The sequence below is a fragment of the Homalodisca vitripennis genome, chromosome 1, assembly GCF_021130785.1.
Source record: "Homalodisca vitripennis isolate AUS2020 chromosome 1, UT_GWSS_2.1, whole genome shotgun sequence".
NCBI lineage: Eukaryota > Metazoa > Arthropoda > Insecta > Hemiptera > Cicadellidae > Homalodisca > Homalodisca vitripennis.
In genome coordinates this window covers 26,735,001-26,875,000 of record NC_060207.1, presented here as the reverse complement: position 1 = coordinate 26,875,000, position 140,000 = coordinate 26,735,001, and the positions used below count along the sequence as shown (strand labels likewise).

Genomic DNA, 140,000 nt, shown 5'->3' with positions numbered 1-140,000 from the left:
ACATTCACTTCATACTGACAACGGCTGATAAAATATACTAAACCAGGATGTGTTGTTGTTATTTGCTTTCCGTTCATAGTACAAACATACAACGATATGTGTACCTTGCTACCCGTTCATAATACGGACATACAACGATATGTGTATCTTGCTATCCGTTCATAATACGAACATACAACGATATGTGTACCTTGCTATCCGTTCATAATACGGAACATACAACGATATGTGTACCTTGCTATCCGTTCATAATACGAACATACAACGATATGTGTACCTTGCTATCCGTTCATAATACGAACATACAACGATATGTGTACCTTGCTATCCGTTCATAATACGAACATACAACGATATGTGTACCTTGCTATCCGTTCATAATACGAACATACAACGATATGTGTACCTTGCTATCCGTTCATAATACGAACATACAACGATGTAGTGTTTTGTTATTTTACGTTCTGTTCATGATACGAATGTAATCTCGTATGTATATTGTTATGTAAAGCCACCTGTATTCTTGCATTTTTTATTGTATGCTAAAGGGTATATTCTCCTTCAATGCGTATCGTCAAATCCCAAAGTAGTAAATCACAAATATCTTTGAAATCATGATGACTATCTTTTATCCTATTCTCGATCCTCTTTTATCTTAATCAATGGTTTACGCAACCAGAAATTAAACGCTGAACTAGTTTTCCATGTGTAAATATTTTACTAGTTATAGCCATAATCCAAGGTGTTTTTTTTCGGTTAGAAACAAAATAACAATATTGTATGTTACTGTTCCATTTTTAATATTTTTGTATAAGTATCTTTGTTTTAGAAACAGTTATGATTATCACTTCGTGTTACTATGAGCATCTGAGCAGCGGATAAGTGTAACAGTGTCGGAGAGAACGGGCTGTGTTACGGCCGAATGAATTCTACAAATAGAATTCTAAGAACGAATGAGAGTTACAGAAGATTGTCTTGCGAAAGCTGCTGGGCAAAGAATAAACATCTCAGGCTGTCAAACAAAGTTATGTTTCTGAAGAACTCTTGTAATGGTAAACATCTCGCTGGTGTTTGTTTGTCAGACTGAAAATTCTATATTTCTGAATTATTTATTTGTCTGCTCCTCAGGCACCTTGATGGTTGTTTTATACTACTAGCTTTTTGGACGAGAGCATTATCTCCATAAAGCTTTCTGTTTTTAATACATATGAAAAGGAAGTGTATTTGGACCCAAAATTGTTTGAATAGGTTTTGTTTTATGTATACACCCATCAACGAATGGTGCTTAATTAAATCTCTCTATTTGTAAATGGGAGTAGATAGCACGGATGCTTTTATACTAGTACTTTCCGTTAATTTCTTTGCTAAATTAATGCATATATGTCTTCTTCCTTTTTTATAAGGAGAAAAAACTACTAAAAATTTTACTTTTCTAATAGATTACCATTTATTTATCTACTGGCCTAATAGTTTTTGTGAAAAGAGAGCCAAGTAGTGCTCCGTCATATTAATTACGTGGATTTGGATTTATTCGAATTATAATTTTCCCATCACATTACCTACCGCCTTATTATATCTTCTCTAGTGTCCGAATTAATGTTTAAATATTAACTCTAATACGATTTTTGAGAGTTTATTGATTAAACCTACACTTACAACTAATCCGTAAGAATTTTGAAACTAAACAATTTACGTGCCATATTTAATTAGCTAGTAATATAGTATTGTGTACAATAGCTATTGTGCCATAAATTAGTTGTATGCCTCAGCTAGTGAAGTCATGTCTAATTATATGGTATCCCATATCCTTTAAGTGTTATCATATAACGTATACCATATCTAGAGAGTCAGTATAACTTAGTAACATAATTAATGGCGGCATATAATATCGGGTGCGGTAGCTTATTAGGTGGGGTATTATACTACCATATCATATAGTACGACACCGTATACCGTAGCTAGTGAGCAGTCATTAGTACCATAGTTAATAACGTTATATCATAGTTAATGACGTGTGACTTCTATAATTGTGTACAAGAGCTTCCGTGGTGTATACCGTAGCTAGTGAGCAGTCATTAGTACCATAGTTAATAACGTTATATCATAGTTAATGACGTGTGACTTCTATAATTGTGTACAAGAGCTTCCGTGGTGTATACCGTAGCTAGTGAGCAGTCATTAGTACCATAGTTAATAACGTTATATCATAGTTAATGACGTGTGACTTCTATAATTGTGTACAAGAGCTTCCGTGGTGTATACCGTAGCTAGTGAGCAGTCATTAGTACCATAGTTAATAACGTTATATCATAGTTAATGACGTGTGACTTCTATAATTGTGTACAAGAGCTTTAGTGGTGTATAAAACTGTATATCGTAGCTAGTGAGCAGTCATTAGTACCATACTTAATAACGTTATATCATAGTTAATGACGTGTGACTTCTATTCGTGTATAAAATATCTTTAGTGGTGGCATATAACACTGTATATCGTAGCTAGTGAGCAGTCGTTAATACTTTAGTGAATCCATAATTAATAACTTCTATTCGTGTATAAAATATCTTTAGTGGTGGCATATAACACTGTATATCGTAGCTTGTGTGCAGTCGTTAATACTTTAGTGAATGATGGGATAACTTCTATTCGTGTATAAAATATCTTTAGTGGTGGCATATAACACTGTATATCGTAGCTGGTGTGCAGTCGTTAATACTTTAGTGAATGATGGGATAACTTCTATTCGTGTATAAAATATCTTTAGTGGTGGCATATAACACTGTATATCGTAGTTGATGTGCAGTCGTTAATACTTTAGTGAATGATGGGATAACTTCTATTCGTGTATAAAATATCTTTAGTGATGGCATATAACACTGTATATCGTAGCTGGTGTGCAGTCGTTAATACTTTAGTGAATGATGGGATAACTTCTATTCGTGTATAAAATATCTTTAGTGGTGGCATATAACACTGTATATCGTAGCTGGTGTGCAGTCGTTAATACTTTAGCGAATGATGGGATAACTTCTATTCGTGTATAAAATATCTTTAGTGGTGGCATATAACACTGTATATCGTAGCTGGTGTGCAGTCGTTAATACTTTAGTGAATGATGGGATAACTTCTATTCGTGTATAAAATATCTTTAGTGGTGGCATATAACACTGTATATCGTAGCTGGTGTGCAGTCGTTAATACTTTAGTGAATGATGGGATAACTTCTATTCGTGTATAAAATATCTTTAGTGGTGGCATATAACACTGTATATCCGTAGCTAGTGAGCACCCGTTCGTACCTTAGTTAATAATGTAATGACTTCTATTAGTGTATAAAATATCTTTAGTGGTGGCATATAACACTGTAAATCGTAGCCAGTGAGCAGCCGTTAATACCTTAGTTAACGATATAATGACTTCTATTATTATAAAAAATAGCTTTGGAAGTGTAATCTGATACCGTATTTCATAGCTAGTGAACAGCCATAATACCATAGATAATAAATGATCCCCCAGATACCATTTCATTTCATGTTGATTTTATTTTGTCAAAAGGTGGTACAATTATATATTTATTTAAAAGGGAGAAGTTACGGTTGTAAGATTCCATACCACAATTGCATGTAAACTTTGAATTTTTTTTGTATTTTTTACTACGACCTCAGACATTTCACCGACATGTGTTTCGTCAATTCGCTACGGAGAGTAGTGTACAAGTTTTGGATGTGAGTTTACATCAATTTGTCTAGTCTTGTCACTAATCTCCTACACACCGGGTTGTACACAACGTTTATAGAGTAGAACGTAACCCTCCCCCTTCTACACCCGCCCACGCAGTAATGTACTGTAACTTGGTGTAAATAGGCGCGCTCAAGATAACCCGTATAAGTGATATTCTGTTTGATGAACACAAGATAACACAAACAGATATGAGATTGCCACCTCCCTTTCCCACAGTAATGTAACTTGGCGTAAATAAGCGCCCGAGATAACCCGTATAAGTGATATTCTGTTTGACGAACACAAGATAACACAAACTGCTATGAGATTGCCACCTCCCTTTCCCACAGTAATGTAACTTGGCGTAAATAAGCGCCCGAGATAACCCGTATAAGTGATATTCTGTTTGACGAACACAAGATAACACAAACTGATATGAGATTGCCACCTCCCTTTCCCACAGTAATGTAACTTGGTGTAAATAGGCGCGCTCAAGATAACCCGTATAAGTGATATTCTGTTTGATGAACACAAGATAACACAAACAGCTATGAGATTGCCACCTCCCTTTCCCACAGTAATGTAACTTGGCGTAAATAAGCGCCCGAGATAACCCGTATAAGTGAGATTCTGTTTGACGAACACAAGATAACACAAACTGCTATGAGATTGCCACCTCCCTTTCCCACAGTAATGTAACTTGGCGTAAATAGGCGCGCTCGAGATAACCCGTAAATGGGAGATATTGTTTGTCGAATACAAGATAACACAAACTGCTGTGATATTGCCACCTCCCTTTCCCACAGTAACGTAACTTAGCGTAAATAGGCGCGCTCGAGATAAGATGTAAATGGGAGATATTGTTTGTCGAATACAAGATAACATAAACTGCTATGAGTTTGCCCCCCCCCCTCTACCACTCAGACATTCAGCTACTCAACAAGAACGGTCAGGAATGTCAACATTCAGATTCCTCAACAAGACGCTGTCATATCTTACAGTCTTTGGCCATTATTAAATACCTTAAATACCTGTCCTTCTAGATACGACATTCCCCTTTCTGACAAGAGAATTTTGTTAAATGCTATGTTAGTTTTATACAACTTCTTACCACATTTACTGTCATTGTGGTTTAAGACCTTACCATTCATAAACTTGTTAAGTTTATTTCATTTTTCACAATAACTTCAGAATGATTTTATTAATATAAAAGAACAATATCTTACCATTTTAAAAAGCATTCAAAAAACTTGAGTCTCTCTTCTAACTTGCCTCTTAAATTGCTTAGCTCGTTTCTAACTCACAGATCCCAAGTTGTACGAATATCTAGTAAGTCATCCAAACAAATAGAACTGAGTTACGTCCCCTCAGGGATCCATCCTAAGCCCTGCGCTTTTCCTGTTTTACGTCAACGTTATAAAACCATCGCTTCTGCATGTACAACTAGTGCAGTTTGCCGACGATACGACTCTTTATTTCAATGCAATATGAAGCGAAGTTTTGGAACAACAGGTTTTCGTTGACATCTAAAACTGTGTTCAATACTTCCACAGCCTCAATCTCATAACAAACTCTTCAAAAACCAACGTTTTGAATTTTTCCTTGCGCACTGCGGGTAACCAGTGTTGGCCTGTCATTTTGTTTCTGACACCACACTAGAAGAAGTCAGCTCTTCAAAATTCCTAGGAATGGAATGAGTTTTCTGACTATGTATGCGCCAAAGCCTGCTCAGGAATTTTTATTCTGAGATCTTTAGCCAAATACTGCCAGAGTCAGGTACTGATTATGGCGCATTATGGACTGATTTACCCCCATCTGGCTTACGGAGTGGCCCTTTGGGGAGTTTGTGCACACAGCTTCAAAGAGCATTCAGACAAAAGAAAGGAACTCAAATAATCGCCAAAATCGAATTTAGACAATCGTGCAGGGAGGCTTTCAAGAGTTTGCAGCTGTTGGACTCTGCCGTGCCTCTAAATTTTGGAAACAACTTTGTTTTGTATGAGTAAATTTGCCTTAACCAGAGACCGAGACATCTTAACCAGAGAGCTAACTACTGAACTAGGAGACTCAAAACTGTGGTTTATGAACGCATGCCCTCGCAAGCGGGTGTTTAATTGTTGCCATACAATGTAGATATAGTCGCTGCAATAAAAAAGGTTAGATTTTAAATCAATTAAACAATAGACAACCAGTTATAGGATTGTTTCATTTACTTTCTTTCCTCTTATTAAAACCAGGACCTTCTGGAAATCGTGCCAATAAAACCACCCGCCATAAAACACACGGACCTTTATAAAAGAAAAGCATTTGAGTTATTCCCTATAATCTTCTTTACAATATTATGAGACGTTGTAAATCTCGTTGCAGAGCCTTGCCGGTACGAGAAAGGCCCGTGGTCAGAGTGCGAGCCCAAGACCAACATGCGCACTCGGACCCTGACGCTCAAAGACAGAAAGAAGGGGGATGCCACGGCCGCTGCCGCCAACTGCGAGCCAACCAAGACAATCCAGAAGAAGTGCAAGAAAGGTAAGAAAGGTTGGTCGCTTTTTATCATCATTCATTAGTATAAATGCATGGTTTGGTTTGTGATGTCATGTAATACCGTACTTGTTTGTTTATGAGCTTTGAACTTTCATGTAATAAATCCAGTCTTGACTCAATGTGCTAAGGTTTGAAGTGGAGTCATGTATTGCTTGTTTGTGATCTTTCTCTAAATTAGATTGTGTTTCCTGTAATCCCATCCTTGACTCAATGGATTAAACCTTCAAGTATAGCCATGTAATATATTTGCTTGTTTGCAATATTTCTTTAAATTAGATTATGTTTCCTGTTAACTCAGTCTTGACTCAATGAAGTAAGCTTTGAAGTGGAGTCGTGTAATATTGCACTTGCTTGTTTTGATCTGTCTCTAAATTAAATCTCCTTCTTGTTCTCTGTACTTCAGCAGTTGTTCCGTTAATATGTAACAAAGGCATGCCTCTAAGACAAAATTGTGTATCTGTGTAATGCTCATTGTAATAAGAACATCGTATTACGTTAATTCAATAGATAATTTATTTATATAACAGTATTTCATACTTCATAAATTGTCAAAGATGTAGACCTATTTATTTATTTATTTTAATAATTAGATATTCATAAAAATTTAAATTGCAAAGCATAGTATTAACTACAACATTCAAGAGGAATTGGTTTTCTAATATTCAATTCACAGATTGTTATGCAATTCTTAAAAAAAACTTCCCTTGGTGTAATGACAGGACTGTCGTTTATCTACTAGAAAAATCTAGTTCTTGTACACACATTTTACAAATAACTTTCAATATTTTTTTACACATCTACCTTAAATTAACACATATAAATAATCTAGCATAATTGTATTTTATTGTAAAACAGGCTTTATATCGAGAAATTAGGGAGTAGTAGCACAAGTAAACGATCTCGTCGCACCATTGCAGTGTGCACCAATGTTGAGTGTACGTTGTACAAGACTGATTATATCATCTCATAGCACCGTTGCTGTGTGCACCAATGTCTAGTGTACGTTATACAAGACATATGTTATAGTCTCGTTGCACTGTTGCTGTGTGCACCAATGTCGAGTGTACATTGTAAAAACTGATGGTATAATCACATCATACCCTTGCTGTGTGCACCAATACCGAGTGTAAACTGTACAAGAATGATGTTATAATCTCATCGCACCATTGCTGTTTGTACGAATTCGAGTGTGCATTGTAAAACTGATGCTATAATCTCATCATACCCTTGCTGTGTGCACCGAATATAAACTGTACAAGAATGATGTTATAATCTCATCGCACCATTGCTGTTTGTACGAATTCGAGTGTACGTTTTAGAACATTGATTATATAATCTCATCGCACAGTTACTGTTTGCACGAATTCGAGTGTCCATTGTAAAAACTGATGCTATAATCTCATCATACCCTTGCTGTGTGCACCAATGCCGAGTGTAAACTGTACAAGAATGATGTTATAATCTCATCGCACCCTTGCTGTGTGCACCAATGTCGAGTGTACATTGTACAAGACTAATGTTAAAATCTCATCGCACCATTGCAGTTTGCACGAATTCGAGTGTACATTGTAAAAACTAATGCTGTAATCTCATCATACCATTGTTGTGTGCACCAATGCCGAGGGTAAACTATACAAGAATGATGCTATAAGTAGGCCTGCATCACATCAAGTTGCGATAACAAGGCCCAATTGATGTCTTCCTTGTTAGCGTATAGAGGATATCACTATTACGCCACGTACCGAATGTTTCTATTGTTTGTGTTTGCTGACTAAGCTCATGCCCGTCTCACAATGTTTCTTATGTACATTTAACAATTGTCAGGGCTTCGAAAAACAGTACAGTGTGTTTTTTTTTTCTTAGAAGGATAAATTGTTTGTCGGATTCCTTCATAGTCAAATATTTTTGAAATAACTTCTTGATACAGTGATTTTCTTCTGATTAGAGTTTTTTTTTTGTAATTATGACATCTCATGTTATGGTTGTAGAAATTTAAAGTAGTGAATTCGTAAATTTCTTTTAGCAGAAAAACCAGACTCGAGATAAACCTGTTCCATTTAACAATAAGTTTTCACAATATTTATACCAAAATTACTTTTTTTTATTAATAAATTTTATAGATATATTAATTAAAGAAATTACATTTGATATAAACAAAGTGCAAAAACCCGTCATTATTATTAAATAGATATTAAGTTCTTTATTTATTTATTGTAACACAACTTTTATTTCAAATTTATGTATGTATTGAACTAGTTTTTTATTAACGTCTGCATGTATTGCTGAGCTAATTACAAAAGTTAGCAGCAGTATCTCCAGTTAAATCTGAAGTTCTATCAGTTCAATAAACTACGAGGAGGTATTGAGTGAAGTGGAACCGTGCAGTTCACTGGCTTGCGCGATTGAGTGGAGTTTCCACAAGTTGTATTGTTCTGCCTGTCTCCTCTCAACCTGTCTACTCACTCACTGTACAAACTGTTTACTGGCTTGCGCGATTGAGTGGAGTTTCCACAAGTTGTATTGTTCTGCCTGTCTCCTCTCAACCTGTCTACTCACTCGCTGTACAAACTGTTTACTGGCTTGCGCGATTTAGGAGAGAGAGTTTCTACAAGTTGTATTGTTCTGCCTGTCTCCTCTCAACCTGTCTACTCACTCACTGTACAAATTGTTTACTGGCTTGCGCGATTGAGTGGAGTTTCCACAAGTTGTATTGTGCTGCCTGTCTCCTCTCGACCTGTCTACTCACTCGCTGTACAAACTGTTTACTGGCTTGCGCGATTTAGGAGAGAGAGTTTCCACAAGTTGTATTGTTCTGCCTGTCTCCTCTCGACCTGTCTACTCACTCACTGTACAAACTGTTTACTGGCTTGCGCGATTGAGTGGAGTTTCTACAAGTTGTATTGTGCTGCCTGTCTCCTCTCGACCTGTCTACTCACTCGCTGTACAAACTGTTTACTGGCTTGCGCGATTTAGGAGAGAGAGTTTCTACAAGTTGTATTGTTCTGCCTGTCTCCTCTCAACCTGTCTACTCACTCACTGTACAAACTGTTTACTGGCTTGCGCGATTTAGGAGAGAGAGTTTCTACAAGTTGTATTGTTCTGCCTGTCTCCTCTCAACCTGTCTACTCACTCGCTGTACAAACTGTTTACTGGCTTGCGCGATTTAGGAGAGAGAGTTTTCATAAGTTGTAATGTTCTGTCTGTCTCCTCTCAACCTGTCTACTCACTCGCTGTACAAACTGTTTACTGACTTTCGAGATTGAGTGGAGTTTCCACAAGATGTATTGCTCTGTCTGTCTCCTCTCCATCTGTCTGCTCACACTCTCTGTGAAAACTGTTGAGTTATATTTTACTTTTAGTGATTATATGTTAATTGTAGGTCTGGTAGTCAATTCCATTTTTTGAAGAAGCTTCTAGTCTTGGGTAGGTGGGGTAGGGGTAGTCTCTGATCTCTAGATCTCATGAAGGGGGATATAAAAATCTACGAAGATGGGAAGGGTCTGTTTCAGCCTTTTCTAGTCAAAGCGGGTAGGGGACAGTACTTACTTTCTTACTATTGGCTAGCAAGAACCTTTAACACTAAGAGAACTCCAACCAGTCATCCTCCACATCAAATTAGACCTGTCGATCCACACTTTCATCCCAAAATCTCAACATTTTTTATTCATAATATGTCGCTTATGGCCACCCATAGGGTTATCCATATGTAAGTAACCCGTCGGTTTTTTTCTGTACCCAGTGTAGGTTCAATTGGAAGGTATAATCCAGCCATATTTAAACCCTCTTGGGGAGTGTTGACTCATACTTAAATTAAGATTAGTATTTTTGTTAAATACATTAATTCTATGTATAATTCACGTATGATACAATGCATCACAACGTATAAAATACTTATTTATAACACAGACATAGCCTATAACATTAGATATATGCAATGTAACATACTGAATTATTAATAAATTCATCATGTATAGTCAAGGGAGAGTATCAGAAATCATGTCTAAGGATATTTCTCAGTATCAGAAAAATTAATCATCTCGTTATATTCCTACTTAGAATTTGTTATTGATTTAGATATGTTACTACGTCAGTGCCAATGGGACTGATCAATACAGATTCACTGTGATACTTATTTAAATACTTAAATTTCATCAAACTACTTGTCCTGGATAAGCTTGCTTTTTATTACGTCATAGATCTACTTATATTCTACTTTAGAATCGGCCTTCGGAAACAAAAACAACATTTATAAAAGTATTATTCAAAAATGTTAATGACTATACTTCTTTAAAGCTATTAACTTTTGTCGCTAACACTTATTTGAATTAATTTTAGATTCATAAATATTTACTTAGAAGACTAGGAGTATTTCTAATAAATTAAATCATTTTTATTAAAGGTCTCGGACACATTTATGTAATATTTTGTAATAATATTGTTTACGTAACGATTGTTTAAATTTTCACAAATGCCTTGACAAATGCTTAAAATTCTGAATGACTACACCTCACATTCCTTATACAGAGATTATAACCAGTGGGAGTGTTTCATATTTAAAAGGATCCTAATCGTAATTTTCTCGTTTTATTATATTTATTATTTCGGAGGGGATTTATACTCCTTACACTGTACGAAGATCTAAAATTCGGTACCTCGCCTGTACTTGGACTCGGTAACATTGTGGGATCTCTTGATAACATTAACATCAATAGATCCTAACCTGGAGCACTCGTAGAGCTTGATCTGTTCCTAGTGTGTGTTGATACAGTTCAGTGCTACAAGCATCTCCTGTAGTGCATTATGTTGGTACAATATATCTATAAACACACCTAGGGGAAATCAGCTCAGCCTGTGCATGGGAGAACATGAAAACGCCCTACCAATATTGTTTTTTAGTAACATCAAATGCTTCAGTATTAACTTGTTTTTATTCCTTCTTTGTAATAAAAGAGCATTATAAAACATTACAAGTTCCAGATTTGTAACAAATATAATGGGCCCATAAATATAATGGATAATGGAGTGTTAAGGGAGTTTTCAATACCAGTGAGTGGGGCGTAGCCAGGAGGGATTTTTGAAATAGAAATAGACTAAGTTAACAAGCTACCCTAAGAATGTCCATGTGAAATTTCAGTTGACTAGCAGGGAGAAAAATCAATGTTTTAGAATGTTCAGGTAAACTACAATAATGTTTGTTCTTAGGCGTTATGCCTCTTAAGACGTTTAGACAGCGGACGTCCAAACTTTTGAGGAGTATAAATATTGAGAGAATAAAATTGTGAACCCAATAACTGCCGGATCTCTTGGTACTAACTAATACATTGCTTGAGTAAGTTGCAAACAACAAAAGGTTTAAAATTGGTAGTCATTCGTATTTGTGCAAAATGTCTATCTTTGATTTTCGACAACATCGCTTTTATACAATTTTAAGCATAATTTATTTTTAGCCATTTTTATCATTCTTAGTTTTTAAGATGGTATTTTGTTTAAATTTTAGTGCATAAAACTGAATTTTTGTTATAAGGGATTACATGGCTTAAGTTTGGATTGATTGTTTTGAAATGAATTCCACGTTTTTACATATAAATGTATATGCTTATGACGCTGTGACTATTTTGTCTTGTACGTTTTCTAGAAGATCACGTAATAAGTTTTACAATATATCTAGGTATTACGGGTATATTGATATAGCAATTTTGAGAGTTATCGTCCCATCACTTTTTTGCAAATTGCACGTTTAGTCTAACTGATAACGAATCCTCAGTTTGTCATTTCGAAATAACAGCCACATGTGAAATCTGCTCTTATTCCTGTTAATCCGGAAGGGACACTTTTTTATTCAACCAATAACACTGTACAATATTTAAAAATTAACTTTTTGGAGTTAAAGAGTTCATTACCAAGTAGCATTATCTGTTTTACATATGTAAACAAATATTTTTTTATTTATAAATTAAATGTTTACGCGTTTTAGTGCACAACTTATTTATATTTGTATGTATAACCAAGAATAACCTACGAAATGTTTGCGTTTAATTATTTTACGTGTAATAAATAACAAATAACTCCCTTTTACTCTTTAGTAACATAATCGGAAATTACATTCTGAAGAATTTTAATACAATATTACTTTAAATCATGAAACGTAATTGTAGTAAATGTAACAAATTGGACAGCCACAGTAAAAAAGCGTTAAAAGAGGAATGCTAAACTCAGCTTTGCAAATAACTAACATTTCAATTATCTAAACACAAGTTTACGCCAAGTTTAAATAGCACCACATGAACTTTACTCTTGGGAACATTAGAGGCGTGTAACGCTTCAGTGACTTCAGTATTACTAATTACAGTCCTCTTGCGTTATTGTTCACCTTTTGTGTGAACATTCAAAATTTCCATCAGTTCGAACTTAACTGTTTCAAATACTTTTATTTCAATAAATCCCAGTGTGTTCTGTCATTTTTATTCAATAAACTTTTGTTCCTTTTATGACGAAACAGTTATTCCTTTATTAGACCTCTTTTGCTGACTGGACTTGTTATCAGCTTATTTAAACCCCAACGTTAAAAATATTGTGGTACAGCCAGTTCCAATTATTTAAGTGCCTATATTAATTTAATGAATTGAATTCATTACAACGTTATGATTTCTTTTATAAAACCCTCAGTTTTTATGTTACTTTAGAGACCGCATTGTCTTTAACTCGAAATGAATCAATACATCATTTTCATTATGTGGTCTATTGTTATAAGTAATGCAGATTTTCTAAATTTAAAATTTGTTTTATGGGTTTAGAAGCACTTTTAATATAATTGTTTTGAAGATCAAGGTTTATGTTCTTTTTAATAAAAAATAATTAATATAAATAAATACTGCTATCTAGTTACTTGTAATCTCAGATTTAGTAAATTTTATTATAACATATAACATGAAGTTTACGTAATATTTCAACTGATTTTGTAAACTATTTCTACATATGATATTCGATATGCTGGAGATTTACTCGACACACACCGCACCGGTTGGTTCGCTTCGATTGTAATGAGGCTATGAATGTGAATGATGTTGGTATGTGTAGATTAAACCCACACAATTGTTAGAGGAGACATGCTGAAGATATGCTGAACCAACCCGACACACACCGCGCCGGTTGGTTCGCTTCGATTGTAATGAGGCTATTAATGTGAATGATGTAGGTATGTGTAGACTAAACCCACACAATTGTTAGAGGAGATATGCTGAAGAGGTACCCGACACACACCGCGCCGGTTGGTTCGCTTCGATTGTAATGAGGCTATTAATATGAATGATGTTGCTATGTGTAGACTAAAGTCAAACAATTGTTAGAGGAGATATGCTGGAGAGGTACCCGACACACACCGCGCTGGTTGGTTCGCTTCGATTGTAATGAGGCTATTAATGTGAATGATGTTGCTATGTGTAGACTAAAGTCAAACAATTGTTAGAGGAGATATGCTGGAGAGGTACCCGACACACACCGCGCTGGTTGGTTCGCTTCGATTGTAATGAGGCTATTAATGTGAATGATGTTGGTATGTGTAGACTAAACCCACACAATTGTTAGAGGAGATATGCTGGAGATTTACCCGACACACACCGCGCTGGTTGGTTCGCTTCGATTGTAATGAGGCTATTAATGTGAATGATGTTGGTATGTGTAGACTAAACCCACACAATTGTTAGAGGAGATATGCTGGAGATTTACCCGACACACACCGCGCCGGTTGGTTCGCTTCGATTGTAATGAGGCTATTAATGTGAATGATGTTGGTATGTGTAGACTAAACCCACACAATTGTTAGAGGAGATATGCTGGAGATTTACCCGACACACACCGCGCCGGTTGGTTCGCTTCGATTGTAATGAGGCTATTAATGTGAATGATGTTGGTATGTGTAGACTAAACCCACACAATTGTTAGAGGAGATATGCTGGAGATTTACCCGACACACACACCGCGCCGGTTGGTTCGCTTCGATTGTAATGAGGCTATTAATGTGAATGATGTTGCTATGTGTAGACTAAAGTCAAACAATTGTTAGAGGAGATATGCTGGAGAGGTACCCGACACACACACCGCGCTGGTTGGTTCGCTTCGATTGTAATGAGGCTATTAATGTGAATGATGTTGGTATGTGTAGACTAAACCCACACAATTGTTAGAGGAGATATGCTGGAGATTTACCCGACACACACCGCGCCGGTTGGTTCGCTTCGATTTTAATGAGGCTATTAATGTGAATGATGTTGCTATGTGTAGACTAAAGTCAAACAATTGTTGGAGGAGATATGCTGGAGAGGTACCCGACACACACCGCGCCGGTTGGTTCGCTTCGATTGTAATGAGGCTATTAATGTGAATGATGTTGCTATGTGTAGACTAAAGTCAAACAATTGTTAGAGGAGATATGCTGGAGAGGTACCCGACACACACCGCGCCGGTTGGTTCGCTTCGATTGTAATGAGGCTATTAATGTGAATAATGTTGCTATGTGTAGACTAAAGTCAAACAATTGTTAGAGGAGATATGCTGGAGAGGTACCCGACACACACCGCACCGGTTGGATCGGTTCGATTATAATGAGGCTATGAATGTGAATGATGTTGCTACGTGTAGACTAAAGTCAAACAGTTGTTAGAGGAGATATGCTGGAGAGGTACCCGAGACACACCGCACCGGTTGGTTCTGTTCGATTATAATGAGGCTATGAATGTGAATGATGTTGCTATACGCATTAGCCTGGACAAACCATTCAAATCATGTTCACTTCACTAATTCATCTACACTTTTATTACATCGTAATTCTCCATCACGTATTATTTTTATTCCATTTCTTATACAACGCAGCGATCAGCTTACTATTTAAACTTTAAATAATTTTACAAAGATTTTAAGCTGTGTAAATATGTTATAAAATTCGAGTTTTTAGTAGTGCATGAATTTACAGATTTACAGGTTTTAAATCAGATGAACGATTCTTTAAGAATTTTACTAATGCTTGTACAAACACTAAAGAATGAGGTATTATGTGGCATGTCACGGCTGTAGTACTTAACATTATTCTACAATTAAAAATATATTAAGATTTATTTATAATATTTTTATATATTTATATTTTTTTTGTCTGTTTGGTTAGCATGTTGAATTGAAGAGTAATACAAATATCCAATTCGTGTTTGAACGTTCAGTGATTTACTGTCTCTGTAGTATACTTAGCAGTGGCTGAATTAAAATAAAATTGGCTAAATAAACCATAACTTAATATCTAGAAACTTGTAACACCCTTTAACGGTTATGATACGACTGTTTTATGCCAATATGAAAACTAGCCTTAAGTGCATGTTTCAAAAGGAATTGCGTCTATGTATATATGCCAGGTATATTAAATTTATTTTCTTTTTTACTTATTTATTCTCTGTATTTAAATTTCCTCCAATATTAACTTATATAATATCGTTTTCTCTGATTTAATAAAAATCGTCTGTCACTGATTATTATACTTATTGCTGTGTTTACTACAATTGTTACTTTGCAAATGTTTGAAATTGTTCGTGAATAGTACCAAAACCATTATTTTTTAAGTCATTTATTTTATTACATTAATTTTTTTACCCACTGTTTTTTATTTGAAAAATATATGTTTTGTCTAAAGTGCATAATTGATCATGGACAATTTAAAAGTATAAAGATTTTGGATATTTTCCACGGTGTGTACAAAAACAGAACACTAATTCAGTTTTAATTTTAATGTTTTTCAGGTTTAATATTTAACAGCAAGAGTTACGAAAATATGTTACGCAGATAACGATGCAGCCAACATGGCGCTTTTTATGCAGCATCTTTAATGGCAGCTGAGAAAATGTCCGGCCAAATACTTTTATACTTTTTATAATGTATAGGGCCTTATAACTAACAATCAAAAGAGTCTGAGTCTGAATAGTTCATACTGGTGCGCTACCAGTACTCAGACCGGGTTTACCGAGTCTCGGGCTCTCAAGGGCCCAGGCCAGGCTCTGACACACGTCTGTTTGAAGTGACAGGACAAGATTAAAGGGACGGGCGAGATAACTCAATCTAATAACTGTAATGCTATTCTAGGCTAGATTTGTTCATTACAATTTTGAAGAACTGTTAAACTAATAACTATTAATTTTAAACTAATAAATTTACTTTTGATTTAACAGTCGTGTTTATTGCCGATGTGTTGCCAAACTCCACAAACCCCAAGAGAAAATTAAGGGTGCAAACACTAAATTCTGTTCTGTTCCAAGTCTTTGAAACTTTGTGTTCTATTTTTGTAACATATACCGATGACAAATGTTCGAAATCCTGTTATCCTTTGTAACAAATACGTTTGGTCTACTAAACTTCATTCATTTTTTAATGTTTTGTATATTAACTTCTGTAATGTGTTTGTATAATTATAGTTTGACGGTCTGTATGAGGGTATCGCCGGATTATGTGCTATGAATTCTGATAACGGTTTAGTAAATACTTTAGTGAATCTCCACTGTGAATTGTATGGTTTTGCCTATGTCTTTACATAATATTTAAGGTAGATTTAAAACGCCCATATAAACCTGATCCTGTTGGCATAACCTCAATGCAAGTATTTATGCCTGTGGCAAAGCTTTGATTCGTTTACGAACTATCTGACCAAGGATGCAACAAGTGATGGTTCTGTCCGAGTGCATGGCTTTAAAGTATGTATTCTGCCTTGCAGCCTGCCGGTATGAGAAGGGAACCTGGAGCACGTGTAGTGCACAGAATGAGATGGTTCGCACGGACACGTTAAAGGACAAGAGTGACTCGACCTGCGAACAGACCAGGCAAATCACAAAGAAGTGTAAAAGTAAGGGACAGAGGCCCGCCAAAGGAGGTGAGTCCAGGGGTATAACTAACTAGAGCAATTTTACGGTGTGGTTAACTACGCCAAACATGAAAATGTTGACACTTTAGTAAGGCATTATAATCGCTTTTTACCACAAAATGTAACCAATAGTACTAAATTATTTTAAACACAAACTTTAAAACATTTAAATCAGTCAATTTGTTTAAACTGTCAGTAAATGTTACCCTAAAGTACACCATGTCGTCGCCTGGACTCCAAAAGTTCTTATTGGTTTAAATTGGGAAAATGTAAACTTTTTCGTTTTGAAACCAATGTTGCTTAGTATATATTGAGGAATAAATAGTCTCATCACGGCAGAGCTACGAGCAAACTATATCATTTTATAAAGCCCATCATTCTTCCAGTTAAATGTAAATTTAAATTTACAGTTATCGTATTTTTTTACATTTCAGAACTTAGATCTTCTAAAATCATCAAGAATTAGAGTATCCTTGTTCTGTCAGCTTTTCATACCGTTGCAATGATGGTTTTTCTATTTTTCATAAAGATTTTATTTAATACGTTTAAGAAAGGATTTCCCCAAAAAAATGCTAACAATTATAAAGGGTCTGAGCGCTCAGTGGCATCTTGATGAAGTATATTTAACAATTTCTCCGAGCTCGAGCTCGCTTACTTGATAAGTCTGATCTTGTTAGGATCAGCGTCCTTTGGCTTCTCACTGCCATCTTGATGAAGCGTATTTAACAATGTCTCCAAGCTAGAGCTCCCTTACTTGATGAGTCTGATCTTGTTAGGATCAGTGTCCCTTATCTTGTCACTGCCATCTTGATGAAGCGTATTTAACAATGTCTCCGAGCTAGAACTCCCTTACTTGATAAGTCTGATCTTGTTAGGATCAGCGTCCCTTGGCTTGTCACTGCCATCTTGATGAAGCGTATTTAACAATGTCTCCGATCTAGAACTCCCTTACTTGATAAGTCTGGTCTTGTTAAGATCAGCGTCCCTTGGCTTGTCACTGCCATCTTGATGAAGCGTATTTAACAATGTCTCCGAGCTAGAGCTCCCTTACTTGATAAGTCTGATCTTGTTAGGATCAGCTTCCCTTATCTTGTCACTGCCATCTTGATGAAGCGTATTTAGCAATGTCTCCGAGCTCGAGCTCCCTTACTTGATGAGTCTGATCTTGTTAGGATCAGCGTCCCTTAGCTTGTCACTGACATTTAATCCCAAATGCCAGGCTTAGGAACGTGACTGTACGTAACGATGCAGTCTTTATTCTGCCGCGATTCTGAAGTATCTTTAAAAAAGTTTATGCATTATTCTCATGATTTTCAGTGTAAAGAAGATCCTAGCAAAATTATCTGTCTTTGTATTATATTTATTTCCATTAAATATATTTTAGTGACGAACGTTGGACATTTGTTTTTCAGCAAAGCTGAAAATTATCAACAATCCGTTAGCTATTTTTTTCTTCCAATATATTTTATAACCGTTATATTGAGAATCAGCATGCGTTTACTGCCACCAAATTCAAAATACCTGTAGCTGAGATAGGAAAATTCAGTTAATTTATAAAAATTAATAATAATTGTATTATTATGTTATGGATTTATCGTCACCATAGTGGTTAAAATGTAATTCGTTTATTTAATAAATAATTCTTTTTAATAACTGAAATTGTACTGAGATCTTACGTTTAATTATTGGACATTGCAAATTGATAACTCCAGAAACAAATTTATATCCAAACATTAATATTACTTTCATCTAAAATGTTAAACAAAGTGCATTGTTCTCCTATAAAAATCCCGATTCAATAAACTTACTCTTTTTACTTTTACATTCGAATTATTCTATGACCACTGTCTTGTTTGTATGATATTTTCAATCTATAAATTAGGCAATAAATGCAATTCAATATCTTTAAATAATTTGCTAGTGAGAGAGGTTAATATTAAGAAATATTTCATCAATACGTCAATTTTATTAATAAATTAATAGTCATGACACATTAAGACAATATTAAAATTAATTTTTTTGTGAAGGTCACTTAGGCATTTTGCATAAACATGGGTTTGAAATTCTTAATATCCTTACATCCTATGATTGGAGCAGGAGATTGTCCTGCACAATTTTTAAACTTCTGCAATACAGGTGATAGGTATGTTGAATTATTTGTTTATTTTACATATTTAATACTATGTTTATGTTTCAGGAGCAAGACGCAACCGACAGTAGATGTGATTCCATTCAACTTTCTGCAAATATCAACATTCTTTCAGAGTTACTAGTTGGTTGATCACCTCATAAGTCTCACTGTTATTGTGTGTGAACATAAGTCTTTGTGCAGGATGTTTCTTTCTTATTTGTGCAAGACTATGGGATTTTCATTGTTGATAACATTACTTCTATAGTCTCAATGTATTAACATTAGGTGTTCAGAACCAGTAATCGGATAAAATAGTTTAGTTTTTTATATTTTTATTTAAAAGCTCTCTAGCTTGTTTGGAGCGTCCATAGAACTTGCTGTGACCGCACTGCATTTAATTTTTTATATAAAGTCTGTAGTTTTTTATGTTGTCTAATGTTCTATTGTAAACTGAGAGGAGTGGGAACGGGATTGCTTGGTAAACATTGATTTAATCCATTTCTTCCAGTAGAGAATACTATAATTGGATCATTAGGATATAGGCCTATACATTTTAAAAGCAATTTTAAACCCATAGTTAGAAGTAAATAAGTAATATGTAGTTTTTACTGGATTTTATCAGTGATTTTAAAACTTTTTGTTAATTACAGATTTGATGGTCTTCGACAACCTAAATGTTTTGCTGTAAATAGCTATAAGTGTCTAATAAATATCTTTGACTTTATATTGTTTCAACCCGATAAATGTGATGAACGGTATTTAAGAACAACATCATCCACCAATCAACATCATCATGTCTACCTGCGAGGTGGGTTGGTACGTCGTTGTATACAAGCCTAAAACTAAATTTAAACATTGATATACTGGCTTTATATTTTATTATTGTATTATGTAATAAACCAAGTAATCTACAGTTGTGTCTTTCATTTCTCCTTAGTTTGCTCTTTTGGTTTAGCACTTTCATAATGTTTATACAGTACTTATGGGTGTGACACTATACAATGGCGCTGAAAAAACCTTCACGTTCTTTTGGTTCCTTAAGTCTTGTTACGTTTTAAACCAGGATAAGAGAGGTAGTTTTGTGTGTCCCCTAGTTAGCACAAACACATGTGTATAACATTAAATAAATAGATTAATGTTTCTGAAGAAAGTAATTGATCATTAACCTGACAAGTTTTTGTAGGGGAGGGGTCAACATTACAAGTCTGTCATGTAGCTTGACGTACGAAACCAAACGTAAATCATTTATAAACGTTTAATTAACGTCAGACAGCGTTATAAACACTGACCATTAGTCAACTTCCAGTAAATAATAAAAATAGAAATGCCATTATGTAACACTGAATCTCAGTTTGACAATCTCCATCGTAACATCTCAACACAATCTCCATAGATAACATTCCATCAGCATCTCGTAAGGATTAGGGGATGACAAAATCTTGTGAACCATTGCAACACGTTACCGTTCCACATACAATCTCCGTAGATAGCATTTCACCAGCATCTTGCAAGGATTGGAGCTCATTGAATGACAAAATCATGTGAATCATTGCAAAACGTTGCCGTTCCACACACAATCTCCATAGATAGCATTTCACCAGCATCTTGCAAGGATTGGAGCTCATTGAGTGACAAAATCATGTGAATCATTGCAAAACGTTGCCGTTCCACACACAATCTCCATAGATAACATTTCAGCAGCATATTGCAAGGATTGGAGCTCATTGAATGACAAAATCATGTGAACCATTGCAATACGTTACCGTTCTACACACAATCTCCATAGATAGCATTTCACCAGCATCTTGCAAGGATTGGAGCTCATTGAATGACAAAATCATGTGAACCATTGCAATACGTTACCGTTCTACACACAATCTCCATAGATAGCAAATTTCAGCAGCATCTTGCAAGGATTGGAGCTCATTGAATGACAAACTTATGTGAACCATTGCAACACTGCTGGTAGTATGAAAATAGGTCTTAAATGTTTCTTAATAGTGGGTGTGAATACTTTAGGAATGGAAGAAACAATACTGATTTTCCAATTCTCTGGAAATCCAGTGGGGACGAGATGGGTAATTGCTTTGATTTCATAAAATCTGGTTGGCCCTAATCGTTTCTATAGAAACACATCGCTGCTGACTGCGGTGGACGTTATATTATTCAACACTGCCTTCTTCTGCAGTTACTTGCATTCGCTACACAAAACCTATTTTGTTCATGAAGTATCTCAAAATATGTGCATTAAAATTAGTCTCAGGTCCCATTTTTATAAAATATGTATTAAACTCACCAGTTTCAATTCTGAAAGGTATGCTTATAGTTCTACAAGTGCCAATATCACATTCGTCTTTATGGTTAATAAGTCAAATTTTGAAGTTGACAGCTTATCGTTTAAATACGTCGTTTGGATCTCTTACTAATTGTTTAGTTTCTTCCTGTCTTACTTGTAGGATTTCCAATCATGATTACATCTTGATTTCCAAGATCGATTTCGAATTCATTATTTTCTTTTGTGAGCTTTTTTGATTCCTCATTTCACCTAAGTACCATTTTGTCAATTTTTTGCTCACTAGACCATGCTCTTCAAAGAACTTAAATTTTAGATGTAATGATATTTGCTATTTTATTTTGTCCGTTGGAGTACGCTCTCCCAATCTAACTTTGCCATTTTACTAACTGCTTGTTCCATGTTAAAATCAAACAAATCTTTGTACGTAATTATCTATTCTTTTTTTCTGAGGCTACAATATTTTAATTTATGTTCAGTTACTTTTATACCTCAATAATCTATTACACTAACAGAGTGTGCCATACTGGTCCTTTTGTTTTCTGCCAGTCTATCCATGAAAATTGAGTCTATAGTAGCAGAGGTGGCTGCTACTCTTCTCGGGTCTTTTACCAGCTGCATCGTTCAGTATTCGTCCAAGAGTCTGCTACTTTCCCCTTCCTTGCGTAACCACATCTCCGCCTCACCCTAAACGTAAAAATCTAAATCGATCTGGAGACGCATACGACACAGATATCCGGTGTTGTGATAACTCAAGGTGTTCAAGTGAGCGACTGTGATATTTCTGCTACTTTCCCCTTCCTTGCGTAACCACATCTCCGCCTCACCCGAAACGTAAAAATCTAAATCGATCTGGAGACGCATACGACACAGATATCCGGTGTTAAGATAACTCAAGGTGTTCAAGTGAGCGACTGTGATATTTCTGCTACTTTCCCCTTCCTTGCGTAACCACATCTCCGCCTCACCTTAAACGTAAAATACAAATCGATCATCGATGAGACGCATACGACACAGATATCCGGTGTTAAGATAACTCAGGATGTTCAAGTGAGCGACTGTGATATTTCTGCTACTTTCCCCTTCCTTGCGTAACCACATCTCCGCCTCACCCTAAACGTAAAAATCTAAATCGATCTGGAGACGCATACGACACAGATATCCGGTGTTAAGATAACTCAGGGTGTTCAAGTGAGCGACTGTGATATTTCTGCTACTTTCCCCTTCCTTGCGTAACCACATCTCCGCCTCACCCTAAACGTAAAAATCTAAATCGATCTGGAGACGCATACGACACAGATATCCGGTGTTAAGATAACTCAGGGTGTTCAAGTGAGCGACTGTGATATTTCTGCTACTTTCCCCTTCCTTGCGTAACCACATCTCCGCCTCACCCTAAACGTAAAAATCTAAATCGATCTGGAGACGCATACGACACAGATATCCGGTGTTAAGATAACTCAGGGTGTTTAAGTGAGCGACTGTGATATTTCTGCTACTTTCCCCTTCCTTGCGTAACCACATCTCCGCCTCACCCTAAACGTAAAAATCTAAATCGATCTGGAGACGCATACGACACAGATATCCGGTGTTAAGATAACTCAAGGTGTTCAAGTGAGCGACTGTGATATTTCTGCTACTTTCCCCTTCCTTGCGTAACCACATCTCCGCCTCATCTTAAACGTAAAAATCTAAATCGATCTGGAGACGCATACGACACAGATATCCGGTGTTGTGATAACTCAAGGTGTTCAAGTGAGCGACTGTGATATTTCTGCTACTTTCCCCTTCCTTGCGTAACCACATCTCCGCCTCACCCGAAACGTAAAAATCTAAATCGATCTGGAGACGCATACGACACAGATATCCGGTGTTAAGATAACTCAAGGTGTTCAAGTGAGCGACTGTGATATTTCTGCTACTTTCCCCTTCCTTGCGTAACCACATCTCCGCCTCACCCTAAACGTAAAAATCTAAATCGATCTGGAGACGCATACGACACAGATATCCGGTGTTAAGATAACTCAGGGTGTTCAAGTGAGCGACTGTGATATTTCTGCTACTTTCCCCTTCCATACTAGTTCGCACTAAAACTGGACCCGCCGCGATCGCGACATTCAGTAAAACCTCTCTTTCCTTGACTACGGCCGGGACACAGACACCGCGAAGCCGCATCCACAATCAATGATTCCAAACGTGAGACACCCTGATGATTGAGATACACACCGTCACAGGCGAGGTCTCTCCTGTCAACAAAACGGATAGCCTCCACCAACGTATCATCGAAAGTGTTACACAACTAAAATTTGTATAAGTGGCAATAGCCGAATTTAATTTCAATAAGTTTATTTTGCAACAACATGTGATGCAACAAACCCCCTTTTTCTGAGATGACTTCATCTTTATGCACGGCAATGTATGGGTCATAAAAGGACTAACTCCATGAGGTCCAAATAGCCACTATAGAATGGCTGGCCAGAAGTCCTGACCTTAATCCATTAGAGCATGTTTAGGAAGAGCTGAAAAGTTGTGTTAGCATCTAGTAACATTGGTAAGCTGTTTTGCTCAGCTTTCAGTATGAGTATGAGTATGAGTTGAAGTCGTAGAGGGATTGATCGCTGACATCTTGCTTTTCATCATAACTTTAGAATTTTGAATTCGTGTCCTGACATCATATAGAAGGTCCACCACCATGCAGTGGAGAGCCTCTCGTTTTCCATATCCACCATTACAGTCTGAATCCCTTTATTACCTTTTTTTAAATTATTTCATCCAACATGGGAATAAATGAAAACTAAACCTACATTTATATCAATCATCAGTCTTTCTTAATCTTCCACCACCTCACTCCCCTCCCCTTAAAACAACACTCTAAGATTGCACCACGGTTACCACACCTACTTCTCGAATACCGTTGACGTGAATCTTAAGTACAAACAATAATTCTTACAAATAAATAAATATAAATTAAATCTCTACAAATAATGTAAAGGTCCATCGACAGTCAATATTATCTAGTGACCAAAATTACAGATTTATTAAGGTAGCAATATGTTAAAATTATAATTTATTCCAGACAAAAATCAACAGAAGAGATCAAAGGCGTTTTGAAATAACTATAGTGAAAACCTAACAATGAGTGCCTTAATAATAAAATTGAGATTTATCAACAAGTAATATTAAGCAGTGACAAAATTGTGAAGTTATTGAAATAGCAGTATAATTATTAATTTAGCTGGAAGCCAATACTATAGGAATCCCCGTAATTAATTGTAATAAAAGCTTAACAATAAATAATTAAATACTTTTTTTAAATAACAAAACGGATTATATTAAATTATCATAGCAAAAAGTAAGCGACTTTAAGTAAATTTAGAGCCACGTCAAATAAAGTCTGCTGTAGTTATGATTACCAGTTTAGGCCTTTACTATGGAGCTATTATGATGTATTGACGTGTGACTACTACATTTACTATTATTTCAGTTTTAAAATAAGCGTTGCGTGATATCGCTCTTATTATTCAAACTATAACGGCGTACTTCGCTAAAACTGTTTTGAAGATAAGCAAGAACAGTAAAGGCGAGCTCTGACAGCGCTTGTTTTCAAACAGAGACATTACAGTAAATGTAGTAGTCAGACGTCAGTAGTCCTCGTGCTATTGAGACGGTAACGGCGTACTTTGCTACAACGGTGTTGAACTTAAGCAATAATAGTAAGTGTAAGTTCAGACAGCGCTTTTTTTAACTGTGACATTACAGTAAATGTAGTAGTCAGACGTCAGTAGTTCTCGGGATATTGAAACGATAACGGCGCACTTTGCTACTTCGGTCTTGAAGATAAGTAAGAATAGTAAGAGGAGCTTTACTATAATGTCGCAGTTTTAAAATAAGTGCTATCTGAGCTCGCCCTTACTATTATTGCTTATCTTCAAAACTGTTGTAGCAAAGTCGCCGTTATCGTTTTCAAGCACGAGGACAAGCTTTCTCTCCCCGACCCCACCCCTCCAGTGTGGCCGGAGCGGTTTTGAGCAACTATGGATGCTTCTTAGGCTTCGTATGTTTGTGTGTAAGCGACAAATATTTGAAAATAAATCAAAAGCCTGCCCTTCTAGTTAACGCGAGCAGGGTTATACAATAGCTCTAAAATAACATTCTCAAAATAAGAATGAAATTCAAATTTAATCTAAAATTGACTTTAATAATAACGACATGAATTACTTCACTGTAATAAAAACATGACTAATCTGTAAAAACTATTATTATTCTATTTTCTTCAATTTATTTTTAACTACATATTAATGCCGAGTTAAATTATCTTAAGTACGTAATTTTCAGATATCAAATCCGTTTTCTAATTGCATTTATTTCCCGAAAAAATCTGGATGAAATCGGTTACGTTTGGTATAAATCAGGATAACTTGTGTATAATCTGTGGAAATCTTATGTTAGCAATAAGGTTGTTTATAGAGATCCTTCAACCTCTCGGCACTATTATTAGTTAAAATACGATAGATTTGCTTCGCTATCAATAAGAATAGACGTTCTTCTGTACTACATTAAAAATAAAAAACCGTTAAAACTCAATTTACATAGAAATAGAGACTAGTATATAAAACCCATAAAAACCATCGTGCATTGGAAAATATTACTTGAACAAGTAACGGTGACGATTATTAGTATTGTATGAGTACAGTTGACACCAAATGACATAAATATATACTCTTCATTTTCCATTTTAATTTAATTAAAAATATTTAAATATTTCTAGCACATCCAAACAAACTTTTTATTTAAAATAGCTCATCAGCGCTTCTTTATAATACAAATTTTAACATGATCTGTTGGATGGCAAAGGACAAGTTTATTGCCTAAACTATTAACTCAAAGAACACTCGAATCTCCACAGAAAACATAAGGCGGAGGGCAACAGAAAAGTTGTGTAGAATAGTGACTACCAGAGGAAGTTATTACATATATTTAGGAACCATCGTGCACATTAATATTCTTCAGCTTTTCGTCATCTCTGAAAATTTCAACTGATAAAAAGGCATACCCAAAAACCAATCCTATCCCCAAATTGTTGTTTTATCTTACGAGTACTTTCACTTAGAAACGACTGACACCATTCGAAATACTGTATTAAAAAATTTATACAATTATTTATACTTTTTATTTATTTTATTCTATAACGTATAATTACACCTTCCCCCCCTAAATGATCTCCCCCTGAATAAATTCATAGGTACAAATCTGTTAATGAATAGTTATTGAGCTGTAGGAGTGTGCGAACTGCAATTCTAGCTAGGTTTAAATCAGTAGTTCTCTTATTATTAAATTTCATCAGTGTTATAAAGTAAAAGAAGCAGTGGACTGGAGTAGTGAAGCTCAGTGGCTCACCCCTCCTCCCCATAAAATTCTTAGAGACATCCTTCCTAATAAATAGGAATTGAGCTGTAGGAGTAAGGAAACACCAATTCTACCTAGCTTTAGATTATTATATCTTCTGTTATCAAATTTCATCAGTGTAATTAGGTGAAAGAAGCAGTGGACTGGAGTAGTGCAGCTCAGTGGCTCACCCCTCATCCCCATAAAACTCTTAGATACACCCTTCCTAATAAATAGGAATTGAGCTATAGGAGTGTGTGAACACCAATTCTACCCAGCTTTGGATTATTAGATCTTCTGTTATCAAATTTCATTAGTGTAATTAGGTGAAAGAAGCAGTGGACTGGAGTAGTGCAGCTCAGTGGCTCACCCCTCCTCCCCATAGAATTCTTAGATACACGCTTCCTAAAGAATAGTTATTGAGCTATAGGAGTGTGAACACCAATTCCACCCAGTTTTAGATTATTAGATCTCCCGCTATCAAATTTCTTTTAGTGTAATTAGGTGAAAGAAGCAGTGGACTGGGGTAGTGCAGCTCAGTGGCTCGCTAGCTCTGGTTTCACACCACGATCACCTTTTGTTGTTATTTAATCCAGAAATTTTTCGTTCTCCCCTCCCCTCCCCCAGCATATTAAAAATCCCTAAATGTGATAATTTGATCACAAATATCTTAATGTAAGCGTTATCGTACACTTCGATCACTTAAACGTTAAACTTAAATACTAATCTGTGAAAATTGTCTGATGTGTTTCCCTTTTTTTAAAAGAAATGTTTAGAAACATTTTATTCCATTAATTAACTAATAATGTACATTACTTACTAAGACTTGCCCGCGGTTTGATGCGGAACTTTTCTGCAATCTATGGATTATATTGAATAGCTGCAACGAAAAAACAAAATACAGACTGTATTTAAAAAGAGACATACATATTCATTTTATATTTAGATCGTCTAGTTGCCAAGAGTTTAGAATTTGCTGAAGTGCATTTTCAACATTCCTTAAGTCTATTGGATTTAAATTAGGTCCAGGATTTATTTCTAAATAATAAATTTATTTTGGGTTGAGACAATTTTTCAAATGATATTTGCTATGTTGAATCAACCTAAGAATCCATCATGAAAATAGCCTTACGGAAAAATGGCTGTAATCCGAAATTGTAATCACACTGCTGTAATTGTTCTGGTGTTTCGAGTACTAAATTTTGAGAGAATACAAGGAATTAAACCAAGAAATTGGAATGGCGACCAAGATAGAATTCATACGAACCACATGTGCTTTTACACGCGTATACTTGAATAATAAGAGCCAGTCGCAATTTTTCTTAATTGCCTGTATGATCCACTTAGCCGTAAGCAGTGGAATGATATCTACTTGTGGCGCCTACTTTGGTTTAGAATTGGCGCGAAATCACTAAAAACTATAGTCATCGACTTTATTTACATTTAGGGAAATACTTCACTTTAATCTTGAAATTATTCCAAAATGAATCATCAGATTATCATAACTTCCAGCGACCATCACTTATCACAGGACTGTTTTTTATGTTATTTCAAAAGCATGTTTCTAAGACGTCCCAATTATTCATCAGTAAATTGTATGCGAAGCCACGAGTCAACTGCAAGTAAAACAATAAAGTTTACATGTAAGATAACACTTTCACTGCAGCTCTCTGCTGAATAAAACAGACTGTTCCCCCTCCTACCATTCTGCACTATAGGGCGCGGACATACGTTAAATTACACCCAGTACGGGATTTCATTAATCCCGTCTCTTTTGTGGAAACCTGTACAATCGCTAAATATAATTATACCGAATACCATATCAAATAACTACAATATATTAACAGAACTAAATAAATAAAAAAGGTTTAATAAAGTAAACAATCAGTTTTTAAAAACACGAAAATTTAAGAACTATGTATCCAGTGAGATCCTTTATATCCACTTAGAGGATAACAGGGTTAGCGGGAAACTGGGAGTTTAAATTTAAATTACCTGCGTATCCCGTGAGGTCACGTAGATCCACTGAGAGGATAACAGGGTTAGCGGGAATGGGGGAGTTTAAATTTCAATTACCTGCGTATCCCGTGAGGTCACGTAGATCCACTGAGAGGATAACAGGGTTAGCGGAAATGGGGGAGTTTAAATTTCAATTACCTGCGTATCCCGTGAGGTCACGTAGATCCACTGAGAGGATAACAGGGTTAGCGGGAAACTGGGAGTTTAAATTTAAATTACCTGCGTATCCCGTGAGGTCACGTAAATCCACTGAGAGCATAACAGGGTTAGCGGGAATAAGTTTAAATTTAAATTACCTGCGTATCCCGTGAGGTCACGTAGATCCACTGACAGTATAACAGGTTAGTGGCAATGTGGGAGTGGGTAACAGGGTTAGCGGAATGGGGGAGTGGATAACTGAGTTAGCGGGAATGGAGGAGTTTAAATTTAAATTACCTGCGTATCCGTGAGGTCACGTAGATCCACTGAGAGGATAACAGGGTTAGCGGAAATGGGGAGTGGATAACAGGGTTAGCGGGAATGGGGGAGTTTAAATTTCAAATTACCTGCGTATCCCGTGAGGTCACGTAGATCCACTGAGAGGATAACAGGGTTAGCGGTAAAAGGGGAGTGGATAACAGGGTTAGCGAAAGGAGGGGGCTTTTAGTTTTCATTTACGTGCGTATACTGTGAGGTCCTGTAGATCCATTGAGAGGATAACAGTTTAGCGGAAAGGGAAGAGTTAAATTTCAATTACGTGCGTATACTGTGAGGTCCTGTAGATCCATTGAGAGGATAACAGTTTAGCGGAAAGAGAAGAGTTTAATTTCAATTACGTGCGTATACTGTGAGGTCCTGTAGATCCATTGAGAGGATAACAGTTTAGCGGAAAGGGAAGAGTTTAAATTTCAATTACGTGCGTATACTGTGAGGTCCTGTAGATCCATTGAGAGGATAACAGTTTAGCGGAAAGGGAAGAGTTTAAATTGCAATTACGTGCGTATACTGTGAGGTCCTGTAGATCCATTGAGAGGATAACAGTTTAGCGGAAAGGGAAGAGTTTAAATTTCAATTACGTGCGTATACTGTGAGGTCCTGTAGATCCATTGAGAGGATAACAGTTTAGCGGAAAGGGAAGAGTTTAAATTTCAATTACGTGCGTGGCCTGTGAAGTCTTGTCGGTCCACTGACAGGATAACAGTGTTATTGGGGAGAGGGAATTATTGTTCTGTAGCACTCTCGCTTCTTACATTATCTGGCTTATACTGACAGTTATCAGTTGTTTACTGTGTCTATATGTGCACGAGGGTGTACTCAAAAGGTGCATTCAAACGAACAAAAATTAAGAATGCAAACTTCTCCAACAAGGTCTATAAGTCATACTAAAAAAAACACACTTTTTTTGGAGTGGTCTTTTACCAAAATTTACTCCTTGGAAGATTTAAACACATAAACCATTTTTACTTAACAACATGTGTTATAAACATTTGATGTGATTTTGTTAGGTCATAGTTTTTGCCCATAAAAGACTATACCAGAAGTTAGAATGTTGTGGTTTAAGTGTTTAAGTGTAATTCTTCTTTGTATTCATATATTGTGCTGTCAATACATTTACGTCAAATGATGGCATTTGTGAGAGTGACATCAAATGGAAGAGAACGGTTGAAACCGATCGATAATTAATGGTGGTGGTAAAAGACAGCCCTTAATTACGGAGGTGTTGGGAGAACGTATAGGTACAAAGCAATTCCCCTTGTGAGAGTGACATCAAAGGGAAGAGAACAGTTGAAACCGATCGATAATTAATGGTGGTAGTAAAAGACAGCCCTTAATTACGTAGGTGTTGGGAGAACGTATAGGTACAAAGCAATTCCCCTTGTGTGAGAGACATCAAAGGGAAGAGAACAGTTGAAACCGATCGATAATTAATGGTGGTAGTAAAAGACAGCCCTTAATTACGTAGGTGTTGGGAGAACGTATAGGTGGAAAGCAATTTCCCTTGTGAGAGCTCAATTCTAAGCAACTGCTCTCAGCTCAGCTATTGTGTCGCAGAATGTCTCTTGAAAACTCATCTGGCCAGAGCCAAGCAATCTCTTGCTTCTTTCAACAATATTTCTTTATGCAAAAGTGCACGCTAGACATTAAAGATTTTTAATTATTTTAGTAGGTTGTTCTTTCAGTTCGTTTATTGTTATTAGCGTATTATATGTAACAGAAAACATTTAATTTAATGTATCGACCCAATTCGTGTTGTTTTGTCATTACAATATTCATATGAAGTGACAAAATTTTAAAATAAATTCAATACATACGAGATAAATACGTATAACTTTCATAATACAATTAATAATGACTTCAATAAAGTTTCTAACAATATGTACAAAACCTTTTCTTCCAAGATTATAGTAAATAGTGCACCACATGCAATTGTCGTATGACCTAAAACGTCAAACTTAAATGTTCTTTCCGTAGTAATGAAAAGAGAAATATATTTTGTCTGTAATTGTGATCTTCAAAATGTGTACAATATTCATGGGATGATTATTTTTATGGTTGGTGTGCTAAATAAATAATATTTGAAAAGCTAAACGATCGTGAAATCTTACATTTGCAGTTGACAAACAACAAGTGTTTGTTGCAGTAAACAGTCGTGTCTAGTATTTTTCCAGCCTCAATCTAAAAACAAATTCCTCAAAATCTTATGTTCTCAATTTTTCTTTGTACTCTACAGACTGCGTATATTGCCCTCCTATCGTTTTGGATGATGACGTACTAGAAGAGGTCTGCTCCTCGAAGTTCCTTGGAATTTATCTTGATCAAGATTTGACATGGAATGTTCATATCGATTACGTTTGTTTCAAATTAGCATCAAACGTTTATTTTTTTAGGTATCTAACCAAATACCATCCCATTCAGGTTGTATTGATGACTTATTATGGATTTATTTTCTACCTTACCGACAGACTATTGGGGCGTATGTACAAGCAACCAAATTCAAAAACGAGCGATCCGGATCATCGCAGAACTACAATTCAGAGAGTCGTGCAGGCCGGTTTTCAAAAGATCACAACTGTTGACTTTGCCAAGCGCCTCCATTCTGCAATAACAACGTTATAATGTATGTTTAAATTTACCTTGACCAACGGACGTGATATTCACTCATACGAGACAAGAGGCAGAGAAAACTAACGAACTAGGAAACAGGACGGTAGTTCATGAACGTTTGATGTCACAGAGGAGTTCATCTCATTAACAGTTTGCCAAATAAAATTAAAATTCTGTATACTTTTTAGTGTATAAAGCGTTTTATAGCGTTAATGAGTTTATGCTTTATTATTAGCTCCAAAAGGCCATTCTACTACAAGGCATGAGCTACCAGAGACCGGGAAGTCCTTCAGTTTGAGAGCTCTCTTACAGCGGGCGTATGTACTTACAGAGAGACTATTGGGGCGTATGTACAAGCAACCAAATTCAAAAACGAGCGATCCGGATCATCGCAGAACTACAATTCAGAGAGTCGTGCAGACCGGTTTTCAAAAGATCACAACTGTTGACTTTGCCAAGCGCCTCCATTCTGCAATAACAACGTTATAATGTATGTTTAAATTTACCTTGACCAACGGACGTGATATTCACTCATACGAGACAAGAGGCAGAGAAAACTAACGAACTAGGAAACAGGACGGTAGTTCATGAACGTTTGATGTCACAGAGGAGTTCATCTCATTAACAGTTTGCCAAATAAAATTAAAATTCTGTATACTTTTTAGTGTATAAAGCGTTTTATAGCGTTAATGAGTTTATGCTTTATTATTAGCTCCAAAAGGCCATTCTACTACAAGGCATGAGCTACCAGAGACCGGGAAGTCCTTCAGTTTGAGAGCTCTCTTACAGCGGGTACTTAAAAATGCTTGAAGTTTCCGAGGATCCAGCCAACATCTTCAATCCTTAAGAGGTTTCAAAATATTACCCAATAAGTAAGCGCATAACGGTTGTTTGAAATTGCTCAAAAATTTCAAGAGTATTTATAATTTGGTCTCTGTTGTTCGGTTGCCGAGATAAAAACGTTCCAAAAATTAAAATTACTATCATCTTAAAATGAATAACTCGCCGTCAGTTTATCGATACTGGGTGGGAATATTAAAATTAATAAATGAATTATGAATAGAATTTTTAAGTAAGTAGCAGTATTAAAATAATGTAAGTTGGAATCCATAAGAAATGATGATACTTATTCATGATTGTCTGAGAGAATCCATTCTGCATAATATAAACTCCTTTCAGTTCGAATTCGTTTTTACATTTTTCTAATTTGTTTATAAAATGGTAGATAATTTTAGGCGGAATCGGTAAAATTACCCACCAAGTAGCGTGTCCAGTGTACTAATTTCTACATTAGTTATAACGAATAAAAAAGTGTTTTAAAATCCTCAGTTTATTTACAGTAATGTTTGTTCCAACGCATTTTTGACATCAAGTATCGTTACCAGATATCAGGCGCACAAATTTAAACTAGTGTACACATTGCGGGAATAATTGTGAGCAGGATAACTACTGTATTTCTTAACAGATTCAGACCTGACTTGGTATATAGACAGTATATTTACTTAGTTTGGATGATTTCATTGGGCAGTCTTCAACAACAACAAGTTCTAAAATTGCGACCATTAACATTCGAGCAAAGTTTTAACTCAACTAATTCCCACCATACCCATCCAAACCGATACACTTTTACATATACTCCTTAATTATAAACAATTTTTAATCTTTAACGGTGACTATTCAAAGTTGAAAAGGAATAGTCCTAAATCAGCCATTCACCTCCGACTCGCTAGGGACTACGCTCCCAGGCAACGGAGGTAGGTGTTACAAACTCGGGGATAAGAGGATTTATGTGGTAAGCTGAATTCCAAGATGGGGTTTCCCAGGAGTTAAAATTAGTGTTTACTTATTTTCTGAATGGAAATAAAGTTTTGACAGTGAGGGCGTGTTGTAACTTAACCGATGAAGTTACGACAAAAAGCGGCCGTACGTTTTTCTAGTAAATTTAAATTCTTCGATGATTGTGCAATTTGATCTGAGCAACGACCTCGGGTTTGCCCAATATACAGCTCGTGAGAAAATACTGCACCGGTCAGCCATTACACAATTTGTAGTGTAATATAATTATTTCCAGAGGATTAATATCCGCCGGAGGTACCGTACATTTATGTCAAAAGTCGATCAAATATATATATATATTTTGTGATGTGTGATAGTTAAAATGGGACATTTGAGGATTAATATGTTCCACCCTTATTTAGCAATGGGTCATCCATCACTTTTTTTACCACAGGGTTAAATTCATAAGGTGATTTAAATTATGAGAATGTTTGGTCAACCAAACAACATTTTCCTTTTCGACATTTTGTGTCTACACCATTATTAGGCAGGGAGAAAAGGTGTTCTTAAAGTAATTGGAGTTGACTATTCGGTGAAGTTAGTTCAAAACTACACTGCCCCTATCTATTAATACCATTTTGATAACGCTCAGCCAAAACCTGTAGAGATACGTAGCCCTACTCAATCTCTATGTTACCATTATGGGAGTGAATATATATATTTGGTCTTCTGATCATATGTTAGTTTGGTTATTTAAACACATATGTGAAAGAAACGGACAAATACAAAATAATTGAATCGTAAAAAGTGAGGACTCTGTGGTGTAATGGTAGCACATTCACCCGGCAAGTGAGAGATCCGGGTTCGAGTCCCGGCGGAGCAAGTACTTTTTGTGATTCAATGTGTATTGAAATTGTATATATAATAAACAATATGTGTGTGTGTGTGTGTGTGTGTGTGTGTGTGTGTGTGTGTGTGTGTGTGTGTGTGTGTGTGTGTGTGTGTGTGTGTGTGTGTGTGTGTGTGTGTGTGTGTGTGTGTGTGTGTGTGTGTGTGTGTGTGTGTCAAAAATCATGTCCATATCGTAAGCCAATTTGCGAGATAAATTGCTGTTACTTCGCTAACGCTCAGGCAAAAATGGTAGATGGATATTTTTATCAGCAGACACGTTATTTTCGTCATCATGAATAATGTACTGTAACTTGATGTTTCACAGATTTGCGATCAATGTAAAAAGTTTGCCCACCCAAACTGAGAACGTCTGTCGAGTTAACCACCCTTCGGGGAAATCAGACAAGCCCGTCTATTTTTATCGGCAGATATTTTTTATCGTCATCATGAAACATACACCGAGACTTGATGCTTGACAATTTTGTGATCAATGCGAAATGTTCTGCCCAACCAAACTGAGAACGTCTGCCCAGTTAACTACCCTTCGGGGAAATCAGAGTACAATCCCGTCTATTTTTATTGGCAGACATTTTGTTAACGTCATAATGAAACATACATTGAGACTTGATGCTTGACAGTTTTGCGATCAATGTGTAAAATGTTCTGCCCAACCAAACTGAGAACGTTTGCCCAGTTTACCACCCTTCGGGGAAATCAGACAATCCCGTCTGTTTTTATTGGCAGATATTTTGTTGTCGTCATAATGAAACATACATTGAGACTTGATGCTTGACAGTTTTGCGATCAATGTGAAATGTTCTGCTCAACCAAACTGAGAACGTCTGCCCAGTTAACCACCCTTCGGGGAAATCAGGCTACGATCCCGTCTATTTTTATTGGCAGACATTTTGTTAACGTTATAATGAAACATACACTGAGACTTGATGCTTTGACAGTTTTGCGATCAATGTGAAATGTTCTGCTCAACCAAACTGAGAACGTCTGCCCAATTAACCACCCTTCGGAGAGATCAGGCTACGATCCCGTCTATTTTTATTGGCAGACATTTTGTTAACGTTATAATGAAACATACACTGAGACTTGATGCTTGACAGTTTTGCGATCAATGTAAAAAGTTTGCCCACCCAAACTGAGAACGTCTGTCGAGTTAACCACCCTTCGGGGAAATCAGACAAGCCCGTCTATTTTTTATCGGCAGATATTTTTTATCGTCATCATGAAACATACACCGAGACTTGATGCTTGACAATTTTGTGATCAATGCGAAATGTTCTGCCCAACCAAACTGAGAACGTCTGCCCAGTTAACTACCCTTCGGGGAAATCAGAGTACAATCCCGTCTATTTTTATTGGCAGACATTTTGTTAACGTTATAATGAAACATACACTGAGACTTGATGCTTGACAGTTTTGCGATCAATGTGAAATGTTCTGCTCAACCAAACTGAGAACGTCTGCCCAGTTAACCACCCTTCGGGGAAATCAGGCTACGATCCCGTCTAATTTTTATTGGCAGACATTTTGTTAACGTTATAATGAAACATACACTGAGACTTGATGCTTGACAGTTTTGCGATCAATGTGAAATGTTCTGCCCAACCAAACTGAGAACGTCTGCCCAGTTAACCACCCCTCAGGGAAATCAGGCTACAATCCCGTCTATTTTTATTGGCAGACATTTTGTTAACGTTATAATGAAACATGTACTAAGTTTAATATATTATTATTGCGTTTAATTTGATGTATTTTGTTGAAATATTGTACTGATGATTTACTGTAATGAGAAAATTGAATATTTATACTTATTATATAATTTCCTCATTATAGTAAATCATCAGTACTATATTTCAACAAAAAACATTAAAGTAAACGCAATAATAATATATTAAACTAAACGATATATATATATATATATATATATGTATGTATGTATATTGTTTTGTTAGAATGTTTGTTACAAAAAAAATAATAAATCAGAATTCCTGCTTTCTTCTCCAAATCGAAATTCCTTTCCAATTCCACAACCTATAACCCTCCCACCCACCAATCCAGCCTTTCTGTTAAACATCTGCAAGTGTTAATTACCATATATCTACTCCTTACGGGCCTCTTTTCTTTGTCTAATACTATTTATCCTATTCGTTTCATATTAATAGTTTAGTAAGTTGCCCCTATAAAAATCTATTGGTGTCCTACGTGCCAAATCTATTTATCACCCACTTTAGAAGACTCGCCTATATACACTGTATATTGTATCGCATTATGTCTCAGTGTAGTAAGAAATTGAATTCATTCTATATATTATATTTATCAAATTTAAATTATATTATGATGGTTGTAAATGATTGTACTTTTTTACTCTAAAAGATATAAGAATTTATTTACTTTGCGTTTTGTTTGTCTTACATTTCTCAAAAGTGACCATCATACTGTTTTCTAAGAGAAATGGTTTTTTAACTTATACGACTTATAATAACGTATATTTTGTTTGAAGTTTGTTTTTGACAATGGAAGGATTGTCAAGGAAACGGGATTTTTCCGGACATTAACCGGACAGTGTTCAGCGATACAATACAATCAGTAACACTCCGTTTCGAGATCTGCAATCTGATCTCTTCTTCAGTTAATGACTAAACTAATGCATAACTACAATCTAGGATCTAGAAGTTCTATTTGGTTGGCCTGCGAGTGCAGCCATTTTGTGACCTGTATTATGTATTTCATTTTTAATAAGTAGTATTTTGGTTTTATTAAATGCGTGTTTTAGAGTTAGTGTGCATGGAATAGACACACCATGGCTGTTCTTGTTCCTGACTTAAGCGCTTCACAACGCTCTGGTGTGTTTTGTTTATTTTAACGTATATTGAAGTCATTCGTTAAGTTATTCATTTACCTGAATAAGAGATCAGATTGCAGATCTCGAAACGGAGTGTTACTGATTGTTTTGTGTCACTGAACGAAGGTAAATATTCGGAAACTCCTGTTTTCTTTACAATAACCTATACCTTATCAGTTATCTTGAATTAAATTTGAGACTGTAGATAAAATATAAATCTTAATAAGTAAGACAAACAGACTCTGGGTGTCTCCAACAGGAAGACAGGCATCGCGTTGTCAAATCCTTTACAATCCTCAACTTCTCTACTGCTAATTAGGTCGACCCCATTTTGATTATGCTGCGTGATTTGGTTTCTAGAGACCCACATCAAGGTCCAGCTTGAACGGAGCAACGTCCTCTCCTTCTCTGCGGTATGGTCTATCGCTAATCTTGATGTTCTCATTAGTGATATGGCAGCCCTTCTCCATCTTCCATCGGCCAAGATCGGACAGAAGATACACTCATTACATCATTTTTTTGCTCCGTCTCATTATTTCTAAGCATGACTGTCCTGAGCAGAGCAGAGAGGAAGCAATTAAAAGGAGTTACCACCATCCAAAACAGCACATGTGGAGCTTGAAGCAAAGACAGCCATTTTAGATTGACAGTTCAGTAGGAATTACAGCGGCTTTAGTGCGAAATTTTAATTCACACGCGTTATTAACACCGTGATAGCCTTAGTGTTAATAAAATGTTTGCAATCTTTTACTTAAATGTTCTTGTGTGGACCATGCAATCAGATTAATAGTTTCTTACAGTTAATGAATTGAATATAATATTTAATGTGATCTTAATGGTTAGTTTTTCATACATGGCATGAAACAGTTACTCGGCTGCCAATATTTCTTTCAGAGAGAAGTTCTGTCTGTAAGGCAGTTTGAGATAAGATTTCAAAATTTATTTTAATGAAATTCCTTAATTTTTAAGTTGGCTGGTTTTGATAGAATCATGGGCATAGTGATGAAGTCGTAGTTAACAAAAACTATTAACTTTTTACAACTGCTTTGAGTTAATCTGGATTTCGACTATAACTAATTTATTGGTCTCATCAAAGCTGATTGAAAAATGTATTTTAGCTATTTCAACTAACGTTAAAGCGTCTGCGTGTGTGTATTTTTAGGAGTAGTGTGTATATTTAGGATAGCCTAAAATATACTAAATAATGTCACAAACTATGTATGATATAGTAGTTTGTACTACTGGCTTCGTATTCATTGTATTGAGCTGAACGTATTATTTTTTTCCCTCGATCAATAAGGCGATGACTTCAATGTGTGGATGATGAGTTGATTTCTTGAATCTCGCTTGTGCATCTTCTTGCATTAAAAATACAGTTCTTACTCAAGCTCAGTAAACTTCCTCAGCCGTAATTACATAACACTCTTTTTACAACAGTTTTGATGAGTTACAACTAGATTCTGCTCTCACTAACACGGCTGGATAGCCACTGAACGGAGAACCACCCCGACATCAAAATGGCCGTGATAGTCCCGTCTCTAGCGGGTACAGAGCGAAACGTAATCTACTTTCTGGATAGCCCTCGTATAAATGAACCTCATTTTGAGCTCCTTCGTCGCCGACTTTTTTTGGACCTCTTCATACGAACAAGTCTGTAACTGCGTCAGATTCCAAATGAACCCAACAGAGAAAGCTGAACTGGAGATAAACTCAACATTGACATTGAATCAACTCTTCGCACCACTGTTATGTTAAGTGTAGAAATCTCTGTTGCTCCACATTTGCTTAAAGATCGTGTTTAAAACGTCGTAGTGCACTCAGTTGTGTACCTGATAAGACATTAAGTATACCTCTTAACTTAGATTACACTACATTTTTGAGTCTAAGTATCTCTAATGTGAAACAATGTAAAGAATTCATTTTGAGCTTCGTCGCCGACTTTTTTGGAGCTCTTCATACGAACTTTTGTTGCAAAGGAAATTCAGTTTTTTTAAATTATAAATATTGAATATGAGACTTCAATAAAGACATCTAAAAACTATATCAGTAGTATTCACTCTTAAAATAATACAAAATTTAATTGGAGTAAAATCTCATTTTAAGCCTTATGTTTGTAACCAAAAGTTACTACTTATCATTTTCAAAATATTTGAAATAATAATGTACGTCACTTATATTGTATAAAGTGAAGTGACAACATAAAATTTCTGTAAGCGCTTTTCTCAGTCATCGCTTCACTGCACTTGACGACGATGAAAAATACTCCGAAATTAATCTTTGGATGTATTTTAAGATAAACTTTAAACTTTCATCCATAAATTTACCAAATTTCAGCAAACATAAGAAGGTCAAAGGCGAACTGCTGAAAATGCTAAATATCTTTATAAATAGATTTATTTTTAATACTCCAATTAAAATATAATATTAGAACCAATGTTGTAATTCGTTTCACAGTTAGAGAAGGTAGAAACTATGGTGAAGCAATATGGTTTCTTTCTGGTTAACTGAGCGTTTCGCAAATGCTCTCCCACCTCGTAAGGTTTTAATGCAGTAAGATACTCTGTAAGATAAAGTGCAGAATTCAGATTTATGTCTGTCTGGACGCATGATAACTTACTGGCTTTATATTTGTAATGACTTCTCTATCTCTTCATCGGTATTTAAATTGGTACGCATCGGTCCATTGGGAGGTTTCTCTCTCCTCAATTTCTTTTTGTCTGGGTTGTATTTTGTGTAAAGGTGACCCTTGTATATTTCACACAAAAAACACAGCTACATTATTTAATTTACTACTTTACATAATAAACAATCGTATATACTTACACAAGTGTTTGGATAAGCCTAGAATAGTACCTTTGAAACAGAGAGAAGAATACCTTCTATCACCTGAAGATCATAGTTGTTTGGTACTAGGTTATACAGCTTTTGTTAGTTTCCATGGTTTTCCAGACACAAGTGAACTCGGTTTGTGTCTACTTGTGTAAAGAAGATAAATACATTTAATGATTGTTGTAAAATGTAAGTTTGTTCTCTTAATACTAATTTATATTTGTACTTAAATATTGCTGTAGTATATTCAAACTTGTGTTTAACTGATTCAGATTTAGCGAAGTCTACCCCACTAGTTGACGACAAAAGCTGATTTTTGTCTTTGTCTACAAATTACTTTTGAATGAGTTGACTGAGAAGGTTAAAATTTTGTTTAAAAATTCACCTCTACATTGAAATTGAAAATTGTACAAATCGTTCAATTAGTAGTTATTCTCCAGGCCAGGATGTTATTTGTTGTGGGACAAACGTAAAGCCTCCCATGCTCATCTGAAATCTGGCGAGCATTGAACCTTATAATAAGTATTGGTCATTTTCATTGTTATAGATAAATGAAAACTTTTAGACAACACTCTTAATTTCAACGCTACTAAATGTTCAAAAACGCTCAATGCTCTGCCAAATATCTAAAAAAAAATGTCCAGGGGAGGACCTCGGACCATTAATTTGAAGGGGTGGAGTATGTGTATTCACGAAATTACCCTTTACGAAATTCACGTTAAAAAGGGGTGAAAGGCTGACCTTCTTGCTAGAGGCACTGAAATGCCAAGACACACCCCTAGCAGCAGTTCATGAAGGGGGGATTTCACTGCTTGCAGTTAGCAGCATTGTTAGTGAAACTTAAACATTCTCTAACAGTTTCTTTCAATTTCCTTCTTCAAGAGCTGCTATCATCATTAAAAAAAATTATGTTAAGCAGTGCCGTGTTTATTCGAAATGTTCACTTTAGAGCGTTATTAATAATATTTTTTGTAGAGGTCACAAAGAAAGCATCTTATAACATGTTGCAATTTCCTTCAAGAAACCATCTCCATCAATCATATCCCTGAAAATGCTTACTAATTCTTTTTCTTGCAAGGATAACATCGATCAACGTTTCCTCTGTCGTTTACTTTTCAGCCATATTGGTTATGTAACTCTCTACCTGATGATATTACGAGGGCTGTTCAGAAAGTAACAGACATTTTGAAATAAACAAATTTAAAAAGTGAAAGAAAAAACTTATTTCATTCATTTTCAGGCTACATTCAATTAAACCTCGTTGGAATTGAGGCACTTGACACAAATGTTTCGATTCCAACTTTGAAGAAGTCAACCGCCTGGGATATTAACTACTGGTTAACACCGACATGAAGTTCGGTGTGCCAAGTTGTAGTTGGCCTTTTTCACTGGAAAGAGATGGTAGTCACGTAATTCTAGATCTGATCAAACACAGATTATCCAAAATCAACAAAGCACTGTCATGTACGATTTGGCTGTGTCTGGACATGCTAGTTGTGAAGAAATAAAAATTTTCAGGTCATGTTTCCTCACGTTTGTTTTGTCTCACCCACTGTAGTTTCTGCAGTATACTTTTCGGCATTGATGGTCGACTGTAGAGCCTCATTCCAGGAATCAACCACAATCATACCATTATTATCCCAGAAAACAGTTTCCACAATCCTTCTGGCTGACAGAGTTCGGAAACTTTTCCTAGTTTTTAGGGGAATATGTGTATTCCCATTCCATAAGTTGCCTTTTCATCTCACAACATGCTTCACCAGTTAGAATGTGATCTAGAATTTGATTATGTCTATCATAGTCTTCAAGAAAATTCGGCTGTATATAAAGTCTTTATTGAAGTGACTACTTCTTTTGGAGGGCTATGGATGTATGTTTTGCATGGGGGGAAAACTTTCGTTTAGCGTCACAGCACGCTTGTTCGCTCTGTAACCGCCAGGGGAGACTAATTGTTATTTCTTATTTCAGAAATACAAGATTGTAGTGAAAATTATACCGATCAAAAAATGGATAATTTAAAAAATTAAAAACAAAAATAATCACCAAGTTTCCATTGCCATTATATTTAAAAAAAAATTAAATTATGGGTTTGTAATAAATGAAATAAGAAAAGAAATTCTGGAATAAAATCTTATCCTTCCATGTCTCGCTATACCTGTTTTTATCGTTTGACATTGTTAAATATATGTTTTATATTTATCTTTATAAAAAGTCAATTAATTGTTTTTATGTTTCCTCAGCAAAATCTGTATTAAAATCAGTTTTACGTAATCTATTTTTTAAGTGAATTTAAGGTAAGCCCAATGTAATTGAGTAAAGGTTACACTTGCAATCAACAGAAAGACTAGTTCTCTTCCAGGATTAAATTACACTACCTTTGTTAGCTAAAAAAGATCTAATCAATTTATTTGTAGTGTTTTTTTCAATCTTGTCAGAACGAAACTAGTTGTGAACTGGAATAGGAATTAATATTAATCGTGCTGAAATTCAATTTAGAATCCGATGAGTTTTAAATGCTGCTATTAAATGATGCAGTAAGTTGTTGGATTCATTGATAAATAAATTAGTAGTTCGTAGATTATTCAAACCAATATTTTACCGTATAATTTAGTCTGTATTTGATTTTATTTACAGCCCGTTATAAGAAATAGTCGGTCAGTCCCGCTACTTACTGCCTTTCCATTTTTTTAATTTTTTTGTCTGTTTTATATCGATTTTCACAACCCACCTATCTTAAAGTTTTCTTCACAGCAATTTTATGGACTAAATTTCATGAAGTTTGGGGGAAATGTTGTAAAAGTTCAGTGGTTGTAAAATGATGATTTTCACAAATGTTTTCATTGATTTTCGTCAACTACTCTTCAGTGACCAAGCTAAGTCGATCAGTGATAATGGCATGATCATTGGTGCGATAATTTTAAAACCAATACACTTTTGCATCTCATTATTGTATACTCTGCCAATACTCTGCTATTGCTCATTATTTTATTTCCACAAGCGTTTCAAAGTTTGTGATGGATTTCAATCGGTTTTTACTTTTTTGCCAATAAACCCCACTGAATACACCTCACAAGTAACATGATTTTCAATTTTAACAAATCAGAGTGAGAAAGTAGGAGAGTGACCCACTGCCAGGCTAGTCCCAAAGATCTGTTACTTTGTAGACAATTCTCATAGAAGAAACCAAGTACAAAAACCAATGTCAATTCGAATTATAAATAGGATGCTGTGATAAAAATCTCTTGTAAAAATCTAAGTTCATAATCAATATTAATAGTGATAAGAGTTTACAGGCATTGATAATTCAACTGTCTCTATGTATGATCTCTTGACCGTAATCATCTGTAATGTTTGCAGTACAGAAATTGAGAATAATGTTTATTTATGCCACACACATATACTGCACTTTTTATCATCATATCTTCTGTTTTCTCTTTTCAGCATCTGAAGAATCTCATATGGTGATTTCAAAATCAAAACACAGAATTTGATGTTAGAATATTTCTCTAGGACTAACATAAATAAGCAACAAAGGTTGCAAAGGTGCAAATTCTTTGCACTTTCACCAGTAGTACTGAGGAATTTGCTTTGTGAACAAATCCAAGAACTTTTTCATTGTACCGTGTACAATGATGAAAATTCAAGATGGCAAGAGTCTTTATACAAATGGAAATACAAATGTTCAAATAATTTGTATTGATTTATTGAATATTTAAAATGTGAATATATGTGTTATGTCTTATGTCTTTTATGTGTTCTTAACTAAGCACTGAGCAGTAAATAATGTATCTCTGATATTAATTAATTTTTGAATATTGATTTGATATGAATAAACAAAAAGAACAAAACTAGTTTGTAGCCTTAAAACATAACAGTGTGATGTAACTCGGCAACAGACCACAAGCCTTGTTGTTAACCACAAGAGACAACATTGGATAGGATGTCACCAGCAAGAGAAGCCTTATCGTCCTATTAGATTCAAGGTCATGTGTGTATTTTATTCTGTTAAAGCTATTACTCGTTTAAAAACATTTTTTCCAACAAGACTTATTCCTAATGGTTGTGTTTTGCTATAATTCTACAAAACTCAATTTATTTTTAAACATATCCCATAGAGAACGCATTCAGTTTTCATTTTAATGAAGACTCATTTTTATGAGGTAAATTGAACAATATAAGATGAACGTGTTTGATCATAATAGGATGCCCATTGCCTACCGTGAGTTCCATTTGGGGATATTTGGATGTCTTTCAGATATATTTAATGTTTTTGATTTTTTACCACAATGACAGGTAAAGTAAAAACTTCTTGTCCTCTTAGTTATAAATTGGTTGTCATGCGGTTACATGTACATTCTGGGTGTTTATACTTGTAACACTCTCCATATAAAGGTTATGGAACACTTACCTCATATTGGTTTGTTTGTGTTAAGAATTTAGTTAGTTGTTTTAGGCATATAAACTTATATCCCCATTTGAGGATCATGGCATGTACCACATTATTTTATCTCACACTGACGTATCTGAAACTCTTTTTGATAAAATATAATATAACATATTGTTTAACAAAGCACCATTTTTATTCACAAGACAACCGCTGTTTTTTCACTCTAAGCCATGACTGTCCCAGGAAATTTGTTTAATTCTCAATTTTTACCACTCACTTACCCTAGAACAATTATACTGGAGGAAGTAAGATAATATTTTCATGACTGTATAAGGAGGTGTTTCACCAAAAACCGGTACATCGCCAAAAATCACAATTTACACTTGAACAATGTTGACATTGTGATGGAAAGTTCACCTAAAATTTTTAAAATCTCTCTGCTTTATATGAAATACTTAGTAACAATTTCCTTAAGTATGGTGTTTCCTCACAAAAGAGCAAAGATGAACGGATGGTTTGGTATTGGGGTTAATACTTGTTAAAACAATGGGTACTATGCTGCTGTGAAACTGGATATTTTTTCCACTGTGAACTCTGTGAAGGGAAACAAGCACCCAACAACAAGACATTTTCACTTGGCCACTGTGTTGTCATGAAAAAGGCTGCTGTTTCACAGCATCCTGAAGATCACAAACTGTACTTTGACAACTCCTTCACTAATTATGAACTAATGAAAAAGTTAGCTGAACTCAAAGTGTGTGCAGCAGGTCCAGAGTTCTTTAAAAGATGAAAAATCATGAAAAAGGAGGAGCGTGGAACATCTGATCACCGGTTTGAAGAAGAAATTCAAATATTTGCAATTACCTGGAAAGATAAAAATATTGTTACTTATTTGCAAACCAATAAGGAACTGAACCTTTACAAAAATTTAACTGTTGGTCGAAAAAAACAATTATAACTCAACCACCTACTTTGTATTTCCATCCACAATAAAGTAATGGATGGTGTAGCAAAATGGAACAGTTATTCCCTATTATTCACAAACATGATTGGTATGACACTTGTTAATGCACATGTACTTTACAATATTGCAAATCCCAAAATTACTCTTTTGGATTTCAAGCAACAAGTAGCCAGAGTATATCTTTCTTTAACCTCTATATCAGATTCTAAAAAGCTGAAAGCCCTTCTTGTCTACATCAGAAAAGGACACAAGAGCTTGTCAGAAAGAACCTTGTTAGTCACTTCATATGAAGAACTACCAATGTAAAGCATAGGAAATATGGTACTTGCAAAAGGAATGCTAGGACACAATGTTCAAAGCACAATATGGACTACTTATGGTCTTATCGTACTATCACTAGTATAAACAAACTACTTATGGTCTGTTTAAAAGTTTGGCACAAGTAAAACAATCTACCGCCATGATCTCTAATTGGGAATTTTTTAATTTTTGACAATATGAGAGTGACCAAAAGTTCAAGCACTTTTTATATAGTACGAGAATGAAATGTCACATAGCAATGCGGTTGGCAGCAGTGTATTCTCTGACTCAACAGTAACAGAGCTGTTGTTTCAGATCACTCAAAAGTCACTGAAACAAAAATAAGCAAAGTTTGTTTGAGGTTGTTTTTATGGATTTTTGCTATTTCTTGTTTTATGAAAATGAATGTGAAAGAAGAGCAACATGTTTGTGTGAAATTTTGTGTGAAACTGGACAAAACTTTTTTAATGTTACAAGATGCTTTTGGTATGATATAAGTGATACAAGGGGTTTAAAGATGGCCGAACATCCACAGAAGATGATGCCCATTCCGGACACCCTTCAACATCAATTATTGATGACAATGTTGCTAAAGTGTACGCTCTTATACGATCAGACTGTTGACTAACAATCCGTGAAATGGCAGAAGAATGTAACATTTTATTTGGTTCATGTTAAGAAATTTAAACTGAAAAACATTTTATTCCAAAACTGTTGAACCAAGACCCACAAACAACACCGAATTCAGGTTTCTGAGGAACTTCTTGAAATGGTAAATGACAACGAGAGCTTCTTAAATCATGTCATTACAGGAGATGAGACATTGGTTTTTGTTTATGACGTAAAAACAAAACCCTATTATCACAATGGGCATCAAAAGGCTCTACAAGACCCAAGAAAGTTCATCAAATGTGAAGGTCATGCTTACGGGTTTCTTTGACTGTTAACGGTGTTGTCTACTATGAATTCCTTCCACAAGGTGAAACAATTAATCGTTTTGTTTATCTTGAAACCCTAAGACAATTGTGTAATGCTGTGAGAAGAAAGAGTCCTGAGCTGTGATTGGGTTCATCATGATAAACGCTTCTGTTCACTCTGCATTACTCATCCGTGAGTTTTGTGCAAAAACACAATGACTCATCCCTCAGCCTCATATTCACCTGACCTGGCTCTGGCCTACTTTTTTTCCAATATCTCAAGAAACCTCTGAAAGGACGGATATTTCAAACAGTTGATGAAATTAAAGTAAAAACAACCAAGCTGCTAAACACTATTACAAAAGAAGAGTGTTCTGGGGCCTTTGATCAGCGGAAATACCAGTGGGGAAAAAAGTGTGTAGCTTCCCAAGGGGAGTACATAGAAGGAGACAAATTGGAATAACTTATATGTTGTATGAATACATATGTAAAAATTCAGTCCTGAAACTTTTTGATCACCCCTTGTATAACAACTTATAGCTATTTATAATTTTTTTCAAACACTTTAAATATAATATTTTTAGAATATAATAAACAAGTTTAGGATCATAAACTTGAATTTTTTTTATCTAGTAATTAATGGGTTAAAACACATTTTTCTTACAACTATCTATCAGCAAGAATCCAAATAATAAACTTCGGGTTTAATTCAGCTTCGAAGTAGAAAAATTAAAAATTGAAAGACAATTTGAAATGTATCCCTTCTAGTTGAGTGGCAAAGAAATTATGAACATGTATAAAATAATAAATGTTCTGCATATCCATGAGGCTTATCTAATGTCAGACTGTGGGGCACCATGAGAACATTGGCCATTAGAATCACTTCTTGACTGAAATTTCAGTAACATTAGACAAAAGACCATCCTTACAGTTTTGATTTTTGAGTAACTTGTGTTTGTTCCATTAACTCAAGAGTAACTGTGTGGGCAAATATTTTTTTTATTCTGAAGAAAACCTGACTGTGAAGCAAAGTCAAGTGCAACAAATGAAACTTAATTGTATTAGTGTTCACAACAATTTTTAAAAAGGTTGTGCAATTTGACAAATTCTTAGTTTTTATTTAAATTTGTGTTACGCCTTCAGCAAATTAAATTTTGAGTTCAGCAAAAAAAATTATAAAATTAAATAATTAAACTAAATTAATTAATTATTTAATTAAATTTTTTTTTCCATAAAAAATATTTTCAGAACAGTAGGAAAAAGAGTGATTACAACATAAATATTGCTATAGAATATACGTAAAGAGGTAGACTGAAATTTTTAAACTGATGTAGACATATATATTTATTATCTGTACACAATCAATCAATCAATCAATCAATAGAAACATTTTATTGCATGTACAGTTTCAATTATCTAAGTACAATTCAACTCATTGGCTAGCAGATTCCTATAACAGAACCGCAATTGGACTAGGGTGGACAATACGCCACCTATTAACAATATTGTATAACTTTGTTGTTATTTTAATACTACAATTGCTTATTTTATCAGTATTTAAGTGTATTTGGTCAGAAATTCGCTTATAAAACTTATCATCAAATTTTTTCTTATGGAGTACTTCTGAAATCAATGAAAAATAAACAATTGTTTGGCATTGAAAATATTTTTACAGGTAAAATATACAAACATTTTTTAATGTAAAAGAAAAGCTGTTTAAATATTTATCTAAAATTTTGAAAACATGCTAAGAACTTTGAATTTTTCAAACTGAATTAAAGAACAATGAAAAGATTTGGATTAAAAAGATTGAACAACTTTCTGACATAACGATACACTCTTACAATTGACAGGACAAATTAGAAACAAGAAATTGAAAAACTTTTGGGAACAAGACGGATTAAAACGCCAAAAATGTTATAATGAATATGTTTTAATGTAGGAGCCAACAAACTTATCCTGTGGAAAACATTTCATTTCCACATTTTTTGAAATGTCCCATTTTTCAATATTAAAAATATTGTGCCATTTAAATATATTCTTTTACTTTTTTATGCAACTATATATTTCTTGAGAATTAATTTATGATTATGAATGTTATACATGACGTAGCTAACACATCTAACTAAAACTTTTCATTCATTTGATGAGTCTTATTTTTGCACATACATTTTTCTAAAAATTAACCTTATTAAAATAATCATCACAGATTTCAAAACTTAATCATCTTTAGTAATGGCTGCACTATTTTAAAAATAATAATACCACAATCAGTGCTCTACACATGCTCTAGTGCAAAATTAACTTTTGATATAATTAAAACTAAATAAGAATCGAAAACCGTAAGCTCCCCTATGAGGAACATTTTATGTTACTGACTAAAATTTAATCAACATTATTTTAAGTGCCGGTAGTGTAAATAATAGAGAAGAATAATTTATTGCACCTCATGAAAGACCGATGTTGACCAGCAAGGTCACGTAGGTCGTGCTGAGCCTAATTAATTACTAATATTACCTTCAGAGCTGCATTGTCCCAACCTTACCCCAACTAGCTCCAAACTTTGACAGAGCAATTATTAAACACCCAACACCTACGTTTGATACCATTGTTGGAATAGTTACTTGGCTAACCGACGCACACAGCTACTGCCCAAGCATGACAACTTGTTTAAATATTAAATAAATAACTAATAAGTGTAGAGCTGCATATAGGTAATATGGACACAATTTTCATATCAAATAATCCAGCCATGAAAACTTGTTGGCTCCTTGATTTGTAAAACATATTCCGTGAATACTCACACAAACAAATAATACGGTTCAAAACAAATAGTTAACATAAAGATAATATGTTGTTAATGGTAAAACCTTCACAAACATAAATAACAGACAAATGACATAACTATATATGTATTCATTTTCATACTGATTATGTATTTTATAAAATTACAAACTATTATAATAAAACAATGAAAAGGATAAAATTATTGAGACATTCAAATTGCTTGCTACAGTCGCAATAAACAGAACAACTAAAATATTAACAGTTAAATTGTATTTATTTCTTAGTTAAACATTTAAGCGTATAAAAACACAGAACGGTAGATAATACAATAATTACAGCATTTACACTTTGTTCACAGCTACTTATTACAGAATTATTTACATTAATCATTTGGTCTACTACTTAAATCCTATCTGAAAAGTAACATAGTTCCAATTCCATGACTAATTTTCTTTCCATGGAAATAATTGTTACTTTGCCAAAAGCTCTTATCTATGACACATTAAAAATCAAAAGATACATTATATTCATACACACACACAAATGTATATGTATGCATATATGTATGTACACCAGTTACCATTATTAATATACCAACAAAGTTAAGATTAATTAGACACAATACATCCTGACTTGGCTCAAGAAGTCAAAAGACAAACTCGAAAATCAGGTTTGTTGCAACATTGTATCACACTAGTCATTCCTGCTGAAATCACATTAAAAATTACTTTAAGTAGTATACATACATAAAGTATTATTTGCCTAAAACATTTCACATCTAGCTTTTGTACCTCAATGTGTTCAGAGCTATAGTAATACTTATCTAATTGTTACAATTTATCCAAACGTACATACCAGTAATAAAAAAAGGTAATTGAATTAAACAAACTATAAAACGATATATTGTATGTATTTATGCAGAAATAACAACATGTAAAAACAAACCATTTGATAGCTACAATTTATGTTAATGTCAAAATGTATTTGATACTACATATCAGGAGTCAGTTTGGTTCATATGGCACATTTTTAAGTATCTTTAATTTGTATGTGTTTTAAAATTGAATATTCTATTAACACTCTATCTGGCAAACATTTAACTTCTTGTTGGTGGATTATTTCTTAGCACATTAGAATGAAAATAACACAAACTTAAATTAAATGATTATTTTTAAAATATAAATAGTGAGTATTATTTTGTCAAATGCTTTAATAATTTATAAATAACTTTGTTGATTTGCAATACTAAGAAAATTTTAAACCAATTTTTATTTATTATGTAATTGGGTTTAAGGTAATAATTGAAATAACCGTCAATCATAAACAACATAAAAACAGTATGACTAAAGTAATATAATAAAGTTTGATTTCTAACATAGTGATTACCAAAGCACCGGGCCACACATAACATACAACTTGAAAATTTTTTTAACAAAAATAGTCATTCATTACTAATTTTAGTACGTATTCAATTTGTTTACTTGAATTTAATAATAGAGGTGATTATACACGAAAAGTAATTTGTGGATAATAGAAATAAATCATGTGATTTACTGTTTTAAACTTCTAATTACCATAATCACATTCACTAGTCGGACAACCAAATAAAACGTTCGCAATAACGGTGAGACAAAACGGATTTTCAACATCTGCAGATATTACGGCACAATTTACAATTTCACAGAAAATATAACTTAGCCTTGTGTTCACTGTTGTAAACGGTACATTAAACATATCAATACGTTTATATTTTGTACTGTTACAAATACAAAATGAGTACATGTTCAATAGTTAGAAATCATTAATAAAAATTCCCAGATAGGAGGTTAAATTTAAAAAATGTATGTTGCTATGCAAAAATGTAAATATTGAATCTCTGAGGGATATTTAGTTATTTCAGAATGTCGGGAATGTTATTTGTTGTCGATGGATGAGTGACGGCAGGGCACACTCAGGAATATTTCACTTTAGCCTTGCCATTGTTGTTGCACTTAACCAATCCATTTTTTAACGTATTTAATTCTGAAAGCATAGACTTTGAAAATGAGACATAAAAACATACACATATAAAACTTACATAAACTTTAATCTGTAAATAAATAACAAATATTATGCCTATTTTAAAATACCTATGCTTAAAACATTAAAAACCTATATAATACCTAGCAATACAGAAGATTATTGTTGGCGACTTGGTTTTGTTCAATAATTGCGGAGTATACGTTTTAAGTAGATAAAACCCTCACTTTAAAAATCATTTGTTAATAAGAGACCAGAAATAATAGCACCACAACAACACAAATCTTTCTCAAATTCTTATCTAATTTTATATAATCTCTTCCTACAGTTTATGGTAACAATATAAAAAGATACTATAGAAAATCTAATATTTAAATGTAATATTAAATGTGAAAGGGTATTCCATTAATTTATGTTTATTAAAAACAATCATAACTGTGTGATTATATATTTATTCTCTGATAAATAAATTCAAATAAGGTATACAAAATCAAACCATAAATTAGTTTATTATTATGTAGTCTATTATAAACATATATTATGTGTTTAATATTAAATATTCATATACTATATTAATAAAGAAACAGAAACTCAACAATACACAGAACTACATAAAAAATTCTATTTACCATGGTACAAGTAGCAACTATGTATAATTGTGATCTGTTATAATTTAAGGCCTATGTAAATCACAATATTTAATAATAATCATACTCAAATACAATACAAATACATAGCAAATTTATCTACCACTAGACCCACATCAATTCCATTAACTATCCAGAATGAAATATCAGTTGAAAGTATTAAGAAGCATTATCTATTCTTCTATAAAAATCTGTATCGATATTGCATACACTGTAAATTCCCAGCTAACCTAAAAATAGCACAATTAACTGTAAAAATTATAAATGAAAGTATTTGGTTTAAATATGACTGAGAAATTTATATACACACACAGGCCTCAAAATACAATTCACTAATGAAATTCCCGAATCGTATTTACTCCAAACCCACATGTCTGAAAAGAAAATACTATTTTTTAGTCTTACGAAGTACAGCAAAGTAGTCTGAGAACCTCCAAGTACACAAACTACTTTATAAAAGCTGTAACCTAAACACATGTGTGAATTATCAACAAGAAACGGATAACTGTAGTTAGTGCAAACTCTATTAAGTGGACATATTTTTCAACCAAATAAGTTTCCTAACTCATTGATGAAACCTATTGATGGTTGAATAAGTTTCCATCTTTTACAGAGTGACTGAGAAATACTATTTAAACAGATAGGAATAATCTACAGCCTCACAATCAACTAGCACGTGAGAGGTTTACACCTGCAGCAGTTTTTGCTCCATTTTGCTTTGTAGAATTTCTTCTAAACCCAGAGTTCACCTTATACCTTTCAATACATGACCTTATCCCATTGGCCTTGTATCACGGAACGGTTCCGTGACAACTAGTCTGGGCTCAAAATGTATATCACGGAACCGTTCCGTGACAAGTACAGCGCCATCTAAATAATTTTTTTTAACTCCTTTTTCAACCAAATGTTAGTATAAATTAGACTAATATTGCTGTAACACATAAGAAAAACTGCAATACTACAGTTAATTGAAATTTAAATGAATAAGAAGAAGAATAATAATAAGAATATTAGTGTACTACAAGAGAAAAAAATCAATATTCTTGGAATTTTCAGTATTTAGAAAAAACATTTATTCTGACAAACTATGCATATAGGTACATACACATATTCTAGTATTGCTAGGTAGAGAAATACACTTCAAATAAAATAAAAGCAACAATGGGGTATTTTATTATTATATTATTTGAGTAAAAAAAATTACAAAAATTTAAAAAATTCCAAAATTTTTTTAGTTTGTACAGCATTATTATTTTTAAATTATGACCAAATATATCACTATCTATTTATTATTAAAGCCCATTTTATGTTAATCCAAAAAGATATAAAATATAACCAAATAACTTGAAAAATAAATTTTTTATAAACATATAACAAAACTCTTGTTATGTTTTTAGCATTTTTAATAGGATAACTCCAGTTGAGCTGATAGTAAAAATATGTATAAGCCAATGGGTTAACACATAAACCCACATAAAGAAACTTAATTATTATAATATCAATTCAATCTTCATGTCATTGTTTCCTTTCACATACATATATATTTTGTTTAAATGCTTTAACATGTACACAGACCAATTTACTCACACATGTAGTGTATATGTTGTCACATTGTAAAATAATTTTAATTTATATTTTATATTAAGGTTTTTCCTACAAAGAATTTATATTAATTTATGATAAAAAAACAGTTTCAAATAGCTTATTGTCGGTTACTTAGTGAACTATTTGAATTAAGGCAATCTCCTGTGTCCAGACAAGAGTGAAATCTCTCACATGCTAATGATAATCCAAAAACTAATAATCTACTAAAATCCAGTTTTCAAATTTCAGGGTTATTTCTAGTTGAAAGCATTCCTAAGATACAAAATGAAAATAGCCACATAGTTTTCACTAATCTTTACATTTGAACTTTGCAAAATTTAATTTTCACTAGAGAAAGACAATTTTAGATGAGTGCTGTCATCATTACCGACATAGCCTCAATTTGTACTATTGGCTACAAAAGCTAGATGTGATCATGATGTACATTAAAAGTAATTAGCAGACCTAGTCACTGACAGGTGGTGTCACGACGTGTAGATGGGCAGTGGATGGCCCTCTGTGTTCATGACCCACTTGTCCACATCGATTAGCTTCCGATCGTCAGAAAACAGCAGATACAAGTATTTGATCGTCTCACTGAGGAAGAAAGACTCCATCATATCTCTTGGTCTCGTATCCAGTGGATTGTTCACATTGCCCAGTGATGTGTAACCATTGTTCACTTTGGCGTATCTCTCAAATGCCTGTAAATGCGTAAGACAAATATGTTTTATAGTGTAGCTGTAGCTGACATCATTTCCCTCATATTCAGAAGTAGTTCAGATTGTTTATTCCGATGTCACATGTGATCCTTCTCAAAGGCTATAAGTGAAGTTACTAGAGTATTATGTTCTCTAATATATATTGACATTATATACAGTAGAAGGCAATCAATTTAAATCGAAGAGAAAATTTCATCTATCTTAAATTTGAAGAAAGTTTTAAAACTGTTCAAACTATTATTTAATATCCCAAAAACATCAACTCATAATCTTTGTTTTATTGAAAACAATAAACAGTAATTAGAAATAATTATTTTTTTTAATTTTTTCAAGAATTGTAAACATTTAAAACGATCAATTATTTTTCATCACTTCAATTAGGAAATTAAAATTGGTATGTAGCACAATTTGTTTAGAATATTGTTTAGATTATATTTCATTGTTAGGCCAAAAAGTGACCTTTTTCGATGTGAGATTTAGTTCAACACTTTTAATTAATATATACATTTAAACCTAAATTTTCTGCTGGATTACATAAGTATTGTTTTGAAGAACTTACTTTGCCACTAACCTGTGTAACAAACAAATCATTCCAAGAAAGTTAATTTCACTAAAACTAGGTAAAGTCTACCCTAAAAAAAGGCCCAACGAGTATTCCTACTAACTACAGACCAATTTTTCTTGTTTCTACTTTCTCAAAAGTAATAGGAAAAATTGTCCTCTCTAGACTTTTAAGTTTTTTTGTACATAACAACTTACTGACAGAGAAGTAACATGGATTTGTAAGAGAAAAATCTATAGCAGCAGCATTGGTCAGTTTTATAGAAGAAATAATCACCAGCTTGAAGAAGGAAACTGGCTCTCAAGATACTGCTTGACTATATCAAACCTTTTGATTTTTTTGGGACATGATGTAATTATTTCAAAACTTTGAAGCTCTAGGACTCAAAGGCAATGTAAAAGATTGGTTTTACTCCTGTTTGAAGGGACGAAGTCAAGTGGTGGAAGTTAAATATTCAAAAAAACCGTATGATGAATACTGGAAAATCTACTCTAAAAGATTACCACAAGGGTTCCACAGACCTCTGTTTTGGGACCAACTCTCTTCATTTTATTTAAAAATAAACTTCCTCTTCCAGTGGAAAGCTTGTGTTCATGCTTAATGTATCCTAACGATACAACACTTGTTGTAAGTGACAACACAACACAACACACACTTGTCATTTGTTGTGTTTATTGAGGGACAAGATTAGGACTCACATAAGCTTAGACAAAGCTTACCAATACTGTATGGAAAATGACCTACTAGTAAATATGGCAAAACAAAACAAATCCTCTTTCGAAACAGAAACAACCTAACAGAGCTTGCAAACATACAACTTGAAAAAAAGTTAAGCTTCAGGACTAGTCATTGACGCAGACCTCACTTGGATACCCCACATTGTCTAATTACGCAAAAGGATTTCAATTGAATATTTCGTCTTGAAAAGAATAAAAACCATTTCTAACAACAACACAGCTAGAACAGCATACTTCAGACTTTGCAAGTCTCATATCAGATATAGTCTGATTGTGTAGGGAGGCACGTCTAAAATATAAAGTTTTAATTTTACAAAAACGGCAATAAGCATCCTTGCCAACCTACAACAATGGAGACATGCATATCAAATCAAATCAAATCAAATTCTTTTATTGCAAGGACAACATGTATGAGTTGCATAGCAAACGTCAATATTGTATGAGTAATTCTAAAATTTTAAACATTCATACCACATTACCTCATTCAAACATACAGTTTTACAATCACGCATCTTTCATTCCTGGCCAATGAAACCCACTTCAAACATTGGAGTCAGTCATTCCAATTGTGTGGTCTCCCAGTCGAATTCAAAAAACTCATCTGCACTATAAAATGCATGCGACACCAAAAGGCGTTTGAGACGAGCTTTGAACGCCTTGGGCGTTGGGGTAGTTTTTATAGAGTTGGGCAGTCTGTTGAGGAAATTAACACCTGCTTGCGAAGCCAAGTGTTCACAAACTACCGTTCTGTGTCTTCCCGTACGGTAGTTTTCTCTGCCTCGTGTCTCATACATGTGTATGTCCCGGCCTCTGGTTAAGGCACATTTGTACATACAAAACATGGTTGTTTCTAAAATGTAGAGACACGGCAACGTCAACAGCTGCAATTTCTTGAAAACCGGCCTGCACGACTCTCTGTAATTGATTTTTGCGATGATTCGAATCGATTTTTTTTTTAAGTCTGAAAACTCTCTGGAAGTGAGTGTTTGCACACGCTCCCCACAGAACCAGACCGTAGGACAAATGGGGATAAATCAAGCCGTAATACGCCGTTATCAGTACCTGACTCGGGCAGTATTTTGCTAAAGACCTCAGAACGAAAATTCCTGAGGAAATTTTGGCACAAACGTGGTCAATATGATCATTCCAGGTCAACCCTATATCAAGGTGTATTCCCAGGAATTTTGAAGAGCAGACTTCGTCCAGTGTGGAGTCCCCCAAGAAAACTGCGGGTTCACTAAGGTTTTCCACCACACGCAAAGAAAAATTCAAAACATTTGATTTTGATGAGTTTGCTGTGAGATTGAGGCTGTTGAAGTGTTGGACACAGTTGTTGATGTCAACAAAAGCCTGTTGTTCCAAAACTTCACTGGATTTCCCACTGAAACAGAGAGTCGTATCATCAGCATACTGCACTAGTTTTCCATGCCGAAGTGATGATCCTATGTCGTTGACATAAAGCAGGAAAAGCACAGGACTGAGTATGGATCCCTGTAGACACCATATTTCAGTTTTATTGGCCTGGACAGTTGATTTGAAATTTGGACAACTTGGGATCTGTGGCTTAGGAATGAGCTAAGCCATTCAAGGGGCACGCCTCGAATGCCATGAGACTCCAGTTTGTCTAGCAGTGTGTTATGGTCAACGCAGTCGAATGCTTTGGACAGGTCAAGAAACACACTCATTGTGTGTTTCCGATTTTCTATCCCCTCCACAATCATATCAACAAGACTAACAACTGCGTCAGTTGTCGATTTGCCCTTTCTGAACCCAAATTGTTCATCAGAGAGCTGATTGTATTTGTCCAAAAAAGAAAGCATTCTTATGAGAAAAAGTTTTTCAAATATTTTGCTCAATACTGGCAAAATTGAGACAGGCCTATAATTATTGATAGACAGCAGATCGTCTTTCTTAGATATTGGGACAACTTTAGCGACTTTCAGGAGGGAGGGGAAAACTCCACTTTGGAATGAAGAATTTATCAGTTGGGTTAATGGTCTCACTAAGTGCTTGAAGACACTTTTAATGAGCCATGTTGACATAAGATTTAAATCGTTTGATTTTTTGGCTGGGAGCTGCTAAATAATTCGTTTAAGCTCATCCTCAACAACAGGCGCCAACACCATGGAGTCTGTGGGGCTCTGTCTTCGCGAGGGGCGTACTTGAGGTTCAGATGGTCGAGGACTCAGCCCACCAGCAACGGTTGCGAAAAACCCGTTAAACTGGTTAGCAATCTCAGTTGCATCTTCCTCAAGTTTGTCCCCAATTTTAATTTTTGATTTGCTTGTGAACTTTTGTTTTATTGTTAATGATGCTCCAAGTTGTTTTTGAAATGTTTTTGGAAGAGAGAATTGATTTAGAGACATCATATGCTTTTGCAGCTTGAATCACTTTTCTGTAAATGCTTTTATATTTCCTAAAAAAAATTTTGAAGTTGTCATTTGAAGTATTTTTATAAATTTCCGAGAAAAACTTTAATTTTTCTCTAGAAACCAAAATGCCTTTAGTGATCCAATGTTTGTTGTTTGATTTTTTTTCGCAAACACTAATTTTTCTGGTAGGGCAGCAGATGTTAAAATGAAAATTTAGAGTGTCGTTAAACGTTTTGAATTGCTGCTCTACAGGATCAGATGAATTTAGAAAATTCCATGTCTCTTTAGACAGGGAAGTGTTGAGGTGAGCGATGTTTTCTGGCCTTACGTCTCTTACTGTTTGTGTACTTTTGGGCTCCCTTTCTGATTTTATTCCACTTATTATGACCTCTTGGCCATAGTGGTCGGAAATCGCTGTGTTTACCACAGACACTGCGACACTTGAGTGATTGGAGATGACGTTGTCGATAGCCGATTTAGTTGTAGCCGTAACTCTCGTCGGAGTGTTGACAAGCAACTCAAGGTTGAATGACCTCAATAAATCGACTAGTCGAATGGTGGACTGATGACTTTTGTCCAACGCGTCAATGTTAAAATCCTCCATTACGACGAATTTCTGACGTTGGTTAGTCAGTTTCGTAAGTAATTGTTCGAATTTTGAAAAGAAAGTGTCCTTACATCCGCTGGGAGACCTGTAAATTCCGATCACTAACAATTTAGATTTGTTTGTTTGCAAATTGATTCCTACTGCTTCAAAGTCTTTTTCGGCTAAATCTTGGATCGGAAAGGGGGAGAACATGAAATTTTGTTTCAGAAAAATTGCAACGCCCCCTCCTTTGGAGTGAGGTCGACAAAACGCGCAAGCCAATTTGTAATTTGGAATTTTGTAATGTGCGAGATTTTCCTCGTTAAACCAGTTTTCAGTTACCACAAGGAGATATAAAAGATGTAATATTATATGCTGACAACAAAAATCCACAAAGAAATAACAATATCCATGGATATCAAACAAGACATGCATCCCACTTTGTAACTCCACGACACCGAATGACACTTTTTGGGAAGAAAGTAACTGTATTAGCAGCAGACTGCATAAACATCTCCCAGACCATCTACGGATACTGACTGGCAAGACTCTGGAGAACAACCTAACAATCTGGCTTGTGAATCAACAAGTCTAAACTTTGGATGAATTCTACCATTTTTGAGATTAACATTTTTGTAAACTGAATGAATATGTATGATTCCATTGCTTTCCTCAAAGAAAATACATATATACAGATTATTCTATTCTATATTATTGATAGAGGGTAGTATATCATTTTGCTTTCTTTCCACTAGAATTCAGAATATTGTCAAGAAAACTCCATCACAAATGAGTGATGGAGTGAAATTCGATAAACCTAAACAAAATATATTTAAACTCTGCCACTTCAAATAAAATGTCACGTATAACTCTCCACTGAATTCCAGGTTAACTAAAGAATATGAATTACCTTAAATATCTGCCACCCCCAGTCCTGATAGGTGGTGTTGCCTGTGAGTGACCACATGTACCACAGACTCTCCAGGAACTCTGGCCTCAGCAGGTTGTGTGCATCGTTAGTCTTGACGTACATGTCCGGCTGAGAATCATCTAGCGAGGGCTACACAACATCGGGTTCTCAATCATATTATATACTTGCACACTCTGCTAGCATGTCAACTGTAGCAACTACTAAACTTCAATACTTCATCAGTAACTAACTACCTTATAGTTGAAGAAAGTGATCTCTGGTGCGAGGAACGTGGGCCGCTCGGCGTAAGTCCTGTAGCAGGTCTCCATGAGATCGACAGCAAGTTTCATGTGATCTTCAGGCATACCATGGTGTACTCCCAGTGCCAGCATCCCAGGCGCAAAACACACCAGATGGTCCTAACACACAGTCAGTACATATGTATTATGTTCCTAAAAACTGTATAAGAATAGCATACTTCTCCTACCTCCAGTCAATTTTAATGTATGGTCTCATACTATGGTGTACTCCCAGTGCCAGCATCCCAGGCACAAAACACACCAGATGGTCCTAACACACAGTCAGTACATATGTATTATGTTCCTAAAAACTGTGTAAGAATAGCATACTTCTCCTACCTCCAGTCAATTTTAATGTATGGTCTCATACCATGGTGTACTCCCAGTGCCAGCATCCCAGGCGCAAAACACACCAGATGGTCCTAACACACAGTCAGTACATATGTATTATGTTCCTAAAAACTGTATAAGAATAGCATACTTCTCCTACCTCCAGTCAATTTTAAAGTATGGTCTCATACTATGGTGTACTCCCAGTGCCAGCATCCCAGGCGCAAAACACACCAGATGGTCCTAACACACAGTCAGTACATATGTATTATGTTCCTAAAAACTGTGTAAGAATAGCATACTTCTCATACCTCCAGTCAATTTTAATGTATGGTCTCATACTATGGTGTACTCCCAGTGCCAGCATCCCAGGTGCAAAACACACCAGATGGTCCTAACACACAGTCAGTACATATGTATTATGTTCCTAAAAACTGTATAAGAATAGCATACTTCTCCTACCTCCAGTCAATTTTAAAGTATGGTCTCATACCATGGTGTACTCCCAGTGCCAGCATCCCAGGCGCAAAACACACCAGATGGTCCTAACACACAGTCAGTACATATGTATTATGTTCCTAAAAACTGTGTAAGAATAGCATACTTCTCCTGCCTCCAGTCAATTTTAATGTATGGACTCATACTATGGGGTAATTGCAGTAAGATAAATTAAATTTTAACTGTTCAAAAGAAAGCTGTAAGAATTATTTAAGAGTCAAACCCCTTAGACCACTGTGGGCTCCATTTTGTAGCTCAGAAAATACCTACAGTAATCATTATATTAATCATATATTTGAATTAGTAGTGTATAATATGAAGAATCCAAGTAAATTAAACTTCAGATCTGATATTCATAATTATAACACCAGAAATCGAAATAATCTAGTAACTGAATTTAACTGTCTAAGTAAAAACCATGAACAGTCAGAAAGTAGTTTCATTGTGTTTTCAATAAATTAATGCCATTGGTCGATAAATATCCTACTTAATTTTCAGAAAGAAACTTTATAGTTTGTTACTGGTTAAACCATTTTTACAGCCTTCAAGAGGTTTTTGCAGTTGTTTAAATTGCTTTTTGAGAATTGTTTAACCTTTAATTGTTAATTGTCTCAACTCTTCATTAGTTGATTTTTTTCTTGTTATTTCTAAATAATCTATAACCTCTAGTTGTTATTTATGTATTGTTTTTCAATTTATACATTTTTTACTAATTGTTGAATTTTAGTTTGATTATTTTCATTAATGCCATCGTTTTAAGTATTTTCAATACAATTTAACTCTAATAATTTATTTTAACTAATTGGTAGTGTTGTTTTAACATATCTTATTACACCTTGACATAATTTTAACTATAAAAAGTATGATTTTAAAATACATCTCGACTTTATGTTATGATGCATTACTGACGTTCATATTTGTAAAAGTGTTATAACAATAAAATATTATTATTACAAATAATATCAGGCTGCAATCATTTACTAGCACTATTAATATAGATTTCCACATTTATCTCCCTGGTATCTCAACTTCAAACCATAGTTGACCCAATAACACCAATACACAACACTACGGGTCCCAACATATCTTGTTTATAACATATTCTACAGTAGTGAAATAAGAGTTAGTTTCTGTATTTGATATTGTGTTGATTAAATTAAGTTACAATTCTAATTGCATTATACTTCAATGTTTACTGTTAAATTTAAACCTTTACATGGGTAGCTAAACTACAGACTGTATAAAGAAATTTTACATTGTAATTTCCATCATGTTACAATTGAAATCCGTCTTTTATTTCTAGTAAAGAAACATCAGGTAATAATGGTTATAAAACTAATGTCTCAAAACAATTAAGCAATTAAAAATAAAATGTTTAAAGGTTACTGTTGATTATAACACATCATTTGTAACATAGTTTATTTTAATATTAGGATTTCAAAGATTAAAGTACGGCCAGAACTTGACATGTCACTTGATGGTCAATCAGAGAGGATGTGTCATAAGTATTCTGAAAATTCCAACATTAAACACTGCGCCCAATTAAAAAAAAATGTACTGAACATCAATGATAATCTGACAGCACTTGATACAATCTACAATTTAATGGAATCTCTTCTTTTACTTTCAAGATGATTTCTTTTCTCTCATGGCCAACTCAAAAATATTTGATATATGATTACATTTAGAACACTACAATCAACTGATAAACGTGTAGTATATTAAAATAATTTCATGTTATCACAAAGACATGATGAATTTTTCAATTGGTTTTAGTGAAAATGATTAGGGTTAATAATATTATATAGCAATCAATTTGTCAAGGAGCCAGACCTGTTCTGCCAAGTGTGGCAGTTGTGGTTCTGTTCAACGTAACGTTGAACATATCTGATCATACTGTTGTAAATTAACAGAATTTCCACAAGCTAACTTTTCATAAATTGTAAATAATTGAAAAGTATGTTACTGAAACATACTGCTCCATTTCAAAATGTTTTAGCTTACCATGTGTTTGTTTACCTTACCATTTTTGGGACAAATTCTCTGCCATTGCCCCTCAGCTCTCCAATGAACACCAAGTCCTTCTTAGGAGTGCGTTTCACAAGTTTTTTCTTGATCCCCTCTATCGCCTTCAAGTAGTCATCCTTCAAACTAGAAAAAAATTGTAATGTTCAAACTACCACCTCTGATTATATTGGTTACACATACAATACTAATAAAATCAAAGCCTACTACTCTCTAATGTTCCACGATCGCATAGTGTAGTAATTATTCAACAGTGTCTCAAAAACAATTTTTGATCAATGATTTTTATAGAAATAAGAATAATTTTACTAAAGTTTATGATCAATAACTATTGTATTTGGATACATTAATCAGCACAATTATGAGGGCTGTTCAAAAATTATCTTCTGTCCTCCCGCTTAAACAAATGAAGTGCCAAAGCTTAGTGGGGTTGTGAAGGGAACTGTCATGAGTGCGCATGCACTGTTTCGTGTCATGACAAAGCTTCAGTCGCCGGCATTCATTCAGCCTAGTAGTGTAAACCTCGCTGTTGTGCTCGGCGGTTTTTATCATTTTATAAAATGACGGAAAAACTTCAGCAGCATTACTGCATTAAATTTCTCCAAAAGCTTGGTGATTCGCAAGTGGAAACAATTCGCAAAGTTCAACAGATATTTGGGGAGTCTGCCATGAGCAGTACTCGAATTAAAGAGCAGTGCAATCGATTCAAAAATTGTCAAACGTTAGTGGCAAGTGAATCGCATTTAGACAGGCCATTGAAAAGCTTGAATAAGAATGTTATTGAATACGTGTGAAATTTAATCACCAAGGACCGTGGTTTTACAGTCCGAGAACTAGCAGAAGAAATTGGAGCCAGCATTGGGTCAATACATTCGATTTTAATCGAGGATTTTAAAATAAGAAGAGTGATCACAAAATTTGTTTCAAAGTTTGCTTCTAGTGGAGTGGTGCATCATGAGTACACACCACACGGCCAAACCATCACAAAAGAATACTATCTTGAGGTTCTTCGTCACCTACGTGATGCTGTGAGGCGCAAACAATTGAACCTGTGGGCAACAAAAAATTGGCAGCTCCAACACAACACCGGCCCACTCTGCACATCTAAATTTCATGTTTTCTAGTTAAAACAACACACCTCTGGTTTGCCAAGCCCCATTCTCCCCCAACATGGGTTCCTGCAACTTCTGGCTCTTTCCTAAGCTGGAAGTGCCCCTGAAAGGGAACACATTAAACCTATACAACGCATTAGAGACCGCAGTGGAGATTAGTTTCAAACCATGTACCTGTATGGTATGCTGTTTTAGCAGTGCCTGTGTCACTTATTTTTGTTAGTCTTGATATAATACAGATCCTAGTATTAAATTTTCTACATAGATTGTCAATATGCGGTATCCAGCTTAGGTTTATATCTATTATCACTTCCAAGTAATTTGTCTCTGTTGCCACCTTAACTAGGTATGTGAGCAATTTGTTCCTTTTTGCTGCCCATTATGATTTGCTGAGTCTTATATTCATTGACTACCAGGTTTTTATGATATCAATACGGTACAGCCATGTTCATCGCAATATATGACTTGATCTATAGTTGTTCTGCAAATTTTTCAGACAAAAGTAAGACTGCATCATCAGGTTCAGCGCACATTAAGGTTGTGGCAAATTGTTCCAGATACTTCGGGAGATTGTTAGTAAAAAGTGTGAAAAGAACAGGTTCCAGAACAGATCCCTGTGGAACACCCTTTAAACTCACAAGGGGCAGGATCTAATTTACTGGACTTTTCTATGTAGAATATTATTTTATTTGTATATTTTATTTATATTGTTATTTATGTATAGAATATTTAATAATGTTATTGGTGCTCTTTACTGGTGAAATAGCTCCTTAACCATTCTGCTGCGGTGTCTTGCATGCCCAAGGAGGATAGTATAAAATGTGTAAATAGTAATAAACGAATAATGTATGATTGTTTCGCAAAGTAATAAAAGTTACATATTTTCACATGAAAATGAAGCAAACTAATTACATTATTTAATCGCACTATACCCACATATTTATAATAGATTAAAAACTAAAACAAACCCATATTATGACGAAAAATACAATAAAAGTATAAAGAACTTGATTCACAGTGGCTTGACTAGTTTGTTTACACCGGCAGACAATTCACTCAACTGGAACTTTCGTTGCTCGTCAATTAACCGGTAAATTTACTGTGAAAAAAAACGGCTGCAATATTGTTTCAAATATTCAAACTATTCCTGAGAAATAGCAGCACAATGCAGAGCCAGAAGAACCCGCTGAACTAATATCATACATCAGCGCAATATGACGTAGGACGCGAACTGCGCAGTGCCGTTTTGTGTGCTAACGGAACTAAAGCAGAACAGGTAGTGCCTGTTTTATCCGGAAAGGGTTAAAACAAACAATAAGTGTAACATGTTCAAAGTATTGGAATGATGATTTCAATATATACATTTAAATGTTAATATTACTATTTCATAAGTACACCATATTTGGACTAATCTTATTAGTTTATTTTAAGGACTATATATTATGTAATAAAATTAATTCAATTAAGTAAGAAATAATGGTACCAATCCACTTCAAGAACAGTCAATGATAAGGAGGCAGGACCATTACTGAGAGTCATATTAATTCATAAGCCATGACCCTCTGGATAGGACACACTACACTAAAATACAATGATTAGGATACACAAAAATATTTGCACTGAGAGAACACGTGTTCTGCATGTTAAGATGATATATCAAATCTCAGTGCTCTCGTACTCAAGAGTTTATGACATTAATTACTTACAAATCATGAGTTTTGCCAGTCTGGATCCACTGCTTGAGAAGGTACTCGTAGTAGCTGTCACCTCTTGCCCCCAGCTTGATCTCCGTATTCTCATGGAAACTGCCGGTGTTGGGATTGATGAAAATAGGAACTAAACCATCAGTCTTCTCGAGAACGTGTACATGTTCCGACACTTGGAATGAAACATCCTATGAACACAGAAAGCATGTCAGTGAAACATCCTCCCAGACATTAACAATTAAACATTGGATATAGAATCAGACCAAGTATCGATTTATGTTCTACATAGTTTCATCACACTTTACAAATTACTTTTTTGTGGTTTGTAATAAAACTGAATATAATTTTATTTAAGGTCTTGTGAAAAGGAAAGATTTGATTATGCGAGGAAGCAGTTGTACCTATACAACTTATATCAATTTACTCAGCTGTATGTAACTTTATAGACTACCACTACTTAATAACGAGATTTTGATAACAAATTTTTTTTTCACCTCTTCATATATTTTAACTGTCCTGAGACACGTTTTTCTAATTAATAATTTTTTTTTATTTCTTAGTTGAAAGCATGTTAGAAGTGTTTTGACATAGTTTTCATCTCTTAATAATGAATGCGTTTTACACTCCACTATTTATTAATAATTATTTTAAAATAAAAAATTTTTCTAATAAAATCTAAATTTATATTCTCAAGCTCTTGCTACTTTACTTTTGTATTTTTACAGAAATTTAAAATATAGAACTCTTCTACATTTTCAAATTAAAGAGTTAACCCATTGCGGAACACTGACGAGCTGGGCTCGTCACGCAGCGGCCGGGCCTAATGGCACGGTGACGAGCTCAGGTCACAAAAGTGTCTTCTTTTAAGTTTCCCTCTAAATAGTTCTATTAATGTCTGATAGATCGGGCGATCGTCTTCACTTGTCAACTAAGAGTGTTTAACAACGGTCTACGTTTAGAGTTTTCAAAAGTTTTATAAATATCCTACAGATTGCAGTTGTATGTCGAAGTTGAAAAATCATTCATATGAGTTTAATCTCTGCTTTTTAGCGCTTCTGATTGGATGTTTTACTCAGTTGTTATTACAATACTTTTGAGGTTAGTGACACAACTATGAACTAAAAGACGCAGACGTACATGTTGGCGGGTTTAGTATAGACAATGGCCCGGATGTTGTAATCGCTTCGACCGAGCCGCTTTATTTAGACTATATTCAGACATCAACCCTGCCACCCCGGAACCTTGCTCACGTGTTATCGTTCCTACATCATGGATACACCAGCAGGCCCATGTTCCATCTGAACGAATACCTTTACAGCTGAATTTTCTAGTATACAATAGCGAGCAAACGATGTGGCGCACCATTGCTGTTCGCTGACAGTAAATTAATTCTTGCCTGCTGGTGCCCGCGCGCCAAAACAATACGATCCGCAATGGGTTAATAAGGCGTAAACATAGTTTTTTATGAACCACTATTTACTTGCGATATATACTTACCATATATATATATAATATGTATTGTTATCTTTTGTATATAATAAATTTTACATACAAAACTTTTTTACAATTTGTTACAAGAGACTAAATTTGGAACTTTAGTTCAACAACAAACATTTGTTATGTTCTACACACAAGAAGTGTGCATAAATTATAATACATAAATATAAATATGAAAGAATATTTCCTTGTGAATAACACAGAATAAAACATGTAGGAGTATGAAAACTATATTTTTTATGAATTTTGGAAATATATTTTGTAAACACGCCAGTTCTACCCTGTATTGTACTCACCTCAAAGGTATAGTCATGACAGCAGCGGCTGAGGTCTCGGAACTCTAACTGCAGGGTGGTGACTTCCGAAGTACTACTGTCAGGGCTCCACTTGGGAGAGTGAGCCAAACGAGATGCGAGGTTCACATCTGAGTACGGGATGGCAGACGGGGACTTAGTGAAGCACGGCATCAATCGTTCTCCCAATGTCATCTGAAAACATTCAAAGTCTATTTCCATTTCTGTGTTTGCCTTTATACCTCTTCATGCAATCAACTGTTTGAAAACCACCAATCAGTTTTTGTAGCTGTAGCTAAGAGGTGAGGGCACTTCCAAAGAGGAAAGTATCCAGTAAAGATAATTTGAATGAAAAATGCTTTGTATTACAAAATCTGAAGTATTTAACATTTTACAATAACGTATTGTAAACAGATGGTATCAGCCCGATATCTCAACCCTGCACTGAGCACAGACTTGAGTTACACATATGTATATATGAATGCACTTTTGTTACATTTATTTTATTTGGCGATTTAAACATTAATATATTGAATTCTATAGATCCCCTGACCCAGAAACTTCACTATGATACTTGATACTTTTACCTTAACCGAGATTTACTGCAGCAACAAGCACAGCCATTGACAACACTACCACAAACATCTAAGTCTAGGTAGTGAGTGCGGCCATTTCTGGGAACATCAAAACACCATCAGTCACATGGTGTTTATGACTTTATTGGTGACAAAACACCACCAATTTATTAAGCCATGTCACCAGCAGTTGTGTGGTAACATATTACCTGGGATCCTTTGTTATTAAAACACGCAAATTAACTGAAAAATGTATACCATTTTTTTTTACGCCTTTATTTTGCCTGAAAGCTGTGATTGGTGGGTGCTCGTCTGAATTGAAATCTCCAGACATTTATTGGAAAATGCTTCTCCAGGGCGAAAACATGAAGGAATTACCACCTTCTAAAACAAGTTTATATTTTCTAGTCAGATTCGAAAGTCTGGTCAATTATGTTCGACGCTTTCAGTGAGTGTTTAATTTTTTAATTGGAGATCTTCTGTCCCTTTAAGAAACTTAAAGAAACCAATATAATTTTCAAAGTGTACTTAGGTTAACAAATGTATTCTATTTTCCAGATAAAAATTAAAATTTTTGTATTATTAAAACAAGGAAAATTATCAATTCGACATTATTTCTAAACTAAAATGGGGTTTATAGTATAGTCTTAAAGTAGCCAAGGCTTACAGCATTAATGGAACATTTGTTTAAAGTGACAATTTATCTAGGACTGCTTGGGAAAACACCAACAACTCCACAAAATCAAAACCAACTTTAAATCAACCCCAAAAATTAGAGATGTTGGGGTACCATTGTGACGAACCCAAAAGATGTTGCTTTTGTGTTTAGTAAATATTTTTCTTCAATGGCTTCAACAAACCCATCTTTTCATAGGCCCTAACAAAGTACAGTTAATGGTATAGATCAACATCAATCCTCAATTTGTCTTGAAAACTCTGAAATGATGTTTTATATATAGTGAAATATATCAAAACACTACATCAAACTAAAAATGCTATGTGGCATATTATAAACAATGAGAGAAACAGTAGTTACAGCTTAAATAATAATTGTTTGAGTGGAAAAATTGAGAATAAAGATGGCTGCAAAGTAGATGAACCCCTTGGAAAAGTTAACATGTTGAAAACTTTTTTTTTCACCATTGGAGAAATGTGAAAGATTAAGCCAAATACTTCAATGCATATCCATGTTCATCCATTACATTAGAAACATATAGAACTATTCATAAATTGAATTATGACACATCACAACACGGTATAAGGAAATATTACGAGTCACACATATATTTATTTGACATCAAATTGACTGTAACACTTTATAAATGTATGCCCTTTGTTATTAAAACACGCAAATTAACTGAAAAATGAATACAAGCTAAAACATAGAATGTCAAGGTTGTGTGGGTAGAACAGTCTGGTAACATGAATAGCTGTATCACTGCAATACTTAAGCTGTGTTTGCACTAGCAAGAAATTGTACAAGTTTTGTATCTAACAGTAAAAATAACTCATATAACGAATTGAAGAGCTCTCGCGAGCGGTGTTGCAACTAGTGTCAGGCAGTTGTTCCTGAGAATCTGAGAGTGTCGAACACAAGAAAAACACATAAAAAAAAAAAACATTAAGAATATTGTTTTTATACAAAACCTGAAAATAGTATTTTCTTTAATTAACAGAAACTTTATAAACCTCTCTAATCACGTATGAAAAGAAAGTGTTTGTGATTTTTAAATTTATGTGGTAAACAATATTGCAACTCTAATTAAGATGGACACTTGCTTCAAAACCAATGAACAAAGCAATCCAAAAGATAATTTTAAACTGTAGATTTGAAAGATATGTCTACTTCCAAAGGAAAAGTGCTAGCAGAGTTGCCAGTACCAGGTTACTTAGTAAAGCTTCTTCCAAGATTGTTCAGATGCAACATTAGTTCTTAGGCTTACGCAGCCACATCATGTTTTCCAGTTCACAGCACATAGAAACATTGTAACAATGTTACACAATCAGTCAACAGATGTTAGTCCTACATGTTTCAACACCAAAATGTTATGTGAATGTTCAATTAAGCTCCAGTTCACATTCCTCTTACGTGCAACATCTTAAATCTGATGCTGTTGCAGACTTGAGTCCTGAGATCTGGAGTCATGTTCGTCTGAAGGGATGCAAAAATAGTCGATGACGAAGAATGTAAATGCTCAAAACGAACTCTCTGCATTGTTTCAACATCAGAGACACCCAGACTACAAAAAGTAGTGCAAACTAGGTGAAGAGATGTTCTCATTGTCCCATCAAGGTGCACAATTGAGCGTACTACGATGTTGACTAACATGATCCCAAACAAAATGTTATGTTTGTATTTAACACCTTTTGACTGAAGATGGCTCTCACAATATGTTTACCTTGTTTTACTTGAGCAAACAACCATACTTACAGCTCTCTATAGGAAGACAGGGTTCCCAAATAAATGGTAAGCACTGAGCAAGAAATATACACTATACTTCCAGCTCTCTCTAGGAAGACAGGGTCCCCAGATAAATGATAAGCACTGAGCAAGAACTGTATACCATACGTTACAGCTCTCTCTAGGAAGACAGGGTCCCCAGATAAATGATAAGCACTGAGCAAGAACTGTATACCATACTTACAGCTCTCTCTAGGAAGACAGGGTCCCCAGATAAATGATAAGCACTGAGCAAGAACTGTATACCATACGTACAGCTCTCTCTAGGAAGACAGGGTCCCCAGATAAATGATAAGCACTGAGCAAGAACTATATACCATACTTACAGCTCCCTCTAGGAAGACAGGGTCCCCAGATAAATGATAAGCACTGAGCAAGAACTATATACCATACGTACAGCTCTCTCTAGGAAGACAGGGTTCCCAGATAAATGATAAGCACTGAGCAAGAACTGTATACCATACTTACAGCTCTCTCTAGGAAGACGGGGTCCCCAGATAAATGATAATCACTGAGCAAGAACTATATACCATACTTACAGCTCTCTCTAGGAAGACAGGGTCCCCAGATAAATGATAAGCACTGAGCAAGAACTATATACCATACTTACAGCTCCCTCTAGGAAGACAGGGTCCCCAGATAAATGATAAGCACTGAGCAAGAACTATATACCATACTTACAGCTCTCTCTAGGAAGACAGGGTCCCCAGATAAATGATAAGCACTGAGCAAGAACTATATACCATACTTACAGCTCTCTCTAGGAAGACAGGGTCCCCAGATAAATGATAAGCACTGAGCAGTCCTCCCAACACTCGAATTGTCACTTCGAACAAGTTGACATCATGAAACTCGTTGAAGGACACTGACAGGCGGTTAGTTACCCATTCCTGTGAGTCATTAAACTCTACAAAACAATACAAATAATATTTACTAATACATTCTATATTTAATTAATTTACAAACAGCTTTTCTTAAAACTTAAATGTGATTAATGTTTATATTAATCACACTATATGGGAATACAAAATGAGTTTTATATATCTTATTCTTAAAAGCGAACTGTTAATGATAACACTTAGTTATTACTAGATGCATACGTACCATAATCATATGTGCAACCATTCTGGATAAATGAATCAATTTTGTCATTTAAATACATTTTTATAATTTGTTAATTTTCAAATAAAAATAATAATAATATAATGCAATTTTTACATTTTGGTAAATTGTCTAGATAATGATCTAAGGAGTCATGTAAAATGCAATAATATAGGAAATATTAAGTCCATATTATGGTTGTTCAGATTTTGATATGAGCTGATATGCCAATTCATAATTCCTTAGATTGAATACATTTATTATTTAAAGCTATAAGGTTTAGTTTTCCTTATACATTTGAGTTCATAGAAATCTTTAAAGCTTTTGTTATGGCTTCTTTTCTTCTTTATGATTTATTGAAAAATGGTGACCGGTCATTCTTACCCACAGGCAATTTGAGGTTTCCCTAATGTAGCCCTTGGGACAAAACCTACAGGTTAGATGGTAAATTGCACTGTTTGAGGTACAGGCCAATTTACCAGCTTTTGGATAACTTTTTTTGAATGACAATACTTTTGAACTGATCGGTCTTATTCATAATTTTGCACATACCACAAAGAATGGTTTATTACATGGTTAACAGCTAGAAGATAAAATTTGAGAATAATTTATACTTATTTATTTATAATCGTCTGCTATGTGATGCTGATTTACAAGTAACAAAATATGTGCCTGTTTTTACACTGGAATAGAAATTTAGTCATAGTTTCTAACTTGAGTGTTGAAAACAATCGGATTTAGTATTTAGATTCAATATAAATAGTTGAGAAAAGCATATGAGGTGCGGCTAGAAAATAACCAGACTGAGGCTGTAAACCTAATTACTTACAGATATTTACAATTAGATGTTATCACTTTCAATGTACTCCCCTCCTTGATCTCTTTACTCTGCTCCATCTAATTTTCCACTGTGCGCAACAATATTGCAGATCATTTGCCACAATCCTGTTCTTAACTTTGGACACTTCTTCTTTTAGTGCTTCAACAGTCTAAAATCTCGTTCCTTTAAAAGCTGACGACTTTAGGGGACAAAAAAAGTCACAGGGGGCCAAGTCACGTGAGTGGATGATCTAACACGGGGATGTTGTGTTTGGCTGAGGATCCATGACTAGTTTATCCACAAATCATTCTTTTTTTCTCTGTACACGCTTACTTAGGGTAGTCAGGACAATCAATAAATAAATAAGATAAAAATATAATAATAATAATAATAATACGCACAAACCCTTTGATATAAAAAAAAACAATCATCATGGTTCTGAATTTAGATTTTGTTATTTATCTTTTTTTTCTGGGGAGAAGCAGGGAATTATCAATGAATCTATTGATATCATCAGCGTACACTTGTTGTAACATTACAATGTTTCACTTGCAGATTTTCTAAGTTTGAAAAGAAATTTGATGTTCACATGCTGTTCTTTCTGGATACTCAACATTTTTTCGACGCAGAGACAAAAGGTTAACTGCTTATAGCTGGCACTATGGGCAGAATAAGTATGGAAGCCAGGCAAAACTAAAATATGGGTGGGAGGGGAATCACATAACCGGCCGTACTATATTCAGCCTTATTGCGTTCATTCTGTGGCTCTGCCAATACTAACCCAGTTATTTTCTAGCCACAACTAATATTTGTCTGAAAACTTAATTACTGTATTGGTGAACATTAATTATATAACGTATGGTACATCTATCAAATATTCCTCCAAAACAAATTTATATTTTCATATTCACTATTAATGTGGAAGAGCCTGTGCACATAAGTTAAGAATTTTCTTTTAATCTCAATTCACCAGATCTTTCAGATTGCTACCTGAGTGATTAATTGGTGGATTGAATAGTCTATTCAGGAGGAAAGTTGCTATATAACATATATAAACAATAATAAATATACAGCAATGATATTTTGAAAATATATCTCTTTTCTGTATTTTTTCCCCTTAATTTACGAATTTTCAAAGTTTTTGCTACATACTATTCAAGATTCTCTGAAAAAGAATGGTGGTATTTTGTCATTTAACCTGTTGGCGAGTGCGCACGTCATATGACGTTCCCGGTTGTAATGGTTATTAAAGGAGTGAGCCGTTTTAACCTTAACTAACCTCAAAGGAGTAAGGGTAAAAAAAATTGAATTTTTTTACAAAAAAACTATTAATTACTTGTAAAAAACACTGTTTATAAGGTTACATTATATTTTTTTGAGCATTTTATATGTTCTTAGAAATTTTTTTGCGTATGAAAATTTTGAAAACAAGGAAAAAATGCAAAGCGATACTTCACTTGAAGAACATTCATAAGACGTGTCCTTTCGCCGTGACGGGGCCTTGGTTGTGTGCATACATATGTAGCAGGATCTTTGAAGTTTCCTCTTGCGGCTTGAACTCTCAGGTAGTGGGCGGGGGAAATGGCGACCGGAGAGTCGGAGCGGGTCCTTGGCTCCGCCCACGGGGCCGCAAGACGGGAACAGCTGCGTCGTTGTTCGGCGCTATGTGGGCTTCTAACAACTGTCGAATTAGATTCATGCGGTAGTCCCATGATGTGAATCTTTACACTAGGGTTAGTTTTGTTTCATTTTTTTTCTCTGTAGATGAGATAGGCATTCAAAACTGATATGTCTAATAAATGCAAGAACAGCTTGACATACCATTTCATAGTTTTTCTTGTTTGTGTCATTGAACGAAACCATCATATCGGCTCGGTCCACGGCTCTCATATTTTCTGTTGTAATTAACAACACATAAAGGCTTCACTTAATTTCTGGCTGATCTTGTATTTACTCATACCATTTCATGTTTGTCCACAGTTGTAATCATGGTTACATTACGTTTTATCACACCATCAAACTATAAGCATATTATCATTATGCCGCAGCTCAACATCTCCTTTTTTCATCTTTTTCGTGAGACATGGCACATTTTTGCGTTTAGCATTCAAAGTGCCACATGCTCCTGTATTTTTTCTCATACAGCCATGAAAACAGATCTGGACTGGAATACCAGTTATCCATATAAACTGTGCGGTTCTTATTCAAATATGGCCTTTAGAATACTTTTGATGACTTTTGATGAAATGCCATCGTTACAACTGTCTTCGTCAATATTTGTACCCTTACCGGTATAAACTATAATGTCTAAGACTACTCCCGTTTCACAGTCACACAGGACGAATGTTTTGACACCAAATCGTTTCCTTTTGTTGGGAATATATTGGCGAAAAGATAGCCTTCCCTTCCAAAGCATGAGGCTCTCGTCAACAACTAAATTCTGGTATGGCTGAATTAGTGATCTATATTTTCTTCTCAATGTTTCTATTACTGTCCTAATTTTGTATAGCTTATCCCCAGAATTAGAATTTATGTTGTCATCAAAGTGGATCAAGCGCCTCAAAAGTAGATATCTGTCTTGAGAGAAAATCTTAGAAAAAATAGGAGTTTCTATCAGTGATCACTCGACCAATACTGTTTTATTGTATTTTTTTTGCAATGTGACATTAGAAGGCTGGTTGCTAAAAAGCAATAAATTTCATCGGGATTTGTTTCCACCCCATTTGTGAAGTTTGGAAAACTCAGTGAGGACACCATTAGTGCTTTCAAAATAGTATTTGTTTGTCTCGGCTGAAATGTCGGGAAACAAAATCATAGTCAAATATTTTATAAAATGTGTCAAATTTCCTTCCCACTCATTGGCTCCTAATTCATCAGTAACAATTAATCCTGAACTTGAACTTTCAAAATTAGCTATCCTAGGTTCAAAATTGGCATTGTGTGTCCATTTTGCAAGTACAAGCATACCTCATCTGTGTGCAAATCATTACTAGGGTTTACATTTTCATTTGTTTGTCCATGTAAGTCAGGTAAAGGTGTACTGACTAGCTACTCACGTTGAAAGATTCCTCAGTAGTTTCCATGCAGTTTTCCCTCGCAATTGGCAAAATCTTCATCCATACTCTCTCAAAAATGTCCTCAACATTAAAAAAATCTCCATCGAATCCAATACATGTCCATCGTTATCAATGTTATAGCTGCCATCAGATTCTATATCCAATTCTCTTACGAATGGCATCGCTATTGTCACAGATGCGATTTTCCCATTCCATCGCAACGTGTTTCACTCACACTAAATAACACTGTACTATAATTTCAAACAGAAACAGTTAATTACAATAGAAAAGTAGCACAGCAGTAACATAACCACATCAGTCAGGAGCAGAATAGCGGCAGAATAAAAAAGGCGCGAAATCTGTCACAAGTGGCGCAACTAGTTCCTTGATTTACCACCAGATCGTAGCATGTTTACGGATACTTTCAACCATGGTATGTAAAACTAAACGGCAGTATCGCGCATCCTTGCGTCAGCTGATACAGTCAAGCCAAACAGCTGAGAGCCTTCCAGCTTGTGATTTGGGTGTAGCAGATGATCAGCTCCAACACACCATTGACGTCACGGGGCGCGGGACTTTATGACATACCATTTTAGTTGGATATACCGTGATTTTCATCATTCAGATTATGTTTAAATGTTTAAACTAATGGATTTTAATGTAATCTCTAGACACGTCATATGACGATGGTCCTCATATGGGAACACACGTCATATGACGAAGGTCCTCATTTGGGACTTTTTTCATGTCAAATGCGCACTCGCCAACAGGTTAAAAACTATCCAAGATAACTAAACAATTTAGTTAAACTTTTTAGAAAAAATGTATATTTAAAAAGGGTGATTATGTGTTTGCTATAGTGCGAGGACACCCTGCCTAGCCAGCTATTGTAAATGAAATCAAAACTAAAATTAAATTAGTGTATTATCTTGTGACATCTTTCGGTAACTATGAAACAGTAAAGTATAAAATTGATTACATACTCCAGATGAGGAATGTAACACAAAATTTTGAACTCTCAGTGATAAACCTCATTTCAATAAGAAAAAAAAGAAATTGAAAAAACCAAAAATTCAGTAGATCAGACTACTTTTAAGACACGACAACTGGACAAGTATAAAAAATATATAATCTAACACAAAATCTAACCAAGATAGTCTTCAAATAAACAAAGTGTATTAAAAAACTAAAAATGTATCAAAATTTTGATTGAATCATTGCACAATCACCATTAAGTAGACAACCTGACAAATGTTGGTAAAGAGACAATTTTGGATTAATACTGAGAAACTAAATAATAATTGTTGATCTATACTAAAGAAACCAAGATTGAGATAAGATACTGACTTCAATCCTTGCTCATTGAACTTACCTTTCTTCATGCCCATAATCCATAATGTATCCAATCCATCTACAATGGTCAAACCCAGTCCGAACCAGTCGTGATAGGTTTGGCTAATAGGTTTGAGATGATCATGTCCCCAAGCATATTTCTTGTAGCCTGCCCAAGCATGTTTTAACATGTCCAGCACTGCTATCTGACGCTCGGTTTTGGGGGGCGGAAACTCCACCGGCTTCAATCTGAAGTTATGTATATTGGTCGCGTCTGCTACCATAGTCATTCTAACCAACTCTCTCCTTTTCTCTTCCATTTTCTTTTTTTCTTCAGCTTCTATTTCTTCTTGATGCTTTCTCTCCACTTCCCTTAATCTATCCAATTCTCTCTGTCTCTCCTCTTCTTTCCTTTTTTCCTCTTCTTTCTTTCTTCTTTCCAATTCTCTTTGTCTCTCTTCCTCTCTCTTTCTTTGTTCTTCTCTTATTCTTTCTTCTTGTTCTTCTCTTATTCTTTCTTCTTGTTCTCTTCGCCTTTCTTCTTCTAGTTTAGCCTTCTCCTCCTCTTCTTTCTAAAAAAGAAAGTTTTCATTATTTTCTTAATTTACATAACAGAATTACAAATTAACCAATAATTGTTTGAATTAATGAAAAGAATCCTGTATCAAGTACATTTAAAAACATTCCCTTGCATTGCTTTTTATTGATCTCAAAGAATATTGTCTAGCCATAAAAAAACTTATTGGAATGAAAGTAATGTCCAAATTTAAGTTTAATTTAAATTCAGTTTCTATTAATCATCACAGAATATCCTGCAAATATTGTCGGTGGATGGAGTACCTTGTTCTGATTGAGATTAAATGTTCAAAAACATTTTTTTTTTAATAATCGGTAAACCATTGTAAAGATGAAATTCTACGCTTTTATTTTCCTGCATAAAACATCACTGACTGATATTGTTTTAGATATGAAATAAAAAAAGATTATCAACATTTTGTAATTGTCCATTCTACCACCGCTTGCCTAGGAAAGGTGAAGGAACTGTGAAGTTTGGAAAATCCCACTGAGGTTATTATTTGCCGTAGCACCTTCTAGTTGACACTATTGTCAACATATGACTTCAACAATGAGATTTATGTTGGATATGTGTATTCTATAAAGGGAATCAGTGAACCTCTGCAAGAAGAGCAAACCGTTTGGTGTGTTTCTGACTGCCCGCTTGAAGGGTTAAGCATATAATTACTAATAACTTCTTTTTTTTAGCCCTGTCCTTCCCTTTCAAATAATTTTAAAATTTCATAACTTAAAATGACCTGATAAATACAATTGTTACAGTCGAACAGCTTGTATGATTAAATAAACAAAACATAGTTCTGTTAGTAAACAAACTAATTAAGTCATTATCTGTATTTTTATGATAAAGGTTGTTATGGAATCACAGACGCTAGATCATCTTGTAGTGGGAAAAATGTTAAAACATAAAAATGACAGTTTATAAGGAAATTTTAAAAATCACAGGTATACATAAAAATAATGTTTTTATTGTACACAGATTTACATAAAAGATAATGCAAATAAAACAAGGATTTTAAAGTAGATTAGATAATAGACTTATTAAACTGAAAATTTCATTAGTTTAAAGTTTTTTTCAGAGTAACTCTTAAATTAACAATATCATGTTTAAAGCACTTGAACAGCTCATGACTAATGTCTCTTGAAACATCAATGAACCTCTTCCAATGATCACAAGATGTGAGGCAATATGAGAAGATTGCACAGCAAAAAAGCATAACACATGATCACTCAAAATCACTCATTACTGACCAGGGTCAACTCTTCTGGTGACCAAGCTCTTCCCTCTACTAGCCCATTTCCTGGTTTACTTGTCACTTTTTCCACTATTTCTCCTCTCTCCAATCTTTTTTTTCTCTCTATTTCCTCCTTTATCAATCGTTCATCCTCTTTCCTCCGTTCTTCCTTGATTCGTTCAACCTCCCTCCATTCTTCTGCAAACATTTCATAGGCTTCCACTTTTTTTTCTTCCATTTTCATTTTGAGCTTATCCTCTCGTTTCTTATTTGTCTCCTCTATTACTTTTTTTTCTTCTTCCCTTCGCCTTTCATCCAGTTTACGGAGTTGTTCTACTATTATTCTCTCTTGAACTTTTTTCTTTGCCTCCCTTTTCTTTTCTTCGAGCTTTCGCCTTTCCTCTTCCCATATTCTTCGGTCATTGAGTCTTTGTTCTTCTTCTTCTTCTTTTAACCATTCATCTATTGGTTTCAAATCCTAGTGACAAAAACAAGAGATTTAATTTAAACAATTCAACAACATTATACCATATCAAATCAAAATAATTTTATTTTAAAAGAATGTTACATTTTATTATTTGCATAAATATTTGGGCACTGTATAAATCGTGAGAATGAGCCATTGCATCTACTTGCCTAAAATAATATTTTGTTTAAATTGAAGATTGTCTCCCTAAATATAATTGAATAATAAATGATCATACAGAGAGTAAACTTTGATGATAATAATAATACAGAGAAGAAAAACTGGCCAAACAGGATGAAGAAGGCAGTGATACAACTCGTTAAATTGATCTTCCGCCTTAACCCCCCACCACTAAAGCTAATTCTCATCTAGTCGCTAGTAGAAAAGAGGAACATAGTTATTATACTAGATTACTAGATATGACAATTTGATTCATGTGCCAGAACATAGGCTTTTCAAAATTGACAAGAAAATTGGATTGCAGATTTTACAATAAAGAAATTAGACAATTAAGATATTGTACACCTAAATATAATTTAAAAGTTTCTATTAAACCATCATTTTTACATTTTAAGTGAATTATTTACAAAACAATGGACACTATCTGATTTTCGTATAGCACCTGATTTTTGTTATGAATGTCGTGTACCTTATTATATTGTAATGCACTTTATCTAATCTTGTAATGCTTTGACATGCCATTTAAATGAAATGTTATTTTTCTGGCTGAATAAAGTTATTCATATTCACCCATCCCATCACATTTACAACCATCTTGCATTGTATCAACTAGTGTAATTATTAATCAAACACTCATTTTTCCAAGTGTTCAACAATCATACATTGTTACATGTAACCATTCCAAACTTGAGTTTTGAGTGTTCTGTATATGCATAATACTTTGTTTGTTACAATGTTACATAACTCATGTAGTATGTTCCTGTATATAATGTGTTTGTAACTGAATCTAGGTGTCTGTATACTGGATCTAACGGCATTTCTTGTGAAATATTCATGTTTTATACAATATACGCACATTCATTACTTCAGAATATACAATTTGAATTTCTAAAAGTGCACAGAGCTAATGTTCATAATAGAATTTGCTTTATCATGCCTCTAAAGAGTACCACTGACCAGACTCTCCCGGGTGTGCTCATTACTATTGATGATGTGAAGTAATTGTGTATTCATTGAATAAAAATATAGTTTCAACCACTCCGTCCTACTGCTCTTGTAGGATCGTTGATTCCACACATCAAATAAGTTTCATATAAAGTTTCTAGGTAGCAAAAAGTCTTAGCATCAAGTTAGAGTTTACATCACTAATAGATATATACTGTATGTTTTCCCTTCGTCATTGGAAGAATAGTAGTGTAAATCTCATATCAGTAATGTTTTCAAGGTCACTGTAATGTGTCCGATATACAGTGAGTAGGTTTAAGTGTTTGTTCTAATAAATGAAGACTCAATTTAATCAACAAATGTCCTCCTCTCATTCTGTTACATTTACTCTCTCACTCACAACACTAACACACCATCCATCACATTTACTCCTCTCTTTACCCATCGAGTTGCATCCCTCTCTCTTCCAGAATAATGATAATAATAATAATGAATAATAGTGTATTCTTATACTTTCTTCATTGCCATAAATATAACTAAATGTCAACCTCGGCTTCCTATACTACTATGTCTTCCTTCCTTTGGCATTTGAAAATTTGGCAAATACCTAAAGAATAGTAGACAATTTTATTTTGAAATGTTAAAAAAATATGAGATGAATAATTATAGTTTAATTGAAAATTTGATTCCTAGATTTGCGATAGAACCACATGAATAATTGCTTGACTTATTATTGTACATAAATTTATACATCCCCCTAATCTTAAATCTAACTTACTTTTTAATCACTTTGACTGCAATGCCTCATTTTAAAGACATTCACAAAATATTTAGCTTAGTAAAGTTTAATTGGTAAAATATATATATATATATATATATATATATATATATATATATATATATATTTCTCTTTGGTGTTAATCACATGTTCAAAAATTCCTGTTTATTTATTTATGTAAATGTTTATTTACTTTTGTAAATTTTGTTTGCTGTGTTGTTATTTTATTATACCTTTTTGAAAACGGCAAAGCCGAAATATTAAAGGAAATTTTATAACAAGAAGTCTAATAATTTTTATAATAGAGCAATTCTGCATTTTTAATTGCATATACATATATATATATATTTAATATATATATATATATTAAATATATTATTTAATATATTTAATAAGGGTTATATATATATATATATATATATTAAATATATTAAATAATCTATTTAATATATATATATATATATATACATATATAATTTCAATAAACATTGAATCACAAAAAGTACTTACTCCGCCGGGACTCGAACCCGGATCTCTCACTTGCCGGGTAAATGTGCTACCATTATACCACAGAGCCCTTACTTTTTACGATTCAATTATTTTGTATTTGGCCGTATCTGTCACTTCATTATATAATTTAATTAAACTTTGGTGTTTTAATTCATTTTTAAACGTATAATTTTTAAATAATTTTAATGTGAACTTTAAAAATTTTAGTCTATTTCCAATATTGGTCATTTATTTCAGCCTATTCTCAACTAAAAATGTAAAATAAAAAAAATCATTTGGTAATTTTTTTGTATTGTTTGTAACATTAAAGAGGGCCTAATTTAATTTATAGTAAAGTAGACTTTAAGAAGTAATTTGAATAAGAAAAAATGAATAGTAATTATACCTTTCTACCGGTATAAAAATGCTTCACAATGTAAATGCAAAATTTAAATTTTCAGTAAAGTATGGCAGGACTAATGAAAATTGTTGTAAAAATCCTCTGGCAAAAGGTGTAAATAAAAGATAAAATTAAGATTTTGTATATATCTCTGAAGAAATTCTACATACAAATCCCAACCCTACCATTTAAAACATGCAATTTTGTGTTGTTTGTTGTATAAAAACTAATGCTATGGCATATGTTAAGGTAATATTTATATTCATTACAGAACTTAGAAAGTGGTTTAACAGATTTCACATTTGATTACTTATATTCCCAGTGTTAATGTTTTGTTATATAAACGGTAATTATTATCATTACATGTAAAATGAGTGGAATTTTGTAATGCGTGATAATTAAGCGCCAAATCAGGATTATACTTACTTATACTAGGCCGCATGCTTTATTTGCGCTGCAAGAGCCGCTTCCTTTAATCATTTAATGCATTGGGCAAATCCTTGACTTCCGTTACATTAGGCCGCTCCTTCTATTTACGCTGCTATGAGTTGTTTACTTTATTTGTGCTGCAATTTACCATTTTTGCACTGCATTGGACTGCTTCATGTGTTAGCTATGTGCTGATTCATTTATCCCTTGCCGCAATGAGTAACATTACATCTTGTGCTGTACTCAATTGCCATAACTGTTTGTGATACAATTGGCCGTACCACAACAATTTTCATGTTTATTTTGTGTCATAACTACTGCCTGTGTGCCTTAATTGTTTGTGATGCAATTGGCTGTATCATAACAATTTGCATATTTATTTTTTGTGTCATAACTACTGCTGTGTGCCTTAATTGTTTGTGATGCAATTGGCTGTATCATAACAATTTTCATATTTATTTTGTGTCATAAGTACTGTCTGTGTGCCTTAATTGTTTGTGATGCAATTGGCTGTATCATAACAATTTGCATATTTACTTTGTGTCATAAGTACTGTCTGTGTACCATAATTATTTGTGCAGCAACTAGTATTACCACAACAATTTTCATATTTATTTTGTGTCATAAGTACTGTATGTATGCCTTGATTGTTTATGAACCAATAGATCGTGCTGCAACAATTTGCATATTTATTTTGTGTCATAAGTACTATATGTGTGCCTTAATTGTTTGTGAACCAATAGATCGTGCTGCAACAATTTGCATATTTATTTTGACATAACTACTGTTTGTGTGCCATAATTGTTTGTGCCTTGTGCAGTGCATATGTAAGTGTAAAGTGATCCTACATTCCACCACCCACCACAGACTGCATCACATTATTTGTTTAATAAAAGGTTTTTAGACATTTCCGTCAATGACATGAAAACAGAACACCACATTTAGAGAACTGGAATCTATCCTATCCTCTTCTTTAGTGTCAAGAAACCTAAGACAATTTCCATAAGATTTTGAGGGTATATTCCGATGCTTGACACTAATGTTCTATCTTTGTAGCATTAGCAATGGCAAATGTCCAAACTTTCAAATCATATATCATCAATAACAAATTTTAAATAAAGAATATATTTACTGTCACGTATATTTTTCTTATTCTGTGTCATGAACACACTCAACGCTTTCTCTTATTAGTTTCAAATCTGTAACAAAAAATATCTGAGTCAGTAAAAAAAAAAATAATCTTGTTTATTAAAATATCTAATAATTTTTATCTAATAAGTTTCCTTAGAAGTTATGGTTTTAGGAACCAACTATATCAGTGCACTCACAATTCTGTGTGCTTCTAATATTAGGCAGAACCAACCATCAAGGACATGATAAACCCATCCCTGGGGAGTATCCCGAATATTACAATTACAAAAGTACCTGTTTTGGAAAAATTGTTCTTTAGAAAAATTTAAAACTCAACCTACAGTAGATCAAATCAAAATTTCAAATAATAATATATAATACTAGTAAAAATCTGTAACAAGTTATTAAACTTGTTATAAAACATCTTTATTCTGAATTTTGTTCCTATAATTTTATTTCTCGTGGTAATAAACGTACAATTCTCAGTTATTAAATATTTTAATAAAACATTGACCAGCCCTGTGCAAAATAAGAAAACTATCTATTAGTACTCGGGAGAAAGTACATAACAACAATGATTGTACGTTTACTGATGTTAATTTACAACTGATGATTTCTGGATCCTTATCTAGTGATTTACCACATCAGTGTTTACTCTCGAGACCGGGCTCTGATAAGGCCACAATATCACTGTTGACTACAATTATCATTGGTTCCTACTATCATATATGAACTTGCAAAGAGAATTAAATTCTCTAAAGTCATACTACATGTGTCAGTTAATTAATAGCTGTGCTTAATTAATATTATGATCACTAATGTACCCTATCGACGAGATGGACACCATCTAGCTGGAAAAACTTCACACAAACCAATACAGAACAATGGAAAAAAGAAAATGCCTCCCTCATATCCTGAATATGTAGAACTCCAAGCAAACACTACCAACGAAGTGCAACCTAACTGCTCGAAAGCACTAAACACAACTACACTTCCACTGAATCCACAAAGAAACCACCATTTTCTAGTAGAGAGATGCCAGCCAGATAAAACAACTAACGAACCAGTTTAAGACAAGAAAACCTCCGATAACTGCAATGAAACGTCCAGAAGATCAGAGTATACAGGATTTCTACAATAAAAACATAACATTTTTTATACACCTCAATGGAAAAGCCTCACACCACTGAAAAAAATCTTTAGAGAAAACGCAGGAAAACCAACAAACCACTTAACAGAAACACTCATCAACTGCAGTAACTCTCAAATCCCACAAACAAAACTAAACAATATTTCATCAAAACGCAGACCCGGCTTTCAAATAAAATAGATATCCTAAATGAACTTATTACAGAAATCACACCCCAGATGTAGTCATTATTACAGAGCATGGCCTAATGAAAGGCAATTTGGAAAACACCAAGCTTCAAGGCTACACATTAACTTCAAACTACTGTAGACAAAACCATATTAAAGGAGGTGTTGCTATATACGTAAACGAGAAGCTTGAAAAGGAAGCAACGTGTTTAAAAGTCTCACACTACAGCCTTGAACTAGTATGTGAACTAGCTGCTATTAAAATAACTATCTTGCAGAAGGACTACTATATTATTGGAATATACAGACCAGAGAACAGTTTTGAAATTGCAAACAGAAATAATTGGAAATGTCCTGAATACAATTCCTGAATGGAATAGCACTGTGGTTGTTATGGGTGATATCAATGTAGACTGTTTAACACTCAACACAAAGCAACAGAAACTCGATGAAACTACTAGCAGAGTACAACATAACAAGGACTGCTCTTCCACCAACAAGAATAACTCCCCACAGTGCTACATCTATAGACATGGTCTGCTCAAATATACCGAATGACAACCTCAAGGCAGAAGTTCTTCATGCACATATCTCTGACCACACAGGACAACTTTGTACCTTAAAATATCACAAGACAAGAAAATGTAAGAACGATTACTCTACAAAGACACCTGAATGACAGAAACCTAAGACTTTTTAAAAACCTGATTGGGAGAGAAAACTGGGAGGATGTTCTACTGTCGGACAATGCAGATGCAGCTTATGACAACTTTATTGAAACAATTACCTACAACCTGAACAGAGCGTGCCCATACATCAAGACTAGAAAAAAGAACCAGAATAAAACCTGTATACCAGTGGACCCTGAATTAAAAATAAAGAAAGAAAGATTCATTAAAGCACAAGAAGCATACCTAAGAACAGGTGGAGCTGAACTAAAAACTGACGCAGCCGTTAAGAAAAGAGACTATGACCTACACATTAAACAATCTAGGAAACATCAAACTGAAAACTTCATCAGGAACTCTGACAACAAGGCAAAAGCTATCTGGAAATCAATAAATCAAGAGAAGAACTACAGAACCAAAACAGCAGAACTCTCTAAATTGGAAATAAAACGGTAATATAATAACAGAATCCGAAGCTATTGCAAACCAACTAAACACTTTTTTTGTAAATATAGCAAACAAAACACTGACCTCTCAGTCAAACAACCACAGAAGCACTGAGGTACTACTAGACCCCCAGATCACACCTGAGAACTTAGTACCTGGCCAACAAATCCGTCAGAAGTAAGAAAAATCATCAAATCATTAAAGTCAAAGAACTCTGCTGGTCTGGATGACATATCCTCAAAAATATTAAAAATGTGTGTGAACTGGAAACGACAAAGCCACTAGTACATATAATAAACAAATCTCTCACTCAAGGCATTTTTCCCACAAAACTAAAACAAGCTAAAATATACCCTAAACACAAACAGGGAAGTAAAACAAAAGAAGAAAACTATAGACCAATATCGCTGCTCTCAACTTTTTCCAAGGTAATTGAAAAAATTGTGCTAGTCAGATTGCTGGACCACCTCATCAGAAACAGCCTACTACCAGAAGATCAACATGGTTTCATAAAAGGCTGCTCAACAACTACTGCCACAATAAACCTGGTTGAATATCTGATACAAGCAATAGAAGCTGGGGACACAGCAACAGCAGTGTTTCTTGACTTTAGTAAAGCTTTTGACAGCATAAGCCATGAAATGCTAATCAGAAAATTACAACAACTGGGAATAAAGGGAACATCACTGACGTGGTTTGCAAGCTACCTAAAACACAGAACCCAAGCTGTAGCAATCAGAACAACCTGTAATGGAACAATCCAAACAATAATTTCAAAACCACCAAAGCGTACAAAGAGGAGTCCCGCAAGGATCGGTCTTAGGACCTATCCTGTATATTCTATTTGTCAGTGACTTCCCTTCCTTCATAGAACCGAACTCTATAAAACACTGATGTATGCAGATGACACTGTGCTCTTGAACAGAAACAGTGAACCTGACCGTCTGGAAGCTGAGTCTTTTGATGTATTTAACAAAACAGAAAAATACTGTCAACAAAATGACCTTGTCCTCAACAGGAAGAAAAGCCAACAGATTATCTTTGGACGAAGAAAAGATGAAGTAGTCCCACTGCCAGAACTCTTGAGGGCTGAAAAGGCTAAGTACCTAGGTATAACCATTGACAACAAATTATCATGGACAAACCTCACGTAAACGAGCTATGTGGGAAGCTGAGCTCAGCTCTATACGTACTAAGAAGGTTGAAACAAATAAGTGGTGAATGACACAGTCAGGACAGCCTACTTCGCACTCCTCGAAGCACACTTAAGATATGGGATAGCAGTATGGGGTGCCACCTCAAAATCAAACATGCAAAGAGTCTTAATTCTACAAAAAGAAAGCAGTCCGTATACTGGCTGGACTCAATCCAAGAGACCACTGTCGCAGAGCTTTCAAGCAAAATAAAATACTATAACTGTCATTTCTCTATACATAATAGAAACAGTAATGTATGCCATCAAGCAAGAACTTGAAAGAGGTTACAATGTGCACACTCACAACACAAGAACAGCCAGCCACTATACCCTACCACAACACAGATTGGCACTCTTTGAAAGGCAGCCAACTTATAAAGGGACCAAATTCTTGAACATCCTGCCCGAAAAAAATAAAAAACACTAACTGTACCAAGGAGATGCGGAACTTGCTAGTCAAATGGCTCCTAGAAAGACCCTTCTACTCCATAGAAGAATTTGAGAACTGGAGAAGAGAACCCCTACAAGACAATGAGATCTACACACCATGACGGGGACGGGACAACAAGCCCAACTTCAAGGAAGGAAGACACATATGAATATGACTCATGTACTTTTCTCTATGATAATGTACACAGTTTGTAATAAATAAAAATAAATAAATAAATATTATTTTCTGGAGCTCATTAAATACTTTTCAATTAACCTTCTCTAGATGTTACACCTGTCTCATGAATTTTAACACACTCACACACACACACAGGGCATATCCCTCCTGAAATAATAATTCCTGGTTTAATTACAGCACCTGTGATTATATACCGTCAAGAAAAGACCTATTCAACTCAATACTGTATATTGATACAATATTGAACAACTTTAATCACGTTCCTGTCTATTAAGCCCACCAAAAATATAATTTTAACCTAGCAAAACTAAATATTTAAATCTGTTGTTCTACAAGTAAACAATATTAAAAATTAAATAAATTATGTGGTATAGTATTGTATTTCATCCATAATAAATAATAATATGTTTAATCATTTTCTTGAAGCAGCTTATCAAAAGTCACACGCAAAATCAAAACAGAAAGTCACTCACTGGTCTGTTGATAATAGACCAGTCTGGTACTGGTATGAACTGGACACTTGGAATGTCAGTCACAGGTAGGAGAGGATTGACAGTTTCTGTCACGTTCACTGTTGTTTCTTCAGTCACGGGTAGGAAAGAACTGACAGTTTCCGTCACGTTCACTGTTGTACCTTCACTCACAAGTAGGAGAGGATTGACAGTTTCCGTCATGTACACTGTTGTACCTTCAGTCACTTGCAGAAGAGGATTGATAGTTTCTGTCACGATCATTGTTATAACTTCAGTCACAGGTAGGAAAGGAGTGAAAGTTACTACCACTTTCGTTGTTGTACTTTCCGTTTGGATGATTTGGCTATCCTGTGTCAACAGTTTTAATTATTTATATCAAGAAAATTATTAATTACTTTGTTACATAAAATACACGTAATTATGATTTCACAAATAGATCAATTATTTTTTAGATATAAAGTAGTTGTTACAAATGAAAGAGAAAAATATATCTCTAAATTTACTAAACTGTCTTAATAAAAAGACTTTTTTCCAATTAATCAATTAATGCAAGTAACAAAGTGGGTATGTGTTAGGGGATATGCCAAAACAAGGAAACTTAGATATCTTGCTCTCTTATGAAATGACTACTTCTTATAACGAACTGTGAATATATATCTTGAAAAATAATGTTTCGTAACTATTAAATGGTTATCTTTTTATTTTAAAATAATGTGAGAAAATAAATTTGTTCAACATACATTTTTTCTATTTACTTTTATACATATTTTTGTAATATATTTTACATTTCATATATTACAATAATTGATGACTTCTAAATATTAAAGTAATAAATATGTATATTATATGACATTTTCATTATTATCATTTATATTAGTTTCTATAATTTGGTCAGTATCATTTTCACTATAATCTTGTATTTCTGAAATAATTACTTCATTTTAATTGTCATTTCTCCTAAAAATGAAATTATGGGTTTATGATAACTGAAACAAGAAATACAAATTCTGGAATAAAATTAGACAAGCATTTTGTTATTCTTCTTATCATATATAATGTTTTATGTTATATTGTGGTTTATATTTCCCTTTTAATCTCTCCTAACAGATTTTTCATTGACGCAAACATTTGTTAGTTCAGATCAAATTTTTATATAACGGTTTGTTTACATTTCGGTAAAGCTGTGACCACTTTGAAAGCATGTGCAAAACATACAACCATAGCCTGCCAAAAGAAGTAGTCACTTCAACAAAGGAGTGCAGTAAGCTCTCATTAGCACGCCTTGATAGCCACTGAACAGAGAAATACAGACATCAAAATGGCTGTGACAAGCGCCCCTAGTGGCTTTAGAGTGAACAAGCGTGATGTGACATTTTGTGACGGGAAACAAACGGTTTTTCCTCTGTACAAAACATAGACCGCCAAAAGAAGTAGTCACTTCAAAATTTCATATTTACAGATGGCATAATTTATTGATAAACAACTTTCTAGAATCCGAGTCTATGACTTGCACAAAAAGGTTTTAAATGGCAGAGAGCAATAGAAAAGCTAATGGCACTGGTGGTTCCACCCATCATTGTTGAAACAAATTTGGGCAATCTGTGAAATTGATTGGTAACTGAAATAATTTCATTAATAATTTCTTTAAAAACTAATCTTGTAATACCACTCAAGTATCTTCATTTGATGTTCTTGTTTTCAGGCTAAAACTATAAATTTGAAATTTTTATTCTGGCATGGCTCATTATCCAACACACAACACCATCTGTTAGGCTGAATTTTGTTAGTGAAATTTCATAAGGTAGTATTATGAGTTGATCAAATATAGCTGAAAACCTTGATTACCTAACTCTATACGTGTAACATTGTGTTAAATAGTGTTTATGTATTGTATATCTACTTTACAAATTTAATTAATCACATGATTCAAGATTTTCTTTTGAGTCTTATCTCTTTTTTTCAAATTTAAGGTTTTACTCCTACTCTCACTCGATCCTATGAGGTTTTGTTTGATTCTGTGCAGCAATATGTATATCGCAGTACCGATGAACTAAATTTATATTATAATATAAATTCAGTTTTTTACTGTCACAGTATACTCAATACAAACTGTGTATTATTGTGTGATGTTTTTATACAAGGAATGTTTCCGTTATGTGTGACTATATAACATACAACCATGTTTCAGAGAGGCAACAGGTTTTAACATTAGATGACATATCTTCTAAAACAATACTTAATTAAATCTGTAAATGAAACTTGCTTCTTTCTTATACTTAAAAATGAAATTATAAATTATTCACTAACCTTTCAATCAGTAGGCTTCTGCATATACAGTTCACTCCATCTAATATCAGCTGAAATGTAACAGTTTAGCAGATATGAACAAACTGTAACATTGTACATTTCTTCTTTACCGTTCTCCACGGACTGGATTACAGTTGAATGAAAGAATAATTTAAAACATAAAACTCCAATAGTTATTTTATAACCCCTAAATAACATCTATATTATGAACATGGTGAAAATTTCCCACTGAAATTGAGATGGAATACGAAATCAATTCATGAGTAGATTCGTTTCGTTGTGAATTATGTTAACATTCGAATGGCTGCTGTATTGAAACAAAATGGTGTACAAAGCTGACCAGAGAACTTAGCGAAGATATTTATAAGATCAGTTTTTGTGTTAAGTTTACAACTTGTTTGGACATTTTATGGGACAGTAATCATTTCAACAAGCCTTGTTATATAGCGTAAATAAATAAATATTTACCATAATTTTATATTTTTTATAAAACAATTGTTAGCTCTAAAACTAGTTAAGCTTAAGAAATCAAATTTGGCACATAGGTTTTAATAAATAATAAGAATTTTTGTTTAATGGCGTCTGTTGAACATTTTTAAAGTTAAATTAAAAAATCCAGTATAATTATAAAAAATTTACTACATACCAACTATGTGAAAAATTTTATTATAATTCCAATGGTACTTTTTTTAACAAAATCCATCAACAGCATAAGCGAGAACAACCACTTTAAAGATACGTTTACACAAACGAGAGTGCCCAAACATGTCACAGTTTAGAGGTGTCAGATGTTTGTTGATCCTCACTTTTTAAGCATATCTTTAAAGTGGTTGTGCTCGCTTATGCGTTGACGAATTACATTTAAAAAAAGTACCGTTGGAATTTTTATACAGTTTCCTAAATAGTTGGTATCTAAATTTTTTATAACTGATACAATACAGCTGATGCCTATAAAAAAAATATGTTTGCTGCTCCCGGCTTGTGCAAGTCTACCTTTAAAGTGGTCGTACTCACTGACACATTGTCGGATTTTGTTGAAACTAGTACCAATGGAATTTTAATGAAATTTTTCAAATAGTTGGTGACTAGTCGAGTTTTTATAACAATTTTTTTGTTTTTTGAATTGAAAATTTTCAAAAGACGCCATTTTATTAATACTAAAGGAAATAACCAAAAATTTTTTATTTTTCTCATTATCTATTCAAACCTATGTGCCAAATTTGGTTTCTTATTAGCTTAAACTCGTTTTTAGAGTTAATAATTTGTTTGATAAAAAATACAAAATGGGTGGATAGCGGCTCTAAACCTAAACGAGACATTTCACAAACTATGTTTATATGACATTTTTTGTTTGAAATGATGAATACTATCATGCACAGAAGTTTGTGACACCCTTTTGTGAACACCCTGTGTGTGTGTATATATATATATATATATATATATATATATATATATATATATATATATTATATATATAAATTTATGAACAGGAAGTGGTTTTAGGGCTCTGGGATCATGTCTGATGAAGTTATGTAGAACTTTTCGGTATGTTCCTAAACCATGAGAACAATTGTTATAGATTTTGTAGACAAAGCTATCTACCTAAAATTGAACAATCATGCTCTTCAAACACCTTTTTATAAAACTCATTTTAACAAACGACAAATAACATAGCATGATGCTCCAATATACAGGGTGTATATTATGTCTGGAAACACCCAAATATATCCTTTAATAATTTAAATATAAATTTGAAACCTCTTACAATCGTGATAGAGATTGGGCATCTACTTTTTGGAACAATGTTTTTTTGTTATGTCACACCAACGGGGCGGACGTCCTGCCGAGGGTATCGTGAATATTCTTAATGGAAGCCTAATACCTTGTGATACATAATTTTAAAGGTAATAGCTTTACTGAATTTAATGCCACAAACCGCATCTCAAAGGAATTATTCTATCAGAAAATAGAGCATTTTTAGTATTGAAAAATTTACTGATGTTCAACAATGTAATTTTAAACATGGTTCTTGCCACAAAATGTGTTACACTAATTTTTTAGCATTTTTTAAAATGTTTCAATTAAAATAAAATAAACAATTTATTTTTAAGCTGGTTTCATTAGTACAAATTTACAGTTTTTATTACAATGAATAAAACTTATGAGTCACTTTCTTCTGATTACTTATGAATCATGTACTTGGTGTTTTCCAGTCAGCAGGGAAGGTTTAAAGAGACAAAGGTCACTAGCCTATGAGAAACATTATTGTGTTATTAATCATCTGGTCTAACAGGTTTCAGTTTGTTTGAGCATGGAGCTTTTCACTAGACTTGGGAATTACAAATGGACAAAGGTCATATCAATTCCTGTCGAGTTAATCAGTGTCTCTGAAGCATTGTGCTGTCAACAAGTTATCTAATTACAGTAGTTCAGTTTTTATTGGCATTTTAATGGAATTGTCTGAAAGAGAACGAATTACTCTCGTTGATGATGCGAGGATATGGCGATCGTCAAAGATCTTATCGGGAAGTTTGTAATTTGTTTTTAATGGCACTTTCCCAGAAAAGGAATCCCATTAAGTGTTTCAACAATATCAAAAACTATTGAGCGTTTTTGAAATGACAGGGAGTGTACGTAATCGGCCAAAGTCGGGTAGGATACAATCTGCAACAGATGAAGAACATGCACTAGATGTTTTGCAAACATTTATTGGAAGACCCACATATACATCGCTCAGAAAAAGCTGCACAGCAACATGATATGCACCCTATGTCTGTGAGTAAGATTTTGAAAATTAATAAATACAAACCATTTTACAAGTTCATTTAGTCCAACAGTTAAGTGAGGATGATTACGACAGAAGAGTTGAGTTTTGTGAACTTGTGATGCGCAAATGTGATGACAATAGAGATTTTCTGACCAACATACTATTTTCTGATGAGGCAACTTTTTTCCTAAATGGCAATGTTAACAGCACAATTGCCGTTACTGGGCTAGTGAAAACCCCACATTGGATTACTGAGTCCCCATTCACAGCAACCACAAAAAACTGAACGTATGGTGTGGAATTTTAGGTAACAAAAATTGTTGGGACCCTTTTTCATCAATGGAAATTTAAATGCCGAAACTTTACTACAATATGCTCCAAAATGAAATAATCCCAGCTATTCAAATTGCATCAGGAAGAATACTTTGATAATGTATGGTTTCAGCAGGATGGTGCTCCACCCCATTATGGGAGACATGTAAGAGAGTATTTGGATTTAAGGTTTCCTCATAAATGGATTGGCCGAAGAGAGGAGAAATCGAATGGCCTCCAAGATCTCCGGATTTGTCACCAATCGATTATTTCCTATGGGGTCATTTAAAATCCAATGTTTTATAGAAGAAAGCCTCATAATTTGGAAGACCTAAGAAACAGGATTATAGAGGAGATTGCTTTGCATAACTGAAGAAATGTTAGGCAACTCTGTCGAATCATTTTACACAAGATTGGCTCATTGTCAAACCGTAGAAGGAACACAGTTCGAACAATTGCTTTGACACCAAATGCAGGTAAAACGTTTGTTGTAAGACTTTTCTAACAGCATACATTATTTTTTATTTGTTAATAAGAAATCAATAACATAAGTATTTCCATAATTGTAATGTAATAAAAACTGGCAAATTTTTGTGCTAATAGAACCAGCTTCTAAAAATGAAATTTTTGTTTTATTTAATTGAACATTTAAAAAAATGCTAAAAAATTAGTTGTAACACATTTTGTGGCAAGAACCATGTTAAAATTACATTGTTGAACATCAGTAAATTTTCAATACTAAAAATGCTCTATTTTCTGATAGAATAATTCCTTTGAGATGCGGTTTGTGGCATTCAATTTCAGTAAGCTATTACCTTTTTAAAATTATGTATCACAAGGTATAGGCTTCCATTAAGAATATTCACGATACCCTCGGCAGGAGGACGTCCCCCGTTGGTGTGACATAACAAAACATTGTTCCAAAAAAGTAGATGCCCAATCTCTATCACGATTGTAAGAGGTGGTTTCAAATTTATATTTAAATTATTAAAGGATATTTTTTGGGTGTTTCCAGACATAATATACACCCTGTATATATATTTTTACTACAACCAATTCATCTTAAATATTTTACCTCAATACCCATTGAGCCCATGGTACTAACTTTACCAGACCCTTTTAATTAAACACTTGTCAATCTTCTAAATACTGAAAGCATGAATGCAGAATATGTCCAATCAATCAAGCATTCCTCACAGGAAATTTTAGTCAACTCAGGGAAATCTGAGAAAATTTGAAAGAAAGACACAGATGTTACAATAAACATGACACTAAATACAAAATTATATTAAAACCGTACAAATGTAAATAAGTTAAAATTATTTAGTTTTTTCTGTGCCACATTAAAAAAAAAAACAGATCGCTTGCACACAACGCGTGACGAACTGCTCTCTGAGTACATGAAGTCAGTTAGTTCCCAATCTGCTGGCAACCCTGCACACTTGCTACGAGTCCTCAGTCAACCCAACTTTACAAACTGTACATGAGACAACTAACCAGGGGCCCGTTATTGTTGGATTTCATTTTGTTTTCATTTAAATTTTGTTAGTTCTCAAATATTATTTAAAACATTTACTAATAGGCTGTGTATGTAATGGAAGTTGTTTAAAATTTGGGTATCAAAATAAGATGTATGAGTACTCTGATATTAACAAGTTTAATTATGTGTAAAAATCTGTTATAATTTATTTTATTTGTATTTACCCTTTCAAATAAACATAGAGAATTTTTCATTAATATGGAATATAAATATAAGTACTGGGATCAGTTGAGGCCTAAACCTGTAGACTATGAACACTTACACAGCCTCTGAACAGTAAATATTGATAAGTGCATCTCTAAAAATAAAACTGCTCTCTCTGATTGCCAATTCAGAATAATTAACTAATTAGAAAACCTAAAGTATCAGACAGATTTAAAGAGTTCTAATAAATCAATGCTGAGTCACAGTATCCTTTGAAGAATTTCATCTAGAATGAATCACTTATAAAAAAGTTCCACTCGCATTTCCTGTTTTTTTCCGGCATCTTGTTCTACCGATCACTGTTTATTATTGGTGTGTGGTGAATACTAAGTGGTTGGTTGTTCAGTACAAACCTACTGTGTGGAACCTGTTCACTTTAGTTTTGTTTTAATAATAAGTGTTTTGTTTTTTTTATTAATATATAATTTTAGAGATAATGTGCATAGAGTTTCACACAACATGGTTTAATGTATTTCCTGGCTCATGCATGTCACAATGCTCTGGTACGATTATATTTGTTTTTAACCTAAATTGTGGTTATGGGTTAGGTTAGTTATCCATCTGAGGAAGAGATTAGATTGCAGTTTTCAAAACAAACTGTTACTGATTTCTTGTATCACTGTGCAATAGCAAATGTACGGAAAACTCCTGTTTCCTTCACAATACGTCTATCATCAAAAACAAACTTTAAACAAAGGACTATACTGTTAGTGTTTTAGTTTTTAGTATTTGTATTTCTAGTTTTTCTGGTATTTTAGGCAATACTGTTACCTTAGTGTTTATGTTTTTTACTAAGTAATAAGGTACCTGGTACCAATTATTGATCAAAAATTAATTTAGAATCAAATATAAATTATCTATATTAAAAATTGAAAGCAATATCAACTAAACTTTACCATTTTAAGAACAAACTCCCTGTTTCAACATTGAAATGAATTTACTTATCTATGTTTTGGACTTCTAACTTATTATGAAATTGGAGCCTGGAGTACAACAACAAAAACAACCTTAAGTGATGTAGTCAGTTTACAAATATGAACTCTAATTACGATATCCGAACACCAATATCAAAATTTTGATTACAATCAGAATGTTTAATTTACACAATACTCCTTTTCCAAAAGAAATGTGTAAATTGAAGATCTATCAAAGATTTTACAACACAGATCACTACAAAATGTTAAATTTAAAAACATGCTACAATTTTAGAATTACTATCAAATACAAAATGTAATGCTTTAAAAATATGTGTAGAAAAAAATTTCTAAATCACACTGTTCCAAAACTATATAAAAATTTATCCGTAATCTTGAACAGTTCCATAACTTTGGTGTTCTAAATCATTATATAACCATGTTATTAATTATGAGTTTAAATTAATGATCTTTATAATCACAACTACATTGTTTCCTGTGTATCTTTGCTTTAGTTTTATTTGAATTATTAATTTTATAGCATCACGTACGTTTGATAGTTATTATTTACTTATTTTTAAGCATTTCTGCCAGGAGTATACACATTTTTTGTATAATGGAAATTAAATTAAATTTACGAATAAGTTATGTTAATTACTTTAAAGCCGTATATTAACATTTGAGCACCCAAAAGTAAATTATTGTATGTGTTTGAACCTCCTGTTGTTATTTTTTGGATAAAGAATTTGAATTGAAGGATTTCAGTAAATAAGTAAATTTTATTGAACTAGTTTTTTAGCTTCTAAATTTAATTAGTAGCACTAACTAACTACAGTAGAAACAATACTACTATACTGAAGGAAACAGGATTTTTTTTTCAACAAACAAAGGACTACTATACTGTTATATACTATATGGTATACAACTATACTGTTGTATAGACATACCGTTGTATCAGGGAAATTTACGTGTCAAAAATGGGGAGATTTTCATGATCAAACATATTCTGCATCCTTGACTGACAGTAATATTGATGATTGTCTGTGTACAATGACTGAAGATCAAATTGAAAAACCTGAAGTGAACACGCAGTTTCCACACACTTTCAGTCCATCAGTATTTAAAAAAATTTAATTTCCAATAGACTTAAATGCAGTTTAATCTTTTTTGTATAAGTTTTTTATCCGTTTGTTCAATAAGACACTGAGTGCTTAATTCAACATAAAATTAATGAAAAATGTTGAGTGTAAAATTGAAAACAATAAAATTATGTTTAATTAGTGTAAAACATTAAAACAAATCTTAAGTGAAACTGACCTCCAGATCCAAGTGTTGAGGTAACGGCTGGTGTATCTGAGGGTTCATCAGCTCTTCCTTCTTCTCTTCTAGCTGAACCTGCTCCTTGAGACCCCAGTAGTATACCAGGGTTACCACCACCGCCACCAACACCATGGTAACCAAGTTACGCTGGAACCTTGACAGCATCTTCCAGTGCTGCCAAATCAAAAAACAAAACTTTCATATTTTGGTTTACTTATATATTATATTTTTCTGACCATTAATAAAAAATATCAGAAAAGTGCTTGTGGCAATATAAATTATTATAACTATAAAATATACAACAAATAAATTACAGTCCAGAAATAACAGTTACATTTTTTTAATGTGGAAAGATAATTTTTAGCCTTTTAAACTTTCATAAAGATTTGTTATTTTTCTCAAATAGATTCATGTGTTCAATCTGGAAATAAATTTAATTACACAAATGCATGTTTTACAAGTACAATTATTTTCAAAAACCAGAGAGAAAAACCTATCTGAGCAGTTGCTTTAGCAATTAAAAATCTTATATTAGAACCCTTTAATACATAGTATAACATTTAAAATACTACTTTAATTTAATTAAAGTTATTTTATGTGTTGGTATGTTTGTGTATTGATATTTTCTAAACTACTCAACAGATTTTTATAAGATTTTAACTGTCACTTTGTTATGAACTAGGGCAGGTTCCTAGGTATGATACATCAATATTTAATCATAGAAAGTAGAGAACATATCACTGCATAAGATGTTTAAAGATTAGGTTAAATCACTCTTTAAGCAAATAATTTCGATAAATATTTTGGCAGACAGGTGTTAAGCCGCATATTTTGTTTGTGTGACTTATGTCCAAAGCATCTGCTCTGATTGGTCGAGCGGGCATTATCCACACGATGTTGCAGGATTAGATTTAAGTATTCAGTGTGTTTCACATGGATAACTTTATGTTGCCCTTTCACAGGTAACTTCGAAGAATAACATATTTCTGTTGTCCAACGAAAACTGGCTGTAAATATTTTGTATAAAGATTCTTTGTAGTTATTGGTCAGTAATAATAGTCTAATGTTAGATAAATAATTATAAATTGATCTAATTTCATAATATCATGATTGTTAGTGATTGTTGATTAGCTAATAGGATTAGTACATTACATTATTTTGAGGTTTCATGAGAAGATTCTGATTAATATTAGAATTTTAAGATAAAAATCAATTATGGTTTATGATTGAATATTAAAATATTAAAAAAGTAAATTATATTGGACCTGTGAGAAGCCGGACCGGGTCGCTTGTTCATAACAAATAGCACCTCAGAAAAGTTCACAAAATGCTTAGTAATAATGGCAATCACAACACAAGTTTCTCTCAAACTCTTACCATTAGACTATGAGACAAAGGTGTTTATTTCCTACTAAAAAAATTTTAAATAATAAAAAAACTTACAAATTTGTTCCAAAAGTCTCAAACAGTGGATTGCCAAAACCAATGATCTAAACATTTTTACTTCTACAATCTCTTGATGAATATAATGAACTAGCAAATTAACGTTTAATGAACCACAAACAGGTGGAGAGGCCTGTATGAATAATCTTTAATGCCATAAGATAGAACAAACACTTGCCTCAGTGGGCCCTAAATCAAGCGTTACAAGTTTAATACTACAACAATAATATATTAATAGTCTATGATAAGAGAATACAATAGTATTAGGGGAGTTAATTTCTATTTATTTTTCAAGGTGTAACATGTATTGTGTATTGTAATGTATACAGAATATGGAAACACTTAACTTCTGCCGTTATTGTTAGCTTGGTCAGAAAGTGAATACTTCATATCCCAAATGCTTAGTGATATCAGAGGCAACCATACAAACTGACTGAATGATTTATCTTTGGAGTTGTCCAAGATCACAGAAAGATAGGGTATGATATTTTATAAACACTCCCCTTATCAATAATTTCTAATCGTACATCTATTTTTATTCCTCTACTCCTTTTTTACTGTTGTTAGCAATAAAAAGGTGTCCACGGTAGAAGTAGGATTTTATTTTAAACAAGTTAATCAATATTTGTACATAAACCTAATTTTAAATCCATATTGATCAAACAAAGATAAATTTAGTTATTCACGAACAGTAGGAAACCAATAACTAAAACAATGGCACAAGTTAGAATAGAATATAATCTCTTTATTGTCATGTATCAATGTACATTGCAATAGTTAACTCCTGTAGAAACAATTCATAAAGGGAATAAAATGTTACTTGTCTGCAAACGGTTTTAGTTTAAGCTTTTAAACGTATGAGGTAATTCATTAAAACACTTGATTTGTACATAAATATGGCTATCTAATGCTTTTCTTAGTCTAAGAGAAAGTGCAATAATATCGTGAGCTCATCTAGTATCATTATCATGGATTTATTCAAAGCAGTTGAAATTATTCACGTTTTCCATCACAATTAATTAGTAAATTTTGAAACACAAAAATACTGGGAACTGTCATTATATTACGAGGGGTATTAGAAAAATAAGGTTCCCTATGCCGCCGAGACAGAATGCGATATGTTGGGAGAAATCTGGCAACACTGTCTTAACTCATCAACTCTCCCTCTCTCTATCCATACCACTCGCGCCTCGCTACGTCCAATAGTGCCGGCCTAGCTGCCTTCGAAGATGGAGCTCCCTGTCATTACCGGGCTCCTGGAGCTCATTATTACCGCCAGATGGGAAATTTGTGCTGTGATACGTTTTTTAAATGCAAAACAGATTTCATCTATTGAAATTCATCGTCAGTTAATCAAAGTTTATGGGGAAAACTGCATATCTGTTCAACACGTTCGGAAATGGTGTAGAGAATTCAGAGAAGGCCGCATGGAAATTCACAATGAAAACTGAAGTGGACGGCCTTCAGTTTCAGATGGAGTTGTTGAAAAAGTTGAGACAATACTGCTTGAAGATCGGAATACTACTGTTCCATTCACAGGAACAACAGTAAACTCTGACAGATATTGCGACACATTAAGAAAACTGAGACGCGCGATCCAGAACCGCCGGAGAGGAAGATTGTCCAGTGGCGTGAGGCTTCTCCATGACAACGCTCGACCTCATGTCTCACGTCAAACTCAAGAACTGCTGACAAATTTTGGCTGGACTATTGTGCCCCATCCCCCCTACAGCCCAGACCTAGCCCCAAGTGATTATCACTTATTCCAAAAATTAAAGGAACACTTGGGTGGCCAACGCTTCAGTACCGATGATGAAGTCAAGGAAGAGGTTACTCAAAGGATTGGCGGCAGAATTCTACACATGGGGATAGAAAAGTTGGAGCATCGTCTACAAAAGTGTTTGGACAGAAACGGTGATTATGTGGAAAAATAGCCTAACTTTTACGTGTTAAATTGATGTATAACACTAAGTAGAAATATAGAGCTGTCTATTTAAAAAAATCATGGGAACCTTATTTTTCTAATACCCCTCGTATAATTAGTAAAACACTGTTTACATCCATCTTAAAAACCCAATTGGCTCAAATTCTCACTGTTTTCCTTGGCCATGCAAAAACTTGACGGCCACCTCTACTGTTATTCCCGAACATTGTTGCAAACAGTAAGTTAAAATGAAAAATCACTAAAATAAGAGGACATCATCATACATCTCCCACACAGTTTTGTAATTTACATAGTAAAAAACAAGCTCTAAAAAGTTTTGAGATTACTTTGTTAGTGTAAGCTTGATAACTTTTAATCCAATGTTACTAAGAGTAATTTAACTGTTTTAACAGAACCCTTTACCCGAGCTTTTTCAAAGTGAAAAGAATGTTTCAGTTTTATTGTTATTGACTTTAAGGTGATTAACTTTAAACGAAGAGTTGGCAACTTTCATCACTCTGTCACTGTCTGCTTTAACATCTTTGAAAATCTTACCAGCAACTACAAAGGAAGGGTTGTCTGCATACAGAATGATCTTGCAGGGAATATTGCTAGGCAAATCATTTATATACATAATAAATAAAAGTGGGTCCAAAACTGATCCCTGTGGAACTCCAGCAAGAACCTCCTGAAATGTGAAATGTGGACTTTGACCCGGTTACAGAAACTTTATGCAATCTGCCACAAAGATATGTTTTAAAGAAGTGCAACTCATTACCATCAATACCATAAAATTTCAATTTAGTTAAAAAAGTGTCATGTGATTTACTTTCAAAGGCCTTTCTGAGATCCACAAAGAGTTCATATATACTTTTTTTATAAAAAATGTTATTTACATTGTAAAATAATTAATCTAACTATAACTGAGTTAGCTGAAAACAGATTTTAAAAATGTAATCATATTTTGTACAAATTATATTACAAACTAAACAAAATAATTACAACCTAGATTTAAAGTATAATACTAAACAAAATCCTCAAACGCATATAGGAGCCTCCTAAGCATCACTGATTTTAAGTTACTCTTGAATGTTATCAAATCTTCAATTGTTTTTATTTCATGAGGCATTTTATTGAAATATTTTAGACCTGATTATGATGGGGTTTCACTATTAATTTAGGTTATTCAAAAGACAGATAATTTCTACACGTTGTGTCATATTCATAACAATTCCAATTTTCCATTAACTTATTAATTTTATTCTTTTAATAAAAAGACAAAGTTTATAAATGTACTGGCTATATACAGTAAAAATAACCAGCTCTGAAAATGTGACAACTGAATCATTCACCTTCATCTACAAAATCAGTAATTGACTCATATCTGTAGCAGCACTAATCTCTGATTTTCCTAAACAAAAACCATGGTTTTCTTTGTCACAAAAATATTAATTTTTAAGTATTTTCTTACTTGGTTTGATATAACTCGCTCATAAAGTTTACTGAAAGAAACTGATATGTAGTTTGATGCATAGTCAGGTTGGTTTATCTTTTAATAAAGGTTTAACCTCAGATATTTAAATTTCTCTGGAAACATTCCACTGACACATGGAATATTCTTTTAGTACAAGTTCAAAATACACTTCTTTTCAATCCAATTGTTGTAATTATGTTTCATATTATACCAAACAATTTAGTTTTTTTTTAACTAAAAGTACAGTATTTATTTACAGTACTGTATATTGGGTAAAAAATGCAGCTACAGGTTGACTTTGTTACACCAATAGACTGTCCACCACTAACAAATGTATTTAAAAAGAACAAATGTATACATTCAGCACAAAACCACTCTACAGTAAGGAAGAAGTTGAAAATACATTCTGCGCAAGGTGCAGAAGGAAAGGCCCAATCTAGAAGCCAAGAAGATCACCTGGGATTTAACAAATGACGACGATCCTGACATTCCCGATGGCACTCTGAATGCTTTGTTATCAAAGACAGAGATGTTGATGGATGATGGTAGTAGTGTGGTTAACATGATGCAATGGTTGAAAAAGTGGGATCATAGAGGTTATCAATAGATAATAACTAAAATAGATAACTATAACTATATAATTATTTGTTTTTACATACCACCCAATTCTGATATTGACAGTTTTATATATAAACTATCCAGAATAGTTTGAACTCACTTAATTCTAGTTTCAATTGTATTCTGATGGGAGATTTTAATATTGATATTTTATTGCACTCTTAATAATAAATTTAAACCAATGACATTTCTTAGTGAATTCAATTTTAGTTATCTGGTAAACCAACCGGAACAAGAGTAACTCAGAATGTACAGTCAGCTCTGGATAGCATATTAATCAATAAAACATTGTGTTTAAAAGAATAACTTCAAAAGTTGTACAGGATTATCAGATCACGTTGTTTATTATAATCAATATTCCTATTAATAAATCAACAGAATCTTCCTTAAAGCATATAAATTAATTCCTACAAAAACACAGTCTTTCAAGGCACAAATTTTGTGCATACTAATTTATTTTCTTCAAAAACAAATCTGGGATACACTGACATCAAGCTGTGATGTCAACAAGCAATATTCTAGTTTTGTTGGAATTTTAAATTATAATCTTGATATATATTTCCCGATAAATAAAAATAGTAAGAAACAGGTTAATGATAAAATCTCTTGGGTAACTAAAGATATTTCTGACACAAAATATATTTTAATTTTTCTTTAATCACTTTAGATTCCAACACATAATAATTTTATAATTAAAAATGAAAACTCTTGAAAACTAAAAAGCAAAAATATGAATAATTTCTAAGAAAATAAAACAAGAATATATGACAAATGAAATGTTAAATTCAAAAAGTTAAATTTTGTTGAAATACCTAAAATAAAGCTAGCATTTCACTAAAAAACTATGCTAATTTGATAACTGATCCCAATGTTAATCACTTTGATGAATAACATCCCTGAATAATTGGCTATTAATTTTAGTAATCTAATTTACTCTTTCAAGGGTCAAAGAATTGACAGCAGCATGTTTCTTTAACCAACTTCTGAAAAAGAGATTGTTAAAATAATAAACTACGTGAAGATTTGCAAGAAGTGTTGCAATTGGTTAAGATTATATGAATACTCTATTAAATAATTTTTAATTCTATAGCAAAAACCTCAGTCATATATAATTAAAACAAGTTTTTAATCATTGATTTTCCCAAATAATTATGCAATTTATAAAATTGTGTCTGTTTTTAAAAATAAGGAAATCAGCTCAGAAATTATTAATTGTGCTCAGAGACCAATATTGTATTTCTTTGTGTTATTGCCTAAGTTTATGAGATACTATTTGTAACAGGTTTATTGATGTTTAGAAGCTAAAAGTATACTTTTTGTAAATCAACATCAATTCACAAGAAGAAAATTCACTTTGTCCGCCATAATCAAATTTTTTAATTAAATAGTGAAAGAAATAATAAATGGTGATTACATTTGTGGTACATTTTTGGATTTACAAAAAGCTTTTGACTGCTTGAATATAGGTACTTCACTTGATAAATTAGAAAACTAGGGAATAGTAGAGACACCTCATTTAGTCTACCGAAAACAATTTGTTAGTATAAAAATATTATCAGGCTAATCACATCTAAAAGAGCTGATATTAAGTGTGATGTGCACCAGGGTTTTGTTCTTGGTCCACTGTTAGTCTTTATATACATATATATAAAGGACATTGGAAATGGAAATGTAATCCTAATCAGACAATTTTATATGCATACGACACGTCTATACTTACAAACAAAAAAATTGGGAAATTAAGGACATAGGAAGTACACAAATTAATAATACAATGCAATACGTTAATAAAAACTTTTTAACAATCAATGCAAATAAATTGATAACTGTAAATTTTACCTCGAATATAAAATCTTCCTTTGAAATTCAAATAGCAATTTACGATTTAGTGACACCAACTTATGATTCTACAAAATTTCTCTGATTGATCATCGACAAAAATTACAATTTGAATGAACATATACTACTCTTTGTTTAAAGTTATTTTAAGTAATATTTATACTTAGAAAAATGTGTAAATTCTGCAATAAAAAATTGTATATTATATGCATTTAGGAAATACATTTCAAAATAAAATTAATGAAATATTATTAATACAAAAAAATCAATACATTATATCTCTGGTATTGTTTATGATTTGTGTACTAAAATTTAAAGTACTTCATATTATGACAGTCTCTTGTTAGTTGTGTATAAACTGTTGCTGTACACAGCTACTTCAAATAACTTGACACATCTTTAGCAATATAACACAAGGAGTGCAAACAATATTGTAACCAAAAAGCAGACTATCAAACAATATTCATTAGCAAAATTATCTCTCGGACCAAAATTATGGAATGCCCTATCAAATAGTTTAGGATCACTGACATATACCATGTTCAAAAGACAAATTGGCCTTTTCCTCTTGGATCACCTATTTTATGAAGTCGTTTGGAGATTACTGATGGATTAAACGGTTATTGTAAATCTTAAGAAATTCTTTTATCAGTATTCTAAAAGGGTTTTTGATTTATAGATTAATTTATAGCTTTTTTTTAGAAAGCTTTGACAAACTGAAAGATTGCATTGTTTTTAATATTGCACTGTATAATAATCGAATTGCACTCTTTGGCATAAACTAGATGTACTTGAAATTTTCTTAGATTTTAAAACCCGGATATATTAATAGTGTTGCCAGAACACGGCCAAAAATCTTACGAAATTGATTCTTTCAATATAAAAGGATACATGACTGCCTCGCACTAATGCCAGTATTCTTTTAAAAATGGTGGTGTCTTAATATTGGCAAGAAATTCCCTGGAATTCAGTCCCATTTGTATCTCAAGGTTAGTGCTGAAATAGACTGGAGGAGGGTGGTAGCCAGCATTAAAGTAACACTTGCAAAAATGGGTATGTATAAATATAATGTATAACATTATTGCCACCTATCGTTCCTAAGACTCAAATTGAAGTGCTTTCCTATGAGGGATCGTAGAACTGTGAGAAATGTAAAGTATTCTAAGGGAAATGCCATAGTTTTGGAAAATATGAATGCGAACTGGCTTGAAGGAAATCATGCAAATCTTATCTGTTTGCAAGTTATGATATGAGATAGTGATGGAGATAGTAAATTCTCCAACTCGGTGACTGACACCTAATTAAACATAATTAACCTGGTTTTTATCAGTCTGCTAACCAATAGAGTTATGTGTGAAGTGCTCGGCACCGGCATGTCAGACCACTATGCTCAGCGCATAATCATTGCGGACAATGCTGCCTCACCTTTTCAGTTCAGACAGAACTCACTATACCAGATTAAGCCCGATAAAAAATGTTGATTTTTGAAGAGACATATCCCAGATGATGCATGGTATTATAATATCAAGTAAGATATTAAAGGAACTTGACCTCCTTCTTCTTGTTAAGGGCGGCCTATTGCCATGAACTTAAGTCTAAAGAGCCTTTGGCGCATTCCGGAAGTGTGCTATGAGGCCAGCCAGTTTACAGTTTTGACAGTTCTACAAACTGCTGAAAACAAACAATCAGGTCCTCCTGGGGAAATTCACTACCCTTGTCCATACCACCAAAGATGACATAGCACTCCCTTGTTATTGCAGGGCGATCAGATAGCAGGTGTTTAGCAGTTCCTTCCTGCCCGTCACAGAATCGATAGGGAGGGTTCTCCCTGACAATGAAGATATTTCTTCAGGTGACCATGTCTCTTGATTAGACCCACAACCTGAGAAGACACCAATCTACCTCAGAAGATCAGATGCCACCCTGAGAGAAGGTGATTGCAGGGACTAACCTACTCATTCATAGGCATGGATGTAGTATCAACCTTCTCTTAAATTCAGTGTAAACCCATTATAAATAAAAAAATTTTTATAGCAATCAATTACCCATACGGGTTGAAATGGGATTGAAAGTCCTAGAATAACGATATTTTGCTATTTCCATCTTCCCAATGTCCCAGGAAGATGAAATTTTACACACATACTTCATGATTGCACAGAAATCAAAAGCAATTTCATAGAGATCAACCACCAATAGGAGTTTTTCAACCCCTACCAGAACTATATTTTATATTTAACCTTCTCGGTGTTCTAGAATGAAATTTCACACATCTTATACACTTAACAATAGATAGGTTGATAGAAATAAACTTTTCAGACCTAGGTAAGTATATATATTTTATTAATCTGTGCAACAAGGCAAATGCTACTAAGGGACTGGAAATAAGTGAAATAACTTAGACCGGAACTAGTTTTTATTTTACTGAAGAAGAATTGACAGGCCAACACATGTATTTTATTGATCAGGGCAACAACGCAAACGCTACTAGGGCTCAGGGAACAATTTAGATCGGAGAAAATTACAAGGGCTGAAAATTGACACTTATTGACTAAAGTAGACTTATATGATGGAGTATTTATATAAAGTATATATTTTTGCAACAATACAAATTCTACCATGGCATGTGAAATATTGAACCATAAATGCTTCTTCATGCGCTAAGCCTAAAATAAGAGCCAGTGTCAGTTTTGTTTAACTTTTGAATTTTTTTTAAATCAATTGTGAAATAATTTGTACCTTAAACATGTCTATGTTTAATTAAAATTATATTGTAAGTGCTTTCACCAAGATTTCTACGGACTTAGTATTCCTCCATTCTGGTCTAAAATAGTTCAAATGTAACTGACATTGTTGCAATTGTTCATTCAAATATTATGGACTGTTGGAGAGAATTTGTGTTTCATTGACACTCATAAAATTTGTTTCATTTACCGACTTTAGGGCTTCAAAACATTGCTCTTTAAACTTAAATTCAAATTATTCTGAAATAGATCAGGTTATTGGAATATCTCCAGTGACTATTACTTATTTTCAGGAGTGTATTATGTTATTTTAAAAGGATATACCTATGACGTACCTATATACATAATTTGACAACGCTTATCATTTACTTATATTTAACGATAATAAATTGCTATTGATGATTGTTCATGACCTAGTCATTAGCCGAAAATATTTACCCGGATGTGCACAATTTTTGTCCAAAAGAAACATATTGGTTCAGAGAAAGATTGATCTTAACTCCTAAAGACAACCCTGTAACATACATTAACAATATTTTATTGGAGCAGCTCCCTGTACTGAGGCTGTTATTGTTATGAAATACCAACTGATACAGTAGTAGAACGATAAGACGCTGATCACTATGCTGTCAAGTTCTACATAACCTTAACTCACTAGTAATTTCACCTCACAATCTGTGTTTGATAGCTGGATCTCAAATAATGTTGTTACGAAATACCATCCCTCCTAAACTGTGCAATGACACAAGACTAAAAGATAAAACTTTGCACCAAAATATCATAGAGGCCACCATATTCACTGGTTGTGGGACAAGTGAAACTGTCTTCATGCCCAGTATTCCCACAATTTCTTCAAGTTATAAGTTTTCAGTTACAATTTAAAAGACTACAGTTCCCAGTCAAACTCTATTTCTGTATGGCAGTGAATGAAGATCAAGTGTAATCGTTACAAATTTCTGTAGAGGATTTTAGGAGCCCTTGTGCCTACCACGGCCAGCTGTATGTGGACTACTCTCGAGTCTAGTGACTGCGACACAAGGGTCATACAAAAAATGTTGTGTACAGGGAAGTTTTAAGCCAATGAACTTACAAACATTAATGACTGACTCATTTATTACAGTCTCAAAAACAGTAATATGTGAATGTTGAGATTAGCTCCAGTACACCTTCCTCTCAGTGCAGCGTCTGAAATCTGTCACTGTCACAGACGTGGCTCATGGAATCTGAAGTCATATTCGTCTGAAGAGATCCAAAACAAATTCGACAATGAAGAAGCTAAAAATAAACTCTTACAATGTTTTGACATCAGACACCTATACTACAAAATATAGTTAATCTAGGTGAAAAGGTATTCTCAGGTGCTGCACTAAGAGGAAGGTAAACTGGAACTAAACTCAACATTCAAATTGAATCAACCCTTCTCACTATGTGTAGAAGGGTTACTCCACCGTGCTTTGGGATCGTGTGTAAAACACGGTGCATATATCAACCTCACCAAACCTTCACAATCATTGCTCATGCTCATGCAAAGATTGAAACTATGAACAAAACTCATATGAAAATCCAAGCAGGCGTCAATGTATATGAAATAAATACTGATTAATCAGACGCTCTCTGACTTCAGGTCTTTCGCATATTGAACTTACTGACAACGCCTTAGGCATGGGTAGAATCACCTGGTGCGGATGCTTAGCTTCGTGAAGCCTGTTATAGGAAGAAATTTAATTGCACTGTATAAGAAGATAATATATTAATACTTTATATTCATTAAATTGTTTACACATTTCTACTTTCAGTTTATTACTTAGTTTTTACATACTTGTCATAATTTATATATGTATATATATACTGATATTCGAGGCCAAAGTATTAAAATAATAAATCCTTTAAACTATGAAAAGATGATAAATACTAAAGTAACTTTGACTTCAATTTGTAGAACCACTTGTGTATTGTTACAGTAATGTTACATACAAAGAGATAATTAAGCAAACAATAAAGTAGTTTGATTACTGTTAATTGAAAGCACAATTTTTCAAAACTTAATATTTACTTCTTACTGATTAAATAACCCGTAAATACCTAATTAAGGAATAATAAGTCAATTACATAATAAATCAACATAATTGACATACACAATTTATTACGAGACTTTTAATAGTTGGTTGAGTTTTTTACTGGTAAACAAGATGTTTTGATTGCAAAATAACTTTCTGACAGTCTTAACAGATCGCAAATATGTTTGCAACCAATAAGTTTAAAAGCATTGATTATTTTGTATTACAAAAAAGAAATAATTAAGGTTCATCTTACTAAATATAATAAAGAAATCCAACATGAATAAGGTCTAGCCTCTTGAGTATTCTTTGCAGAATACACCAGTTTCAATTCCCATTGAGATTTCCACTAATTTAAGAGCTCTTATTGAAAACTGAATTAAGTTAAATTAATGCAATCCCAAATTATATCTTACGTCCATTTAAAAAAAAAGCATAAGCAAAATAAAAACAATATAGAAGTACACCACACCACGTGTTCGCCAAGGTTGCATTCAAAATTTCAAATATATAGCTCATTTTATTCACGAGATGTCTTGCGGACAGATAAGACAAAAACACTATCGTACAAAAAAGAAGTTGAAACGAGAATGACATATCATAGAACTCATTTTTGAAAACAATGCAAAATGTAAATTCTACACAATTATGGAATCTTTCTCAACATTATCTTGCCACATGATATATTCAGATATTTGATCATAATATTGGGTTTCATATCAGTTTTCAAATAATTAATAAACGTCTATACACCAAGTCGCTATAAAATGATGTTCTATGTGTTGGGATAATTAGGCTACATGTGTTAATATGTCACATGTTTGAATTTCTTATGGGTTGATTGAGTTTGTTTACAAACTTTTTTTCTTTTTACTCTATGCCACATTAAGTCAGCAAAATATTATAAAAATAAGTTTAGGTAGTTAGACAACATGTGTAAATCTCATATATTTGTATTTCAGTTTGTATACAAATTTATTTATTCTGTTATTTCTCCTTGCCATCATGGTTACCTATAAGATCAATGTACATATATACGGTAATAGTCAGTCAAATCCTATGTTTGACATGCACCATCGAACTTAGTATTCCTCAGAAAGAAAAATGAAGCTTCATGCACAATGGGTCAGTCCATTTTGGTGATATCGTGTGGACAGACAGACAGATAGACAAAAAAGAAATTTTCAGCCCCAAAAGTGATATGTTTTGCTAAAGCTCAGCCAATAATAACATATAAATCATTTAAGTTCAAAATAATGTAGGCCTACATACAAAACTTCTAACTCTGAACACTTACCCTCCACAGACTTCTCCTTTGTGGCTTCTGTGGCTGACCATCCTCTTCATTGCTGACACCGAGACGAACGTAGTCACTTTCCACTGTCATTTTAATAACAATAATCCACCTTTATTCTAATTTTTGGTAACTTTACTTTACTTATGTTTCTTAAACGTTAAAACTGACTTCAGTCTTCAAAATTACAGCCATCTGAAAAATTACAAATTTAAATAACTTGGGTTAACGAATTAATTGTTGCCAGTAAAGAGTTGATTCTTAGATATAACGTGCTAGACTGTTTGTGATTTGAGTTACGATGTTGTACTAGTCTGATTGTAACTACTAAAGTACAACAAGATTGAACAGGTCAAGATTGAGCATTCAACACAAACCAACCACACAGAAAATGTACGATAAATATTGATTACTTTCCATCTGAATTTCACATAGGTTTAAAGAATCCAAATCATGCTCCCATTTTGGAGTTAACAAGTTTACACTGACCTTGCAGATCATATCAAACCACCTGCAATATTGAAATATTCATTACTAATTAAACATTATTTTTCCTACACTCAAACTCAAATTTATACCACACTAACAAACAACCATCAGTTTAACAGAAATATGCAAAGTAATCTGGCTTGAGAATGTTTAGTTCAGCTATATTCCACTCAGTGCAAGGTCTGAAATCTAACACTTTCACAGTCTTGACTCCTGGAATCTGGAGTCCACAACAGTGTCAGATCTCAGACGCTGCACTGAATATAAGGTAAGGTGGAGCTAAACTCAACATTTGCATTGAATCAACCCTTCCTATCATAGATGTTTTATGTGTAATTTGGATTGATTACAGTACATAAACTTGATTCACTTCCAGGCTCTGATATTTCAGAATATTATCTTGCAACAAGGTAGTAGCCAATAGGGGAGGAGAAAGGATTAGGAGTTCAAAAAGTAAAGCAATATTTTTAACGATTCATATATATTTTGTGTTTGATAGATGAAAAGTGTAATATAATGTTTTACTCTGTTAAACAATACAGTATAGTACAAAAGGTGTGATAAACATAACAAAAATAAATAATAACATCTGTCTACAACATTAAATTTATGTAATACCTAAAAATAATGTAAAATTAACTTAAATTTTATATTAAACATTCAAGCATAGTTGAAAGGAAGATTTCATGTGGGACTGACTTTCATTAAATATTAAATTGAGGATGCATTAACTCAATTCTGTAACACTTTCACTTTGTAAAGAGAGTATCACTGCTGCAATGCATTTGTCACAGTCGATGTATATACGAACTATGCAATGATTTCTTTACAACTTAAAACTTTATATTTTGCGTATTGCATGTTAGACTTATTCGTTAATACCTTTATTATAACAAATATTTGAATAATATGTAAAAGTCAATACTTTCATTATAACAAATATCAATATTATAACAAAACTCTTTATTTTTATTAAACAATTCTAAAGAAACGATGTTGAGCTGGCAAGTTTAGAACATTTTTGTAAGATTAAGTATATAGCATTTTGTAAATACTTTTAAATTCTTGCTTATAGATATATTTGCCATTATTTGGGTACCTTGATTTATATTAAAAAGTTATAGTAGGAACTAGATAATTCAAAAGTTGAAATTTTATATTAAAATGGCGGCTCCACTAAGTTTCAAAACATAGTGGGATATGATTCATTACTTTGTCCACTGCCTTAACCCTTTGAGCGCCAAGTGCCGACATATCGGCAAGCAGAGTAGTTACGAATATGGCCAACTGCCCAGGTATCGGCAAGGGCGGTACACGTGAATACGGCCAAGTGCCGATATATGGGCAAGTAATACTTTTTTATTTATTGATCGCGTAACAAACTAAATACTATCAATATTGGTACAAAAACTAAAGCTTTTGAATATAGCTGTAAGAATATGTAATTATACATGCAGTACTGAAAGCGGTGTTTATGTTACAAAAAACAAGCGAGAAGTTGCGTGATTCAGAAGGCTGTGGCGGCGCTCTCAGCTGATCGCTTCCCGCGTCACATGGTCATTACTTGTTGTTATTTCGCGCCCATTTCGCTATTGTTTGTTTACAGCTAAGGTTTATTTGAGTCTTTGGTGAGTTGTTGTGTTATAATTCTTCTGTTTAGTATTGTTGGATGTGAAATATGAGTGCTCCCAGTAAAAAGAAACGTTGTCAGTCTCTGCAAGTGAGAATACATTAGTAAGTGGTTTACAACGTAAAGGAAATGCAGCTTTTATTGATAACAGTGATGATAGTTTTCAAGATGACACTACGAGCAGTAGTAGTTCATCTTTGGATGGTGACAGTGAAAGTGTGATGACACAGACGCTGACCCGGACTTTGAGCCGTACCCGTCAACATCGGGACAAGGTTAGGCCTAGGCCCTAATGGTAATTTCCACCTCCCTCCAACCCCCAACTTGTATGAATCGTCATCGGAAGATGAGGCCCCACAACATAGCCAGAATGCTAGAGGTGGTCCAAGACCAAGAATGAGAGTTGGTCGTGCTCCTGTTCGAGGAAGAGGTGGGGACAGATGTCGACCCGACCCAGAACCAGAAAGTAGTAGTTGGATGAGCTAGGCAGAAGAAATTGATCGTGGGTTCGACCATCAATTTACTTTTGAGGAACAACCTGGCCCTAAACATTGCCCTCCGGTAAATTCCAGGCCTATAGATTATATCAATCTGTTTTTTACCGCTACATTTATTGCAACACTGGTAACAGAGACAAAACCGCTATGCAACTCAATTTATGTTGACTAATGTCTTATCTCCTCAAAGTCGCATGAAGGATTGGGTCAGGGTTACTGTAGATGAAATGAAAGGGTTTTGGCTGTCATTATAACATAGGCATAGTGAGAAAGCCTAACATTAGAAGTTACTGGGCTAAAAATGCGGCTCACTCTACACCTTGGTTTCGAAAAATGTTTAGCCGAAAAAAAAAAGAAACCGATTTGAGTTAATTTTGAAATGCTTTCATGTTGTTGATGGGAACACATTAGCCAGAATTGGTGAACAAAACTATGACCCCTGCGGTAGATTCCAACCCGTCATTGAACATGTCAAACCGACTTTTCAAGTTTCACTATACCCCCTATCGAAAAGTGTGTCCATAGAACGAGTCATTAGTTGGCACGAAAAAAAACGGAACAGGTCTTACTCAATATCTGCCCAAGAAAAAACATAATCGCTGGGGAGTAAAACTGTGGGTACTGTGTGACTCAGTTACACACTATTGTTTGTCTTTTTTTTTGTTATAAAGGGGCACAATACGCAACTGATAGTGAACGGAGAGAAATTGAACGCAGTGGCTTGAGCCATTACGTAGTAATGAAACTACTGCAAATGGGAAACCTTCTAAAACAAAGGATACCATATTTTTTGGACAATTTTTTACCACTATTTCACTGGCCAGAGAATTATATTCAAAAATGACCTGGTTGACTGGTACAATTCGGAAAAATAGAAAGGGAGTAAAGAAAACCTTTGCTTGGAAAGTATGGTGTTGGTCAAAAAAGGTATCTCAGGAAAGGACCATATTGCAGATGGCATGGCAGTGAGAAAATAAGCAATAAATCACAGTTTATTTTAGTTTCTTCTTAAAAGCTGGCTTGGCAAAAACAGTTCAATTTACATGCATGAGTCGGGGGAGAGTTATAATAAAAAGAAAGCCAGACATAGTTCATGAATACAACATGGGTGATGGGTGGTATAGACGGTACCGACCAGATGTTATACACATACTTGGATGAAAGACGTAATATGAAAACATGGAAAAAAAGTAATCTTCAACATTTTTGGTCGTATGGTACTCAACGCCTACATCTTATATAAATTGAACACGACAGAAAATGTACTAAGTCGGTTTGAATTTACAGTTTCAATTGTCGACGACTTAGCGCTCCCGAGGCTGATGACCAGGACCAATGTAGAAGCTTTAATGGAGAGAGCTGATGGTCCAAGGAGACGGGGTTTACAAAAATTTCCAAACGGTAAGGAAAAAAGTTGTGTACTGTATGTAGCGGCCGCAACAATCCTGAAGGGAAACGCCGGAGAACACGGAACATGTGTCTGAACTGTGAAGCCGGTGTTCAACCTGAATGTTTCATGAAACATAACTGCCCATAAAAAACCTGAAGGATAAAACTGTAAATATGTAAAATAAGTGTTTTTTTTCGTGTGTTAATTTTTGTGTGTGTTTTTGTATCTCATTTTATGATTCAGTGCTTATTTCCACTTCATTGGCCAGACATTTGGCTTCACCAAAACATATATGCCTAAGGTATGTAAAAGTAACTATTTGTTACTTATGCTGAATAATTAAATTATATCATACATGTTGTTTGAGATATTTCTTTCAAAACTTTGTATTTTTATTCTTAGATAGATATGAAGTAACATGGCATATATTAGAAAATGAATTAAATTGTGTTGAAATGTCATTATGTAGCTGCAAAAATTAAAATTTTTACTAATAAAAAAATATATACAAAATGTAAACTAAAAAATTAATATTTTGCAAAGTATGAAAAATATTTAAATAGCACTTGCAAATAGGTCAGATTATTACCTGCAAATAACAAAAAAAAACAGAATCATTTATGTTTTATTTACTCAATTGTTATAGAATTCCGGTGAAGGTCTACAAAAAACACTGATTTAGGACTGGCCATATTCGTATGTACCAGGCGTAATTGGTCTGGCCGTATCGGGTTCGCCCCGCGCTAGCTGCTTGGCGCTCAAAGGGTTAACATAACTAACACCAAAAATTACTTGAAGTTAATGTGTAATTATGCCTTGGACTCCTCGTTGTTGGGCATACAAGCATGTTCTCTTTAACTCAATGAAAAATAATTTTATTTACAATTTTGTCAAGGAATGTAATGTAATGTAATGTAAGGAAAAGACAATTTTGTCAAGGAATGTAATGTAATGTAAGGAAAAGATATTAAAGTTTTCTTCATCCCTCTTGCTTTACAAATTAGTATGGATTAATAGGACTGTCTCATGAATTCTTGCAGTATGTAAAAATGTCGCTCCAAAGGCCAGACTGAAGTTCTTGAGTGTTCAGGTTATGCTTTATACAGTTTGCACCCAATTTATTTTCATATGATGGCTTCTTGCTGTATTGTGTGGTGCGGTGTAATACAAGTATGCTTGCCTTGTGTTGTAATAGTGGATATTTTCCTCTTGTGTGTAGCCCTACTGATGCTTGTACGTAACTGAAGTGTGCATGTAAAGACATTACTGTTTGAATTTCCAATGATTTAAACACTTCAGATTTTCATCTCTTTTGGTTCAAGGTTAGCAAATGTTATTATAGCTTTCTTCAGCAGAATTAGGATTCTGTTTTTAAGTTTTGTTTGGTTGTAATACCCCATTACATCAAACCATACCTGATATGAGAATCAATCAAGGCAAAATAAGCTGCCTTTGATACACTGTGCCCTCCAATCCACTTCTTTCTTCCCACAATAAAAATTCCTGATCTAATTTCTTGATTGGATTGTTTGCATGATTAGTCCGTATAAGCACAGTGGCTACGGTGACTACCAGTAGTTTGGATCTTTTTCTACCGTGAGATCAGGTATATACTGAAATTTATACAGGTCTTAACAGTATCCTTGCCACATGAAGGACACTCCACTGGGAGACTTGCACAATCATCTAACTCAATCTTGCCTATGTAGAATAATGAAGTTGCATTCAAATTTTTAAATTCAAAACACTCAGCATATCTCATGGACAAATATATGTCATCATCATAGTCGTTTTTGCCTACGACTTTGTAGGCACAATTTTGTAGTATTTTACTAAATCCTGGAATGCAAGGGTAATTCGATAGCGATTAGATTCTACTGCGGGAGATGACTGTTGGGAGTTGACGAGGGTTCGTTCCCTACAAGCCAAAGGTTCTTGCTAGCCTAGACATAAGGTTGTGCCATTCCCTGCTTGCTTTGACTAGAGAGGGTGGTTCAGAGCGGGCTTTCCCTTCTTCCGGGAGACATGACTTAAGATTAGTGCCCTATATTCTTTCTCATTGGTCTCAACAGGAGGTGGCTGCAACCCCCAATCATACCAATCCAGAATATCCTGTCACTTCAGAAGCACAAAGGTCCTTATAGGAATAGGTGCAATTTCTAAGTTTCTTGTCCTAACAGACCAACTGAGCGCTCACATGATTTAAGCTCGAATTTAGGTACCATCAAAGGATGTTTTTCATTTTTCCCAGAATTGCAGGATGGCGCAACCTAAACCCACACTGATGGTCAAGCTCATTTTAGATCGGTACTATTCTGATATAATTTCAGTAATTACTTAGGCTTTCCTTCCTTTAATATAATTGTACTATTTCCCTAGATACCTTTATTTTATATTTTAAGTTGGAATTTTGACAAATTGTTTGAAGTGGCAAAAGTAAACAATTACTGTTTCTTCATATTGTTATTTTTATCTGTATTTATTCTAAATTTGTAAAACTCCAAATAAATAGCTTTTTTATTGAAAATGAATGAAATGAATAGTTAAAGAGGTAATTAAAAGTACATATTGACTATGACCAAAAACTCTAAATTGCAGAAGACATTGAAACACATTTTATTTAGAAAAAAAAATATAGTCAATATAGGGTAACGGTACTTTGGGATTATACCGACCACACCAGTATGAAGAACACAAAAATATAAATTTATAGAAACAAACATGATAGAACGAAAAAACAACTCTTTAATTACAAAATTACAAATTTACAAGCATTTCCAGGTATTGTGATCGGTATTGTTGTTGCTGTTATCTTATCTTTCTCGAGAATCCCAATTACGGCAGGCCGCGCGGCATCACATGATTATTTAAGTTTTTGCACGGTACATAATTGCCTTTCCATTACAATTCAATTTATATTTCTGATCAGCCCCTTTAGAATTTGATATTTTACTGATAGGTACTATCTCGAGGGATGTTTTACCTTCGTTGACATCAGCGCGGCGCAGCACCAAATGTGCTGCCAAAGCCCACGCTGATGGCCGGAGGCACTCGCATTTTGGGTGGCAGAGTGTGATCAAGAATAAAAACAAGTTTTGAATTTTTTTTTTTTTTTCAAGAAAGATTAGTTTTTGTTTGGTAATGTTTGTTTTTGTTGAATTTTTGTGTTTGGAGAAATTTAGGGGTAAAACACGGAAGTACAACAAAGTGACGCACCAGCTGAACGGGCGGCGAGACTCTGCAATCACGTTATCTACTAGACCGCTCAACTTTGACCTCTGTCTGAGGATGGGGAGGGGTTTGCGATAAGACAATTCCTGTTTTATATTGACGAAATATTGTTCTACGCTAATCTAGTAATCAGTAGAAGCAAAATGTCAAATAACGATTCATGTCTGGGTGTGGTCGGTATAATCCCAGAGTACCAAGATAACTTCTAAAAATTGGGAGTTATGGTACCCCTTCCCCCACCATAAAGGGAGACCTTTAGGACATAGTCAGGCTGCAGTATAAGAAACATCCACCACTGCAATGAAATCCTGATTATTGATTAAAAATATCGAAACTATCAAATACAACATTTTACCTGTAGATGTTCATAATTAATTATTGCCTGCTGTTTTTATTTCATTTACATACAGAGTAGGCTAGTGACATAGGCAAGAGCAATGGCGATGATCAAACAATTATTATCACAAATTGTATTTTTAAACATTGAACAATGTTTTAATTGGTTACCAAATAACCTTGCTTCTTTAAATCTGAAATGTCCAGTTTGTAGTGATGAGATGAAAACTAGAGTCAAAGGTGGAAATCAAACAGTGTTTCGCTGCAAGAAAAGTCAGAACAAACACTACGTTCAAAGACTTGAGAATACTTTTTTGAACATTCCAAATTTGGTATTATGAATATATTAAAAATCATGTACTATTTTTGTTGGAATCAAACAAATTATAACTTTTTAATTAATAGGCCTTTGTAGTTTTGATGGCATTAATACCGGCAAAAATACCATTTCAGATTGACTAAAATAATTGTAAGTACTTCACTGCTCAAAAACAATATAAATAAAGTTTTGTTATGTTATATAATTTGAAGCAAAGACATTTATTGTTAATCTATTAATTTGATTTAACATCAACAGGACTTTGGTTATTTGGCATTATTATTTGAAATACCTATTACGTTATAAAAAATATTTTGTTTTCAGTATGTTTAGATAGTCAAGAATATCGAGGATTCAATAGTCATGAATATTGATGTTTCAATAATCATGATTTTATTGTGGTGGTGGCTGCTTATACTGCTGCCCATAATCATAACTGACTTTTATAATGACCTCTTCCATGCTTACATATTTGTAAGTTTTAGTAGAACTACTAAAAGTAGCATTGTACCCCCACATCCCTTGTCACGTCATTCGGCAATTGTGGGGAGGGTAAATAATTACGCTGTGGCTATATGACCGGCTACCGTCTGTAGATTAGACAGACGGGCGATGAGTGGTGACGTAACGAAAGGGCAGCCATAACTGTCACCTTTACACCACTGCCTTAGAAAACACAATTTTGTAGACTATTTTATTAATTGCATATTATGCATTGGTAATGTATTGAACGGTAATGTAATAAAAGTGTATGCTTAAATAAATTAAAAAGAAGAAATATACAACTAAAAAATTAACCATGTACCAGAATCTACACTTCGTAGTTTATTAAGATATAGTTTTGTTTCTCAACAATTTTTTCTGGAATGTTTCAATTAATAGTCATTAAGAGAACTCATAATTAATTATAAATCATTTTTGTCATATTAAATATGTATTTCATTTAATAGCATAAAATAAACTGGAACATTTGTTTTATTTACTAATAACACTCAAATGGTTATGATTTCATTGTATATTGTATGTAAGTGGTAAGGGAAAATTAGTCTCTCGTCTTGGGATATTTGAAAATTTAATTCTTCCATTTGCCGATTAAAAATAGTTTTATTATTAATCACTTATGTATTATCGGACTAAGTTCTTATAGAAGGGATCTTGGTACAAGTTTTAAAGTATATAGCATACAGTCTACATCACTACCTAACTTTTCTATTGTTTTCGGCAAAATACTGTCAAGCTATACAAACGTCTGGATGAGTCAGACAGATGTAAAGTAACACTTAAACTGGAACTTGAAATGTTATACATCAATGTATAATTCTCATTCATTGTTATAAAACACAGGGATGTGTCATTACGATAACAGATAGGATAATTTCTTATTTAACAAAAATCAATCATGAAAATTCCTAAAATTGACTCTAAATATGAAACTTGAATTATTATAAAGCCGTAAAATGCATTATAAGACAATTATTAAAATTGAATTAACTGAGAACTTATAATATTTATTAACTTAAAAAAATGAGAAAAATAAGTAATTCACTTAATAGAGTTGTAAGAGGGATTGGATGTAATTTACCAATGCGGTATAATGCTGTTACTAAAATGTGACAAATAGCTCTTTGAAAGCATCCAAATTAAATAGTTAGTTATAAAGTTTGCATAATGTTTACAACGGATCAATACTGTGCATTTTATGATCAAAAGATAAGATCACTGTATATTTCTAAAGATTTAAAATTTTTATACGTACTTGTAATTTAATTTTTGTTTGTATTCACACTTATGGAGTTTAATCACAACTGCGAAGTTTGGTGCACAATATTGAGTATATTTAGGGTATAGACCTATTTCATGAAATATAGTAACAATTCACTTTTAAATTTCTGTTTGAAGCCTTATAAAAAGTATGTAATTTGAAATCGAATTCAAGATTCATGTATAAATGATGTTTTGGTGTGTAATCTAATGTATACAGCTTATATTGATCCCAAAACTCTCAAAGTAATAACCCATGTTTATGTATATAGTGGTTTTAATTATTATCCACAGATAAAAGAAACATTTGAAAGGTCATAACGAATTTGTAGAGACAAAGGTGGTAACTTGCTTGTTTTACTATATATACTTTTATGTTGTATTGCACACAAAAATAAAGGAAAAGTACGTAGACAGTAACGTTTACATATAAGTTGTTTGGCTGCCAAATTTTATATATACCCAAACTGTTCTGTAGTTATCTCTTTTAATAACAGATAACATGTGTACTGTAATTAATTGTATTAGAAAAAACTAAACCAGTGTTAGGTTCAGAAGAGGGAGTGAAAAAAACTTTAAAAAACAAATTCATGTTTTAAATGTATCTGTATAAGAATTTTAACCTAACATTAATACATTTAGCATCAATTTCACAACTTTGACGTGCATTACCTTTCAATAACTCTCTAAGTAATGATGGTTTACTTTTATATTCAGCAAGTGTCTATCCTAGAGTATTATGGGTTCTAGGCAAAAATAAAATTAATAGTTTCTAACAACCAACCAGTAACTTAATTTTACTTTTTCTGTTCTTTCTCAACTCAATGGAATGTTCAACAAGTTTGTGTCGACGTTGGAACCTCATCTTTATGTTTGATGTAATGAATAACTTACAATGTAAAATCTCATCATTAATTACCAAATGAATGATATTTTATTATACACCACAAGTGCTAGAGCTACTTCAAACCTTTGATGTCACAGTCTGTGACGTCATAGTCGTTCCCGTTCTTTGAACCAAGACCAGTGACCGGGCAAATAGCCACTTCGAAAAAATTATTGTTTGGTTTTCCAAACAGATGGCTATCCATCTACATGTTACAAAATAGGTTGGTTAAAACCATACAACTGTCACAAAAGAAGGGTAGTGGGGGAAATGTATTTTCATGTTGTACACTTTCTATTGGGCATAGGAACCCACCTGCAGAATTTTTCAAACCCACTGGATCATTGGAAACAACCTAACCTATAGAGCCAGACCACTAACTAAATCAAAGAGTAAGATTTTTAAAATTACAATATCCTGTATTAGGCTAAGCTAATACAAGATAGGATAGGACTTTTTTTATAAATATACTGAAATGAGATTATTTATCTAAATTGAGGTTAACTTACCCACAAATCCAAAAACTTTAAAATCACATAGGCTTATATATTTTTCTTGTATATGATTAGCTGTACATTCCATGTACAATTATCACATCCATGTACAATATAAACAATATTTAGGAATGTTAATTCCATACGAAATATCTAACAAAACAAACATTAAGTTTTAGCAAATGAGAGGAAGAAGATTAAATTTTTAACTCGCTTCAAAATTTGTAGTAATGTAGTAATTGGTAGTATCAACTAAATAAAATTTAATTGATACTATAAAAACAGAAACTCGTCACTTAACACGTAAACTATTATAACGTAGTGTATTCCTAAATCTATCTTTCTATGTTGAAGTTAAATCGAATTCTAAGCGTTCGAGTTCGAGGTCAATCATTTGGTTATCGTCTGAGTATTTTTGTTACGACAAAAACATCTGTTAATCATATGGATATGTGTGTTTTTTCCTCTTTTGAACGTTCTGGATCAATCTGTTTTTAACATTATTTTATTTACAAGTTGTTGCAACAAACCTGTAAACACTTTGTTGAGTAAATTATTATATGATATTAAAAAAAGTTAGTAATCTTGAGCCAACAGCATCAATAATTAAATTATGTCGATTGTTTATATCAAAACCGACCACGAAGGCCCAGTATGTAACATCTTTGAAGTCTAGTCGTAGTCAGGCAATTGTTTAAAAAATTCACTGCTAGAAAATTAGGAGTATTTAATTTGACAACATATGTTTTGCTGTATCTAGTGATTTCTTGCTTACTGTTTTAAACCGTAATGCAATTTTATTTTAAGTGAACCATAGAGCATCTACAATGTAGCTTGAAACTTTAGACTGAAACATCTAAATGATTTCTCTGTTGGAGTTGCAGGCAATACCCCATAGTTGGATATCACAAGTCCACATAGGTTTTAAAATTTGTTTGTACAAGAGCAATATGTTTCCACGATCAGTTGGGATTTTTGCCAAGATGCCAATTCAAATTGCGAAATGTTATATTTGGTTATATTGAGTCTTTTGGTCTATACAATTACGCCAATTCAACATTCTATCAAGATGCAGCCCTAGATGTTTAAAACTTTGAGCTTCTGGAATTGCAATATTGAGGCTGACTTTTGGACACATTTCATGTCTTAACGAGAACACGAGCTAATTTACTTTAATTGGCACGTACCCTCCACTTTTGTTATCCACAAAGCAACATCATCAACAACGTTTTGTAGATTTTCAGAAGCGTCTCTATGGCATGAAAGTAACGTCTGCAAGCGTAGCTATCGTTGTCTCAATCGAAGTTAGCATTTCCGCTGTAAATAAAGAATAAAGAATCGCAAATGACGCTTTCTTGAGGAATGCCTGACTCAATTTGCGCCAAATTGATAATTCCGTTAAATCTGATTTGAAATATCTGTCACTCAAATATGATTTCATAATGGCATACACTGGGTGTGGTGACAGCGTTTCAATTTTAATAACAGACCAGATGCTTGCACCTTATCAAAAGCTTATCTTATTCATAAAATAGCTGGTGAACAAAATCTCTTATCTTCTAGTGTTTGCCTGATAGAGTAACAAATTCTATGGGTATGCTCTAAAGTAAAATGCTAGCTTAAGGGAAAAACTTATGATAAAGAACTAAATCATTGCTATTGGTAATTAATCATTGGTGTTCAATCTTTTAAGGAAAAGCTTCTGGAATAATTTTGAAAGGATTGGTCGCAAAAGTCTGTACTATAACACGATATTGGTTGGTTCCCTAATTTATGTATTACTACGATTTATGCCACTTTTCATGATTAGTTTTAATATTCTACTCGTAATATTGTACTGAATATCAAGTTAACCAAAACAACACCTTTTATAAGAAGTTCTTTTGTCACATGTCCTGTAATCAAGTCATACCCAGGACCATTTTGAATTGTATATCCCATCTCTGATTTCAGCTGGAGTAAAAGGTGGAACAGGCAATGTCATCTGATGATGGGAGCCAAGAAACTTAAATATTTCATTGTCATAATTTAGAGCGTATGGTTTAAACACATCAGAAAAGTTAAGTAGAAAAATATACGCTTTTTCATCTGTTTTTTTCCCATGAACCATCTCCATTTTGTATTTGTGGCATGTGAATTATTGGTCTTTTTAAATACTTAGTGGCTTTCCACAGAGAATAGTATCAGTTATCCATTACCCGTTATCCTTAAGCGTATAGGTTAAACCAATCATTCCTTGATTGCATAAGTTTTTTTAGTAAGATTTAGGTTCGGTTAAGCCTTGTTTTGACCTAACGGCTACTTGTACTCTGCCAAAGGCGCCTAAGACTATGCATTTCTGGTTAAAGTATCCTTCTGTAAACCAGATAAATTATTGTATTACCCGGTTGTTTGTAAAAAATATCAGTTTTTGATGCCTAAGCGGCATTCTGAATAATTGTGCTAAGGTGATTAACTGCTTCTTCCCAGTCACAGTAGGATTTCAGGGGAATCTTTAGTTTAAGATTTGAATTAATTTATTTCTTAAAGGTGTCCTAGTCTGTATATCTGTTATATACAATAGGTAGTCTTGAGTTGGTTAGGACTTGAGCATTTAGACTTAACATAACTGGAAAATAACCGGAAGACAAATATAACAAAGAAGATACTGACAGATGTCTTAGTGAAGTTCCTTACAGAATTCCGACCTTTTGATAATATAGAATCCCAATTGATATTATTAGCATTGTAATCACCTATTACTAAGAACTCCCTCCCCCACCAAGAGAATATAATGTCATTAAATTGATTTTTGCGAATGGTGCAGGAAGGAGGGAAATACTGCTAACAATGTAACTGGAAGCCTGCATATTCCGCTGTTGCAACCTCAATATTTCATAATGTATTCTTTATTTATCAGAACTGCTGATCCTCCGCGTGCTCTATCTTATGGATGGTTTGTAGAGTATAGAAAAAGTTCAATAACTTCTAGAAATAAATTCTTTTAGTAATTAGCATAATATGTATTCGATATTGAGTTATAAAGAGTTTCGCATCTTGATAATATCTAATAAAGCTGTTAACATTTTACAAAGCAATTTGAAGCGTTGAATTCATTAACTGATTAATTTGGAAATAAATGTTGTTAATAGGTTTACAAGAGTGCCTATTTGTTGTGAGTAACTGATATATGAACATATTTTCACATTTATAAAGGAAACTGCGCATTTCGTTAACCGAAGTAGACTGACTAGTAGGGTCTGAGGGGTCACCTAGTTTGTAGTAACAGTAGCATAGCTAAGTGCCTTGAACGGAACGGGCGCGTCTCGAGTCTGCATAAGTTTGAAGTTAGGTATTAATTAAAAATTCCAATCAACTCGTAAAATCGAAATTTCCTTTTTATAAGTAGTATGTGGGGCTTTTGTGGAATATTTAAGCATGGAGTTAAGAGTGATGGAGATTGAATTGTGTGTCCTGGCAACTGTGGAAGAGTTTTTCATTTAGAGTGTGCAGTCAGACGTGTGATTTATTTGAGACTCGAGGATTAAAAAAGGATTGGGCTTGTGGTGAGTGCCGACCAAGGGGAATATTAGCTACCACAAAGCAAGCTATAACTCACTTGTCTATCCAAGCCTCACTGGTAAGTGTCAGTTAAGTGCTTTTAATGAAAACTTGTGTTAAGAGATTAAAGAGAATCATAAGGAATTTGGTGAGTTTAGGTTGGCCTTGGAAGTGTTCTCTGACAAGCTTGAGAGTACGAATAAACTCATAAAACAGCTAACAGAAAATTTTCTACAGAAAAGAAGGGTCACGTTACCAACGGAGTAAACGTCGCCTTCTAGAAGAGCAGTATCTATGTCAACGACCATGTTATTCATGGAACGAATAACTTCCTTAAATTGACTAAGGATAATGCTAGACACATGGATAATGTTATAGTGTAATAATGGAAAAACTTTTGTCAGGAAGGAAAATGCCAAAAAATTTATAAGGATTAAGTCTGAGAAAGATGTAGCATTGTTAAAGTAAAAATAACTAGGCCCTACAATAATGAAAAGCTATATCGTTTTTTTATTTTTTACTTTAATTGAAACTTAACCAAAAACAAGTGAACAGAAAAGTTTTAAAAACACAGAAAGCTTAAACTAGAAAAAGAGAATAAGTCTTACTTTTCACATATTTTAAAAGGCTTATTATAATGTAATAAACAAATGTCATTTGAAATACAACACAACCGTTTATAAACCCTATAAAAACTGAGGATAAAAATGTAGTTAGCAACCATTGAACTGTTTGCTTACTGCTCCAATCAAGCGTCTGTTATGTTATGATCTTTCAGTGCAACGGTTTCTTCAAACGTATTTTAGCGTTACGTTTTTGTTTTATTGTTTATTATTTCAATGGCATAATTCATAGCACATAGTCAATTCTTACATGCATAATATATAAATAACAATCAAAAAAGAAAAAGTAACAACAAATATATTAACACACTAAATGATGAATGTAGAAATATACTTACAACTATCTAACTAGTAGTTTATAGTGTGCACTCCATGTACTAGATTAAAGAAAACAGCTTATATTAAAACAAATACAACTAAGCAAAATAGGTTAAAGATACAAATACACATAACAAGATATATCTCAATATGTTTTTGTTGATATTCTGTTCAATTGTTATGTAGCTCGATTAAGTGTTTCATGCAACTTTGATCACGTTGTGAAATAAAAAAAAAAGTCCGATCCATGATGCTGTTAGTGCGCCATTGAATTCTCAACATTATACTGTTGGCAGCATAGAACGTGTAGACCAAAGATCCGAAGAAAAGTTCACCGGAACGAGTCCCAACCTAGGCCTTAACTTTCACTCTCTACAACAGTTCGGTAAAATCCAATTAAAATTTATCAGAAGATGGAGAAAAAGAACGTCTTGAGAGATGTTTCTGGTCTCCAAGGAGTGAAGATTCAGCAGTTTTTTTCCGTTGGCACATCCAAGTAAAAATCCATGTCAATCGTCGCTCTAATAAAAGATCGAATATGTTCGTTGCAGAACCATTTTTACTACGTACCGGTATGTCTGGGAGGGTATTGTCCAAAACTCCTCTTATGTGCCGTAATTCACTCTATCCAGTCACTAACTTTGCATTATAGAAGAACTTGGGCTTAGTTGGATTGTTTTGAAATGTTACACATCGGAATGTCAGTAATGCCAATGGAGTGGCAGTTAAGGGGTAACTTTAATGCCAAATGTGCAGTTTTTTTCCTCATCCAACATCGTGGCTGTTATTCCAGATGATGCACTCGCGATGGATGTGATATTTTTCCTTTGGATTACGAGCAATGAATTAAGTAAACGCTATTAGTAATTTTCTGGAGAAAAATTTTTCTCCTATAAATCCCGTGTGTTTATTGTGTTATGGTGGTTAGTTAATTTACACGCATCTCACAAAATACAACTCATAGTTAACTTTTCAATAAATTAAGATTAGGTTTTTTTTGTAATTACTATTGATATGCAACTATAACCCTTATATTCTTTTGTGGAAAATATTTGCTTCTTAGGCAGTGCGTGGCGCGACATGATAATGCAGATCAGTCTATTGGTAAAATTATTTGGAGTAGGAATATAAGGAAGCATATAAGGAATATTTTGCGAGGTTTCATGTTCAAAAGCCTTATAATTTTGAGAAAATGTGATTAGTCGGTCAATATTATTTGGCTTTTATACGGGTATTAGAAAAGGGCCTCACAAACTTCTGTGTATGATAGTACTCATGATTTCAAACAAAAATGTTCTGTACAAAATATGTTGAGAAATATGTTTGGTTTATCAGCTAGCCACCATTTTTTATTTAAAAAAATATCTCTAGAACCACTAAAGCTACAGAAACTGTACGTATTAATAAATCAGAGGAAAATTTTTAAAACTAATTCAGTTATTTATTTGGATATTAACAAAATGCCTCCTGTTGTAAATGTTTGAAGTTAAATAACAAAACAATCGGTATAGTTATAAATAATTTAATAGAAACCAAGTAGTTTGCAAATTTTATTACAATCCTAATGGTACCTACTGTTTCAATTAAATATGTCCATACATAAGCGAGCATGACCTCTTTGAAGGTGTACTTGGAAAAGCCGGGAGCAACACTCATCGTCAATAAGCATAAGCTATTTTGACATGTGTGTTGGCTAGTTTACTGTGGAGGATGATTGTTGGAGTGAGTGAGAAACCTTTAACATTTAAGGCTGCTGCAGTTATTCTAAACGTGAATGACTGTCGTCTCAGTTGTCCCATTGATTGAGGGAGGCTGGAGCTAGACTCTTCTCCGAACTGAGATAATGCCCGCTATTCCTTCTCATGGTAAATTTAGCATGAATTAATGAAAAGTTTCTGCGTTTTTAAGTTTTAAATATACAGTAAATACGTATATAGCAGAACTGTATTCTTCATAACGCAATATGTGCTATGAGCAAGTATGTAATTTTAACATTTTTGTTACTTCTATACAAAATAGGTATGTATTAGAATACAAGTAAGCCAGTGAAATCTTCCGTCCAAAAATGCAGGATGGCTTACTAAGGTGATAATCTAAACTTAAAATAAAAAATGTAGAACAATCGAGGTTAGCATAGAATCGATATTAACTGACTAGATCTTTAGACACTTTAGTAGACTTTACTTGCCGAAAACCCCCTAGTTAGTTAAATAATTAATTAATTATAGTAAACGTTGCCAGTGCTTTTCACGAAGTCCATATAAATTTAAATAGTTTAAAGTGACGGAACTTTTATTCCATCATGTCTTTTAACATGATTTATCTTTTGAACTGAATGGGGTTTGTCTTTAACTTATTCCACTCTTTTTCATGTTTTTGACGCTTAGATAATTTTAAGATTTCCATATACTCAGTTGGTTGATAAATTAATAAGAAAAATAAATTAAAAAGCACCTCATTTGGTCTATTACTGAAAACACGTTTTACAGTAGTTATAGTAGATACGAACACTTTAGTTGCCTAACCTGCCTTCTCATTTGAAAACAAAAGTTGTTGATGTAGATATAGAATTCTCTTTTAGCTTGAGTTGTTTTTTATTTGAGTTAATTTATTTTAAACCCATTAACAGATATTTTGTGATAATTTTTATAAATTATACAGCAATTTTTGGTATTCCTGGAAGTACTTTAATTTACAGGTACTGTAATTATATGTTCCACGTGTTAGTTATAGGCATTTTGAACTGTCCAAAATATTGTCTAGCAACCTGTTGATCATCAGCCTTCACTTCTAAAAGTTTCCTATTGTATTTGAATTGTAGGGTATTCAAATAACTTCCAAGTTTATACACCAAGGAATTGTGTGACGATTTTAATCTGTTCATATTAAAATTAAATGTTTGCAATCTTTTTGACAAATTGTTCACATGATTGTTACTGTTTTCTAACCTAAAATATTCCATTAGTAGACAAAACTATAAACAATCAATATTTAGTCAAGATAAACTATATTTGTATGTTGTTTTAAGTAGTGTACAATTTTTAAGTGGTTTAACCATGTGAGTAAAAGTAGTTCTTTTTTCAATTAAACTGCATTCCAAAAGTGTCAGGCTTTTTTACTCCATACCCAAAAAGTGCCTGCAATGTAAATGTTTGGCTGTGTCACAAGAGTTCCAGAGAACATTTTCTGGATTTACAAGGATAAAATTAATCAGGCATTTATTCCTTTCCTTTAAAAAACTTTTATATACAGCTGTTTTAGATATATTTAAAATTAACCCTGTAAATGGCAATGATGAATCTCTACACTCACAAGGTGTTTTTTATGTGTTTGCACAACATATTAAGGAAATTCTTAAAAAATGTAGTATGTCATAGGCTTAGCCTACCTCTTCAGGATGCACCTTTTTTCAGAATGAAATTATTTTACAATCTATATCATAGGCCTAATTATAATTTTTTACAAACATTTAGGCATACTTGTTTATAAAATACAAATATTTTGTCATTGAAATAAAATTCAAAGGTTAACCTTTCGAAAAAACTAGTAGACAATTTTGTATATCCAATTAATTGCAAAACAAAATATATCAAAACTGTATATGTTTAAGGATTAAAAATAAAATTGATGTAGTTCTGTGTAATAAATACACAATTTCAAAATTAAATGAAAGTCTATCAAATTATAATAAAGTGTTCATTTTCTTGCAAAACTAAAAACTGAACAATAATTATTTATAACCTATTACAATTTGAAGAAAACTAGTTGGTCCACAGGAATCGGTGGTTTAACTGAATAGGCCTAATTCGTATTTTTTACGTTGTTTTACTGCTGAATAATATTTTTTTATGTTAAAAACAAGATAATTCTTCAACACCAATTCAAAATGTATTGAATACACAATAAAAAAGGTGTCACAAGCCATTTATAATGCAGGGGAGTTTTTAGCATTTAACTGGGAGACCATCCAATTGAACGACTGATTCTGCTGTTTAAAGTGGGTTATATTGGCGAAGAATGAAAGGTGCATAATTGTAAAATTGTATGTGTGAATGAGAATTTTGTGATATCAATGTATCAGAAATCTTAGATTAAAATCCATGACATTTGCTAAACAATGTACTATTGTCGCTGCAATAAAACTGATTTGATTTGACTGTAGTGTTTGCTTTTAACTTACATTTTTACATCAAATTTGTTTTACTTTCATGTGTAAACTATTCAACTGATTGTACTAAAATTTTACATGGACATTCTTAGGGTTACTACTATGAATGTAGGGCAATTCTTATTTTGAAAACACTTCGGGTTATGTTCCATTGTTTTTTAAACTTGCATTACAGCAAACAAATTAATTTTAAAAGCCAGTTAAATGTCAACTGTTCTGTGTAAAACTGTTTTATGACAGCAAAAGTATACATTTAATTAATTTAACCATTATTTTCAATTTATTTACATTTATAGTGTGAAAGCATAGAGTAAGATTGATAGTAATAACACTACTTATTTTAAACTTTTCTGCAACCGTTGTTAAGCACAGAATTTTCAAATAACAAGTCGTTCCAAATAAAAACTTTCTAAACTACCGCATAATAAAATCTGTAGCTTGAATGACAAAGCAGTAGAAGTATAAAACAGATGACTAAATTGTAGCAGAAGACACGCATAACTTAGTGGTACCAACATCAAACTTCAGAATACTATTCTAGGTATTTATTTACAATACCGTGACCATGAAAAAATGGACTTTTTTTCATGGGTTGGGCATTTATAGCCAAGTATTATTATCACAGGTGCATATAAACTGGGGGGAAAGTATATCATTGTATTATATTGATGCCTTTCGGCCATTATTGCATTAAAGATGGAAAATAACCGACAAAATTTTGTCGAACAACACTTGGAGGGTTAAGGATCAAGGGCATCACGTGATCTGGGATTCGACTTTTGCAAGCTCGAGTTAATTTTTTTTCTAAAAGAGCAAGCAGTGCGCAGCACTGCGCAGCGGGCAGGCATCGTTGACAGGATTAACGTCATCATTTCAGTAAAATTGCCAGAGGTACTGTCAAAAACAGAGTTTTCAGAGGATTTCAAAAAATCGTAACTCCTTTGATTTTCGTTGCCGACGAATTTTTTCTTCACTATTGTTTTTAGGAAAAACTGTAGTTTTCAGGAAAAAAAAATTAACATACCTTTCCATGGTCACGATTTTGTAAATTGATACCCTATTCTACTTCAATAATGAAGCAAGATTATTGCCTACTATAGGAAATGTTTTTCATTGGTTCTGCAGTGACAGTTGATTGTGATTACCGAGGTTTATAATTATTTATTGTAAAATTGTTCGTAACGTAAACCTGAAATATATTATATTAAAAATACAGAAGGAAATCTTTCTGAGTGCAATAATATATAGATTACATCATAAGCAGTATTAAGATGTGAATAAATAAATATATTTGAAAAATTTTTGTCAATGAATTGCTGTAACAAGGGAACACATACAAGATATGCACCACTAGTCTTTAGCCATTCCTAGGGTTAAAATATGTTTAAAAGTAACAAAAATAAAAATTTGATGAAATTTTGATCTAACTTAGGCCTGTAATGTTTCTAGAAAACCGTCTATGACCGTACTTGATATAGCCTACAATTACTGCTTTGATTAATTAATTATATAATTTTTTTGTAACTCCTGGAAAATGTCATTAATTTTTGTTCAAATTTGAGGTATTTAAGATACATTTAACGACAATTTAAAAATTAATCTTTCTAATTAAATGACATTCTGGTATACTTGGGGTTTTCTCATTGCTCTCGTTTTCCTGAGAATATAAAGATTATCTAAAGTTATGACGAAATTATAATTTGCGCATCTGGCACATATTTTACAAAATGTAAGTAGCATTGCTAAGGAAATTACAAAACAATATTTATCATTAGTCCAAGATGATTTTTTTGGTATAACAGACTGCAATGATATTATTTTTAGTTTAGTAAATATTATTCTTTGTGATTCCAGATTTAAATATTGGCTAATTTTGCATTAGGCTTGTGTATTTCGAATTTCAATAAATAGAACAATTTATTCAAAGCTCTATAGGCTCTTGACTCCAGAATTACTTGCTTAATAAAATTATAGAGATTAGTGAATAGCATCTCTATAATTTTGCCTGCTTCCAAACGACTTAATATTCAAGTTAACGCAGGCTATACTAACTTATTCATAATAATTAAAAAGTAAATTTATGTTACATCCACTTACAATATATACACCTAGTATAAAGTTGTATGGCAGGATTGAGAGTGATTTATTACTTAATATAAACCAAATACCACTCACTCACTGATTTACTTGATCGTTATTTCCCAAGCCTGACAAAATATATTAACTTGAATCTTGATATGGCGGTCCCATTCATATGTGGTTCCTCTATGTATGCAACAAGAAGTCAGACGCTTAACTTGTATGGAAGTTCTATGAAATATAAAATTTTTAAATTACTGTCACAAAAAGAAATAACTGATAGGAATGCTTTTCTACTTGACCAAAGCCTTCCTTCTAATTTTATTACTTTATTTTTTGTGTTTTCGTAAAAGATATTTCAGTACCATCTAAATCACGATAATCATGGCATGCAATAATATCTGTATTGTCTTACTTTAGTTTATAGTGTAGATTACAATGAAAGTGCTGCGAATTCGGACGTACGCATAAATGTATTGTTTTTTGACAGGAAAAATGAATTGACGTGCCAAAAAAAAAAATAGGCAGTGCTATTCTTTTATCGTCATTTCTACTGCCAATGGGTGGTGCGGCATGTTGGTTATATGCATTTGGCGCATCTTTAAATATGCCACAGCAGTGTCTAGAATGCAGCTGCCAGTATTGGAAGAGCATTATTTAAAAAAAATATGGTATTGTTTTTTTTTCCAAGAAACAAATTATATGTCTCAAAGAGTGAGAATTAATTGACATGTCGGCAGTAGAACAGTAATGCTTTGTTGCATTGAACCGCTTGGTATTTATAGTACATTAACAGCAAATAATAATAATATCAACCAATATAAAACTAGTTGTTGTTGTTAAACACCTCGGGTAAACAATAGATTAGTAGTACTACATTGCGGCCAGCGGAGAGTGAATTCAGCTGATTCCTTAACTTCTACACACAACTGCAATTTATAGAATAACAATAAATGTTTTTGAGAAAACTAAAGAAAGGCTGTTGTTAAAAACATACAGTAGATTAGTAACAATATTCACAGTGTGTAAAAAACTATTAGGAGGTAAAATTAAAAAAAGCAGATAAATTTTACAACTTGAGCTAGTCACTGTTGAGCTAGCTCCAGCTACTGCTTGGTGAGATATTTTGCGGTGGTCTCAAATCAAATAAAATCAAAATATTCTTTATTCATACTGTATTACATGAATACAATTGAATGGTGTCAAAAACTTACAAATTAAGACCATGTATTTATGATCTTTTACTAAATTAATATAGAGTACAGTACATTATCCACATAGTCCATTGAACAAATAAAAGGTTTTATTTATTAAATACATTTTTAGTTTATTTTTAAATTTTGAAAAAGAAGTTTCTGATTTTATATTCTCAGGTATTTTCTTGTAAAAGTTAATTCCAGCATATTGTGTCTTTTTTCAAAAAGTACCAATCTGCAATGGGTTAAGGAATAAGTCATTCTACCCGTGGTCTAAAGTCTGAGTCTGAACCTTGCGAGTCAACATTCTGAGGTATCTCTAACCCGAAGATGGGGTGCAGTAGTTTATCGACTTACTTTTTAAAATAGGAGCATAACTGAAGAAAATGGAAAAGTATGCAAACAAGCTATGTACATTCGTCTAGGATTAAAACCGTTTTAATAAAAACATTTATTCCAATTTAGGCAAATTACACACAGATTTTTTTGAATGCTTTCTTAAATGAATAAAAGAGCCATAATTACTAAAGAAAAAAATACGGTGGCAAAAAGGATTAACAAAAGACTACCCTGCATTTTCCTCACTATATTTTCTAGATTAAGGTCTCCCAAAACTTGAGTGTCGTCTCTGCATCTGATCCCATGCTTTGCATACCAGCACTGTATGTTTTGGCTTGCCCTGCCATGTTTACTATTACAGTCTGTTCACTCTTTCTGATTCACGCTTTCTCTGACGCGAATTGGTTTGTTTACATCCATCATGAGTTGCTTGTCTGATTTTGGAGGATAAATAAAATGCCAAACAATTGAATGAACAGGATGAAAAGACAAAATAGCGTCTGAGTCTTTATTTAAATGAATTAAAATGTGTATGCACTTGGCATTTTTGTACATAATGCTACTTTTCAAATATAACTGCAGTTTAAAAACTTGATTATAAATTTCCAGATAAACCATTTTTAAATTTAAAAGTGGATGAATATATAAACAAAAGTCTGTATTATTGCCAATGCTTAAATTGGCCCGCAGTACACTATCTGACAGAAGTACTATTAAATCAGTAGATGGTAATGTTGATTTTATATTTATTAAACTACTAAATCCCATGCAGAAAGAAGAATGATTATAGTTTGCCAACAAACTGAGTAAGAAACATATTTTTTGTCACAATACCAAATGTTAAGCTTTGCTGCACAAACCCTAAGTGCTGGTGTTGCTGATGCAATTGATTTCCTAATATCCACACATAATTTTGTTCAAGTAAAACCCACTACGGGATATATTAGAGCCATAGTACTTTGAATTCTTCAATAGCAGAGACTGAAATGAAAACATCTAAAACAACATATACTAATTAAAACTTTAATAATGAAATGTTAGAACAATGATTCCAGTTTTTAAAATCATTATATATTAAAGGGGGTTAAAGATTTTGCTGCACCCGAGAAAAACCTTTGTGCTTAGTTTTATGACAAATATATGCTCTATAAGGATCTTAACCAAAAAAACTGTTAGATTATTTACAGTTTAAATATATTAACTAGCAGTTACCCGCGGCTTCGCACACAATTTTGTAGTTTGCACCTGTATGAGCACTTCTGGCTTGAGCAAATTATATTTCCGATGCCAATGTTGAGTTTCCCTTGTTGCCACAATCAAGAAAATATGTTAAAAAGTGTATATTTATGGTCATTGTAATTTACTTCGATAGATAGTAACATTGTCTTTTATATTTAATATTTGATAAAAATGTACAGCTAAAAGTACAGTAACAATGACACTACGCATTTGTTTCTTTAAAAAAATATTGGTAATACTTTGGGAAGTTTAGAGCTGGAATTAGTACATTAAATAAAAAGTAGAGTTCAGCGAACTTTCATCGTAGCGTAGTCTTGCTGACTGCTTGAAAGGTAGTCTTTGGTGTCAAAGTCTGACCATTTTATGTTTTGTGGGTGGCATCTTGTAAGATAGATGAGTACTTACTTAATCGCTCAAATCTAAAACGACGTTAAAAATATTTGTACTCACTATAAATGTAAACAAATTGCAAATAATAGACAATGTTACACAGGACAGGTGATTACATTAGAAATGCTGATTGATTTTCCTAAGGTTTTACATTCATACAGTAATTTAGTCATGTATGCTGACGATTCTATGCTATTAACTGCCAATAGCTCAGTGGAAAATCTAGAAATAAATTCATACATTGCTGTTAACATTGCTATGGACTACTGTAGAAACAATGACCTGGTTTTCAATGAATCAAAGACGAAACAAATTTCATTTGGGAACAAGAAGGATGACATTTCAGATCTACCAAATCTTCAATCTGTCAGCTCAACTAATTATCTTGGAATCATTGTTGATGACAAACTCTCTTGGCTAAATCATATTAATAACTTATGCCTTAAACTTAGCTCAGCAATCTATGCCATATTTATATTTTTCGTCCTTTTGGACGAAAGCTATAAGCATGACAAAAGCCACAATAACAGTCTATCATGCTCTGTTTGAAAGCCATATGAGATATGGCTTAGCGGTTTGGGGTGGTTCAACTGAAAGAAATCTCCAACGAATCCTCATTCTTCAAAAAAAGGCTCTAAGAATCATGGCCGGCTTGGGATTTAGAGAGAGCTGTAGAGGGGTATTCAAAGAGTGGAGGTTATCAACAGTAGTCAGCCTTTATATTGTAGAGTGTATTGTTATAACTACAACTCATAATGTCCAACAGCACCAAGACATTCACTCTTACAATACTAGGCATGCCAATAACTTTACTTTGCCAATCCACAAGTTAACTCTCTCTGAAACAAAACCAACCTATGCTGGGGCAAAATTCTTCAATAATCTCCCTGATGAGCTGAAGAAAATGGAAGGAAGGAAGTTGAAGAAAAGCCTGCACTTCTGGTTCCAAGAGAGACCCTTTTACTCAGTAAAAGAATTCTTGAATTGGAGAGCCGACTCGCAGAGAATGTGAAGACCTAAAACCTAAAACGCTAATGACAACAAACCTGGGAAAAATTTTTAAGATAATATGTATTTGACGCCATTTCCTTCTTGATGAATGTGAAAATAAAGAATTGTCTTGTCTTGTCTCTGTTAATTAATATTTCATAACTTTTAAGCCAGTGGGGCGTAGCCCGGAGGGATTATCAAAATAAGAATAGGCATATATTCATCCCAGAGACCCTAAGAATGTCCATGTAAGATTTCAGCCCAGTCGGTTGAATAGTTCACATGTGAAAGTGTAATAAACTAACTTATTTTCGCATGTATAATATTATTAGGATACATAAGTTTTCTTCTCGGTTGTTTTCATGCAGAACTTGGACATATTGACAATGTAATGTAAACGTAAAACAGTTTCAACTGGCCTTGAGTAAATCTTATGAGCAAACGCTGGAAAAAGCAATTGTTTAAGATTTAAGTCAACAATATAAATTCAATAATGAGGTTTGCTGGAATAGTAGAATGTATAACACAAAATCTGCTGGAAAATGATGATGAGGAAATATAAGCTATAAGAAACATGTTAGAATATGATCAACATTCTTATTCCAACATTTTTATACATAATTATGTGATGTATATTTTTATATATTATAAAAAAATATTAATCATATCTTTAAATAAATACACCTCCTATATGACCAAAAATAAGAGTGTAAATGTGATTGAAGTTTAAAATTGTTCTTAAGGTTTAAAATTTAAGGTTGTATCACTACAACTGGCCCAAGCTATGTGGGTCCATATCTTCACCCAAAAAAAGTAATAACTTTAAATGTTTTACAAAACAAATTGAAGATTATGATGGTGATATGATTAAATATATTCAAATGCAAAAATCAAATTAATTAATTTGTATATAAATACAAAAAAGAGGTAATGAAATATTAATAATATCAATATTTCAACATGAAATTAGTTGAAATATTTTATATATATATATATATATATATATATATATATATATATATACAGTGTGATTTAAAAGTATGGATATATTCGGTTTCGTTTTTAATGGATAAAGATGGGCAAAATTGTAACACTGACTAAAAAAAGTTCACTTCTAATTCCTAAAAAGGTGTCCCGAGTTCCATCCCTCCATCTTTATTCATCAAAAACTAAATAGAGTGTATCCATACTTTTGAACTCACACTGTATATATAAGTAGAAAACCTTTACTACTAAATCAATTATTTTCGTTATTGTTGAGTTTTCTTGTTTTGGTTTGGTTCTGATAGAAATATGAAATCTTACTCTTTTGTATACAAAATGTACCTAAATATACTTAATTTTATTACTACAAGATTTTAAACTGGTCATGTAATTTTTAATTTGAACTTCCTTGTTTTGTAAAATACATATTTTTTACATAAACACTACTTGTATATAACAGAAGCTATTACTACTACTTTTACTTACTAGCAACTGTTGAACATGTTTATTTTTATTTATAATAATATTGTTGCATCTAGTTTATGAGTTACTTTAATGGGCACTTAATAATGGCTATGCCAAATATTAAGAAAAGTTATTTCATTTAAATAAGAATTTGTATATAATATATCTTTATTCAATAAGCTATACTATGATCTTTAGAAACAATAATATTGTTGCAAGTACTAAAGTTGGCTGTATCTATTTGTAGGTGTCTACAGGAGGATCTTCCATGGCTTCATCGCTGCACTGACTGGCTGAACGATAGGACTACTGGCATATGCGCAGAATACTTCTTTATATTTTTCTGTAAGTATATTCAATTCAAATAGGTATCATCCACTTTTATGACCAAGGTTTAATGAGCATAAATAATATGACCTCCAGAAATGAGACTTCACTCTGTTTGCAATTTCAGGGATGAATAGTGCAGGACTTTCGACACAATGAACAGAAAAGCAAACATTTTTAAATGACTAAAATTCTTCTTTTGATGCTTTGATTTTATCCTAAACATTATACCCAAAGACTGTAGATTGCTTCAGAAACAATTATGAAGACGAATTTCAAGTAACCAATACTCTTGTTTCTTTTTAATCCCAACTCTGTCAGAAAGTAGTGGACTACATAGCTAGACCTCTAGCCCTACTTGAAAGGTGTGATAATGATACACTACGTGAAATTATTCTGACTAGTCAAAATGCACTAAAATTCGTACTTGTTGGTGTTACATAAATGTCTTTAATGAATATTGGTTTTAAAGTTAACTGCTCGGTATATAAGTAATTTCAGACTCCAATTAAGTAAACTAAATTGGATGGAAATGGATTACAACATTAATAATTGTACATTCCTGAAGCTCTTTTCTTATTGGAAATTATATATTAATTTAAACAAACTCAAAAAATAATATAAGTTTTTATTTTTGTGAGGCCTTTCGTACTCAATGAGAACGTCTTTGGACCCACATAACTGAATAAAAGTAATAATAACAATAATAACATAAACAATTTTGTACTAAATAAAAACATAGGTCGTTAAAAATACAAAGAGATAATATTCTATGACAGGACAGTATGTTATATGTAGACTATATATAAAAAAATAATAAAGTTGATATTTAGTTAGATCAAATAAATTAACGGTGAATTTTGAAAAGGCCCAAGTTCGTTGTTTACTACATTATTTTGGTTCTTATTTATAAAAATTGTTTCATATGCATTGAATTTGAATTTTTAATTGTGCTTATTATTAAAACTGTCACTGGGTATTTTCACAGTAAGAAGAACCCTCATTCATTGATTTATTAATTACAAAATTTGTTGCTAACCTTTCATTTCTCTGGGCCAGGTGCATGCTTAATTGTTTAAAAGGAAAGTATCAATGAATAATGGTCTGGTGGCTGAAATATTTAGCAGATTTCCTTATTTTCCTCAGTTGGAGTTGTCCTGTCTTCTGCTGCCGGCTGCGACGTTCTA

General features: G+C 33.5%; 3 protein-coding genes across 11 annotated transcripts in view; 2 read left to right on the top strand and 1 right to left on the bottom strand.

Annotated features, from left to right (window-relative positions):
* LOC124358554 overlaps nt 1-20,194 on the top strand; it is a 232,629-nt gene extending 212,435 nt beyond the window's left edge. The window contains exons 3-5 of one of the 2 annotated variants that reach the window (XM_046810860.1): nt 6,086-6,244; nt 17,004-17,159; nt 19,348-20,194. In XM_046810860.1, the coding sequence (XP_046666816.1) occupies nt 6,086-6,244; nt 17,004-17,159; nt 19,348-19,370 (338 nt within the window). In that variant the 3' untranslated portion in view covers nt 19,371-20,194. Of the gene's footprint in view, nt 1-6,085; nt 6,254-17,003; nt 17,160-19,347 lie in introns of both variants that reach the window. The other variant, XM_046810856.1, reaches the window with a different exon arrangement.
* A 33,678-nt stretch (nt 20,195-53,872) lies between these two features.
* Nucleotides 53,873-122,553, bottom strand: LOC124358537 (endoplasmic reticulum mannosyl-oligosaccharide 1,2-alpha-mannosidase-like). Of its 4 annotated transcripts, none has more exons than XM_046810849.1 (13): nt 122,171-122,553; nt 111,126-111,317; nt 97,730-97,906; nt 88,369-88,716; nt 78,839-79,300; nt 77,055-77,586; nt 71,458-71,612; nt 67,673-67,864; nt 65,880-66,067; nt 63,061-63,187; nt 60,164-60,328; nt 59,910-60,059; nt 53,873-54,724 (listed from the first exon to the last, which is right to left on the bottom strand). In XM_046810849.1, the coding sequence occupies exons 2-13, from the start codon at nt 111,213-111,215 to the stop codon at nt 54,506-54,508; spliced, it is 2,805 nt and encodes a 934-aa protein (XP_046666805.1). In that variant the 5' UTR covers nt 111,216-111,317; nt 122,171-122,553; the 3' UTR covers nt 53,873-54,505. The 4 variants fall into 4 exon arrangements, with proteins under 4 accessions (XP_046666805.1, XP_046666797.1, XP_046666793.1 ...); XM_046810841.1 differs by lacking the exon at nt 122,171-122,553 and adding an exon at nt 109,418-109,475 and having other exon boundaries at nt 111,126-111,311; XM_046810837.1 differs by lacking the exons at nt 111,126-111,317; nt 122,171-122,553 and adding an exon at nt 103,030-103,153.
* A 6,600-nt stretch (nt 122,554-129,153) lies between these two features.
* LOC124358511 (protein bric-a-brac 1-like) overlaps nt 129,154-140,000 on the top strand; it is a 524,334-nt gene continuing 513,487 nt past the window's right edge. For 3 of the 5 annotated variants that reach the window (XM_046810813.1, XM_046810817.1, XM_046810808.1), the window contains exons 1-2: nt 129,162-129,334; nt 138,734-138,831. The gene's annotated coding sequence lies outside the window, so the exon portion shown is untranslated. Of the gene's footprint in view, nt 129,335-138,733; nt 138,832-140,000 lie in introns of all 5 variants that reach the window. The other 2 variants (XM_046810830.1, XM_046810823.1) reach the window with 2 other exon arrangements.

What these genes read in the sequence shown, in the direction of transcription:
- LOC124358537 (XM_046810841.1), bottom strand. Translation starts at nt 111,175, where the DNA reads ATGAAGAGGATGGTCAGCCACAGAAGCCACAAAGGAGAAGTCTGTGGA. An exon ending in CTCAACACTTGGATCTGGAG is followed by an intron (nt 88,717 to 97,729) that starts GTCAGTTTCACT and finishes CTGTTGACACAG; the next exon opens with GATAGCCAAATCATCCAAAC. An exon ending in GATTATGGGCATGAAGAAAG is followed by an intron (nt 71,613 to 77,054) that starts GTAAGTTCAATG and finishes ATTGTTTTGTAG; the next exon opens with AGTTTAATGACTCACAGGAA.